This window comes from Cibotium barometz, chromosome 2, assembly GCF_041138505.1.
Source record: "Cibotium barometz isolate CiBa-2024 chromosome 2, ASM4113850v1, whole genome shotgun sequence".
NCBI classification, from domain to species: Eukaryota; Viridiplantae; Streptophyta; class Polypodiopsida; order Cyatheales; family Cibotiaceae; genus Cibotium; species Cibotium barometz.
In genome coordinates this window covers 18522947-18655726 of record NC_141047.1, presented here as the reverse complement: position 1 = coordinate 18655726, position 132780 = coordinate 18522947, and the positions used below count along the sequence as shown (strand labels likewise).

The 132780-nt window shown below is 42.1% G+C and overlaps 1 protein-coding gene across 1 annotated transcript; it reads right to left on the bottom strand.

Annotated features, from left to right (window-relative positions):
- Nucleotides 1-64489: 64489 nt before the first annotated feature.
- On the bottom strand, nt 64490-115877 carry LOC147640754 (protein phosphatase 2C and cyclic nucleotide-binding/kinase domain-containing protein). Its single transcript, XM_086814770.1, has 15 exons — nt 113316-115877; nt 73964-74095; nt 73642-73857; nt 73409-73534; nt 73262-73324; nt 73082-73170; nt 72414-72645; nt 72061-72317; nt 71776-71863; nt 71587-71656; nt 71199-71476; nt 68979-69044; nt 68710-68831; nt 65332-65488; nt 64490-65235 (listed from the first exon to the last, which is right to left on the bottom strand). The coding sequence occupies exons 1-15, from the start codon at nt 114375-114377 to the stop codon at nt 64981-64983; spliced, it is 3213 nt and encodes a 1070-aa protein (XP_086670896.1). The 5' UTR covers nt 114378-115877; the 3' UTR covers nt 64490-64980.
- Nucleotides 115878-132780: the final 16903 nt, after the last annotated feature.

The window sequence follows — 132780 nt, the reverse complement described above, 5'->3', positions numbered from 1 at the left end:
CCACACATTTAATAGTGTGTCTAATATGAAGCCATATTACTTGGCCTTGCTTATCATGGTTATCACTTGATATATTGTACCAATGATAATAAGGAGCCACTATCGTTAAAGATGGCCTCACAAATCTTGAGCAATAAAGACTCGTCTCCATCTACGTGACATTGACATGAAAACATGAGAATTTGTACCTTAACTTACATAGTAACACGTAAGGTTTTATTGTTGAACAATTCCTCTTAATCACTCACATGTACAGAGATTCCATGGTGGGTTAACGTCATCGGGGAAGCCATTAACAAAACCACTTGTGGGAAACCTCCTATAATACAATCACATCTTGTGCTTGTATTGATACCTTTATATTGATGTACGATTTTCCTCTTTCACACTTTGTAACATATCTTGAGACGTGCTAGCTCCTCTGGACTCTTCTGGTTTTGAATTGCACGTCCTATCTTGATAGAATCCCCTGCAAATGCTCTCACCTTTATATTGATGTACGATTTTCCTCTTTCACACTTTGTAACATATCTTGAGACGTGCTAGCTCCTCTAGACTCTTCTGGTTTTGAATTGCACGTCCTATCTTGATAGAATCCCCTACAAATGCTCTCACCTTTGCAAAAGTATCTACTGCTACATGTTGAGAAGACTTATTAAGAACGATATAAAAGACACACATTACATGTCATTATACATGTGATGCATAATTTATTAGTATCCCCGTGAGCGCAGAGGTTTCTACAATAGTAGAGGAACTTGCAATTTGATGTTACAACACACTCTGAATACCAAGGACTAATCATACCACGAATGACTCCCATAAAGCATACATTTTGTAAGTACATTCACTTCACCTATACATCACATTGGCATTACTATTGAGTAAAATCTTACCTGGCATTTGGATTAGTGTCAAAACACCTAGGTTAGGTGGATTATTGTGTCAAAATGATGCATTTGGTGCTTCACTTCTAACCAAGCTTATCTGCACCCATTACCAAATCATGTACGTTAGTAGTCCAACTATTTATTAATTAAAGTAATCAATTATGATTAAAGGAGTGGACTGCCTAGGTTGTAGCATGATCCTCTTTGTCATAATTTGGTGTTGTTGTGATGGGCCGAATGTCATCGCTATCATTGTACTTTGATGCAATGTCAGCATCCTCATCATCTTCTTCCCCTCTTGCATTTGCTTCTTCCTCTTTATTCATGGCATCCTTATTTGGTTCCCCCACTTCATCACCATCATCCTCTTCATCTTTATCAGCCTCTTGATCTTCCATAAGCTCTTTGCCCTTTGCTTTAAGATTTTGCTTTAAGATGTGATTGGTCATGTAGAATTTGATTCTTCACAATATAAAATCACGAATCAATAGGATATAATTTAAGATATTTACCAACAAATCTAATTACTAGCATGAGTAAATATATAGCACATATCATCTTGGATTGCTTTAATTTACAAGCTCAAGTGTACATCTCCTTCTCGCTCGTAGGAAATTTTCCACTTGGAAAGTCAAGGAATAGTGGAAATATCTTGTACACCCCTACATCCAAAAGTTCTCAAACTTCTTGTTGTGTGTACATTATGTTCTCATGTCCTAGGATCCTATCACTCATTTATGATGGGGCTGCAATATAGTTCTTAGCATGGCACCTATGAATCTATCTACATATAATTGTTTTTGTTCAAGTTAAGAATATAATAATATAAAAAAGTAGTGAGTGATCTACGCACCTAAATACAACATGCTTAGTAGCTTTGATGAGAATAGGGTGTCAAGCTTCCATACCTTGGTTTTTTAGGGACTCCACCATTTTCTCAAATAACTTCCCAAAAATACAATCTCTCGAGATCAAAGATATCTTCCTTAAAAGTATCTAGAAATTGTATTTGGTACTTATCTATAATTTTTGTAAGGACTACTACACCTTGTGCTCTGATCTCCTGACACGACAACACAAAGAAACTATAGACGCGCTTGATAGACGCGCAAAATAGTGGGCGCGTCTATAGGCGTTGCTTGAATTGAGAAATTATGGGCGCGTCTAATAGGGCATCTAATAGCGCATGTATTTGCGCGTGCATTGACGCGTCTATTAGGGCGTCTACACTGAGAATCTAACACTGCATCTAACAGTGTGTCTATTTACGCGTGTATTAGCGCGTCTATTTATGCGTGTATTAGAGAGTCTATTAGTGCATCTACATTGAGAATTAGACGCATATTTAGACGCAAAATAGAGAATACAAAAAGAGAGATTTTGGTGTAGGCTGGTAAATGTACATCACTGCTTTCCAAAAATTGCCCATGATTACCAAAGCACATAATTTTAACAAAAATATCAATGCTTTTTTGCAAACCCACATATACAAAAATTAAGTGAGGTGATGAGAATGAGACAATATGTAAAATAGTTTAGCCAATATCAATGATGGGCTACAGTTCAATCTCAGCCTCAATGAGATCAACCCTTGCCAAACTATCTACTTCAAAATCCAAACAAGTGTAAATAGATCTACAAATACATTCAACCCACTACTACTTGTGCTACTCATGTGCTCATCGAAATCAGCATCACCAATGGTAGGCTCATCCTCACGGGGGTAATGGCCTCAATATCTGTATCTCCTATTTCATGATCATCCTCCTCTCTCGTATCATGGTCACCTCCATGGCCATGATCATTCTCCATACGCTCCATACTCGTAAATGTACTATACATCACTTTGAAACGTGGCATAATAGGTATGACATGCCACCATCTGTTATTATCCACCATTGGTTGATAGACAACCTAATTCAAACACAAATACAATCATGTTATTTTCCTTGCATCGAAGGTATCAAATATTTAAAAGTGAGTACTTTTATATGTGTGTACAGTACCTGTTCACATTGTTGCGGTAGTACTAGTGTGTCCTTCTTACTTTGCCAAAACTTTGTGGAGTCAATAGTTACAAAGCCACTTGCATGGCGTTTGATTGTTGCATTAGGGCCTCTTTCCACCATGTCCTTAAACCACTTTACATCCAAAAACATACACAAAGAAGTGTCGAAAGTCAAGCTTAATAATATCTTGGATTATGCCACAATAATCATCCATGGCTCCATTAGCTCCCTCAAAGCTAGCAATGACGCCGCAATCTTGTGTGTTTCTCTTATCATCAATCCGTTGTGTTCGAAAATGCTTGCCCTGACACCATATAGCATTGAACATAGTGCACTACACCAAAATAAAATCAATTAAATAAGCAATCTAAATTATTGAAAGCTCCTAACTTATGCATAACATTCTATATACCGACCTTGCTCATGCATCCCCTAGCATACTCCCATTCTTCCATTGTGATATGCATCCCCTCGTCTTTCTCTGCTTTCTCCATTTCGTCAAGTAGCCAATCCACATGAATATCCTTTGGAAGTGCTCTTAGATACTGAGGGTATGGCACACGAGATCTGTGGTGTGTACGAAAGAGGGCCCTTTCTTCTTGTCTTCTTGCCTTCGCACCCTCGTATCTTGTCACCCATCTTTTCATCACATCACTATTAAGTAGAGGTTGATATTATTAAGCAACTCCGTGTCTATTACTTTGTTTGCATCCTTTCCCTTCAGGCACAATAGAGGTCATCCTTAGGTCTTCATCATCTCTCCATAGTCGTGGGAGAGAGCTATCCACATCAACAAGAAACTCAGAAATATATACAAGTGACTCTTGTATCAACCAACCCTCGGCCATGCTACCTTCGGGTCTTGCATTTTGTCTCATGAAACCCTTCAAGGTCTTCATGAAGCGCTCGAGGAAGAACAACCATCGTGCATGTATAGTACCGCATATAGCAATCTCATCCACCAAATTCACTATGAGATGTAGTTGGCTTGTGAGAATAGAACGTGGAAATGTCTCCTCCACTAAACAAACCACCTCCACTGACATAACTCGAGCATTCTCAAGTGTGGTAGGATCTATTTCCTTTGAACTCACATACCTAGAAATGAAAAAGTACACCATATTAGCAATATGAACACCTTGCATGGAGCATTGATACGCATCACATTTTGTATCATGTAAAGTACCTCACAAGCTCGCCCATCTTGTAAATACAATCTTTCACGTCCTTCGATGCACTACGAGAAATGCTAGTAGGTAGTATGAACTAAACACATGAGGAATGGTTGATTAGTTGCTTATAATTCACTCACAAATTTGAAAGGAAAAAGATATTATGTACATAAAATACTTACTTGGAGCATCTTGTGCCAATCATGAGATTTCAAGCCATATAATTGCTCTACACCTCTTTTCTTGCTCTTTGTAAAGGCCCCCTTCAAACACCTCATGCATCCAATGGGAGTACGAATTGTAGTAATAGCATGCTTCACCGCGACCATCTCTAGCTTTGATAACCTCCACGGTGCACGAGGTAAAAAAACACGCCCATTTGGTCTCTCTTGTGGCCAAGTTTCACGCATCCTCCCTGTGGTACGTAGATCCTCCCTTATGCCTACGGAATCTCGTGTCCCATTCAAATGTTCCCAAATGGTAGATGCCACATTCTTGAAGATATGCATGGGATCAAGCAAGTGATTGATCTTGAGGTGGGACCAATATGGTAAACGATAAAAGATGGAGTATCTAAACAAAAGGTGGTGTTAGCGGGCAATCTTTATTTCTTGCCAATATAGCACACAATAGTTTGCAAACCCTTACCGGCTCATGCCAAGTGGTGGAGTCGTCGTGGAACCGTCCCAAATTCTCATCCAATCTCCCGTTTTGTGAGTGATTGTGGGAGGACTTCATTCCAAGGGGCAACATATCTAGGATGATCAGATGGGAGAAATCGATGGTGATTCTCATAGATGACCTTATTCAATGCGTCTTCCCGTGAGGCAACAAGCGAAGGACCACAAACAGGACATGCATGGTAACCCGATGTAGTGAGACCTGAACAATAGACGAAATTAAGAGTTGAAGGTGGGTTTAGGGTGCCACATCCTTTGCCTACTCATAATTAGAAGTGCAATGCTTACATGAACACTCGCCATAGCCTGGGAAGTCATGCATCGTCCACATCAAGATTGCTTTGCAGTTGAAGTCTCGTGACGAGGGAGGCCTACTCACATCATGCACCTCGATACCTCTCCAAAGTATCTCTAGCTCGTCAATCAAAGGCTCCAAATAAATATCAGGATTTTTGACTTTATGTTTCCCTGGAATTAGAAGGGATAACATAACATGTCCTTTCTTAATCGCCATAGAGGGTGGAAGATTATAATTCACCAATATCACTGGCTATACACTGTAAGAGGTGCTTTTGAGACCAAATGTGGGTTCACACTGTCCATACCCAATCCAAGTCTCAAGCTCCTAGGTTCTTCCTTGAAGCTTGGCCATGTGTCTTCAATATGCTTCCATGCAAGAGTGTCTGCGGGAGTTCTCCACTTGCCATCGGTTGATCGATGGGAGGAATGCCATGACATGAGCTCTGCAATGGATTTGCACTTGAACATATGTTGGATGCGAGGGATTATGGGAAAATGTCGTAGAACCTTATGAGGCACCTCCAAAGTTTTGAGATCTGCTCTATATCTTGCCTCTCCACAAGTAGGACACTGTCTTGCATCCTTATGTAGTCCATGAAACAAAATGCAATCGTTGACGCATGCATGGATGCGCTTGTAATCTAATCCTCCAAGAGAGGTCACATGTTGCCTTGCCATATCTCTTGAGGTCGGTAATTTATTCTCCCTTGGAAGCATTTTACACAATAGCCTGCACGTGAAGACCATAAATGAGGAAAAGCATTCGAGTAATTGACCCACTAGCATAATTCACCATGTTTGCAAAATAGACTTTAAAGCTTACTTGAGTAATGCATTCAAACTTGCATTGCTCCATCCATAGATGGTTTGCAAGTTTAGTAACCCAAGGGAGGCACGTAGAACAGAGAATGAGCATCTCTCCATTAGGGCCAAAAACATCTCAAAATGGGCTGTGTAAGGAATTCGCTAACTTGCTAATTAGTAGAACGTTGACGGTCAAAACGGCTCCAAATTTGGCTGTTTTAGATATTTAAAGCGTATCTATGTGATTGAACACGTATCTAAGTACATATTTTAAAATCTAAAAAAATATATCGTTTTCATGCTACTCTTTAATGGCTCGTCTCGAAATTTGTCCTCTTTTAGTGACTTCGCGGCAAATACTTATTTCTCTTACTTTTGAATGACCATTCCCTCCGAACGCGCTCTCATCCATTCTCCAAAAAATTTCACAAGCTTATTCTTAGCTTCTCTAAGAATTTCACAAGCTACATCTCATTCTCATTCTTCTGCGTCTCTCATCTTCTAATAGCTCTGCTAATATTTTTAGCTCTGTTAGTAATGAGTGATACATCTAATCGTAAGTTTCACTTGAATATCAAGCTCAACCAAGAGTATGCAACTACATGGAGTGTCTACCAAAGACCCCTTTCATGTGCGAATGAAGCTCAACATCTTCGCAAACGAAGGAAAGAAGCATATTGACCTATGGACAGATGGAAGTCTATATCCACCGGATCCCAGAACAGGAAGGTATTCTTCCTTTCACACACCACATGATTTGATGAGATTTGTTGGTGATGGGGTGGATGGCTTACTTGGTTATAGTTCAAGACTATCTCAATCACATGCAGAACATATTACATATCTTCAAAATACTTTATCTTTGAATGCAACAAAAATAATAGAACTTAAAAACAAAATAGTGTCTTTGAAACAAGAAAATGATCAATTGAAAACCTTAAAAGAAACTCCAATAGGGTTAAGAGCACGAGTAAAACGAATGCGGGATGTAGTTAACTTGACAGAGAGATCTGGACAAAGGAAGAAAAGGTTAAAACTTGTAAGAGATCATGTTACTACCCTTCTAGGATTTGACATGTCTAATGCTCAGGAAAGGGTAAGATTTTTGAATGAGCTTATGAATAGGTCGGATATCTTGAAACTTTTGAAACTTCCTGAAAATCAAACTTAAAAAAAAACTAGTCTTTCAACATCTACTAAAAGATATGGACTTATTGATCCAGCCTTTCCAAATGCAAGAAGTTTGTGACACAGTGGGAGTGAGTAGAAAGGGATACAGAGCCATCTCTAAAACCTGGTTCAGGATCCTTAAGTATTACAAAATCAAAGCTTTTGGGTTGCCTAGACCTCACAATGTTGGAAAATATAGAACTCTGTTAAATGATGAAATTTCCAAACATTTCGGAGAGTATTTCTATATTGAGGGAACAATGCCATATGAGAGACAAAAAAAAAACGTCTTTTGAATACAACGTTTATAATAATATTTGGATGAACATTAGAAAAGTCCAATCTTTTATGGTGAGATATTACAGCATTCGAGAAATAGATTGTGAAGGAAAACTTGTATTTGTTATAAAATTAGGTGAAGCTCAAATCCAAAAATGTCAAAAAATGGAAAGAATATCTATATCCCTAATGAATAAAGCATTGGACTATAGTCAAGGTAAGCTTGATTCTCCATACCACAAAACTCAATCAGAAATGGAGCTATGGTGGATTGGATCAACTCATGTGCCAGTAGAGAGTCATGAAACGTTAAAGTGGCTCTTTTCACATACAGACATTCCTTCAGTTATTCAGAGCCAAAATGCAGGTGAACACCTTCATGTAGACGACATAGGTGATTTCATTGTGGAATGGCATTTGAGTGCCGACCTTAAGGCGTTGAAGTGTATGTTTGGTGTATGTGGAGGAGCAAATACCAAATATCCATGTGTTTATTGCATGGCAAGCACAGGGACAAGAGAATGGCTTGCAGAAAATGAGATTGGAAAACCACCATCCAGAAATAATGTGAATGTTGTCGATTATCCAACTTCTGTTAAAATTTGGGATCCAATTCTACCAATACATTTAAAAAATGTGCATATATGTACATTGCATGCAGAGATAAGAATCTTGGACAAATTGCTCTGACTTCATCTGGACTATGTATATTCTATTAAGCCAACTAAACTTGCAGATGAGTGCATAGAAAAATGCGAAGCCTTGCTCTCTCAAATGGGTTTCCATGGTGGCGAAGTGCATCTTAAAAAAGATCATGTTCTTTCTAGAGGTACAGGTGATGTTCTGCAAGATGTTTCAATGGGAGGAGCAAAAGCAAGAAGATTTTTGAGCAACCATGACACCAAACAAGTCAATGCAATGTGGAACTGTTGGAAACATCTATGTGTCATTACCACAAATGTCAAAAGTAGACCAGATGTAGCCAACAAACGTATGGAAGCTTGGAAAAAACTCGACAATTTTTTCGAAGTCCTAAGACAACAAGTTGGTTCAAATGCTTATGCAGATGATTTCAAAAAAGCAATAAAGCTTTTAATAAAAGCTATCATAGATGCCTGGGGAGAAAAAGACATAACTTATTACTTGGTGAGTGTTCAGACTTATCAAAATAGTTAAAATTAAAGTGTAATTTTTTAAATTTACTAACAAAGAATTATCTTTGTAGCATATTCTTTACTTGCATGGACCATATTTTGCTACAGAAGGACCCCTTGCAACATAGAACACACAAGGAATGGAAAAGTCTCACTATAGCAAGAACTTCCTTTTTCAGATGTACCAGAAGAGGAGGTGGTCAAAGAAGAAGCAATGCACTTAAAGAATTATTCAATTGGTTCTACAGGAGGTAATTACAAAGGATGAGATCAAAGAACCAGCAATCTGAAACTACACAAACACCTCAAGATAGAGACTAATGATTTACTAACACATTTGTACCTCTTACAAAATATTTGCTGAATTATAATCAGTCCTTGCAAAATATTGTGTGTACATTAGTTTTTGATTCTCTTGGGACTATTTGGCATGTCACCTCTGTATCTCAAAAATTTCCTCCTTCTATAACCTCCAAGAAGATTGATATCTGACTCCTCAGCTGCAGCTGCATAGCTAGAGTAGCAAAGAAAGTATCCTTCTCTTGAGGCATTGAAACCTGCAGCATATCCAAAGATTCTAAGAGCAGCAGCTCTCTCTAGAAGCAAGACCTTGTTAGCATCCCATGAACCTTGACAACACCTTCAAGGCAAATATTGGCAACTCAGCATCTTCAGAGAAGTTCATGTGGAATGCACAGAACACAGCCTTATCCAATGTAGGTAAGTAGTGCATGAGAGCATATGAAGGCCTTCTTGACCTAGTCTCTGTCGCTTTCACTCTGCTGCCTTTAGCTCTTCCTAGAAAATCATCCTTATCAAGCAATTCAATCTGCAAGACAAAAACCTCACTTTAAAAAAATTACAATCACAATAACATTTTGCAAAAGATTAAAAGGAAACTACCTTCTGCAACTCATCCTCAATTACTACTTTGTCTGTCATCAAGTTGCATGAGCCAACCCTTTCCACTTTATCAGAATCTACCTGAAGCTTGAAATCTTTGCCAAAAGACTCTACACCTAACTCAATAAGCTTGTTCTCAAAATCCTCATCTCTAAGGGAAGGTTTCTCCTCATCCACAAGGCAAGTGCATCAGGAGCAGGGATAAATGAGTGGTCAGATGTTTGCAAATCAAGTGCCAAAAACTCTTCCTTTGACTCTACTTCTGTATATCAATAAAGTCTTTGGTCACCTCACAAGCTTCTGAAATTGCTACAATACAGTAGTCTTCCCTGATATTGAAGAGACATTGAAGATAGGACAAAGGAATAAAATCTTTCTCATTGATATAGAAGAAAGGAAGGCTTGGAACAGTAACAGAGGATTCAGATATGCTTGCTTCCTCTGAGGGCTCTTCAATAACAGTGAAAGCCCTAAATTCAGCAACATCAAGATTTGCACTTTCTTTCTCCTCAGCTTGAACATCAATTTCTTCCTCTTCTAAAATCTCACTTTTCTCTAGCTTTGAGACTGTGGTGACATTTAAGTTTTCTTCCTCCTTCTCTGCATCAATATCTGATTCTTGCTCTTTATCTTTTATTTCTGCTCTCAAAAATAGAAAAAAAAGAAAGGAAACATCTTTGGGGACAAGGTTACAAAGCTTCTTATGAATTGGACAAGAAATGGATGAAGGGCATGTGAAAGAGATTCTATTTGAAAATCTACTGAACCTCTTTGTAACTTTGGCTTTCTCCACTGACAGCTGAGTAAAATCTATAAGGTGATAAAAATCATTGTCTCCAATATGGAAACAATGACCTTCAATTGACAGTTCAAATTGTTTGTACTCCTCTTCAAGAATGTCCTTAAGCTTCATCAAAACATCTGAAAGAACAAACCTTGGATTGAATATCTCCACTGCATCTGCGTATACCTTCATGTCATGTGACCATCTTGCAAAATGGCATTCAAGAGTCTTTCACTTGGGCTTTCTTCAACAAGTTCATGTCTTCCCTCAACACTTTTCCTCATTGTGATATTTGAGAAAAACGCTGGAACAATTCTGAAGAAGGCTTAGAAGTCACTATATGGCAGAGCCCGAACTAAGCGAAAATAGTGGTCCAAAATATTTGGAATGCTTCTATCGCTTGGTGCGGGCTTTGGCAATTTGAAGGTCCAAAAAAGAGAGAGAGAGTTTTTACAAAATAGAGCTTGCAAAATAGAGTTTTTACAAAATAGAGCTTGCAAAATAAGTGGTCCAAAAGTAAAGGAATGTTTCTATCATCTGGTGCGGGCTTTGGCAAAAAAAACGAGAGAGAATTTTTGAGATTATACGACGGAGCACGTGGAGCATGGCAAAAATACCTTAAATAGTGATCGTTCGTGCCACGTGGTAAAAATGATTGCATGACACGTGTATCCAACGGTCCTATGTACGACGGATTCGAGGTATAAAAATTTAATTTTCTTGAAAACATTTCTATTTTTCACCGACACGGTATCAAGCGAAATTGCTCCTCCGAAATTCTCGGAATCTGCTTTTACCCTTCTCACCCATATCAAGCGATAACGCTCATCCGAACATCTCGGATCTTCTTCATCGCTTGGTTCCAGATCCTCCCCTTTCACTTGGAAATTCCCCGAATGAAGCGATTGAGCTATTCCGATGCTTTTGGAAGCTTTTCATCGCTTAGTTCCATCTCCTATAGTCTCAGCCCGAATCAAGCGATTGAGCTATTCAAATGCTTTTTGAAGCTTTTGATCACTTAGTTCCATCTCCTATAGTCTCAGCCCAAATCAAGCGATAGAGCACATCCAAACAATTCGGATCCGCATCATCGCTTAGTTCGGGCCTTTGTTAGTTTTTTTTTCTCAATTCACAAATCACCCCGATCGGGTCTATTCTTTTTCTTTAACTTCAATGGCGAGGACAAAACAGACTGCAAGGAAAGTCTACGTCCCTTTGGAGACTGAAAAAGCTCAAGACAAACCAGGATCTTCCAAAACGCCAGTTGTTGATGAAAAACAAGAAAAGCCTCCTCCAAAGCCTCGTGCTAGGGCAACAGCAAGAAAGAGATTAAACTATCAGGTGAAGTCACTAAGAGAGATCAGAGCGGCACAAAAATCTACTAATCTTCTCATCCCTCGACTGCCATTTATGCGGGTTGTCAGGGACATATTAGAAAGGTTAGTTGGCAGAATGAGAAACACAAATCTTGATAAAGTCCGATGGGAGTCACAGGCCCTTATGTGTCTTCAAGAGGCTGCTGAGGATTTTTTGATCGACTTTATGAATGATGGATACATTGCTGTTGCATTTGCTCATAGGATCACTCTCATGAGCAAAGATTTTGTGCTTGTGTCGAGACTTAGATACAAGTTTGACAAAGCTTTGGAACCCATTCCAAGTCAAGATATGAGGGCTTTTGAAATTTTAAATATTCCTCCAGCAAGACAACCCAAACAATCAGTTGTTATTGAAGATGTTTCGCATACTTATAGTACAAGAAAAGCTCAAGATATTAAAGAAGAAGTGGAGAAAGAGAGAGAGCAGGAGAAGATTACAGAGGATGCCATTCTTTCTCAGCAAGCTAAAATTCTTCATGCATCCAATTCAGAACTTTATCAGAATGTAACAGGTCAAATGATAGTAGATGTCTCCATGCATGGAGAGGATGAGGTTTATTGTGACATTGCCCCTGAAGACACAAGTATGCTTGTGAATCACAATATTGAGATATCTGACACAGTCCTCTTCATCTGTCTGAGGTTTGTGTGGATTTCTTTTTGCTTTCTTGATGAATTTCTCAGATTCCATATTTTATTGATATGTTTTGTTTATGTCTCCAGATGTCTTATGAGGGATCTTCCTGACTCAATGGCTATACAAGTGACCATTCTTGATCCCCTTGTTACACAGTGCCTTTTCAATAGGCAAGGGGATCTTGCAAGTTTTCTAAAGCACTTTGATATGCTGACATGCAATTATATTGTATACCCTTATGTTGAAGTGTAAGACACACTCAGTTATCTTTTGTCTATCATTACAATATTCACAGCTAATTGCAGTATTCATCTTATCACAGAGGCCATTGGAGTCTTATTATCTTCAATCTATTGGATAGAGATTAATCTTTATGAATTCTTTAGCATCCATTCATGGGAGAAGTAAAATGTAAGAATCAACTTTACCATGGTTTATGTTCTAGAGCAATATTTTGTAAGTTTTCAATTGTTTGCTTGACCCTCAATATTTTATGCTTGCAGTGCTGCCAAACTTATCTTGAGTTTTCTAGGTTCCACCTATGAAGACTACAAACTTGAAGATTTTAAGTACTACAATCAGGAAGTTCCTTTGCAGAAAGACTCAACATCTTGTGGATGGATGGTGCTTGCTAATGCTTGGAGATATCTTGAGTCAAGATTTAAAATGACAACACTTACTGTAAGTTTATGTAATGATAGCATTGATTGATTGGGTCAATACATTTAGTGACTTTCTCATATTAAGAAATTTCATCATTTTCTTTTGCCTTAGTTGCATGAATATCCAGATTCTTGGGTAAGTTGGGTAAGGGAGAAGGCAGTGTCTATGGTTTTAGAAAGATCTATCAATCCAGTTGATCCTGATTCCCCCTTTCCACCTGAGAAAGGAGCCAAGGGTACAACTTCAAAGAAAAGAAAAAAGGAGGAGAAGAAAAGCCATGTCAAGGATGGCTCATCCAAAAAGAAAAAGACCTCTGCCAAAGAGAAGAAGGAAAGAAAGAAGAGCCCTACTGAGAGCAGATCTTCCAAGGGGAAAAAGAGCACTACTAAAGAGAAGACACATTCTAAAGGGAAGAGCACTCAGGCTACAGAGAAGAGCCCTAGCCCTCCTGCTAAAGAGAAGACCCCTAGCCCTCCTGCTAAAGAGAAGACCCCTAGCCCTCCCTGCTAAAGAGAAGAGCCCTAGCCCTCCTGCTAAAGAGAAGAGCCCTAGCCCTCCTGCTAAAGAGAAGAGCCCTAGCCCTAGCCCTCCTGCTAAAGAGAAGATTTCTTCACCAGCTCAAGAGAAGACTCCTATCAAAGAGAAGACCCTTGTCAAAGAGAAAACCCCAATCAAAGAGAAGACCCCTGTCAAAGAGAAGAGTGCTACTAAAAGTCTTCCGTTTCACTCACCAGTGAAATTTAAAATTCAGAAGCGTCGTTCATCCAACAAAGAAAGTAAGAGGGCAAATGTTGGCTCTCCATTCAATTTCTTTTTCATGTTCCCCAAGAAGACTGCCAAGTCTCCAAAGCCAACCTCCAAAGAACCTTCTCCAAAACCAGACCCCACTGCCAAATCTCCCTCGCCAACAACTATGGTTTTCACATTCATATACTCCTGATTTGATGAGTTGGCCACCAATTTTAATGTTCCTATGATCAACTATGGTTTTAATGGATTCGAGGAGCTTCTATGCTTTTATCCATGGTTTATAAGGATCTTTTGATCTTTTGGATAATTTCATGTGCTTTGAGGGTAGCATTTGCCTTCGTTTTTTGCACATAATTTTGGAGTATATTGCTTGTACTCTTGTACATATTCCAACTTGGATACCTAGTTGCTTATGTATCTAGGTGAGAAATTTTTCTACCCTAGATTTAGTGTGTTTATTGGGTAGTTATCATTAAAAAGATGCCAATAATTCAAAATTCTTTTCTAATGATGTACTCGGAGACAGTTATTCCTTGATGTGGTCTCAGGAATATAGAGAAAGATTTTGCTATGTGAAAGTCTGGGATAAGGCCATCTTATTCCTTTTATAGGATTTTATTCATACTTCCTAGATGGCATACTAGGGAGTTTCAAATTGGTAAGGTATGTATGGGTGGTATCATGGTGGTATGGGACGCTCGCGATCCCTCACATATATTATCTCATGGTGGTATGGGACGCTAGCGATCCCTCACATATATTATCTCATGGGATAATTTGGGCTCAAGATTGTTGCTTTGCTAACATCACTTAGCTTGTTAACCTCAACATTCAAAGACAATCTCATTTTTTGAATTCACTTGAAGTTACAGTGTAGGCATTCTCTAGATAAATTTCTTTTATCTATAGCCTGCATGTATTGATGAGTGTAATCTTGTCGACATTTTCACTTGTTGAAATCTCTTTCTTTAGAGTTCAATGAGTTTATCTTGTTGTGTTCGGATTAAGAAAATTTAGATTTTTCCTTTGTTGGTATTTTTTTCTCTAGTTCCATACTTTAGGTGATTTATATAGTCAACTTGATGGTTTACGGATGGACATATGTGACTCATCGAGACATTGATGACTCTCTATGTTGATATGGGTAACTCGAGATGCCGATAATTCCATGAGCGGATGTGGGTACATTGGGCCGCTGATGGATACCTGGTTCCTGTTGTTATAATGCCATGTTTTCCTACTTTATTCCGAATGGTTTACAACAACAAGGAAACTACTTTGAGTATGAATTCCTCTGATCATGCACAGTTTGATGGCAAACAGAGTGTATGAATCAGATTGTAGAGGATATGCTTCGTGCATATGTCTCTGGGAAAGCATCAAATTGGAAAAAATATCTTCTAATGATAGAACTTGCCTATAACACTTTTAAACATACGGCTATTGGTTTTAGTCCGTTCATGCTTATGTATGGGTATTAACCCAGGGCACCTATTGATGTCGGTGGTCTTAAGGACATTGAGCTTGATGCATCGAAGGATTTCTGGAGTGATATGCAGGAAATGCTAGACCAAAGCTCGTGATTCTATCAGGAGTGCTCAGGATAGGGCACAGTTCTATGCTGATAGAGGACACTCAATTTGGTCTTTTGAACCAGGAGTGTTGGGTTGATTTAAAAGTTCATAAAGATTCTCAGACTTTGTCAACAGGAAAATGTTCAAATTTATCTCCTAGATATTGTGGTCCATTTCGAGTTATACATCGGATTGGCACGGTTGCATATAAACTAAAACTCCCTCCATGTGTTAGAGTTCATCCAGTCTTTCATATCAGTGGATTGAAAGGGAAACTGGGAGAGGTGAGGGGATAACACAGTTACTCCTCAATAAGAACTCATTGAAGTTAAATATTTATCCTATGTTCCACATGAACCTGATAAGGTACTTGAATTCAGGGAAAGGAAACTTTATAGTTGTCTAATCCCTAAGGTTAAAATTAGGTGGAATAATAGGGAAATAGAGGATTCGACTTGGGAGTTGGTTGATATTGATCAGTGCAGTTCTCCTTCTTTTCATTGCAAGAGTGCAATGTTTTGAGAGAGGGGAAGTATGTTATATGCACATACTGCACCAATTTTGTAAATTGTTGCTCTAATGTCATCGTTGAGACAATCCTTGATGGCTATAGGAAGCACAAATTGTAAGAATTTGTGCCAATCATGACTCTTCAATCCACTAAGCTCATCATCCTTTGTAAATGCTCGCTTTTTCAAGCAATGAATGCATCTTGTAGGGGTACGAAACTCACTAATGCACTTATTTACATGCCATTGCTCTTCCTTTGTCTCATGACCCAAGGTGCTTTTGGTAGCTTCACGTTCCCATCTGCTCTATTTTGGGCCCATAAGTGTTGCATGCATTGAACCTCTTGTAAATCATATCGTTGTGCCTTGCTCTACTTTGCTCCTGTGGTGGTTTTCCAAAGCACCTCGGCTATATTCTTGAAAATGTGCATTGGGTCAAGAAGATGGCTCACTAGAAGGTCGTTCCAGTATGGAAGTTGATGGAAAATGGATAGACGCTTCATTCTTGGAGGTGTGCAGGTTGGATCCAGCTCCCATAAGGTTCTCCAATCACTGCTCTTTCATATGCGAAGAGACCTCCCTAGAAATCCCTCATGCAAAGGATGGTTGTCAGGGAGATACTTCTTGTTGCCCATCGTATACTATCTTTTTCATAGACTTTGATTATCGAGCCTCAAGTTGCGGCCCACATAATGGACATCCAATATACCCTGACCCTGAAATCCCTGTAGAACATCAAAAAAGATTGTAGCATGTAAGTTTGGATGACAATCATGACTTAACATAATATGTTAACAAGCTACAGTATTATCAAAAGCACTCTCCATAGCCAAGCCAATCATGCATATTCCACATAAGTATTCCTCTCAATGTTAGTTCATGTTGTCCAAACCTCTTGGAAATATCATGAACTTCAATGCCCTCCCATAGAACATAAAGCTCCTCAACTAAAGGGGCTAAATACACATCCATGTTCTTCACCTTGTACTTTCCAAGAACTATCAAAGACAATAAAATATGCCCCTTTTTTATCGCTAGTAGCCATGGTGGAAGATTATAGTTAACTAGACAAACATGCCATTTACTCCATGATGAACTTCATAGACCAAGTGGATTCACTCCATCCATTGCTAGTCTGAGTCAAATATGGCGAGCCTCCTCTTGAAAGGCTACCTATTTCTCTTCAATGTGCTTCCATGTAGAGGAATCTGTGGGCACACGCATAACACCATCCGTGGACCTAGTGTTACGGTGCCAAGTCATCAATCCTACAATGGATTTGCACTTGAACGTTGTTTTAATCCAAGAGATGATGGAAAAGTGTCGTAAAACGTTTCTGGTACCCTTTTTCCTTGTACATCTTGTTTATATCTCAATGTACCACGATGTGGACATTGTACTGCATTGTTATATTCTTGTCTCGATAAAGAATACAATCATTTGGACAAGCATGGTGTGTGTTGTAGTCCATGGCAATCGATTGCAGTATTATTTTTGCTCGACTACGGTTCACTGGCATCTCATTATCTTCTGGCAATTTTTGATGTTTCAATAAGCTGTTACACAAAATAGATAGGCTAAGAAAATGCATATAAAGGTACATAACTCACTAATTGCATATGATATCATCACTTACACAAAAAGTTTTGATACGCTCGTATCAGACCATCCAAAAATTGATTGTTCAATATGGATAGGCAAGCGCATAAAATAGACACATGTGCTCCATGATATAGTGGAAGACAAGCAAGCCTGCGTAGATCTTTCTCTTCTTGGAAAGCGTATTCCACATGTCGTGTGATTTCTTCTACCCCTTCGTGTTCCAAACCATGATCTTCTATTCCATCATGTAAGGCATTTATCATGTCATCCATGTCATGTTCTAGTATTTGCTCTAAATCCGCCTCAAGTTCCTCAGGTTGTTGGATCACCTCGTTTGTGGCTACTCTTGTTGGTCTCCATCGTTCAGGCCGGATATCCATTGTTTCGTCATTGTTGAAGAACGCATCGTTACAAATTTGTCGATGTTGAGCCACTTGGTATTTGCACTGAGTATATGGGCAACGTGTCTTCTCCTCTAAATCAACAAAATTTGAGGGTGTGGCATCTTCCATGGTTTCTATATTGATTTGCAATGGGAACGAATGCTTATTTTTGGAGGGGGGTCCTCCCTTAAGTATATGTGGAGGGCGGAAGTCGGTGATATGGAATTTGAAATGTCGGAGGCACGCAAGATCTGGAAATATTTTGAATTTGAATAAAAAGTAGCAATCGTCAAAATAAGCATCGAAAAGGTCATGGAAACAATCGTGTGGAAAAGGTCATTGAAAAGGACGCCGAAACCGTGGTCGAAATCAGTGTGGGAAATTACTTTTTTGTACGCTTGTTTTCACGTTATTTTTTGACGCTTTTTTCAACTCTGATTTTGACGGTTATTTTGACAGTGTAGGCTTTTACAATAAAATAGAGCCTCGCTTTTTCTGAATTTTTTTGCGTGTGCATGCATTTTCCTCCCTCAAGCAGCAGATTCGCCTCCTTTTCCCTCACTCCCCTCTCCTCTTGGTTGCATGTGCATGTGTTGTAAGATGTGTGTGTGTATGATTAGGAATAATTTTCTTGTTTTTTGCTTTGTTCTTTGTTTTGTAGGTTCTCTCTCTCTCTTGCAAGCTCTTCTCCACTTCCTTACCACTCAAGCAGGTTCGCCTCCTTCTTTACCCTCCCTCCCCTCTCCTCTTGGTTGTGAGACGTGTGTGTGTGTGATTAGGGATAATGAATGTTTCTGTTTTTTGCTTTGTTCTTTGTTTTGTAGGTTTTCTCTCTCTCCCAAGCTCTTCTCCACTTCCTTATTACCACTCAAGCAGGTTCGCCTCCTTCTTTTCCCTCCCTCCCCTCTCCTCTTGGTTGTGAGATATGTGTGTGTGTCTAGGGATAATGAATGTTTCGGTTTTTTGCTTTGTTCTTTGTTTTATAGGCTCTCTCTCTCTCCCAAGCTCTTCTCCACTTCCTTACCACTCAAGCAGGTTCGCCTCCTTATTTTCCCTCCCTCCCCTCTCCTCTTGGTTGTGAGATGTGTGTGTGTGTGTGTGTGTGTGTGTGTGTGTGTGTGTGTGTGTGTGTGTGTGTTTAGGGATAATGAATGTTTCTATTTTTTGCTTTGTTCTTTATTTTTCAAGTTCTCTCTCTCTCCCAAGCTCTTCTCCACTTCCTTACCACTCAAGCAGGTTCGCCTCCTTCTTTGCGCTCCCTCCCCTCTTCTCTTGGTTGCATGTGCATGTGTTGTGTGTTGTGAGATGTGTGCTCTTATTCATGTGTATGCTCTTATTCAAGTGCCCATGTGGGCTTTGTTATGTGTATGTAGAGACATGTCCCACACTCCAGATGAGACACTGGCCTACTCTCCATCCCTCTCTCCATATGCCATGTCTCCTGACTAATTTATGGGTTTTTTAGCACAAGCCACGTCCAAGCAAAGAGCGATGGCACAACAATATTTTGGGGGAGGGGCGGGAACTTCGGCCGCACCATCGGGCACCACCACTGCTAACCCTAGTTCACCAATAGAAACCCCACGAAGAGCTGTAGAACCCCTCCCTCAGGTCGCTCGTCCACCAATGCTCACAAAGGACAACACTCAAGTGGTGGAGGTGAAGGCCATTGTTGTCCAAGTGGGGGCATGGATGGGTCTATGGCCCGACGTGAGCATCCTTCCCCATCTAGCGCCAAAAGCCATTAGGAAATTTAAATGCATCAAAAATGATCCTGAGTGGCTAAGGGAGAAGTGCCAAAACAGTGCAAATTTTTAGCCTACATCGCCGTTTTTGTTGAGGCCAAATTTGCACTGTTCTAGCACAGCTTCCTTAGTCCTCCAAGAGAATTTCTGATGCCTTAGATGACACAATGGCATATGATAGACACTCCATGTTAAACAAACATGATGACACCGAGATATTGTAAGAGAAACTTAAAATTTTATCAAAAGGTTACAAATAAAAGCCAGATAGGCTTGTTACAAAGGGGGGTTTGAAACAAAAGAGTTGCTTCAAAAAGAAGGTTAATATCTAAGATCTCTAGATCGTGTCTCACTCGCCTCAAATACGCCGAGCTAATTGCATGGCCTTGGCAAAAATGGTAATCATCTTTGCATGTAAGGAGGTTGGTGTCTTCAAAAAGCCCAACAATGTAAGCCTCGAAGGCTTCTTGCAATGCTTCAAGGGCAATCCCATGCACACAGAACTTTGTTCTATATCGTTGGAGAATCTCCTTCAACACTGTGCGAGTGTAAGGGGCTCTTCTTATCAGCAACTCAGTGTTTCTCTAATAAAACTTGATTTCTTGTAGAGCCCTATGCCCTTGGCGTATCCTTCTCCTTGGAGCTCTCTGTGTTGTGTTGGTGCGTTGGTGAGGTTAGGACTTCATTGTCTTGAAGAGCTTGACCTTTCTATGCTTGCGCGCACTTGCAAGAACCTCCTCTTGGTCTCTCTCATAGTCTGAATCCTCCTCCTCCTCTTGCTGTGGTACTTGTGTAGTATCAAGTTTCTCTCGATGGTAGGTAAGGACCCTATCTTGGTAGTAGGGTCTTGCCACCTATGGTGCTGCGCAATGTAGGAATGGCTGCATTGTGGGATCTTCTTCACGCGCTTGCTCCCACTAGAAGTGCATGCATGTGTGTTCGTTGGTGTTGCTATGGGAGGAGGGTTTTGTTTCTGGTGATCCCATTGGGAGTGTCCTAGAATCCAAGGGGTCACTCTCTTCCATGGTGTTGCCACAGTATGTGGTTGTTGGGTGCCTTGCACTGTGTTTTGAAGGTTTTGAAGGCATGGTAACACGTGCAGTGTTCTTGGTACGTGCCATATCCATGTACGACTATGCCTATTATGCTAATGTGGTGATGTGTTGGTGTCCTTACGTGGGTGCCTACGTAGATCTTGAGCTCAAGATCTCTAAAAAAGTGAAATGAAAATGAAGTAAGAGAAGGAACTATTAATAGTTTTTTTTGGGCAAAAAAAAACCTAACTAAACTTATTTTCTTAGCCTTATTACATCTAGATTTATGCTGGTGCGTGCACAACCCAATGCCTCCCTTGTCTCCTCATTTGTGCATGCCAAGCACCATGCCTATGGGGAGCATTGGTCTGCAACCATTCAAGCTGAGCATGACTTTTTGTAGCCTTGCGTGCCTCTTGCACAAGCTTTGATTGTTGGGCCCGCTCCCTAACCAATACCCTTCCAAAGGTTATGCGATAAAACCAATTAAACATCTCTTGTAGATAGTTTATACGTGTTCCTCCTGCAAAAGCTCCACCTCCATGTCTTGTATTTTTGAAATAAACCCCTCTTGCTTTATAATGTGATTTCTCCATCCCTTGGGTACTCCACATGGCAAGCGATCCTCCATACTTGTTCATGAAATATGTACCATGCGCATAAACTATGTGTTGTACACATGACAATAAAATTTAATTAGAAAAAGTCCAGGTTAAAACACCAATTTATTTTTTTATTGTACAACCTGCTATATAGTGTGTTACTTTACTCTCTCCCCAAGCACCTAGCACACTTTTTGCTCGTTCTTGGGCAGTTGTGCTACTTTGGTTCATAATGCAAACCATGTTATTGAAATTTATCCAAAGCTGTTTGCGCATATTTACAAGAGCTGGCATTGGACAATCTACATTTGTGGTGACATGACACCTTCCACCCATCTTGCATTTGGTTGTTCCTCATCTTCATCATCAGTTGACTCGGTTGGATCTACTGCATCTTCTTGTTACTTCTTCCCTTTCTTGGGATCTCTTGAGGCATCCTTCCCAATAGAACCAACCTTCTGCATACCTTTTCCATTTGTCTTTCTCTACCTAAGAATATCAATCTGAGCATTGCAGTATGAACAAGGCCATCTTGATGTCGCACCTTGAGCACAACCCATCATGCATTTAATTGTCTTTAAATCTCCCCCAAGATGCCAATCCACCTTGAACTTTCCTATGTTTTCTACATCTAAAAGTTAACCATCAATTTACTTTTTGATTACATCTGTTATCTAGGGAGTCCTTTCGTCTCAATACCTCATGTGTCTCCTTTGGTACCTCTAATGCACCAAGCCACCAGACCTCTTTCTCAGATTGCACACTAAAACTTGGTTTGGTATTCTTTTCCCATGCACATATCATGGCCTCATTCATGAGCATAATGCTCATGCATTCCAGCTTCTGAACTTTCACAATTTGGCACTCATCTAGCTTGAGCACAAATGAAAGCTCCCCAAAACTGTAAATAAATGATAATTTATAATTATATTCAAAACAAAATAATTGTCTTCATTTTCTACTGAAAAACATGAATAGTAGCAATTACAAGTTCTCACCTTCTGGTGGTGAAAAACATGAATAGTAGCAATTACACGTTCTCACCTTCTGGTGGTGAAAGACAATAGAACTTCACCAGAGCTTGTTGTAGTCTCTCAATATATGAACAAAGATGTTATTGTAAACATCATAGTGAAATTTTATACTTATTGTCTTGATTTTCTTTCTGCTCGATCCTGTGTCTAATGTTAGTGTGCCCTCGACATGATAAAACTATCCTATAGCTCACTGCATATCATCATTATTGATACGCTTGACATTGTGAATCACCTTGAGTGTAGGAAATAAAGTGCTAGTGACTCCTTGTCTTAGAAATGCATCTTTTACAACCTAACGGATTGCTTGGTATCCTTTCATGCTGATTCGAGCCGCATCACAAGCATATTGAATTAATGAAGAATCGATGGAGATGGTAATCTCGCTCACTACATTGCTGACAATAGCTTGGTGTATTTTAGGACGATGAGGGTCAGTAATAATTGAGAGAGTATCCTTGGTATTTAGAATGGCTTTAACCAAATCCTTCCATCCCTCTTCATTAGAACCACACACCTCTGTGTAGAAAATTCCTAGCAGAACACAAATCATGACTATTTTGTTTAAATCACTGAGTGTATAATGAAAGTTTATTACTTACTTTGTTGTATGAATCCTTTTCTTCCATGCTCCACCTTTAAACACAAGAGATTCTATACCAGCCAATGTCTTTTTATGTTCACGAGCACCATTTGGCATTGCTTTGAGTCGTTTGATAAGTTCCTCTAGCCTTTGAATCTGTGCATCCTTCTCCACATTCTCTGCGAGGATCTCTTTCATTTTATCTGATGATGTTTTAAGTCCTTCTTGACATTGTAAAAGGGTGAATTGTGATGCTTGCAATTGAGATTGGAGAATATGGGTTTGCCAAGCTCCACTTGTAGTCAATCTTCTGTAGTATCCTAACAAGCCAAGCTCTCCTTCACCAACAAATTGCATAAAAGATAATAAATCACAGAAAGGAGGGTTTTCTCTTAATGGAGGGTCAATTAGATAGAGACGCCCATCAATCCAAAGATCTACATTTTTCTCCTTAGCTATCCCACGAGCTTGGACAGATTGTGCATCAGTAGGATGGGTTTTCTTAGAGCTGCCATACTCTTCAAGAATACGAATGTGTAAATCAACCTTCCGTTTTCTAGCTTCACAAGGGGCTACACACATAGTTCTTGCAAAGACTCCATAGCTAAGCATAGAGGAAGAAGTAGAGAGATCCTCAAAAGGGGAGAGAGAGAGAGAGAGAGAGAGAGAGAGAGAGAGAGAGAGAGAGAGATTGTTAAAACTTTGCTATTAGAGGCTTGTTGTTGTTGGAGGTTTAACACAAATCCGTTTTTCTAAGTAGAAAATGATATTTTTGATATACAAATATACTAACATGGAGTTTTTTATCAATAAATTACATTTATGAGAAAATTTAAAAAATAATAATTTTTGGAGTCCCCACAATTTCGGGATCTCATGGATGTAGTGGTTCCTCCTATAACAGTTAGTTATGTTTATGGGGTTGTGGAGACTTGACAGTTAGTTATGAATGTATCGGCTCCTGACAGGCTTGTGGCGTGATCCTTGAATTATAACTTTTTTGGAGGAAAATTTTTATTTTCATCGTACATATTGGTTGGGTGGTGTTTTTTCCACCTCAAAATGTAAGAAATTTAAAATTTAAAAATTTTCACTTTTTAGGGCCCACCTAAATACGAGAATGTTTTATTGATCTGGAAGGGAGATATGGTGGGAGTTAATGAGAAAGGAGATTTCAAACTGACAAGAAAGATTCAATTTGTAGAGAGAGTGAAGATAAAAATTTCAGAAAGTAAGAGAGAAAGTATGAGAAAAGTCAAAAAGTAAGAGAGAATGAGAATATTCCCTTTAAAAAGTGAAACTAGGGGGGTATGGCTGATGTGGCAAGGCAAAAAATAGGGGTCATCATAGCCTTTGTCTCCCTTAAGCCTAACTTTTAAAGCTCTAATCCCTTAAAATTAGGAATCCTTAGGAGACCCTTTTTGGATCCAAAAAATTCCTAATGCACTCCATGCTCGCGATCATCGCTCTTGCGACGTTTGGACATACACCCCACATGTGATGGGAAAAAATATTATACAATTTTCAATGGCAATGTGGTTTTGGATGATGTTGGGCAAGAGATGAAGAGCCACATCCGCGAGCTTTGCCACATTGTCTTTGTTAATGACTTTATGGCCAAAGTTGGATAAAGCTAAGAAAGAAAGAGTCATTAATCAAATCAAGGATGAGTACAAGCCGGTCGTCGGTAGTGATGTCATCCCTATAAGGTGGATAAAGGACCACATGGTGGATGTCATGAAACATTGGCAGGGAGATGTGACTAGGAGAGTGAAGGTAGGGGGTGAGAAGCCTTGGTACATCAGCACCGAGGATTGGAATGAGGAGAAGCAAAAGTATGCAAGAAATCCCCAACACTACAAGCAACAAGAGGATGCGGCGAAAGCTCGAATGGAAATCTCTCACCTTGGAAGCGGCGGTTGGGATGCATTCCATGTCTACTTTGTAAGTATCAACACTTATCTTGTATGTTTCATTTGATATTATGTTATGTTTATTGTTTTTATGTTATGTTACTTTTAGAATCAAGTGGTTGGTCGGCCATCGGCAATGGAAGAAGAGGAGGACATTGCTCGCCCCATAACACGTACTTTTTTTTGGAGAAGCTTGAGAGAGAAGGCGTCAACCTCAATTGGGAGAATGTTGTAGAGATATGGTAAATGCGACAAGCCTTAACCTTATGATTTGTATACTTGCTTTGCCATTGCATGTTAGATCATTGTTTTGTATACAAAAAAAGGCGTCTTGTATGGTTTTTGTTGCACGGACCAGTACCTGACCCTGAGCGAGGGCTCCGCATAGAGTAGCCTTGCCCATGTCTTTCCTCTTGTACATACATATTTGGTCAGCTCACATCTTTGTTTAACCTTGTATGCAACTACTTTATGCAATTTTGGTCATCGAGTATAAAAACCATTTTGGCTTTCCATACCATACTATGGTCTTTTGTCGGCTCATCTCATCAGAACTTGTAATATGGTCTTTTATATGTAAATTTCACATCTTGCAATATAATTTGGCCATTGTTCTACTTGTTAATCCAATTCTAGGATTAACAAGAGCTACCACCATTATCTTACATCAAGGAGTCATGGTAGATACACTAAAAGGTCTCATACATTCAAGATATCAAGCAATAGTGTCCAAAGCTATAATTCCCACTTCAAGAGCGTGTGGTAGCAAGTTAGGATAAAGTCCTAAGTGATGTACTTCATGGATATATTATGAGAGTAGTCATTGTAATAGCATTAGGTCTCTTATGAGCCTAAAGTGCCCGGTCGGCCACAGTTTAAGTGAGTGTGAACACTTATGGCCATGTATATAAGTGAATTTCTCTCATAATATAACATACTCTCCCATTATGCAATTGAGTCAAGCCCTTGCTAATCTTGTTGCTAATCTCTCTCCCTAATACATGCTATAGTGAGTGTGTGTCAGTGAAGTGAGGTGAGGTGAGAGGAGGGACGAGGACTAGTAGTGCAACGCGGCGGTGTGACAACGCTCGCGGGAGACATGGTGGAATTGCTTCTCGAGGAGTTGTAGAGCTTGGAGACCTCAAGGGTTACGAGCTCAGCCATTGGAAAGATCCTCACGACAGTTTTGTGGTTCACTAGGTAATCTCTTTTTGGATGTGTTTCAAGGAGGGTTAGGGTGAGGCTTAACATTTTTGGCGTAGCTACCGGGGAGCCATCCCTTGGGTTTTTCCATCATCTTGTCTCTAATCTACGCATAACCCATTGCCCATTATCTTGATTAATGGTTTTCCATGAAAAAGATGTGGATTTGATGGTGATTTGTGTGATATTTGGTATAAAATAGCTCTCTTTTTTGTTTTTGAAAAGAATGCTTTTTACTTATTTTTTAGATTAATTTATTATTTTTGTTGTTGTTGTTGTTTGTGGTTGTTCATGTTCTTAGGGTTGCACATAGTTTGTATTAGGCTTAGTTTGCATCCATTGCATTAAACAATGCAAGAGAATGCATTTCTTAGTGAATGTTAGCTCTCTGTAGTTTAAACATAGATCTAAGATCATTAATTTTAGTTTAATTGTGCGTTTTTGGTTGAAATTATTTGGATTAGAGTGTTAGTAGCAAGCATTAGGAGTAGCTTAATCTTTTAAAAAAATTCTTAAAACCATAAAAAAACCCTTGAATTTGACTAATTTCTCTTGATGGACTGGTTTTTTGTCGTTAAGAGTGATTAATCTTGCTCAAAGAGGCTTAAAAATTTAGAAAATATGTTAATTGGGGTCTAAATTGATCATATAAGTAGTCGAAATTGAGATTTTTGAGTGTTTTGAAAGCATCTAGATGCATCAAAACACCTTATCACATCAATTGTTTGATCAATTGGAGAAATTTGACTCTCTTTGCTTAATTTTGCCTTAAGAGGAGACTATAATTAGGAGTCTAATTAATCCTCTAATTTAAATTAATTTACAAAATTATTGATACAAAAAGATTAGTTTTTCGTTGCTCTATCCAATGGTGTGCTCAATTGTGTGAATTAATTAGAGATTAGTGGTTAATTAGAGTCCTTGATTAGTATAAAAAAAAGATTAGTGAAAAGATTAATCTTGGATTAATCCTTAATCACTTTTTTACATAACTCATTAAGGCTAATGAGCATTCAATGAGAAGATGCTCATGAGTTGTCAATTTGTCCATTTTGGGAGTCATTTATGAAGGGTGTAAGGTGTGTCATTAAGGGTTGACTTTTTTATTCCACTTACCTTTTTTGGGAAAATGCCCATATCCCTTTCATTCTAAAGTCAAAAAATATTCCCCCCAAAAAGAGAAATTTGTATTTCCCACTAGACTCCAAAAAAAAAACCCCACGTGAACGGAAATACCACATGAACGAAAAAATGACGTGAATGAAAAAATCACGTAAATGGAAATCTGCCCAAAAAAATAATAATAATTTTCACATGAAGTCCACTTCACGCGTGAAGAGTGTTTCATGACGTGAAACAATAGTTCATGGCAGCCAAAAAAAAATCAAAATCAAAATCAAAATTTAATTTCCACGTGAAGTTCCGGTTCACGCGTGAAGAGTGTTTCACGGCGTGAAACAGCAGTTCACATGGCCAAAAAAAAAACAAAATTTAATTTCCACGTGAAGTCCGGTTCACGGGTGAAACGTTTTTCACGGCGTGAAACAGAAGTTCACGCAGCAAAAAATCAAAATCAAAATTTAATTTCCACGTGAAGTCTGGTTCACGCGTGAAGAGTGTTTCACGACGTGAAACAACAGTTCACGCATTAAAATAAATAAATCAATCAAAATTTAATTTCCACGTGAAGTTCGGTGCATGCGTGAAAAGTTTTTCGACGTGAAACAGCAGTTCACGTGGCAAATAAATAAATAAATTAAAATTTAATTTCCACGTAAAATCCGATTCACGCGTGAAAAGTTTTTCACAGTGTGAAACAAAAGTTCACGTGGTTTTAAAAAAATTAAAATTTAATTTTCACGTGAAGTCTGGTTCACGTGTGAAGTGTTTCAAGCATGAAACAGCAGTTCACATGGCCAAACATAAATAAATAAATCAATCAATCAAAATTTAATTTCCACGTGAAGTCCGGTTCACGCATGAAGTTTTTCACGGCGTGAAACAGTACACGCGACAAAAAAAAGACTCTAGAAACCACCCCTGTTTGGAGGCGACTATCTCCTAAACCGTATATCTGATGAAGGCGCCATAGGACTCATCAAAAAGCTGACATCGAGCTCTTTGAATTTCAATGTGGTAATTCGAAGTCAAAATCAATCATTTTGGCCTCTAACCAGCAGCCTCAAAATTCGACCCGAAAATCGAGGCAAAAAATAACCCAAAAACCACAAAATCGTAAAAAAACGCCTCAGTATTTCACGTCGTGAAACAGCAGTTCACATGGAAAAAAATGAGGTCAAAATTTGTAAAATTAAGGAGTTCCATCTCATAGCTTAAGAACCTACACTTTCACGATTTAAGTCTCATCACGGAGGATTAAGCCATATCACACAATAGCCACTATATAATTGTTAAGCTTATTGTTTCCTATTATTTTGGATAAATTAATGTAGGAGTTGCTCCATGAGTACATATCCATACTCATGCATTAGAGAACATTTGCACCAAAGCCCCACCATCGACAACTTCCAAGTACATCTCTGGATGGGGGGGCTATGGCAAGTGAAATCCTGGTCAATGATACAACCCATCACCTGGAATTTTCCTTCAAATTATAAACCTCTCCAAACGATGCCACCACCTTCACAAATCAACGATCTTCAATCCTTAGTGAAGATATCTATATTAGCATCGCAAGTCAATGTAATCCATTAGGAATTTTTTGGACCCAAAAAGGGCCTCCTATAAGGATTCCTGATTTTGAGGGATTAGAGCTTAAAAAGCTGAACTTAAGGCTATGATGACCCCTATTTTTTACCTTGCCACATCAACCATACCCCCCTAGTTTCACTTTTTAAAGGGAATATTCTCATAGTCTCTCTCTTACTTTTTGACTTTTCTCATACTTTCTTTCTTACTTTCTGATTTTTTATCTATACAAATTGAATCTTTCTTGTTGGTTTGAAATCTCCTTTCTCATTAACTCCCACTATATCTCCCTTACACATCAGCAAAACATTCTCGTATTTAGGTGGACCCCAAAAAGTGAAAATTTTTATTTTTTAATTTTTTTATATTTTGAGGTGGAAAAACACCACCCAACCAATATGTATGAATTTTTTATCTTCACTCTCTACAAATTGAATCTTTCTTGTCAATTTGAAATCTCCTTTCTCATTAACTCCCACCATCAGAGCAAAACATTCTCGTATTTAGGTGGGTCCCAAAAAGTGAATATTTTTATTTTTTATTTTTTTACATTTTGAGGTGGGAAAAACACTACCCAACCAATATGTATGATGAAAATAATTTTTTTCCTCCAAAAAGCTTGTAATTCAAGGGTCACGTCAGAAGCCTATCAGGAGCTAGTCCCCACAATCCCATAAACATAACTAACTGTCAGGAACCACTACATCCATGAGATCTCAAAATTGTGGGACCCCAAAAATTAATATTTTTTAATGTTTCTCATAAATGTAATTTATTGATGAAAAACTCCATGTTAGTATATTTGTATATCAAAAATATCATTTTCTACTTAGAAAAACAGATTTGTGTTAAACTTCCAACAACAACAAAGTTTGAATAGCCTCTCCCTCTCCCTCTCTCTCTCTCTCTCTCTCTCTCTCTCTCTCTCTCTCTCTCTCTCTCTCTCTCTCAGGATCTCTCTACTTTAGCTTCTTCCTCTGCTTAGCTATGGAGCCTTTGCAACAAGCTGTGTGTGTAGCCCCTTGTGAAGCTAGAAAACGGAAGGTTGATTTACACATTCGTATTCCTGAAGAGTATGGCAGCTCTTAAAAAACCCATCCTACTGGTGCACAATCTATCCAAGCTCGTAGGATAGCTAAGGAGAAAAATGTAGATCTTTGGGTTGATGGGCATCTCTATCCAATTGACCCTCGATTAAGAGCAAACCCTCCTTTTTGCAATTTATCATCTTTTATGCAATTTGTTGGTGAAGGAGAGCTTGGCTTGTTAGGATACTGCAGAAGATTGACTACAAGTGGAGCTTGGCAAACCCATATTCTCCAATCTCAATTGCAAGCATCATAATAAATCAAGAAATCAAGTTTTATCAAAGGAACACTGAGTTGTTAATAAGAAGAACCCCTGTCACTCGCACAGTGAAGGAGATTCTCCAACGATATAGAACAGAGTTCTGTGTGCAGGGGATCGCCCTTGAATCATTGCAAGAAGCCTCCGAGCTTACCTTGTTGGGCTTTTTGAAGACACCAACCTCCTTGCAATACATGCAAAGATGATTACCATTTCTGCCAAGGACATTCAACTAACTCGGCATATTCGAGGCGAGTGAGACAAGATCTAGAGATCTTAGATGTTAACCTTCTTTTTGAAGTAACTCTTTTGTTTCAAACCCCCCTTTGTAACAAACATATCTGGCTTTCATTTGTAACCTTCTCATAATTAAAATTTTAAGTTTCTCTTACAATGTCTCGGTGTCATCATGTTTGTTTATCATGGAGTGTCTATCATGTGCCAGTTTGTCACCCAAGGCATCAGAAATGCTCCTGGAGGATTGAGGAAGTTATGCCAGAACAGTGCAAATTTGGCCTCTGCACAACGGTGATATAGGCTCAAAATTTGCACTGTTCTGGCACTTCTCTCCTAGCCACTCAGGATCATTTCTGATGCATTTAAGCACACTAATTATGAGAAACATTAGTTTACAAGATAAAAACATCTTTAATCATGTGTAAAAATACAATGTTTATCATCCAATGCATCAGAATTGCTCCTGGAGGACTGGAGAAGCTATGACAGAACAGTGCGAATTTAGGCTCTGTAGAGTGGGCGATGCAAGCTCAAAATTCTCACTGTTCTGGCACTGCTCCCCTAGCCACTCAGGATCATTTCTGATGCACTTATAATGAAGTTGAGTACACTAATTGTGAGAAATAATAGTTTATAAGATAAAAATAGCCACTCATAATCATTTTTGATGCACTTATAATGAAGTTGAGTACACTAATTGTGAGAAACAATAGTTTATAAGATAAAAATAGCTTTAATCATGTGTAAAATTACATTGTTTGTCATCCAATGCATCAGAATTGCTCCTAGAGGACTGGGGAAGCTATGCTAGAAGAGTGCAAATTTAGGCTCTACAGCGACGGTGCAGGCTCAAAATTCGCACTGTTCTGGCACTACTTCCCCAAGATCATTTTTGATACATTTATAATGAAGTTGAGTATATTAATTATAAAAAATAGTAATTTACAAGATAAAAATACCTTCAATCATGTGTAAAAATTCATTGTTTGTCATCCAATGCATCAAAATTGCTCCTGGAGGGCTAGGGAAGCTATGCAAGAACAGTGCGAATTTGGGCTCTACAGCAGCGGTACAGGCTCAAAATTCACACTGTTCTAGCACTGCTCCCCTAGCCACTCAGAATCATTTTTGATTCATTTATAAAATGAGCTTGAGTACATTGATTATGAAAAACAATAATTTACAAGATAAAAATACCTTTAATCATGTGTAAAAATATATTATTTGTCATCCAATGCATCAGAATTGCTTCTGAAGGGCTCAGGAAGCTATGCCAAAATAGTGTGAATTTGGGCTCTATAGCAGCGGTGCAGGCTCAAAATTTGCACTATTCTGGCACTGCTCCCCCAGGCTCCCAGGGTCATTTCTAATGCATTCACAAAAACATTGATGGTATAAACTAGAAAAAACAATGATATACTTGATGAAAATAAGTTTGCAAAAACTGTATTGTATTCATAATAAGAAGTGATACATCATCTTTACAAAAGCTTTCTTACAATATTGAGCTTCCTTCTCTTGTTATTGGGCAGAGTGTGCTCAAGGAGTGATTGGGCTATTTCTTGAGGATCCTCTATGCCTATGCTTTTGGCTATACCTATGCTCTTGTTATTGGGCAGAGTGTGCTCAAGGAGTGATTAGGCTATTTCTTTTGGATCCTCTATGCCTATGCTTTTGGCTATACAAGCAAGAAGCTTACCCCTAAATCCAGAACCAAAAACATCAAAGACAAGGGATTTTTAAATCAGATCACTTGGGCTTTGAGATACAAACATTGCCTCTCCAATGGATGCATGCATAGCATAGAAAACTCCAGTGAGGCTTTGGAGTGGTTGTTCCTCAACATAACTAGAGGGGAAAATATTTGCAGAGAGATAAGAAAATGGAGATCATAAGAAAATTTGAAACAAAAAATCCAATATTAGCATGTTGTTAAAGCTGTGTTTATGTTACACTGACAATTTGAAGGAAACCTTGGTCGTTGGCCTTGAATGTACAGGTCTCCAAGGGTATACGCATGTTGCACTATGGCAACCAGCCCTTCCTTCTTAGTATGCTTGAAGCCTTGTAGCCGTCCCTTCCAATGATGTAGAATATTCCCCAGTTGACGCACTCGATGTGGCCCCTTAGAGCTTTGGCTGCATGTAGACCCAAGCCCCAACCCTGAATCTTGTTGACGCACTCGATGTGGCCCCTTAGAGCTTTGGCTGCATGTAGACCCAAGCCCCAACCCTAAATCTTGTTGTTGGAGCCCAAACTCCATTCTCATCTCTTGTGTTATGCAGCACAAGCCCTTCCACCTTCTCCCTAGGTCTTCTCACATTATTGGAAGAGGCCATGGTGGTAAGAAAAGAGAAGAAGGGAAAAGAAAAGCTTGTTTTACAATAGAGGAGTGGAGAGGAGAGAAAGTTCAGGGTTTTCAGTGTAGCAATGGAAAGCTCAAAAGAGGGTTAGAGTTTGAGAATAGGCTTCCTTAACCTAGAGTAAACTAAAGAGGGATAGAGTTTCTACAGCAATGGAGAGGGAGGGAGCTTGAGAGAGAGAGAGAGAGGGAGATTGAGAGGGAGGGAGCTTGAGAAGGAGGGAGATCTTGAGAGGGATGGAGTTTCTGCAGCAACAATGGAGAGCTTAGAAAAACAAGAAAGAGGGAGAGGGAGCTTGAGACTAAGGGAGCTTGACAAGGAGGGAGAGCTTGAGAGGTATGGAGTTTCTATAGCAATGGAGAGCTTAGAAGAGGAAGAAAGAGGTTCAAAATGAGCTTTCCAAACCTAGAGTATGTTGGGGGGAAGTTTGAGAGGGAAAACACACTTTTGGAAAAAAAAATCAATTTTTAGGGTTTTTAATCTGTGCGATTCTAGGTGGGGGGACCCTCTAAGTTTGGGCCCAAGAGGTAGGGGGACAAGAGTAGTAATTAGGCCCCATTAGCAAACCAAAGCCTAGGACCCCTAGGGTCAAAGAAGTTAAAAATGTGCACCCAGCCCTCTGCCTATTGGTCCATTCCTAATCAAAAGTTAATCCAAGAGACCCTCTTTGGGTCCAAAAAATTCCTAATGCCTTTCAATCCTCACCAACAAGTCGCTACTTCAACACAAAGGAGTTCAATAAGAGTCTATATGACTCAATTCTTGTACTTCATGAAAATATGCTTCTAAGAGCATTTAAAAATACATAAAAACATAAAAAGCACATGGGCAGAAGAAGACAGGATCAGGTACTACGCAACAACATTTGACAAGAATCCTGCCACACAAAGGGACATCATCACAAGCCAATTACTTCAAATGATGAATGTCACTTCAATGAATCAAATGAGGAACTGAGAATCACCATCTCGTTCTGATGATTAAGTCTACGTTCCTCTGGATCCTTCTCTCTCTTCTCTCCCATTATTAACATCTCTTAGTGTCTCCACTAACAAAAAACACATGTAACCTTGTCGATGATTGCCAAAAACAAAGTGAGCCAAAAAAAAACTAGCTCACAAATATAAAAATACAACCATTTGCAAAAAGCCCCCACCTCGTTAGGGATTCCCAACAGACCGCTAACCTCTTCATTCATTAACTAGTTTTTCTTATTCCTTTCAGAGGAACACAGACCATTGAACATCATTCAACATCAAAGCCATCGACAAAGCTTGTTCATTCTCCCCACACAAAGGTCTTCAACGCGATCACGAGGACGCGATCATTATCAGGAAGGGGGGGAATGTTAATCCAATTCTAGGATTAACAAGAGCTACGGCCATTATCTTACATCAAGGAGTCACGGTAGATACACCAAAGGGTCATACATTCAAGATATCAAGCAATAATGTCCAAAGCTACAACTTGGATGGGTGCTCGTAATGGTGTGATGAAGTATTTATGGCAATTTCCGCTTCAAGAGCATGTGGTAGCAAGTTAGGATGAAGTCCTAAGTGATGTACTTCATGGATATATTATGAGAGTAGTCATAGTAATAGCATTAGGTCTCTTATGAGCCTAAAGTGCCCGACCAGTCAGAGTTTAAGTGAGTGTGAACACTTATGGCCATGTATATAAGTGAATTTCTCTCATAATACAACATACTCTCCCATTGTGCAATTGAGTCGGGATCTTACTAATCCTCTTGCTAATCTCTCTCCCTAATGCATGCTAGTGAGTGTGTGTGAGTGAAGTGAGGTGAGAGGAGGGACGAGGACCCGTAGTGTAATGTGGCACTGTGACAACGCTGATGGGAGATGCAATGGAATTGCTTCTCAAGGAGTTGTAGAGCTTGGAGACCTCAAGGGTTACGAGCTTGGCCATTAGAAAGATCCTCACGACAGTCACCAGTTCACTAGGTAATCTCTTTTTGGATGTGTTTCAAGGAGGGTTAGGGTGAGCCTTAACAGCACTTGTATACAACATACTTTGTAATGTCAAAAAAATTCTGGCACTCCAACTTTTTCAAACAAATTCGCTTTGTTCTTCATATTAGAGTTAATTGACTTTGGTACTCTATAAGTTTGGCATAATGGTGCATCCACTTACAAGATTGTAGCTGGATACACCATTATGCCAAAAAATATATATATATACCTGCACTTGTTGAAATAACCATCAAAAATTTCCTGCATCCATAATAAGCATCAAAATATTCTACATCCGTTGAAATAATCGTGGTAATACTAGTCGAAATAGCAGTCGAAATATGCACCGAAAATGCCGTTGAAATAAGAGTGGGAAAACATATTTATTTTGACTCGTATTTCGACACATATATCGACATATATTTCAACGTTTCCATTTCGATGCTTATTTCCACGAGTATTTCGACGCTTTGGGATTTTTGAGCTTAGTTCTAAAGCATCAAAAAAGGTGTGAATAATGGCCCCACCTCTTTTAGTGATAGTAGCATGGCAAGAAGGTCAAACACAAGCAAGCTGGTGCTGTAGAGAAATAGAATTGGCGCGCACTATAGCTTTGGTTGTACGCATATAAATTTAGACTTCATTATGTTTCCGTCAAAGAGTATCTAGCGTGGTGGTTTATGCTCAAGTCTGTGCTGTTGGTGGGCTGGGGTTTGACTCTCGTGAGACAAATAGAAAACTTATTGAATCTTTCTTTTTCCCTTCTTATTATAGCTTAATCCTAACCCTAGCTTCTACATAGAATGGTAGAATATGCTAAAAAATGCAATACCAAGTGAGTGATCATTTGATTAATACACATAAAAAAAACAAGGAATATAGGTTTAATTTAGCACTTTATTATGTTTAACCGACAAAAAGTTATGCCAATCATGGAAATTTAGTCCCAATAACTTGTCGTTATCTGAGGTAAAAAGTTATCAACATGAAGCTCTGTATCCAATTGGCATTCAAAATCACTTGATCCATTCCAAGACTATTGTGCTCTCTCAGTTTGAGAGAATCCATGGAGCAGCATGGTGAGGTTTGATTTCGGACTTAACAAGATCATTTATGACTGTGCGAGCGAGTCCTTCTCATATGTAAGAGGCCTCCAAAGGAAATTATCTACAACATTCTTAAAAATGTGCATAGGATACAGTAGGTCAACAAATTTTAAGATTTTTTTGGTACTCGAGTGTATAAAAGAATGACTTTTAGGGCTTCATTCCAAGGGGTTTCTCTCTTATATTCTCCTATCTACAAAATTTAAATGCAATTCATACTAAATCCCAGTCGTATATGGAGCCATCCTATGAAGTGGTGCCTCGATTCTCAATTTTTTCATTGAACTTTTGTGCCTCGATAGTCCTAAACGGGTGATCCATGGGTAAAAACCTCCTATAAAATAGGTATACACACTTGCTCAAGTTCTCACTCCATTTTAAATTTAATTGTGGTCCACCAGTAGGATAAGCAAAAAAAAAATTACAAATACTTGCAATCCATTTTTTGTTTGAGTTTCAAGCAATGATAAATGATGAGACAATGATTTAGGTCAATGCGTATGGATGCTACACTCCATGCCTAAACATAGTGAAAAGCCAAGACAGTCATGAATGGTCCATGTGAGAATGCCTCGTAAAAGGAATTTTTAATGCTCGTCAGATCTTGATCTATCATGCATCTCAAAACCCCACCAAAGCTTTTGGAGCTTTTTGATAAGCATTAGGACATTTTGGAGGTCATTCATAGGGCCTTTTAGTAGAGAGAGAAAAAGAAGTGCATCCAATCAGGAAGAAGGCAACGTTACATTGAAAAATAGGTTATTTCTTTTTCCTAAATCCAAAAACTCTTCTTTTCCACCTCAAAATGTATTCTACTTACACTTGATAGTCACTTTTCACACCCAAATGCATTAAACACACCTACACTTTTGTAGGGAGGTAAACTTCTATTCCTATCCATATATTAAATACATGTATCTTTGTAGAGAGGAGGGAAAATTCCCTCCTTCTAAAATTTCCTCTTCAGCTTAAACAAATTATCGCTCTCTTTTCTTTTCCTCTACCTTCTGCTGCACTCCATTTTCTGAAGCTTCATCCTTCTACACTCCATTTTCCCTTGAAACGATTTTGCCCCACTAATGCCATCATAGATGATTCAATTCCTAGGGCAAGGAGGCCAAGATCATCAGTGTTTGCTATTCTTGTATCCAACTCTCTCAATGTGCAAAATCAGTGGACTGAAGTGCTAATCACCAAGGGCACCTGGGTCCTTCTGTAGTCAAGGAAGAGAAGAAAGACAAGCAACAAGAATACCTTCAGGGTGTCATGGAAAGGAAGAGTGAAAGACTTCAAGATAGAGGCTAGAAGGACAACCATCAAGGAAGTCCTAGTGCAGCATATATATGCATAATGAGCTTATGCTTGAGAGTCAAGATAACATATATTTTCCCTCGCATAGACCAAACTGTAACTTAATCTATCGTTTGTCAATCTTCCATTTTCTCATAATGGTCTCACGAACTGTATAAACTATCCATGTCTATGGTTGCAGATGTGTATCCCTCATCCTATGAGGAGTGGGAGCTAGTTCAGTGCATCATTGGAATTATGAATGTGGTTCATGCACACATTGGTCGGCTACAGTATGAGGGAAGAAGCAACAAAAGCCTTATAGATGCAGGTATCTTTTTCTATGATCATTTCTACCGTCTGCTAAACAAGAAACACAATTGTGGCTGCTTGGAAGAGCTACCTTTGCAAGCTGAGTGGAACTACAAGGATTGGCCTATCCAGACCCCTCAGTAATGGAGTCAGTAACAACAAGGAGCAAGCTCTTCAAGGATGTGCAACACTCTCTAAGAGGGAGCATTCCAATTCGTGTAGTGAAAATTATGGTTTACCTAAAAATTACTATGTTTGTGGAGCTTTTTAGGTTATTTTAGTGAAGATAGCAAGAACCATGCTCATCTGCAAAGATTTGGATACATTTCTCCTAGCAAGACTTCTTAATGAGGGATAGCAGCCGAGTAAAGTTTTTGACGATATCCATTGTAACATTGCACTGGAGACAGTAGTTGCAAAGTACATGATTGCAACTCAAACTTTTATCTTGTCCTTTTGGTATAGCAAGTCCCATTACGTTGGTGCCAATGGATCAGGAAGCCGCAAGTGCAATGGATGACAAAGTCATAGACATTGAAGTGATTGATGAAGCTTCAACACTGGTGACAATTGTTTCTATACGGGAGAAATGCAATCTACAATAGCTAAGGAAGGATATTGTCGAAGAATCCTTGAAAGACATGCCGGCACGCTTTACTTTCATTCACAATGGAAGAAAGGTCTTCCTTAGAAGGGAGTGACTGATACAATGTAAAGAATTGGGTAACACAGTCAAGATCACTCTCTCTCTCTCTCTCTCTCTCTCTCTCTCTCTCTCTCTCTCTCTCTCTCTCTCTCTCTCTCTCTCTCTCGTTGTATTGTATGTGTATATCTATGTTGTATATGTTTCTTCTTGTGTGTGTGTGTGTTTCTCCTATGTGTTTATGTGTGTTTGTGTGTGTGTGTGTGTGTGTGTGTGTGTGTGCGTGTTTCTCCCTCTGTGTGTGTGTGTGTGTGTGTTTCTCCTCTGTGTGTGTGTGTGTGTGTGTGTGTGTGTGTGTGTGTGTGTTTCTCCTGTGTGTTTGTGTGTGTTTGTGTGTGTGTGTGTGTGTGTGTTTCTCCTGTGTGTTTGTGTGTGTTTGTGTGTGTGTGTGTGTGTGTGTGTGTGTGTGTGTGTGTGTGTGTGTGTGTGTGTGTGTGTGTGTGTGTAGTGTTGTGTGCGTGCATGAGTGTGTGTGTGTGTGTGTGTGTGTGTGTGTGTGTGTGTGTGTACATCAAAAGAAAGACATACCAAAGCCGTCGATGCCTTGTCATGTTTAATGGATCGCTGTTAGTGCCTTCTCGTGTTGCTAGACAAATGTGACTCTCTCTCTCTCTCTCTCTCTCTCTCTCTCTCTCTCTCTCTCTCTCTCTCTCTCTCTCTCTCTCTCTCTCTCTCAGGCCAGTATACAAATAGAATAAAAAATGTGTCATTTTTAATTTCACAAACCACACGTGTCAGTTATTATTACTATCACACGTGGACACGTATAAAGTTATTTAAACCTCACGCTACTATTAATGGTTCTCGATTTTATAGAGAGAGAGAGAGAGAGAGAGAATCCACTCCCACGTACATAGGTAGCAATGGCAATAGGTAAGTTTGCTTGCTCTCTCTCTCTCTCTCTCTCTCTCTCTCTCTCACACACACACACACACACACACACACTCACATACACAGACATGCATGCACAGACAGACATAATCTCACACACACACACACACACACACACACAGAGAAGCATATACAACACAGACACACACATATAGTACACCCACAAAGAGAAAAAGAGAGAGAGAGAGAGAGAGAGAGAGAGAGAGAGAGAGAGAGAGAGAGAGAGAGAGAGAGAGAGGTTTGTGCAGTTTGGCACGATATGGTGCGTGGTTGCAAGAGGAATGGAAGTGCGTTATCGTGCCAAATTGCACAAATATAGATAGAGGGATCGCTCTAGTTCTAATTCCTGCCAGTGTTTCAATATAGACACACAGACATGCAAGCACAGATAGACACAATTTTTCACACACACACACACACAAGCATATACAACACACATACACACATACAATACATCCACAAAGAGAGAGAGAGAGAGAGAGAGAGAGAGAGAGAGAGAGAGAGAGAGAGAGAGAGAGAGAGAGAGAGAGAGAGAGAGAGAGAGAGAGAGAGAGAGAGGTTTGTGCAGTTTGGCACGATATGGCACTTGCAAGTGGAATGGAAGTGTGTTATCGCACGTCAAATCGCACAAATATAGATAGAGGGGTCGCTCCAGTTCTAATTCATGCCAGTGTTTTACTAATCAGAACAAAGAAAGCTTAAGAGGGGAGCCACGACGCAAGATCCTAAATTTAGTGCTGCGGGGAGGAGCGACATGCGGATGAAATCTCCAAAGCTATTGAGGACCACAAAGAAAAGGTCTATTGACTTCACCAACCACCACTGACGACCCAAAGGAGGTTATGACACACGGATAGAGGAGCCACAGCTTGTGAGAGGACACACAGAGGATTAAGGATTTCCAACTATGGAGCCAAGAGAATCCAGTTCCCCCCTTTACTTGTAAAGCATCATAATGATGAGGAACCCCATTCAAAAGACCAGGATATGGGGGCAGATGAATAGGAGAAAGTAGGTGTTCTCAGTCTAGTGTCCCTTTCTAAATGACCTGCTCGCCCCAGAGGCTCTCTACTATTAAGAGGGATTTTGATTTCTCAATGGAGACTAAGGAGGAGAAAGGGCCAACTGCTGACACAAAGAAGAAGAAGAAGAAGAAGAAGCAAGTTCTTAGCACTGACATGAAGGACAAGAAGGAGGAAATTGTTGAGAGCAATGATCTTGCCTTAATTGATGAGAAACCTTTCGATTTTGTTTGTAACGCTAGAGCTGCATGACTTTCACGTTATTGATGAGATGTTTAACAAGCCTTTGCCCAGTAGAGTCAATTTTGGAATAGCATCATGTAGAGAGTACTGTCAAAAATAGAGGGACGGTTTCACATTATTGATGATGAGATGTCTAACAAGCCTTTACCAGTAGAGTCAATTTTGGACCAGCATGTACAGAGTACTGTCAAAACAGAGGGACGGTTTCAAAAAATTAATATCCAAAGGAAGGCTGATGCTACTAAGGGATCAGGCTTATGTGCACTTGCTAGATTGTGCACGAAGCAAGAAGGCAAACAGTTTTTAATACAAGAAGTACCGGGAACTCCCATCTTCCTACAAGCCTACTTGGTGTACCATGCACATGAGTTGCTATGGCAGGCTGTTGTATGAGCCATTGGGATTCCTCTGCTACTTGCACTACCTCTATAAAGAGCTTCCTGAAAGAAGGGGTGAAGAACTTCTCTATGAAGGTACTATTAAAGATGAGATTCCCCAAGAAGATGAGTTACCTTCTTCTGAAGAGGCAAAAGTTGAGGAAGAGATACAATTAGTACAGGAGGGAGAGAAGGCGGAATCTATGGATATTGTTGCTCTTAAGATGTGCACAATACAGAGACCTCTGGATGTAGATCTCTTTAAAGTGGACGAGTGTGGTCTAATATTGCCAGTGCTACCAGAATTCATTGTGGTGGGGGATAACAAACGTTATGTACTCTTATCTGACATTCAAAATATTTTCAATCTTAGGAAAGATTTTGCTCTATGTGCTATTGCCAATTTTTAGGAAGAGAGCAGAGGTTTTGTCTTAGAAGATGATAGTCATGACAGCATTGGAGGAAAATTACAATAGTAAAAAGTGTTTGGGCAAAGCATATGTTTGGGCAACGCACACAAGTTCAATGATGATGGCTTTGTGCCAGACGATAAGACCTTCATGGAGCTTCAGGCCAAATATGGCTATGATAAGTTGAATGACTCCATAAAGGAATGGAATGAATAGAGTATGAGAAGATAGCCAAAGTTCTATTAACCTTTGGCAAGACCAACTGTTCGTGTGACAAATGAGACTCAGATTCTCTCTCTCTCTCTCTCTCTCTCTCTCTCTCTCTCTCTCTCTCTCTCTCTCTCTCTCTCTCTCTCAGTGTGAAAGTGATATGTAGATTTATGTTTCCTTAATTATTTTATTTTGCAGAGTACATTTGAAGTCAATGAAGAATTCTTACAGAGCATAAAAGGGAGTATTGTGGCCGAGACGCAGCTCTCTCTCACTACCTACCCAAATTGTCTAAGGCAAAGACGATAATCTACCACAATGCCATGAGCCAGGAAGGGAGAGTTGCAATTTTTTTATTCAAGACATTGTCCATGTTCCTATAGGTGGAACAATTATTTCTAAAAGTTATGAGAAGATTATTTTGATAGAGAAGTCCACTGCCTTAGAAATTTTTGGATGCTACCCTAGTTAGGGATTACTTTCATACCTATGCTGTAGTAGCATTGTCTCTAGGCATAGAGAACCCATAGGAACTAGAAGAGTATGGCAAACACTGTTTGCTAAGGTATAAACGAAAGCCAAAACCATAGGAATTACAAAAGTTGTTAGAATGGAAAGATACATTGTAAAAGACTTATGTGTTGCAATGATTAACAAAAATCTGATGTGGATTGATGTGGGAAGATGTGAATAGATGTGGATTAATGTGGGAATTTTGTTATTAGATGTGGATTGATGTGGGAATGATGTGATTAGATGTGGATTGATGTGGGAATATGTGAATAGATGTGGATTGATGATGTGGGAATGATGTGATTAGATGCGGATTGATGTGGAAAGATGTGAATAGATGTGGATTGATGTGGGAATAATGTGATTAGATGTGCATTGATGTGGGAATGATGTGATTAGATGTGGATTGATGTGGGATGATGTGATTGGATGTGAATTAATGTGAGATTATGTGATTGGATGTGAGTTGATGTGGGAATGATGTGATTGGATGTGAGTTGATGTGGGAATGATGTGATTGGATGTGAATTGATGTGAGAAGATGTGATTGGATGTGAGTTGATGTGGGAGTGATGTGATTGGATGTAAATTGATGTGGGATAATGAGAAATGATATGGAATGATGAATGAAGTAGAATGGTAAGAAATGATGAGGAATGATGTGAAAGGATGTGTAATGAGATGAGGAAGATGGGAATTATATTTGGAACTCTATTTTGTATGTGAAAACTATTTTTTAACAGATTGTTTTATGTCAATAACGCTGGGGAAGCATTTTACTATCTTGTGGAATGAGGTCGTGTGGTGACCTAAGTGAAATAGTTACAAGCTGACATAGAGTCAATGAAGGACGTCTCGCGTGGCAAGGTCGGTCGAGGTCTTGACCAGCCTTGGTTCGATTAAAAATGGTGAGCTTCCAGTACGGTGGATGAGGGACCAAGGAAGCGGCCTATGAGTGAAGCGCTAGGTGACCTATGAAGGAACCTAAAGGGTGCTGACCATACGATGCTCGGGCTCTGGGTCACCCAGGATGATACCCGCGCGTGCGACAAGGAAGAAAAATAAATTGGAGCTGTTTTTGGAACACGGGCATGGATCTGGTTGATTGGCCTTGCTGGTCTTCAACGGATGAGTTCACGGCTCTTTTACATGGATCTTGTTGACTGATCTTGCTGACCTCCAACTAAGAGTCCATATGGTTTTTATGTGATTAAACTCCTAGGTAATATGGGTTACGAACTATTGAAAAGGCCCCTGAGTGTGCAGGTGGTGAGCGTTCTGGTTGTCGATGATGCCATAGGTACGTTGAGGAAGGAATGAGTGAAATTGGATTTTATGGTTGGAAAGTGGAAAAGTTGGAAATTGGATCTGGAAATAGAATAATGAGGATTAGGATGGAAACACAGTGGTTTTATTGCAAATCTATTTTGAAAATAGTTGAATCAAAGAAAAGACAATTTTATATTGGGTGTGTAAGTGGTCTGTCTATTTAATTTTTACATGAGAGCCAACTAGGGGGCCTAGGAACTCTTTTCCTTGGTACCCGGGACAAAACATAATCAAATTTTCATAATGGATCCTATCAATACAATGGTTGGGCGGTTGGTTAACCCATGGGACTAGATGGGGTTAGGCTGGACTGATGGATTCCTATAGTAAAACTCCATTCTGTTCAAGTTACAATAGATGAAGTAAGTCCCACGATAATCCTTGTTCTATGGAAAAAGAATCAACGGCTATGCCTCTTTTGATGGGGGGGAAAAGCATTGGTCTCTATGAACCAAATGCAAGTTCCTCCTTTAATTCGGCCATGTGACCCACGGGGTTGGTCGGAATACAAAGGATAGTTAAGGCTATTGACTACATTAGAAGATTTTTCTTAGAGGAATCGCCTATGCTTTCTGGGCGAGGGAAGTGTTTTTCGGGTTTGGATTTGGAAGAGCCGCCGGATTAGTCTCTTGTCCAGACGTTCGTGGGCAAGGCCCCGAGTGGGAAACTCTACCATGTGCGCAAGTGTTAAAACCCTAAGATATCTCTAGATAATTGTTATGCATAAACATGCATAAATCAGGCATAACTCAACCACCCAACCACCCCGAGCCCAAGGGATGCACACATGAATCATAAATGAAATACATCATACCTCTACCTTGATGTCCCATACCATCAAGAGGTATAACTCCAATCCAATAGCATGTAGCTATAGTGTGAAATGGTAGATAAGTAGATATGGATCTCTACACAAGAGACCATAGCATAAGCCTCAAGCTTCCTAGCCTCCAAGCCCCCTTGAGTGTGCCCCATGCCCCTATTATATAGGAGGGCCCTCAAGTGACTCTTGACTTTCCATTCCTCATGTGTGACCCTTGGATGCCTGACCCTAACCTTAAACCTTAAGGTTAGTCCTAACCCATGCTCCACTAGAGCTTGTTCCCATGCTCCCATGCTCACAAGCCTAATGTGGGTTAGCCTCCTAGTATATGCACACATAATGTGTATATAACATAGCACACATAATGTACATATAACATACTTCCTCTCTCTCAAAACATTGCACTCTTGCAATGAAAAGAAGGAGAACTGCGCTGAACAATCTCAACCGACTCCCAAGTCGAATTCTTAATTTCCCTATCTTTCCACCTTATTTTAACCTCAGGGATTAGTCAACTACAAAGTTTCCTTTCCCTGAATTCAAGTACCTTATCAGGTTCATGTGGAACATAGGATAATTCATCGACTTCAACGAGTTCTTGAGGAGTAACTGTGTCATCCTCACCTCCCAGTTTCCCTTTCAATCTATCGATATGAAAGACTGGATGAACTCTAACAATTGGAGATAGTTTTAGTTCATACGCAACCATGCCAATCCGATATATAACTCGAAATGGACCACAATATCTAGGAGATAAACTCGAGCATTTTTCCATTGACAAAGTCTGAAAATCTTTAGGAACATTAAAATAAACCAACGCTCCTGGTTCAAAAGACCGAGATGAGCGTCCCCTATCAGCATAATACCATGCCCTATCATGAGCACTCCTGATAGAATCCCGAGCTTTGGTCAGAATTTCCTGCATATCTCGCAAGAAATCCCTCGATGCATCAAGCTCGATGTCCTTAAGACCGACATCAATAGGTGCCCTGGGTTGATACCCATATATAAGTATGCACGGACTAAAATAATAGCCGTAAATTTAGAACTGTTATAGGCAAATTCCATCATTGGAAGATATTTCCCAATATGATGATTTTCTAAAGACATGCACGAAGCATATCCTCTACAATCTGATTCATACACTCTGTTTGCCCATCAGACTACTGCGGATGATCAGAACAATTCACATTCAAAGTAACTTCCTCGTTGTAAACCATTCAGAATAAAGTAGGAAAACATGGCATTATAACAGCAGAAACCAGGGATTCATCGGCGCCCCGACATATCCACATCTGCATATGGAATAATCGACGTCTCGAGTTACCCATATCAACATAGAAAGTCATCAACGTCTCGATGAGTCACATATGTCCATCCGTAAACCTATCAGGTTGATTGTGTAAATCACCTAAAGTACGGAACTAGAGAAAGAAATGCCAACAAAGGAAGAATCCAAATTTCCTTATCCGAACACAACAAGATAAACTTGTTTGAACTCTAAAGAAGGAGATTTCAACAAGTGAAAATGCCGATGAGATTACCCCCTCATCATAACATGTAGGCTATAGATAAAAGATGTTTATCTAGAGAATGCCCACACTATAACTTCTAGTGAATTTAGAAAATAAGATTGTCTTTGAATGTTGAGATCAACATGCTAAGTGATGTAAGCAAAGCAAAAATCTTGAGCCCAAATTATCCCATAAGATAATATATGTGAGGGATCATTAGCGTCCCATACCACCATGATACCACCCATACATACCTTAACAATTTGAAACTCCCTAGTATGTCGTCTAGGAAAATATGAATAAAATCCTGTACAAAAGGAATAAACTGGCCTTATCCAGACTTTCACATACTAAACATGTCTCTATATACTTGAGACTACATCAAGGAATAACTCCTTCCGAGTACATCATTAGAAAAGAAATTGAATTATTGGCGCCTTTCTAATGATAACTACCCAAAACACAATAAAGTTAGGGTAGAAAAATAACTCACCTAGATATATAAGCAACTAGGTATCCGAGTTGGAATATATATAAGAGTATAAGAAATATACTCAAAAATTATGTGCAAAAAACGAAGGCAAATGCTACTTTCAAGGCACATGAAATTATCCAAAAGATCAAAAGATCCTTATAAAACCATGGATAAAAGCATAGAAGCTCCTTAAATCCATAAAAACCATAGTTGATCATAAAAATCAATGCATAACATCTATTGGACATAAATCATGCCAAAAGAAGCATTAAAATTGGTGGTGGCCAACTCATCAATCTGGAGCATATGAACATTGTGTTGTTCAAATAAAACTCCAAAGTAAGAAAGTGAAACACATGTGTGTAGCACTCAATAAAAAACCCCTAGACACAAGTGATCTAGGCAGAACCTGATGAGTCCATATAAAACTTGGAAAACATCCAATAAAAATCCACCAAAACAGACCGATCAACTAACCCATGATAGAGGCTTAAGAAATTAAGCACAAACCACACTTAAAAAAGTGCAAAATAAATTATCATGGAAAAGTGTCAAAGGTGAAACACACTTTGAACGAAAATTATAGCCATCAAAAGAAATTAAGGAACATGTCCAAAAAGAATGGCTAAACAATGGTAAAAAATCATGAATACATCGTTTAGAATTAATCCAAACATAAATATCCATTAATACGAGATATAATCGTATTAATAATATGCGAATAACCCGCATCTATCTAATGTCAGTACGAGAAAACGTACTTCAACATTAAATAACCCTCGAAAAGATTAAATTCTCGAGAAAAAGAATTATCATGATTTTTTTCTAATTTTCCCTAATTTATAGGGTCTCAAAATATAATAATTTTGAATTCCACCAAACCTATCTCATGGCATTCCAAACCTATATTTTTCCAAAAAAAAATTAGCAATTTAATTTGCCAAAATACCATTGATATTTTAAAAATATCAATTTTTAGGATTTTCAAATATAATATCTAGAATATTCCTAATTTTCCCTGAGAATCCCATCGTTCACGAAATTTCCAATTCCGCCCGACAATTCTCAAATCCAATGAAAATTTTCAATTTTAATGGATTTTTTAATTTTCTGTCAAAAAATATATTTTTAAAGGAATTTGAATGGTCATGGGCACCCGAATGGACACACCACATGCCAAACACCAACCCCACATTTTTCCAAAATTTAAAATAACCTTTGTCTAATTTTCCACTAATTTTCAAGAATTTTTTGAAATTTTTAATCTACCCCGAACGCATTTAGAATACGAACGGTCAAAAAATTTCAGAATTCCAACAGCTTTCCCGGAATACGGAAAGCCAAAAGTTTTGGAAAAATGAAAAGACAAAAAAAATCAGAATGTGAAAGGTCAAAGGTTTCCGGAATACGGAAGGTCAAAAGTTTTTCCGGAATTCGGAAAGCCAAAAGGTTTCGAGAAAACGGAAAGCCAAAGGTTTTCCGGAAGATGAAAAGCCAAAAAATTTCAAGAAGAAATTTTCAGAAAACTTTCAGAGATTTTTTTCCTCAAATCCCGTATTTTTCAGTATTTTCCAGGCTTTTTCCAAGCTTTTTTTTGGAAATAAATCCAAAAGCTTTTTTTAATAAAAAACTCATTTTAAAAAAATAAAAAAATGAAAAATAAGCTTTTTACCTTATAACCAACTTGATTTTTTTTAGGGGGGGCGATTTTTTTCGCCCGGCTGCTGCAGCGCAGCCCCCCCCTCCCGTCTCGTCGCCTGCGCGTAAGAGAGAGAGAAATGAATTTCTCTCTTCTCCCCTCTCTCCTCCCTTTCCTCTCCATTTCCATCTCTCCTCCAATCTCTTCTCTCTCTCTGTTAATCAAAGAGATTAGCTTGAGATTAACTTAATCTTTGATTAAGATTTTTAATTAAACCCATAATCATAATTAGACATTAATTATGATTAATGTTTAATTTAAAAAATTCCTTTTTAAGAGAAATTTCAAGGAAAAATGAAGGAAATATCAGATTTGAGAGGCGGAGAGGTCCCCACGCACACGGGAGAGCAATTTATGCATCAACATGCTGTCCCCTACTGAATTTCAGTAGCAAATTGACAGAAATTTGATCGCATTCCCGCGGAAAAACCCGCAAAAAATGTATAAAAATACATTTTTAATCATAAAAATGCTCAAAAAATTTCTTAAAAATTAGGAAAAAATTTCTAAAAATTCTAGAAATTCAGGGAATCCATTCTACAAAAATATCCACCATAAACTCTATGGTATTTTTGTAAAAAATTCCATTAATGCTTGATTTTAACCATAAAAAATAAAGAAAAATAGCATTAACTCACGAAATTTCCCCGCAACGTCGATTCGTCCATTGAATTGTAGTTACACACGTTCCAATCACCATATCGATGATCCACGTGTAATTCATCAACACAAATCAACAAAAAATAACATTTTATTAGTAAATATTAAAATTTACTTAACAACAATTAAATAGAGATTGCTCTGATACCACTGTTAAAACCCTAAGATCTCTCTAGATAATTGTTATGCATAAACATGCATAAATCAGGCATAACTCAACCACCCAACCACCCCCGAGCCCAAGGGATGCACACATGAATCATAAATAAAATACATCATACCTCTACCTTGATGTCCCATACCATCAAGAGGTATAACTCCAATCCAATAGCATGTAGCTATAGTGTGAAATGGTAGATAAGTAGATATGGATCTCTACACAAGAGACCATAGTATAAGCCTCAAACTTCCTAGCCTCCAAGCCCCCTTGAGTGTGCCCCATGCCCCTATTATATAGGAGGGCCCTCAAGTGACTCTTGACTTTCCATTCCTCATGTGTGACCCTTGGATGCCTGACCCTAACCTTAAACCTTAAGGTTAGTCCTAACCCATGCTCCACTAGAGCTTGTTCCCATGCTCCCATGCTCATAAGCCTAATGTGGGTTAGCCTCCTAGTATATGCACACATAATGTGTATATAACATAGCACACATAATGTACATATAACAGCAAGGTTGCTACTTCCACTTGCCAAACACTCTAGAGTTCGATGTGCAGAGGGGGCAGGGATCTCACGGCTGGTATCAGAGCAAATTGGTTGAAGTTGATCAACCAAGAAGCAAGAATGTCAAAAATTTATGAGTTACCAATGAAAGATTGTAATTGTGTGTTAAAACTCGTACAAACTGATATCAAGATTGGGAATTCATAAATTGGAAATGGGGCTTTTAGATGAAAGTACCACAAGTATGTGGAATCCCAGACTTGCTTGAGGCCTAGATATGATGACATTTACCTTATAACACCAAGGACCATGACCACCTGTATATACCGTATAACTAGAGCTCTATACTAACAATATATACGAGTGAATCTAAGACCTTGAAGTTATAAGCAAAAATGCTATCCCAAATGATGAATACGAATGTTGGTTGATATGATTTTAGAATTTTGGTTGAGAACTGATGAATTGAGTTGGATTCTGATTCAAAGATGATGATTTCTGAATTCAGGATGATGAGCTGAATAAGTCATGATGATGATGAATGGAGAGAATTCTAGTAATGATGTTGGTAGCTAAGAAGGCAATCAAGTCTTTCAACAGATCACTATGAGATTAGTGGATTGTGCTGATGGATTTTCGCAACTTGACCTTTGGTCCAGCGGACCCAAATGTGGAATAACAGATTGAGAACCTGTACAAATGAAATCTCGTTGGGGAATGTTCAGATGAAATTTTTGGTCTGATAGACCATTATTGTGTTAAGAATATGAATAAACTATTTTTTAATAATGAGTTCTGTATGTTTCTTTATCCCAAGATTCTAAGAGGGTTGACCAAACCTGAGAATCAGTTGGATCTAAAGTTTAACTCCTTTCAAATTGAAGTCATCTTTTCGCCTGAGCGTCTTGGTTAAGTTGGAAAAAGGGACTTAACATGGAATTTTCATATTGATAGGATCATGGATCAAGTTTGTCGTGGTAGAAATGTTAGCCCCCGATGCGATAAGGAAGAGCTCGACCCAGATATTTGCAAAGCTCTTCATAGATCTCAGCCTGTACCTTTCAAAGGTGAAGGGGAGCACTTGGGAGAAACAGTAGAGAAGTGGATCGAAGATATGGAAGAGTACTTTGATGTCACTGGTTTATGACGACGAAAAGAGTAAGGTGGCTCTTGCCATGCTGAAGATCGTAGAAACAGCAGAGTAGCGTGGAGGAACCACTGTGAGACAAACCGCTTGGATCAGAACACCCAGACGTGGGATGATCTTAAAGTATACCTCAGAAAGAGATTTTGTCCTCGAGGCTTCTTGGAGACAAAGATGAACGAGTTCCTAGAGCTAACCCAGGGAAGCCGAACTATGGAGGAATATCACCAGGCATTCGCTCTCCTCCTCAAATACTCGCCACCGCTGGATGAAGAACAGCTGATGGCTGGGTTCGTTTGGGGAATAAACAAACCCTTGGATACCCTGGTGAAGAATGCTAAGCCAGTTTCTATGGCTGAAGTAGTGTGGATGATGGCGAAGGATTTCACCAAGGCCTTTGTTGTCAAGGTCCCGTTGATGCCAACGCCATCATCTTTCAAAAGATTCCTAACCTCGAAAGGTGATTCCAAATTTCAGCCTCCTAAGAGACAACAAGGTCCTAGTCAAATCCAGGATATGGGAAGTTACGCAATGGAAGGAAGGCCTTTTCCTCCGAAACTCAATTCCCTTGAACTCTACTTCAGAAGTTCCACCCTTGAACAAAGGAATTAAATGCTTTAACTACCAAGGATACGGTCATCGTAGTATGGATTGCCCGACTCCTTTTGGATCAAGGTTTTCAGGACAAGGAAGTCAAGGACCAAGATTCCAGATTCCAGCTCCTTCCCTCTAGAGTAATCAAGGTCCTTCTTAAAATCATGGAAATCCCAGAGGAAGACTCCTTAACCAACCCTCAGCTTCGATGCAAAGTAATGCAAGACCTCAGCCTCAAAATACAGGAAGTCAAAGAGAGATATTCCCAAATCGGCCATCTACTTCAAAGGCAGTAATGCTGGAAGTAATAGAAGAAGAAAGAGAACTAAGAGATTATCCTCTAGCTCTACGAGATGAGGATATCTTGCATTTTTTAAGTGGGGTAGGATGTAAGATTCCTCCCTCTAGCTTTTGAGATGTAAAGGAGTAAGAACCTCCCTTCAGTCTCTGTAATCATCCCCTAATTCTGAATGCAAGAAAATATTATTTTTCCTTGTTTTTGGTCTAGAGAGAGAAAATATTCTAGAGAGATATAATATAGTTTTGAAATATTGTTGGATAAGAATTTTCTCCCAGTCAATAGGAAGAGATCTCTTGAAACAGAATCTTAAAAAGAGTTTTCCAATATGCATTAGAAATTAATTGAATATGTGAATTGGACATCTTGGCCTAGGGGTGTAAAATTTTAGAAAAATTCTTATTAAGGTCCAAAGAGTGTCAAGAAGGGCCAATAAGGTTAATCCAAGTGTTGGGAGATGAGAAAAAGGCAAAGAATATAAGAAAATCTCCCAAAAATGAGTAAATTCTCACATAAGATGAAGAGTTGACTAGTACAAGGTTTATTAGTTCAAAAATAGGATTTTTTAGTAAAAAAATAAAATTTTTGACACCTCAGAATGGGGAGAAGGGCTCATGAAGGAGGCACCTAAAAATCACATCAAGAGGGTATTTTTTAATTCAAAAAAGTGAGATATTTCATCTTTCCTCTCTCCTACAAACTAGTCTAAACTTGTCCAAAATGGATCAAACTGGAGCTGGAAGCCTTTAGATTCTAGTTGGACTTGTAAATAGACCCCCATTCCTTTGTATTTTCATATTGGAGTGATGCTAGTGTAATTTTCAGTTTATTATATTTCTATCATTGTGAAGCTTTGGAGCTTCATTAATCCTCTTCTTCTCTTAGAGATTACCCTCTTTTACTTGCTGACCAAGCTTCTTCTTTGAGGACTTCACATTTCCCTAAAGAATCAAGAAAACCAAGGGTAAGCCTAAATCAATGATGTTTTCCTCTTTTTTTCAATGGTAATCTCTTCCCAACCTTCCTCATGCTTGGGAAGCAATTTATTTTGTGGTTTTCTCTTAAAACCATGCTTTTCTTGATTATGATGAATTAATGTTTATGTTTAAGCCTTGGTTTATGCATAAACTAACTTTTATATTAAAAGTGAAATTTTTAGCATTATCATTTCATAGTAAATGCGGGGAAACTATAGCGAAATTTTATCAATAGAAAATGAAGGTTTTAACATAAATTAAATTTTATGCTAAAAGTGAACTTTTGAGTATTCTCATTTCATAGTAAATGCAAGGAAACTATAGCAAAATTTTATCAATAGAAAATGAAGGATTTGCATAAACAAATATTTATATTAAAAGTGAACTTTTGGGCATTCTCATTTCATAGAAAATGCAGGGAAACTTATAGGGCAAAAATTTTACTATTCAAAAAAATAAATTTTATGCATAATTAATTTTTATGCTAAAAGTGAAACTTTAAGCATTCTCATTTCATAGAAAATATATTTATCATTGGAAAATGGAATTTAGGCATAGATAACTTTTATATCAAGAGTGGAATTTTGAGTATTATCATTTCTTAGAAAATGTGAAAAAGCTGTGGAAAATTTTATATCTTTAGAGAATGAATTTATGCATAATAAATTTTATGCTAAAAGTGGAGTTTTAAGCATTATTCATTTGCTTGAAAAATAAAGAAGGTTATGCATAAATTTTCAAGATGAATTATGGAAATGATTATAAATATAATTCACTTAAATAAGAATGGATGTGAATGGATGTGAATGGATGTGAATGGATATGTGAATGGATGTGAATGGATGTGAATGGATGTGAATGGATGTGAAATTATGTGAATGGATGTGAAATTATGTGAATGGATGTAAATGGATGTGAAATGATATGAATGGATGTGAATGGATATGAAATGATATGAATGGATGTGGATTGATGTGGGAAGATGTCAATAGATGTGGATTGATGTGGGAAAGATGTGAATAGTTGTGGATTGATATGGGAATGATGTGATTAGATGTGGATTGATGTGGAAAGATGTGAATAGATGTGGATTGATGTGGGAATGATATGATTAGATGTGGATTGATGTGGGAAGATGTGAATAGATGTGGATTGATGTGGGAAGATGTGAATTGATGTGGATTGATGTAGGAAGAAGTGAATAGATGTGGATTGATGTGGGAATGATGTGGATAGATGTGGATTGATGTGGGAATGATATGATTAGATGTGGATTGATGCAAGATGATGTGATTAGATGTGAATTAATGTGAGATGATGTGATTGAGTGATTAGATGTGAGTTGATGTGAGAATGATATGATTGGATGTGAGTTGATGTGGGAATGATGTGAGTGGATGTGAGTTGATGTGGGAATGATGTGAGTGGATGTGAATTGATGTGAGTTGATGTGGGAGGGATGTGATTGGATGTAAATTGATGTGGAATAATGAGAAATGATATGGAATGATAAATGAAGTAGAATGGTAAGAAATGATGAGGAATGATGTGAAAGGATGTGTAATGATGAGGAAAGATGGGAATTATGTTTGGAACTATATTTTGTATGTGAAAATTATTTTCTAAAAGATTGTTTTATGTCAATAATGTTAGGGAAGCATTTTGACTATCTTGTGGAATGAGATTGTGGTGACCTAAGTGAAATAGTTACAACAACTGACGGAGAGTCAATGAAGGGCGTCTCGCATGGCAAGGTCGGGTCTTGACCAGCCTTGGTTCAATTAAAAATGGTGAGCTTTCGGTACGATGGATGAGGGACCAAGGAAGCGGCCTATGAGTGAAGCGCTAGGTGACCTGCGAAGGAACCTAGAGGGTGCTGACCATACAGTGCTCAAGCTCTGGGGGGTCGCCCAATATACCCACGCGTGCGACAAGGAAGAAAATTAAGTTGGAGTTGTTTTCTAAACATGGGCATGGATCTGGTTGATTGGCCTTGCTGGTCTTCAACGGATGAGTTCATGGCTCTTTTACATGGATTTTATTAGTTGATCTTTCTTATCTCCAACTAAGAGTCCATATGGTTTTTATGTGATTATACTCCTAGGTACTATGGGCTAGGAACTATTGAAAAGGCCCCTGAGTAAGTAGGTGGTGAGTGTTCTGGTTGCCGATGATGCCATAGGTACGCTGAGGAAGGAATGACTGAAATTGGATTTTATGGTTGGAAAGTGGAAAAGTTAGAAATTGAATCTAGAAATGGAATACTGAGGTTTAGGATGGAAACGTTGTGGTTTTATTGCAAATTTGTTTGGAAATAGTTGAATCAAAGAAAAGAAAATTTCATATTGGGTGTGTAAGTGGTCTGTCTATTTAATTTTTGCATGAGAGCCGGCTAGGGGACCTGAGAACTCTTTTCCCTGGTACCTGGGACAAAACATAATCAAATTTTCAGAATGGATCCTATCAATATAGTGGTTGGGTAACCCATGGGATTGGATGGGGTTAGGCTAGGGACTGATGGATTCCTATAATAAAATTCAATTCTGTTCAAGTTACGATAGATGAAGTAAGTCCCAGGATAATCCTTGTTCTATGGAAAACAAACCAACGGTTGTGCCTCTTTTGATGGAAAAAAAAGCGTTGGTCTCTATGAACCAAGTGCAAGTTCCTCCTTTGATTTGGCCATGTGACCCGCGGGGTCGGTCGGAATATCAAGGATAGTTAAGGCTGTTAACTACATTAGAAGATTTTTCCTAGAGGAGTCGCCTATGCTTTTTGGGCGAGGGAAGTTTTTTCCAGGTTCAATTTTGGAAGAGCCGCCGGATTAGTCTCTTTTCCGGACATTGGTGGGCGAGGTCCCGAGTGGGAAACTCTGCCCTGCGTACAAGGTTGCTACTTCCGCTCTGCCAACACTCTAGAGTTTGATGTGCAGAGGGAGTAGGGATCTCACATTAGCATGTGAGATTGCTCAAACACTTCATGAGTTGACCAAAGGAAGTGGACAAGATAATCTGCAGGTCTATGCACAATGTGTAAACATGAAGAATATGTTTTCCAACCCAAGTGAAGAGGTTGATGATGTAACTGCAAGGTCCTAAGCAAAGGTATAGTGAAGTTTGCATTGGAAAACCCCAAATTCAAAACCATTGGTGATGATGCTGCAAAAGTACGCTTCAAGAAATTATAAGTAATTTGATGTAACAACAGATGGGTGGTTCCCATCCCTAAACCGTTCCATGTGAAGCAGGCATGGAAAGATCTTAATGCAAAAGTATTAGACACAATTGGTGAGCCAATACATTTGGAAGAGACACAGATGTTTAAGTCTGGATCAAAGGAAGTGCCCTTCAAATTGCGTGTAGACAATAACTTTATATTGGATGTATGTAAGCTATAAGTAGCAATGGTGAAGTTCTACAACATGTCTATCAAAGAGTGCAGAGGAGGTAAGCTTCAATTTGTTTTGAAGGTTAATGAGAGCGAAGTCATTAAGGGCCAAAAGTCCAAATCCAATGATACAGAAGCTGTTCACAGGACAATATATGAAGTGAGGAAAGTAAGATATGAAAATAGCATAGCTAGAAAAACATCATACAGAATGGTTGACAACCCAAGAGAGAGTCGGTAGCAAATGGAAACATTGAATACAAAGCGGTGATGGAAGTGATTTAGAATTGTAAATAAGAAATAACATTTTATGCTTATGAGAGTATTGAAGAAATCCAATGTTTTACAGAAATAGGTGTTTTATGTTTATGAGACTACTAGAGCAATCCAATGTTTTAAAGAAATAGGTGATTGCTAAAGTCAACATGGATAACTTTTTCAAAGTGTTGATATTTTTTAAAAGTAAGTTTCAATAACTTATAGTAAGTTCCATTTATAAATAAAGGTATTTCTTTCATTTCTCTGCGATCCTTCATTTCTCTCCATACCTTCTAGCTTGCGAGTATGGCATGTACTAAGAAAAGAGCAAACAAGATGCCTACCAAGACACCAGTTCATTCATTCAAATCTAGTGAACGTACTAACACCGACAATGATAAAGGTCAAGCTCCTCCAAATAGGAAAGCTGCTCTCTCTACTCCAGCTAGTAATGTTCATCCACCTACGCATAAGAAGAGAAAACGGAGACTAGGCACCACCACTCTTCGTGAAATTGGGAGGTTCCAGAAGAGTCCCGAGTTGATTATAACCAAGGCTCCTTTCTCAAGGTTGGTGCGAGAAATATTACAAGATCTACAAAGGGGAAATAACTACGAGTACTTTACAAGAGATCAAGCATGTAATGTGAAGTGATGGTCAACCTAAGCGTTGCTTGTTCTTCAAGAGGCAGTTGACCATCATGCATGATGGTTAGTTGTTAGCCATCCATGCCAAGCACAGCACACTCAAGCCCTCAGATCTCTATCTTGTTCATAGGATTCGTAAAAATAGTGATACATTCAAATTTAACCATGACATGGTTTGAAGATCTGTGTAAATGCTCGTGTATCATTTTGTGTTTTCATGATTTTGTTCAATTCTACTCAACTAGTTGTACTTAATGTGATGTACCGGATTTGGATATTTTAAGTTTTCTTTATTTCCAATGTTGTGTCCTTGATGTGATGTATCGGATTTGCCCATTGATTTGGATATTTTAAGTTTTCTTCATTTCCAATGTCAAATGTATATTCTTATATTTTCATGGAAGAAAAATTGCATGTGCATGTGCATGTGTAAGCAAGTGCATGTGCATGTGTAGGTGCTTTTTTATTTGCATGTGCAGGTGTATATTCATAAATTTTCCAAGAAAAAATCGATGCATGGTGTGCAGTGATCATAATGGGTTTACATAGCCTAGATAAAATATAAAAATCATCAGCAGTGGCCTATAGGGCCCATGTCTAAAGGCTTGTGTGTGGAGGCCTTCTTTTTTTAAAAGTAGGTCTCTACACGTGAGCCTTTGGACAAGGGCCCTACAGGCCTCTGATGGGGCTTACATTTTATCTAGGAATCTAGGAAGTGGTCTATGATACTTCTATGTACACATAAAATTTGAGCTCATGTATTAGGCTAATTATTCAAAAAAATAAATTTCTATCTATAAGTATGAATGTGACCCTCATTTCTCATCTTTCATTTCTCTCCCTCACCTCCAAGAGCATGGTTTGCACCAAGCAAACTGTAAAGAGAGTCTCGCCCCCCAATGTGGGACATGGAGTAGCCCTCGTCCAACCACCACCGCAGGGACATCGTACGTGCAGGTGGAGGCCTGGCACTATGGCTCTCCATGAGATTAGGCAATTACAAAAGATAGTCCAGCTTCTCATTCTGGAGTTGTCCTTCCAACATGTGGTGTGAGAGATCATGTAGGATATGCAACTCCGTCATGATATGAGGTTCTAGGTTAGAAAGCCTACATCAAGGTCGGCTCGATGATGCACAACTCGCTCTTGCTGAAGCGATTTACTTTTTTGGGAGTGCTATGATGATGGTGGACAGTGAGCATTGGAAGAGAGCATGGAAGAAAATTGGTGAGTTTGGACCAAGGTTTTCACCGCCTACGTACCATGCTATGTGAAATGATCTATTAGAGAAATGTTATGCGCAAGTAAAAGAACGTGTACAAAGAATAAAACTTAACAATATAGAGCTTTCTCGATGTAGTATAGTAAGTGATGATGGTCCAATGTACAAAGAAACCATTAATTAATATAATGGTTATTTCACCTAGAGGTGAGACTTTCATCCGTGCCGTGGATTCTACTGGTTCAATCAAAACTGGGGCTTACATTGCTCAAGTCATTGGCTCTATGATAGAGGAAGTGGGTGCCAAAAATGTAGTCCAAATCGTCATGGACAACGCAAAGAATGCATCCAAAATCCTAAAGCGGCACTATCCACATGTTTTTTCGGTAGGTTGTAATACTCATAGTTTGAATCTTGTATTAAAAGATTGCTATAAAAGTGATGATACCAAATGGTTTGCCTCAATTGTCGACATTGCTCGCCAGCTTGTGAGATTCATGCTCAAGAGACAGAGAGTGTTAGATATTTTTCAACTTCACATGTCAGTTATGTTAAAGCTTCTAGCGGAGACTAGGTTTTGCACTCACTTTTACACTTTTGAGTCTCTTCTTCGAAATAAAGATGCAGTTTGCGAAACATTTACATGCATGACATTTCATGACTGGGAGAGCACTCAACCTGAAAAAGTGAAAGAGAAAATCAAAGTCTTGAAGGTAGCGCTTACGAGAAGAAGTTGGTGGAACAGTGTGATGGATGCATACCATGTAATGATGCCTATTATGTATGCCGTACGAAGTCTTGATGGATGTATACCATGTAATGATGCCTATTATGTATGCCGTACGAAGTCTTGATCAAAGAGCGCCTAATCTCGGGAAAGCATGGATGCAATGGTGGACTGTCCAGCGGAGTTTGGAGTGTCCTGAGAAATTAGAGCATTCAGTGGTGGAAAAGCAATGGCGTGTACCATTCTCCAGTAGACAAAGAAAAGTCCTATTGAAGTACTTCCATGCTAGATGGATTGGAGCGCATTCACCACTACACAGTGCTGCTTACATGCTAGATCCTGAATACTGGAATATGGATTTGATGTCCAACGTTGAGGTGGTTCAAGATTTTTATAAAGTGGTAACACTTTTTATAATAATGTTGATGATCGTGTAAAGTGCATAAAGGAGATGACCTCATTTCGATTGAAAGAGGGTTTATTTTCCAACTTCCTTGTTCAACAAATGGCTAAAGAGCAGCCTGCATGGAAGTGGTGGATGATGAATGGTGGTGAGCACTATGCTTTATTGCGCAACCTTGCGACGATGAAGGTTCTGAGTCAGTGCTCTTCAAACTCAGGCTCAGAAAGAAACTGGAGCATGTACAAATATATTCACAGTACTATTCGCAATCGACTTCTTGCAGATCGAGCAGATAAACTTGTTTACATGTATTGCAATAAAAAGATCTTGCGAGACATTGAAAGCAAAGAGTATGAAGAAGATATGCCGAGATGGATGTACGAAACATTGACTTAGATGAGCTTAATTTAGCAGACGAGAGGGTAAATGGTGAAAGAATTTTGGAGCAAAATACTGACATAGAGGAAGAAGCCATTTCATTAATTTCTTAAAAAATACTTGTACAAATGATTGTATTTGGAGAAATTATCAATACAAAAGTAGGATCTATGTCTTTCTTAGCTTTCATCTTGAAATAAATTGTGAATTGCCCTAGGAGTTGCATCTAAAGGTCCTGGTGGTTTATATTCGCTAGCCATGCCAAACACTATATAAATACCTTGATTTATTGGGACACTGCACAATGCACATGTGGAAGTACTTTGCATATGCCTCACTAAACATATTAAGTGGTAGTAGTGTCCACAAGGTAATATATACTGGCCGCTCCACCCATCGAATACTTTGTAACATACAGGACATTGGGGGTGGAGGAACTAGTAGCCTCAGCAGAAACTCCCACAAGATCAGGATGTATCAAAAAATGAGAGATGTGGTTCCCTTGGTGCACAGGAGCTATACGTGAAGAGATGGTCTATACATCTTGGCTGATCTTTGTGAGCTGCTCTTGAATCCCTCTATTGGCTGGGGGAGGAGTTGATGCTTGAGATAATCGTACAGCTTCTTTCTCCTTCTCTGCTAGCTGTGCCCCTAAGCTTTCTTTGACCTTGTTTAACTCCAATCCAATGCCCTCCACGATGAGAGCAAGTTCCTCCCTTGTGAATGTCACTGTCTCTTCATATATGTCATGGGTGTTGATAGTGGCCTCTCTGGAGGGAAGTCCACTGGAGTTTCTAGGATAAATTGTGTATATAGTATCTTAGCAAAATAGAGTGGAGCATCGGCGTTATGGAGAGAACGACCATACACCTCCAAGAAAATGCGCTCGGCATTAATTTTGATATCATTATGAGTGCAACACGAAACCTTCCATCTTCCCTTCTTAATCTCGCCATCTGGACATGGCCATATTTCCTTGATCATCTCTGTGGTTACGCATTTATTTGTCTTTCCATTGGGCATAAGTAGGATTTGTCCATTTCGACAACCTGCATGCTGTTCTCGTAGCTTCGCGGGCTGTCAATCCATGTGCAAGGGCCTTCATTCGCTCATATGCCTTCTTGGCTAACTCTTGATGCTCGTTTGCTTGTGCTTCTGCCATATCTACATGAACGTAAATGACTTTAGGATTTTAATGAACTAGATCTACATGAACGTAAATGACTTTAGGATTTTAATGAACTATAAAGATCAACATAAGATAAATTGACCATTACCCTCTAAAACTTAAAGTTTAACACCACGAGATGAGATATGAATTGCAAAGACTCAATGAGAAAATATTTCAAACAGTGCGCACATATCAAATTTTGAAGAGAGACAAACTCTTTGTAGTGCTTTCCGCAAAAAGTTATGTGCTCTCACAAAAATGATATACCTCTAATTGTATACTCTTTTACTATGCCAAAAACACCAAAGCCTATTATTCACCCTTCAAGTAGAGCCTCGTGCGGGATGCCAATGAGGTGTGTGCACATAGAATTATAGATTGTGCGATTAATGGCACCTGTCCCACTCGCATCTGGCTGGTTGGATGTTGCAACGACATCTTGGGCAATGCGCACTCTTTTGGGGAGTGACTCTGCATCCAGCGCCTTCATGCGCTTGCTCTTGGCTCTTTGCTCGCTCCATACAGCGTCCCATAACTGTAGACGATGCATATTAGCTTCAGGCGGGACAGCATCTCTAAGATCATTGCATGCTACACGCATGCTCCCCAAAATAGTTCGTGTTATATGTTGATGGTTGAAGTCTGTTATCTTTTGTCTATCAAGCAACTCAGCGTTGCCTCCACTTCGAAGTCAACACTGTGCATTTTCCCATATCTGCTCTAATAGATCTCGCATGAGTATCTCAGACTCATTGATCTTTTTGACGCTGTCTTCTGAACATTGTGATACTGTGATGACTGCTTCAATGCTCGTAGAACGATTTTACGCTCTTCAAGGGAAAGCATGGTGGTCGTCTTCGCAAATCTAGCAAAAATATCACTAAACACAACAAAAACGGAATATTAAACAACATTACTAAAATCAACATCAAGCAATACATCATCAAACGTGAGAGAACAGCAACAACAAGTGTATCATTACTTATCAATGATCAAACAAAAACGGAATATCAAATAATATTACTAAAATCAACATCATCCAATACATTATCAAATGTGAGACAACCGCAACCATCTAAAGCTAGCAAAAGCCCAAGACTCAACACCGAGCTCCACATCTTCCCCCATGACAAAATATTCCTCGAATCATGCTAAAATCCAATGAGGTAGAGATTCCCAAGAGGTCGCATGCCATGCTTGGCATTTGATAATCCAAAATTTTACCTCGAAGTCACGTAAGCTCTATCATGCTTCACTTCTTTCCGCTGCCATCACCATGCTTCAAGTAAACAAGCCAAGTAGCCACCTTCTTTTTAAAAAGAGATTCAAGCAATGCTTGGATCCCTTCGGCCATGTCCGATAAACCATCCATCACTCGCAGTTGACCAACATACATGCCACATTAGGTGTCCCAAAATTCTTCCATTCCCATGGTCAACCCAACCTCATTCATACCCACCTTAACGACCATCCTCACTACACATCATTCTCTATCTGAAACCATGTGTAAGAGTCAAAGAATGCATACAAATAGGGAAAGAAAGCATACAAATAAGGGTCAAAGAAAGCTGTTTGTTAGAGTTTTCACCAGAAGGAGCTTCTACACGAGCCCACACTACACATCAACACTGAATTCTCTATCTCAAACCATGTGTAAGAGTCGAAGAAAGCATGCAAATAAGAGTCGAAGAAAGCATACAAATAAAGGTCAAAGAAAGCAGTTTGTTAGAGTTTTCACTAGAAGGAGCTTCTACACGGGCCCACCTTTTAACCAATGCCCATGGACGACACTTGCAATATACACAGGGGCTCTATATCTAGTAGACACATCAATATGCATATATATCTCAAGCACCTACATTAAGCCTCATCATCAAGACGGCCATCCCGGTACGTTTATGGATTGGGAGGGATCATGGCAAGCACAAGCATGGCTCATGATACAACCCATCGCTTGGACCTTCCTCTAATCTTTCATGGCCTCTTCTTTGGCCCTATCATCCATTGATACACATTGCCTCTAACGCCAAATCCCTCTAGCCACAGAGACCGTCTAGCTCCATTACTGACATGGATAAAGGTAATTGGTACGCATCAACAATCTAATGATTTTTTACTCTCCAAGAAAAGCGACATCAAGAAATTGTCGAAAAAAACAACAGAGCCGAAAGCAATTGAGTTGGAGAAATCTTCAAGTTAGAGGAGTACACAGTCATGGGTACATCTCACAGTTGAACAGATAAAAAAGATGGGCGCATCTCACTGACAGTTAAGTACACAAATGGACACATCGCACAGCACACACAAACACATGCAACCACAACTAAACTTATCGACGCCAACTCTTTGGGTACACTCTGGATAAGAGGACCATAGTAGAAGCAAGCCTAGTCCATGGTATGACCCATCGCCTCGAGAACTCTCAACTTGCAGGTATCTCCATATAGCTTGAATGTATGCAACCTCTGCTTTGACTCCAATTTAACACTAACAAAATCTCACCCTAGCCAACATTTTCACCCATGCAGAAGCCCAATCTCTACACATTGTATTATGAGCTCATGACATAATATCACGTCACGTCAAGAAGACCTGAACAACCATCTACTCATTGAAATCATTCGATTGTGGTCCTGACGTTCATTCCACTAATCACGAGGTGTGGACCACTTCTACCAACTACCTTTGATCCCAACTAACAATTTCCACACAGCAAAAGGAGGCAGCACATGAAGTTCTACATCGCATTAACCTTACATGCCACCTCGACAAGCTCCCTACTACCATCAAAGCTACCCAATGCTTCTCACCACTATACCCTAGTTTCAGTTGCAGATCGGTCCCAAAGCATATCACCTAACCTCGCATGCCAACTTCATGGTGTATTGTGGACCATCCACGCCTTTTCACCTCAACAGCAACTTCACTACCAACTTGGGTGACACAAGGAGGCTCGAGAGTGCGTTAATCATTCCATAGGTTAACATGGTTTCACCCACCTGGCCTATTATAATAAAAGATGTTTTGCCATCTTACCCACTAGAATGATTATTTGTATTTTTATAAAACGACGTTGGAACCAATATAAATTGGCCATACTTTGTGCTTGATGTCAAATAGAGGAAGTCTAAGAACTTCGTGTGCATTTTTTACAATAAACAATACATAATCATTCCCTTGTACTAGTTTCTTTCTTTTTCCTCCTCTTGCTTTCTTAAATGGAATCTTATATGTTTGACGGATACTTGCTAGATAAGATTGGTTGTAGGTCATCTTCTTGCATTAGTGTTCCCCTGATCTCTCACCTTCTGTGATAGAGAACCATTGCAAAGAACACTCTCTTTTTGCCTCCACCTAGGGATAGAGAGCTCTCCCTTCACCCCATTGGCAAAGGAGCATTAGCTTCTCCTTCATCTCCCATCTTTGTGATAGAGAACCACTACAAAGGACTCTCTTTTTACCGCATAGAGCGCTCTCTCTTCACCCCATTGACAAAGGAGCATTTCGGTGTGACAACAGAGTGATGGTGTGACAAACAAGCTAACATACCCATATTTGTAGCTCTAAGTCAAGACCCATCGACATAGAATTTTGTCACAAGGCTAAGGTAAGCTCTTAACTTGAACAAGGGTGTGCAAGATTACTGACTGCCAGTCTATTCTAACCTTATGTGAAGTTGGTTACATGAGCCAAACACAACTAATGCTCTTGTGACTATGAATACATTGTGTTACTCCAAGCAAGACATTCATACAAAATCCTTTAAAGAATGACGACTTTATAATTTATCATTTGTGTTTTGTAGTAAATGCTCTATCCACAATATTCTTCCATTGTCAAGCGTTTGTGGCAAATGAAATGATCAATGTAAGCGTTTTTAATCCTGCTATTTTCACAGAATGTTAATTGATTTCTTTGTCCTGCTATTTTGAGAGAGCTATTTTGATCTCTTAGAGAGTGACCATATACGATATATAGTTATGGACAAGTGTCCACCCTGACACGTGCAACAAGCAAGCTTCAAGCTCGAGTTCTCACACCCTACAGTAGCCAGACGCCTTCATGGATTCTATTTGCGTGTGGCAAATTTAAAAAAATGCCCAGGGACACACAGACCTTGGGTATATTGAAAGATAATACCTTTAGACAGCAAAAAGGTATTCTAGTTGAAGAGGGACCTTAAACAAATAGTGCATCCACACTAAGGTGCATATGAGTGTGCACACGAGAGCTGACAATGACTGTGATATCCCTCATACAAGCATATATACAATTGACAAACTATTCTGGCCTAGCTGTTCCTCCTTTCCATTCATCAACCCTAATGACTGCAGTGAACCCCACGCCACCACACAAGGCAACCATAGTCCTGTTAGTGCAAAATACACACACATACTATTCAGAATCTGATCCTGTTACAATTACTGGCCTCTTGGAAACATGTACCATGCCATCTCATCCCTGGTCACAGCAATGCCATGAGAGACACCCTCTCAGATCAAAGCACCTGCAGGAGGAAAAAAAAAAAGGGGGGGAAATGTTAAGTGAAATACAAATTCTCCAACCTAAGCTTGATATGCAGAACACCCCCCCCCCCCCCCCCCCCCCCAAAAAAAGCACCATTAAAACATGCCCAATTTCTATACCACAGACGAAAGTGTTGAATCTCCAAAACAAAATACTCATTATTAACTTCCTTGCATACCTTCATGCATGGCAGTAAGTGCTTTTAGGGGCTTTGTTTTTGGCAAACAAATGCCACCAAACAAGAGCCATGGTGCCAAGAAGCAATATACATTTTCCAAAGCTGTCACTAACTTCAGGTTGGGAACACTGAGTTAAAAAGCAGAGGACACAACCTGATTTCTAACATGACATCATGCACCATCTAAGCGCATCAAAAATGAAAAAATAGCTTACAAGCAAAACTCTTCCATGTGTGCTTGCTGAATGTGTCCAACAGTAAAGAATGTTGCTGCCAAAATTTGTAAATATTAACCAGGAACAGGAAGCTGTGTCCTGTGCAACAAGATAATTACACAGGGGCTCCTTTGTGTTTGTTTACATGTGCAGTCAGCAAGCCATGAAGTTTGCCAGGACCACAAGCCTGTATCCTTCATACAGGGCAGTAATTGAGGCATTAGTTGGCTACTACCAATCCTCAAGCCACAATGGTGTGTTTAGATCTTCCAAGCTTGTTACACCAGATTCTGAATGGTGTTGAGATTCCTCTGCATGTTGCGACTCCAAGGCCAGCTCTAAGCGAGACAGAATCTCGTTAGGTACACTTATTTGGCATTCTAGCATGTCATCCCAATCCAGTCCAGCAAACCAAGGGTGCTGCTTGATTGAAGCTGCTCCTCTTTCATCTGATCCCAGTCTTTCTCTCTCTTCAACAACTAGAAGCTGGTACAAAGATCCAACATACATTTGCATAAGACTGGCAAAACCTTACAAGACTCGTGAAACAAAACACCATGCAGTTTATGAACATTCTTTTACCTTGTTGAGAAGGTTGCTCACTTCAGGACTCAAACCATTTGGGATCACCAACTGCCCTCCAGCAACTTTAGCAAAAATATCTAGTTCACTATCTCGCCAAGAACCAAAAGGCAGATCGTTTTGCAGCATGAAGTAGATGAGAACCCCCACCGCCCACCTGCAGAAAACAGCCCTTCATTTGTTTTACTATTTCAAGTTTTTAAGTAAACTTTTTTTAGCAGAAGGCACTAAAGAGATCAGGCTTGATGCAGTTTGTTAATGCTTTTTCCAAAGCTCCAAGGAGAAAGAAATAATGATACCAACAGTAAAGCCTCAAAGTAAACAACCAAGCTATGTGTGGATGACGCAGATCAAGTAATTTTATTACTCGTGTAGTGCCCACGGACCAGATAGGCGGGCATCTGAGCTGCCCCACAAGTGGACGACAGAGGTCAAAGAGGGGAACACTACTGATCAAGGCATGACATGCCCACCACCAGCCTCTAGGACTTGAGGATTACACTGATGGAACGGCCAACCGTGCCAACCTGCTGCCATCACCACCACCTTAACAAAGCTTCCTCCCATCCATCCCATTGCATTGTAGCATACCACAATCAAAATTGTTCCAACCTTCTGGTGTGCCTTAAAATTCAGCACCAAGTGTTTTATCATAATGTCCAGTTGAAGTACAGCTTGTGCATTATTCTGTGTGGGAACTTGTGAAATTGGTAATAAAGGATAGGATTCCACAAGGTTCATTTGCCCTAAGCACATTAGTGGAGAAAGGAATAAAAGCAAGCATCTGATGTCGCCCACAACCCCATCACAGCTGGGAACAATTCTCACTTCCAATGGGAATATAATTCTCTTTATTACAAGCAGTTGTTCAAGATGGGGTGGAGAAAGATGAAATAGGGACACTAAACATTCAAAGTTTTTTTTTAAAGTCTTTCTACTACAACAAAAAGAGCCATTATGGGACAGGCCTGCAGGCCCTAGAGTCGGACCCAATACCATCAAAAGACAGCTTTTTTTACCCAGAAAAAGATCCTTCTATTAGTTATAACCAAACGTCCACCATTGGGGAACTGTACCTTCCGTAGAGGTAAAATGCTCAAAAAAGATGGGGGTGCTACTCTCGGAGGGAGACGACATCCGTTGCACCTTTGGGCAATCCCAGAGGTAGTGACATTGAGACTCCTCATGAAATCCGCACTTGGAGTAAGAGGCTAGTGGTCCGCCGATAGCCAGCCAAGTGCCTGCTGCGAGGCCCCCATGTGCAAACTGCCAGAGTAAGAAAGAGACCTCTTAGGTCGAAAATTGTCCCCCAGCTGGTTCCAAAAGTCGGGGAGGAAGCGAGGGGGAATACCATGAGAGCTCTAGTGCCGTGCCATGGCTGGTGTGCCCTCAATCCCAATCAACTCAATCCACCTGTCTAGTTTGACTGAGTACTCAAAGAAGGGAAAAGACTGAGTACTCAAAGAAGGGAAAACCTGGGTGCTCGAGTGGTGAAGTGGGGTCTCTCCTGAACCACTTGCCAGGGTCCCACTGCAAAAAAGACGGGCCAGGTCTCACAGAGCCATAGGCGCCATGAATAGTCAACTGCAACTATATTTGGAAAAGGATCAATATGCCATCTGTGGTAGTGGAAGCTGAGGATCCAGACCTGTCACTGCGGAGCACTGCAATCTTCCTCGGAAAGGGGACCCGGACACTAGAGGTGGACATGGCTAGGTCCTTCCACGGCTCTCAGCCCGGAAGGAGACCGCCATCAGCTTGTCCAAGAGGACCCTACTCTGCACCATCGAATCAATGATCCCCAAGCCCCTTTGTGGGGCCTTTGTGGAGGGTTGAATGATAACTCTCCACACAACTTGGTGCAGGCGGCCCTGCCATCGTCCCCTGACCAAAGTAAGTTCCTGATAAGCCGCTGGACATGGCATATGCAAGAACGCAAGAACGCCCAGCGAGAAGTGATGTGGTAGCCAAGAGAACCTGGTTGGCCATCTCCAAAAGTTGGGTAGGAAACGAGGGAGAATACCATGAGAGCTCTAGTGCCGTGCTGCGGCTGGTGTACCCTCAATCCCAATCCACTCAATCTGCCTGCCTAGCTTGACTGAGTACTCAAAGAAGGAAAAACCAAGGTGCTCAAGTGGGAAAGTGGGGTCTCTCTGAACCACTTGCCAGGGTCCCACTGTAAAAAAGACAGGGACCGGTTCTCCCAGAGCCACAGGCGCCACAAATGATCACCTGCAACTATGTTTGAAGAAGGGTCAATATGCCATCTGTGGTAGTGGAAGCTGAGGATCCAGACCTGTCGCTTTGGAGCTCTGCAATTCTCCTCGGAAGGGGGACCCGGAAGGAGACTGCTAGGTCCTTCCATGGCTCTCTGCCCGGAAGGAGACTGCCACCAGCTTGTCCAAAAGGACCCTACTCTGCACCATCGAATCAATGATCCTCAAGCCCCCTTTGTGGAGGGGTTGAATGATAACTCTCCATGCAACTTTGGTGCAGGTGGCCCTGCCATCGCCCCCTAACCAAAGTAAGTTCCTGATGGGCCGTTGGACCTGGCCTATGCAAAAAACATGAGAACACCCAACAAAAAGTGATGTACCACATGGTAGCCAAGAGAACCTAGTTGGCTACAACCGCTCACCCAGCCAAAGAGAGTTGCAGAAAGATCCAATATAAAAGCTCAAAAGAAGGGGGCAATCTGCTGCTCTGGGAAGATGTCTATGCCCTTCTGACACCGAAGATATCGGACGGGGTGCCACGTAGAATCTACTGAAAACCCTTAACTGAACACCAAGTCGGCGTGGGGGAGGAACCCACCCAAACGCCACGTTTGCACCAGTTGATCTTCGCTCATGAGGTGATACAGAAAACCTCAATGGCTGCTGCAAACTGTCACAGGTTCCCCTTATCACCGGAGAGGAAAGCCGCCGTGTTATCCGCGAACTCTGAATCCAATAGCTCCTCAAGGTCCTGATAGGCAACCACAGGCCACGGAGACCTGTATCCTGTGCACCAAGAAAGTTGCTCTAGCCTCCGCCACAGTCAAGAAGAGAAAGGGGGCCAAGGGGCAGCCCTGGCGCACTGATCTGGAGATGTGAAAGCGCTTTGCCCTGGTGCCCTGAATAAGAACCTCGCTGTGAGTGGAGGAATATCAACGTCACAGTCCACACTGTCATAGGCTTTCTGGAGGTCCAAAACCAGCACCACTTGAGCCTACATCCTAGGGTTGTCAGAGATAGAAAAGCATGTATCTTCATGAGATGCCTCCCTGTGAATCCTACTGCACTATCCTTGAACCTCTCGCAATATCATTAAAAAAAGAAGCATAAATATGTGCACACTGAAAGGAATGCCAGATGAAAGAATGTTCCCGAAACATACCAATCAGCAGCAAATCCATGGCCTTGGCCCTTGATAATTTCTGGAGCCAAAAAGTCAGCCATTCCACATATTGTGAAAGTCCGTTCATTACAGAGCTTCTTTGCAAAGCGAAAATCAACTAGCTGCAAAACCAACCAATTTGAGAGCCAAGACATGGTACGATTAGCTTACAAAGCATGTCTTTTGCAAATTTCTTTCAATAGAACCAATTAATAGCCCAACATTGGAACGAAAACCTTAGACTTCGATAGCTTAGCACTGCCACTTACTTGGAGTCGGCCCTTATCATCAAGCATCAATATATCAGGGGATATTCCTCGGTACACAACTCCATCCTACATATTACAAAGGAACTCAAAAATGAGAATGTGTTTACACATACTCTCAAAAAAATTAGTAGTCTTGCCTAACAAATAGGGTAGCCCGATCTCTCACAACTGATGGACCCTCCATGCAATTGTGGGGACCGTCCTCCTGAGGAATGTAGCCAATGAAGCTCCAACCAGCTCCGAACCAGGAGTTCTGGATCATATCTATAATCCACATGTTGCCCAGACTTAGATGACCTTAGCTTTCATTGTGAGGACTTTTGTGTGGGCATCCCACTCACTATCAGGCCTCGCAATGCGATCCCACCATACACAAATGTAGAGCAGTGCCAGAATGTTGGGTTGTGACAACACCTGGATTGGGAACCATCACCACAGCCGGCGAGTCCCCTTTTCCTGGGGTGGCACAGTCAAACGACCCGTTGCATCTTCTAAGGGTGGATCTTGTAATAAAAGTTGTAACGGTTCACTGGCCCATCAGTTTGCATCAGAGTCACACCATGGGCCTCAATCACACGCATCTCTTGCCGCGTAGACCAGCCAGAAATATGTGCCTCCCCTCCACCAAGAGTGCTTTCCTGGCTTTGCTGGGTGATATGGCAGTTTTTTTTTGGGGGGATAGGGGTTTTTCTTTTTTTGTTGGAGGGGCGGGAGGGGGGGGTGTTTGATGTTCTCCCTGTTCCAGCAGGCATCCAAGGGGTGAAGGAGGTGGAGTATGAAGTATGGCCATGGGAAAATTGAGGGATCCAAGGGGTGAAGGAGGAACAGCATGGCCATGAGAAAATTGAGAGTGGCCACCAGTGCTCTGGCGCTTAAGGACATTTGCTTTGCCAAGTGCCCCATCTGGTAGCAAACCCAGGACTATCCTGGGAGTCTGAGAAACCCAACCCACTGGGCGGAAAGTAGACCCATCCGGTCGTGACAGGGAAGGCTGCTGAGGAAGATTCTGCAAGGACAAAATAATCAACCTGAGCAACGCAAAAGCCCTGCTGTGGAGACCAGTCTCCACGGCAGTGGGCAGGGCACAGGAAGCATGCAGTTACAGGGAAATGGACCTCAGTGGAGAGGGCCAGTGCCATACAAAAAAAAATGGTACTTCCATTGAGAAAAAAACGCAGCAGCACTCCAAGTGTGTTGCGGCTCCATTGAAGTACACTGTCTACAAGAGATGCTGTGTCAAATTCCAAGCCATAGAAACTGAATATCCATGATACAGCCCTGCTCGACAAGAAGCACAGTTTGCACATAGCCATGGAGTTGCCGGTTGGCTTTATCTCAAGTTCTGCAGATAAGGGTAACAGCCTCCAGTGTAGGAATGGATATCGATAAGAGCTGGAGACCAAAAGGGAATCGAGGATTTCACAGCAGCTTCCATGGATGGAGTCCTCCTTTGAAAAGGACCAAGGGTCCACAAAAGCCCGAATGCAAGCACAACCGGCAAGAAAACATAATCAGAAGCCAAAGGGGCTGGGAAGAACAAAAAAGAAAAAACTGAAGAGGAAAAGAAAGGGGAAAAAGGGCAGGAAGCAGAAGAGAGGCAGGAGAGGGCAGGAGGGGGGCAGAGGTCAGGCAAGTGCCAACAATCTGCACAAGAGGGCTTAGGGCAAAGGCACAGGGCTAGTGGTTACATGCAGCAGGCAGGAGCTACGGGCAGAACACGGGAAGTGCACTGGCAGGCTATGAGCTGATTGCCCTAGCTCGGCAGAAACTACTCTGGACCAGCACCTGGTGGGGCTGAGAGGCACACTCGCACACTCACAGGCAGAGCAGAAGGTTGTGGTAGTGGTTTGGGGGGGGGGGGGGGGGGTGGTGTGGGGTATGTAGTATATACAGGGAAATTGTCAGAGGAACTCCAGCTCTCGTTCACTCAGAACCAATTAAGCTGCTCATTTGGCATGTTTTAAAAGATTAAAGTTTCCACAAGACCAAATCAAGTACAAACTTTACAATGTAGAAAAGTCATGCAAATCATCCACATACTTGAATCCACACACAGACAATGAGCCATTGAACCTGCAAAAACTCCAAGTTTATTCACCATAACATACAAGCATTTGTATCAATATAGAATGGCTTTCCAAGCCTTGCAATTCACATGCAATCTCAATTCACGTTTAACAATAAATAGCTCATATGTGAGAAAAGCAGAGCATGAGTTACCTTGTGCAAAAGATCAAGGGCAAGCACTGCCGAAGCTGCTATAAACCGAGCAGAACTTTCATCCAAAGGGGCACACAACACCAGGGACAATGGACCTGCTAGACAGGTATTCAGAACTATGGCAGCGTGCTCTGTATCAGCACAAGTTGAAATAACTTGTGGTACAAAGAGCGATGGACGCAACTGCCGGATAAGAGCCTTTTCTTGGAGAACTTGTGCCTCACGACCCAAAATCTTCAGCTTCCTTTTTGAATACCTTTTCATGCTGACGACAGTATCTGCAGATGCCAACACTAGAGCAAGCTATGATCCCAAAAAAACAAGGAGGTCCAAACATATGGGGAAATGGTAGAAAAGCGACAGGTAAGGATTTTGGATGAGTTCCTACTTGTTGATCCTTTCCTGAGAACCAGTCCAACTTCACAGCAATCTGTTGAGTAGACTGTATTCTGCCATTCCTGTTATATGAAAAACAAGGAGAGAGTGTGATCACAAAACTAAGGACTCTAATTACCTCTACAATCTCATTGTTATGCTTTAAGAGCCTGATTGTCCTGTTTTAAGTTATGGAGCTCACCAGATCTGAAATCTTCACATGAACAAAGTCATCAAGGTCTATCTGAGGAGCATGCTTCTTTCTCAAACTGCTTATCCGGTCTCGTATCCTTTTGCACACAATTCAACATTGCCATGCACACAATAACATGTAGGTAAAGGACAATCAAAGAAAAAAGATAAGTGCTTTATAGGCACTTATCATGCTGCTTCAAACCAAGGAAAAGTGGGAAAAATGGCAAGTAACAGCTCTTTGGACTACAGAAGAGCTTTATAACATGCAGGAAAATGACAAGAAGAAGCTCACTTCAGATCATCCTGAATGATTTCCTGCAGGCTACCCACAACAGCCTCAAACTTTGCTTTGGTGATGACCCAGCATTCAACATCGGCAAGGGCAACAGCTGTTACTTGACAAGATGCTTCACCCATCAGCACCCACTCTCCAAAACAACTCCCTGCCTTGACTACTTTCATTTTCCCCTGTTGCAACACTTCGTCTCTGTCGTAGGTCAGCTGAACTTCTCCTTGATGAACCACATACAGAGAGGAGAGCTCATCACCCTGATGCAGTCATAAGAGAAGAGGTCACAACAAATTTGTGACACCAAAGCAGGAGACAGATTTTATGATGATTGGTCATTCATACACCATGCACACCTTGTTTACAAGAGTCTCTCCCTTCTTATAAGAAACTTCTGTCACAGATTCAGACAGCCGATGGAGCTGAGGAAGGGTCAAGTGTGAAAGAATCTCAACTGTCCTCAGCGTCTTCAAGATGGATTCATGACTGTACTTCATTGAGAGAACACTTCGGAAAACCTCCCGTTTCAGAGACCACAAACTGCCATCTCTTACAGTTCGAACAGAAGACTGGCGAGGCTTGCTGTACCTGCTCAAGCAATACAAGATGGCATGAAGCACAATTACAAGCTGAAAAGACAATTAAAAAAACTCTTCTTTGAAATAAATGTTCTGTGAGCAGCCTCCAAACCCATATTCATATCTGATTAGACCCCAGCAACAGCTGCACAATTGGGTAGTTGTTGCATTTGCACTGTAAATTACCTTGGTACTTTTTGCACAGCTGCCCATGGCAAGGGCTAAGACAGACTTCAATCAAACCTCCCTGCAAGGTGTATGTGAGGAGATGGTGGACCCAGCCATGAAATCACAAAACGATTCCAGAGGATACCTTTTTTGGAGAGATTTAGGACCTCCCCTTGGATTCCGAACCTCTCACCACTACACTACCAGCAGGAGACTGGTTCCAGAGGATTCTAAAATGCCTATAGCAAAATGTTTCAAGTTCCAAGCATGTTACTTACATCAAAGCCAATTCCCCAAAGCATGAGAAGGTATCAGCACTGTAATGGTTCACAACTGTGCCCAAATCCTGGCCTTCTGCATCCCCAGCCTGAAGTTGGCAAAATCACATAAGTTGATCATTCCAAGGCCCAAAAAGCTTCCATAAAGCAAAAGCAATCCTTAACAATTAGTGTTCGTACCTGAGACACTAAAACTTCAAATTCCCCAGATGCCACGATGTAGAAGCAATTGTCTTCTGCACCCTAATATGACCACTTCAGAATGTTAGCAAGATACAGCGCAATACTCAAAATTACAAGTCTTGAAGCTCCAACAAGAATACCCACTTGTCTTATGATCACATCCCCTGCTTGAACTTCTATTTTCTCCATACAATCATACAATATACGGCGTTGTTTCTCTGTCAATCCGTTGAATAAAAAGTTTCCTTGCAGTGCTCTCTCTATTCGGGCCTGCAAAACTTAATAGTCTTCCATTCATTATAGGCATCAATATGAAATAATATGAGGACAGCAAAACGTATCTTTGCGAACTTAAACTGGAGCTAAAATATACCCACCACATCCTCTTCAGACTTTGGATGCATTTCCAGAGCAGGCTCTCGCATGCCCCCATGGAGCGATGACTCTATTGCTCTAAGCCGAGCACCAGATATTTCATGGCGAACGGGACGAGTTTCCAAGTGCCTCTGACCATTGGGTGGTGGTGAGAATTCATTGTTCACAAATTCCGGCGTCTGCCTAAATGGCTTCACATCAGCACTTCCTTCTGTTTCCTGGTAAGATCAGAGCATGTATTTGAATTATTACACAACAAATTTTTGAGTTACCAAGTGGTCCTTCGTGCAAGCCATGAATTACCAACTGTCAACTCTTGCTTACATCAAATAGTCCGTTAATGCGGACAACTATAATCGTTATGTCATCGGTCCGGGTTTCGTAATGCAACCAAAGGCGGTAGGACTCTGCAACAACTGCCGCACATGCATTACATGGATCTGTGTGTTCAGCCACCTAGCCCACGGCAAGACCCAAACATAAACAATAGATCAACACTTGATTGCAACCATAAACAATGGACCAAAAGTGATGTATGTGTTTAGCCACCTAGCCCACAGAGATCCAACCATAAACACTAATTCAACAATTGATTGTAACCATAAACAATAAACCAATAATCCACAAAGATCCAGCTATAAACAATAGATCAACAACACTCGATTGTCAAATAAAATCTTCATCCCCTTTAAAACCTTTGTTCACCAAACAAGCTGTCACGTGCACCATTGCCCTAGGGTGCCCCATGGACAGTCTGCAGCTTCTAGGACAGTCAGTCACCTTTTCTGATCAGCCAAGAGCATGTTGTGAGCCTTAGTCCAAGGGACAAGTCGCCAATGCCTGTGGCACATGTCTATATAACCCTCTCTGCAAGTTGTATAATGTTGTACTGGCCAACCAGGCACTTATTGGACTATTTGGTCACGTGCCTAGGAAAGCCCAAGTGTGTGCCAAGTCCTTGTCCAAGTGTCAAAGTGTCAAAAGGCAGCCATTTACATGGTCAAAAGCCAAAGGTGGACCAATTAATGGGCTAATGGAGGGCGCATATGTAAAGAGGCTTTAAGGGCGCATCTTTTGAGAGCAACCCTAGCTCTTGATGCCTGCATAAGAGCAGCCAGCCAAGAGCATAAATCATGTTGCAACCTGTGAGCTCAAGGATCAGCCCAAGCATGACGAGGTGATTGACCCTTGAATAGCTTTGATAAAGGGAGCATAGAGATCAACCATATCTTTATCATCTGCTGAAGAAGAACATAGAAGCCTGTCCATCCAGCCTGTAACCCTAAAATGCTGGTCATCAAGAAGGCCATCTCTGAAAAATGCACAGCATATAGGCAGCCTACAGCAGCAAGAAAATGCAGCATGTAGACCGGCCAGCTAGCTGCAGCAACAGGGTATATACAAAGAGAAAATGCAGGCCTAAAGGTCCCCCGAATCAGCCCAAAATAGAGGTTCCATTCAGCCCAGAACAATCCCCAAGGTGTCTCTATCCACTGTTTAGTGGACAGCTAGTAAGTCAATCTTGTACTTCATTTACATCTTGCAATACATAAGCAAATACACCTCGTAACAAGTGTTGGGACCCAATCGAGTATGTCGTAGTGCTATCTCTCTCTCTCCTTTATCATTCCTGCAAATTCAACAAGCACTTAAGGAATCTCTTCTCTATTCCATTGAAAGAATACCTCCACATAAGTCACATATCACACTAGTATCAGAGCTTCGGCTTTCATAAAAGAGAGTGCTACAATTTTGTCTTCTATTTGTGGTTGCTCCCGTCTGTCATAGGTGGTTGGTTTACTAGCCTACCTATCACGTGCACACACATAGACATGGCTAGTCTCCTAGTTAATCCCTGATTAGGAAGCAGATTCATGGTAGATTTAGGGCATTGGCAGGCTCCGGCAGGAACGAAGAAGCTGGTCCACAAGCATCAACATGGCTCAGCCTATAACCAGCCCACACACACAAGTACTTTGGCCATCACTTTGCTCTTCTAAGTATCACGAAGCTGGCCAACAGCAGGTACTCAAAGGTGGGCATCATCAGGGCTGGCTGATCAACATATTCAGGATTAATTAGCATTTTTATATGAGTTGTGGACAAGAAGAACTGGCCGACAGGAGGTTTGCCGGACAGCTACTGAATATGGAGCCCTAAAAAAGGCTACGCCCAAACTTGGTCATCATCATCTGATCTCCAATTGGGGGCAAGTCATAGTCAGTCATGACTCATTAGACAGTCTTTTGGTCAAGAATTCAATCCTTTGGGAAGGCCAAAGGCCACAACAGTTGTACAGATAAAGACACCTTTTTGTATCATAGTCATATACTGAATACACAGCTCATCTCTCTCTTCTCTCTGTTTATTCATTGCATTAAGCATCATCAATGTTTCTAATCAGAAGGCTCAGGGCTGGATCAAGTACAACAAGGCTTCCACATGCAACATTGGTATCAGAGCATTGAGGCTCAACCATCTAAGCACTAAGCTATCCCAAGGAAGGTGCACAGATCCATGGAAGAATGCAGCCAGGGTAGCATTTATGAGGTGGTCGGCAGCAGACAAAGCCAGAGGAAAGCATTCCCTGGGAGTTGTGTGCTGAAAGGAGCATACCATCGGCTCTCAAATCAATTCCAAAGGTGGAGCATCACGCATGATCATTCTCAACAGGAGACCATAGATGTGTTAAGGGAAAAGGGATTGCACGCATGGGGACAAAGTGGAACAGATGCACAGCTCTCAAACCACACTTGGAGTGGAATCAAAAGAGTGACACGGTATTTCAGTCAAAGTGTCAGAAGTCAGGCAATCGATGTACAGAGTTAGTAGTCCAAGGAGAAGGATGGCAGCTGAAGCCTTCACCCCCTCACCCTGCTCAAGCTGCCGCCTGCTCGCACCCCCCCTCCCTGCCCTCGTGACTTAGCCCCTCTCCCCGCCTGCTCGCACCCCCCCTCGGCGCCCCATGTGTGTCTCGCGCCCTCCGCCCTCCCTTTTCTCGCCCGTCGCCCCCTGCCTGCCTGCCCCAGTCTCATTCGCGCCCCCCCTTCCTCCGCGTCCCGCCCCTCTCCCCCCTTGCGCGCTTTCCCTACCCCCCCTTTTCGTTAACCGCTCCCCCCCCTTCTCCGCCTCTGCCTTTCGTTCCCCGCTCCCCCCCCTTGCGCGCTTTTCCCACCCCCCCTTTCGTTCCCCACTCTCCGGCCTGAGGGGAGGAGGCACTTGATTCAGCGGTGGCCTTCTCCTTCCCTCTTTGCGGCACTAGCGACCGGGAGTGGACTCTGGATCTCGCTCTTAGTATGTTGAAGACTCAGGCAGTTGAGTTTTCTCACCATGTGAGCGATTTGGAGATGACAGATGTGATAGGCCGACTCTGGGAGTTGGCACATTTCTTTGATACCAGGAGTGCGGATGCCTCCGGGATTCGACATTTGGTGGTTCGCATAGTGGCAGACCTAGCACGAGACCCTGGCTATGTATGCATACATAAGGTTTCTCTCTCCGAGAGGGAGGCAGTCGCTATGGGACACAGCCACTGGCGCCTGGTCCGAGACTCTTGCAGCACACCTGGTGGGCAGATTCGTAGCCGCTCGGATGGGGATTACTCTCCATCCAAGCCGCTTGCGAAGGCCCGCCGTATGGCTGAGACAGCCTCCACCTCAGCAGGTCATCCATGAGGATCATCTCATGGAATGTACAGGGCCTTGGCGGCGCACACTATGTACGGTATCGTGGTTGCTTGAGGCAGGAGCTTCAGAGATGCCTGATTGGGGGCAGTATTGATATTCTGATGATGCAGGAGCACCATTTGAGTGAGAGCAGGATTCGGAGATATGGGTCGGTGATGCCTGGTAGATGGGACACATTTTGGTCTGTAGGCTTTGGCCCCTTGGGTGGGCAGGGAGGAGTATGTATGGTCATTGCGGATGTATGGCAGCAGGCCATTGTGGATCGCCGGGTCATTGTGCCTGGTAGAGCACAGTATGTTATTCTGAGGATGCACGATGAGCACTTTGGTGTGCTCAATGTCTATGCGCCCAACTATGCTAGTGCCAGAGCAGAGTTCTGGACCCTTGTTACAGATGCATTGTCCGAGGCCGCACATTGGTGTTTTGGGGGAGGCTTCAACATTGCCTACATGTGAGTGGGTGGCGTCCCAGCTGAGCCAGGCACGCCAGGAGGTTCGAGAGGCAAAGGAGCAGAGACATGAGTTCTACTATCATCGCCAGGCCTCTCAGTGGACGCAGCTTGGTGATAGAGTGACTGGGGAGTTTTTTGAGATCACCGGACCCCGCCATGCTCGAGCAAGAGTACGCCAGCTCACGAGGCAGGACGGATCGTTGGCCACTGAGCCCGGGGAGATTAGAGCCATTGCCACTGAGTTCTATAGAGACCTGCTTTCAGCGGAGCCAACCACAGAGCCACGTGATGCTTGCAGACAGATTGTGTGGGCCCATGTGCAGAGGAGGGTCACAGATAGTATGCGCACAGTTTTGGGTGAGCCCCTTTCAGAGGATGAGCTTGCTGAGGCTTTGAGGGTCCTTCTGCGTCATAGTTGCCCTGGGGAGGACGGATTGACACCTGCCTTCTTTATGCGCTATTGGGACCTTTTGGAGCCAGGCCTCCGCAGGGGGTTTCAGTATGTTTTGGACACTGGGGTGATGCCACAGAGCTTTTCAGAGGGCTTGATCTTTCTTATCCCCAAGGGGGAGGGAGTGTCAGATGATATTCGGCATTGGAGGCCTATTACGATCCTCAATACTGTCTACAAGGTCCTAGCGAAGGCCTTGAGTTTGAGGATCCAGCCCTTCATTGGGGAGTTGATTCATGCTACCCAGACAAGATTCGTCAAGGAGCGCAGTATCCTTGACAACATTTTCACCTTTTGGGAGGCGACGACCCGAGGTAGATTTCTCGGTGAGGACTTGGTTGTGATGCTTCTCGATTTTGAGAAGGCATACGATAGAGTCGATTGGGGCTTCCTAGAGGGCACTATGCTTCGCCTGGGTTTTGAGCCAGACTGGATTCGAGGAGTGGCGGCTCTATACTCCACAGCTCGTAGCCAAGTGTTGATGGCAGGAGGACGGGGGCCAAGTTTTGAGTTGACCAGATCAATCCGTCAGGGATGCCCTCTCGCCCCGTTCCTTTTTCTCTTCTTTGCAGAGGCTATGAGCATGTATCTGATAGCAGAGGAGGTTGGTTTGAGAGGACTCCAGCTTCCAATCCCAGGTGAGGACCTGCTCGATTCTGAGTTTGCTGATGACACGGGATTGTTTTTGCATGGCCAGGAGGCCAATCTGCAGAGGGCAGAGCAGTCGCTACAGGTTTTTGGTGTGGCTCGCGAGCATTGATCAATTGGTGCAAGACAGTGGCTTTTTGGATCAGTAGCGCTCCCGCTCCGTAATGGAGCCCAAAACCGGGTTTTAGATGGATTCCTCCAGCAGTGCGGTATCTGGGATGCCAGATTGGACTTGATTTGTCACCTGAGCAGCAGATCGCCCCGCTTCTTCTGAGCATTCGGAGGAAGCTTTTATATTGGAGTACAACTCGGCTATCCTTGGCTGGGAGGGTGGTGGTGACAAATCAGGTGCTTTTAGCGACTATGTGGTACATCATGTCTTGCTGGATCTTCTCGAGCTCTTGCATCAGCCAGGTACAGAGGTCTAGGCGGGATGGTCAGCCGGCCCGAGCTAAGGTTGCTTGGGCAGTTATCACTCTTCGCCTTGCCCACGGGGGCTTGGGCATTATAGATCCAGCTGATCAGAGTAGAGCCTTGTTGGGGAAGCTTATTGTTCGGGGGCTGCTTCCAGGCGCTGAGCCTTGGAAGGAGCTTCTTTTTCAACGGCTGCTGTTGTAGGCTAGAGCTCCCCCAACAGGGGGCACTTGGGCACCAGAGATACAATGGATCTTCATAGAGATGAGGAGGACAGGCCTCAGTAGAGGATGGGAGGATAGATTTGCCTTGAGCATCTGGGAGCTGCTGAGACCGGGGCTTTCTCAAGGACCTCCCACTTGTGATGAGGAGCGGACCAGACAGCCGCTCATCTGGAGCCCCGCGATACGCACAGAGCATGCTCATATGCTGGGTTCTCGGCCTCGTCTAGCCTGGCGACCATTGGCGGCAGGCCCAGCACGCAAATTTGGAGATTGGCGGGCCTTTTGCAGCCTCCCAGAGGAGATCCAGGCGGAGAGGCTGAGTCACTTCAGAGGGGGGCTGATTATGAGGGATGACATTCAGGAGGCACTCACTGAGGAGTGGTTCACGTCTCTTGAGCCAGTGGCCCCACGGTGGATGGGAGCCTTTACACAGTTGGAGATCCTGATTGCTGTCAGAGCTTGCACTGAGGATGGTAGATGCCTCTACTATGAGATGCAGGATGAGGGCAGACTTCAGAGAGTGGAGGCGGAGTCGCCTTTGGTTGCAAAGTGCATCTTTCAGAGGATACGGGTAGTGGCCGCTGCTTCTCGGAAGTGGCATATTGATCCAGACCCTACAGATGTGGACTCTGATTGGCGCATATGGGCATATGCTGTGCGCCCCTTGGCCCGGCTCCAGTGGGACCCTGGCGAGTACGAGTGGCCTAATCCTTATGCGTCCCCCGAGGCCACAGAGATCACCTTTTTCCAGTACATTGTTCGGCTGGGGAGGCATATTTTGACTGCGAGGAGGATGGTCTCTCTAGCTGCATTGGAGCATTGGCGGCTACAGGGACTCTCACAGGAGTTCCTGAAGGATTTTTGGACCAGGCTCTAGGCTAGCCGACAGGCACGCAGGATCTCGACTTTCCAGTGGCTAGTTGCCCACAGGGGCTCTGCAGTTGGCACCTGGCTTGTCTACAGTGGTCTTCCGTCGGCCTGCGTCAGATGCGGCCACCCATTGGAGACACAGCGACATTGCCTATGGGATTGTCCACAGGCACAAGAGATTTGGCTGAGGATTCTGCGCATTTTGGCCCCCCTCTCTCCAGAGGGCATGTATACGTGGGGAGCCGCTGCTTGGGCGACTTTGTCAAGGCCTACTCTGGGATACAAGTCGGAGCAGGACAACCAGGCCATCAAATTCATTTGGGGCCAGCCTCGCCTTGTTCCTCCACCGGATTTCTCGTCCGCCGACTGGACACAAGAGAGGGATCTACGATGGGAGCTCCTCAATAGCCTCACCATATGGTTCACCTGGAGAGCCCGTTGTTTCATGGCCTTTGAGGGGAGACTGGAGCCACCAACAGAGACTGTTCGGAGTATCTGGCAAGAGTTGATTCACACCCTGCAAGGACAGTATGACCGCATCCGGGGCGACTCGGATCGAGCGATCTTGCGGCGCTAGGCCTTCCACACCACTTGGCGCAGCGGCCCCTTCTATACTCTACACGCGGGTACCCCCCGATGGCACTACAGGCCACCTGTTTGGATTTTTCCCCCTCCTATTGTATGATATAGCCTCAGTTATCAGTACTTGTATTTGCACTTTTTTGCACCTAGGGAGAGTCTCCCTAGCTGCCTTGATTGCATCTCTGCTCTGCCTTCTTATGAGCAAGAGAGGGGTTTTTGTAGCCCAGTGGGCGTTATTTTTATAACTATCAAAAGGATCTTTTCTTGGAAAAAAAAAAAAAGAGAAGGATGGCAAGTTTCCAACCCATCATTAACTTTAGGAGAAATCTCACATGCACACAAGGACATGGTAGTTATTGCCTCATTAGACAACAGTCTTAGGGTAGATTTAGGGCATTGGCAGACTTAGGCAAAAAAGAAGAATCATGTCCACAAGCATCACCATGGCTCAGCATATAACCAGCCCACACACAAGAGTACTTTCACCATCGCTTTGCTCTTCTAAGCATCAGGAAGCTGGCCAACAGCAGGTACTCAAAGGTAAGCTTCATTAGTGCTGGCCGAGCAGCATATTCAAGATTTATTATCATTTTTATATGAGTATAAAAGGCTAGGCCCAAACATGGTCATAATCATCTTATCCCCAATTGGGGGCAGGTCATCCTCAGTCATTAGGCAGTCTTTTCGTCAAGAATTCAGTCATTTTAGGAAGGCCAAAGGCCACAACAGTTGTTCCGATAAAGACATCTTTTTGTACCATAGTAATACATTGAATACATAGCTCATCTCTCTAGTCTCTCTATTTATTCAATGTGTTAAGTATCATCAATGTTCCTAATCAGTAGGCTTAGGGCTCAATCAAGTACAGCAAGGCTTCTGCAAGCAACACTACCGGGAAAGCCCTTGAAGGAGCCTCCCCCACACCCGTGGTTGTTCTTGTAGTGCTGCGCCATTTTGGGTCACAGGTTCTTATATTTCAATAATGTGCTCTTTACCCTTACTGGAGCATGCATTTTTTGCCCGTTTAACCCCAAGGCTATAGAGGTTCTTATGGTAACTTACCAATTTTGGGCAAGTGTTCTTATGGATCACTCATAGGGTTTAATTCTGGAAGTTGATTGCTTAATTATAAGTGGCTAAGGTAAAAACTTTAGAGGGAGATCTGGGCCCCATTATTGTTGGTTTCGGAAGGCAGCTAGGACTACTTCGGATAGTTAAAGATGGCATGAAATTCCACTGATGAATAGGCACCCTAAAGCGATTCTCAAGGGTGGTCTTGACTTGTGCGTGGATGCGAGTTTCTCTGACTTTGCGGATCATGTCAAGGTCGAGGGAGCATCTCCCATTTTGGCAAATAGATCAAGAAGGTCCAAAGGCCGCTTGCTAGGTCCCCAATATAGTGGGGATAAGATGCACGCAGCACCATCAAGCATGGTGCCTACTCTTGATGTTCCTTGTCCACAAATTAAGTCCTTAGTTTTAGTATGTGCGCAGTATGTTTATGTGAAGTGCAATGCAGGGAGGAGGGCTGGACGTATCATAAACAAGACTCAATGAATATGTAACTACACTGGCTAGTGTGAACGTCCTTGGGCACCGTCTCGTGGACAATATGCATGTTGACACTTAAAATGTAACAACCCCAATGCACAAAACAACAAAAGGATACAACACTGCACAAGATAATCTGCAAGAGACAAGCACTGTGCAGTACACCACCACTTGGCCCGCAAACGGGCCGACCCCCCCCCCCAATACTCAAGTATATTATTGGAGTATTTTAATCTATACAAAGTTCCAAGTCAAAGTGGCTTGGCCACCAGTCTCATACACTTGGAGGGGAGTGAACATGAAACTATCATTCCAAGACCACGCACAAATAGGCACTCTTGTACTAGAGCCTAGCTCACACCCTCGCAGAGTCTATGGTTCAAGCCTCCCTGGTGCAAGTACACATAAACAGGTAAAAGAACACAAACAAGTACAAGTACACAAACAGATACTAGTACGCAGTTTCCAATAGCAAGTACTCAAACAGGTACACGTTGAGTCGATTCACAACCAGTACATCTGGTGCAGCAAGTACTACTGTAAGCAAGTTTCCAGCAAGTGATGTAGGTACAGAAGGCTGTACAGTATGGTTTCCAGCAAGAACAGCAAGTACAATAGGGTTTCCAACAGGTACAGTAGAGTTTCCAGAACATACTGCAGGTGAAGTAGGTTTTTCCAACAGGTACTGCAAGTACAAAAGCACGTACTGCAGGTACATTAGGGCTTCCAGCATGTACTGCAAGTACAAAAGGCTGTACAACAACTGTTTCAACAAGTGGAGATGCAAGAACAGCCGATACAGCTAATGGTACGCGTGGTACACCACCTTTGAGAGCAGGTACAGGTCGACAGCAAGTACAAGGCAAGCCAGGAGAGTTTTCTTTTTAGGTGTCGATTTGCAAAGAGTGACCCAAGAATGATGCGCTTCCTTTCCAATGTGTGTGTGTGTGTGAGAGAGAGAGAGAAGAGAGAGAGAGTAAAGCAATCGTGGGAGAGGTTGGTGCAAAGGGGTGGAAGGGATCCAACCCCCTCGCCCTCCCTCTTTTGACAGGTGGTAGTGCCCCCCTTTAATGAAGGTGGGCATCTTTATAAAATACCCACCCCCCACCCCCCCACCCCACGCGCGCCACATGGGGCTTAAATGGCCTAGGGAGGTGCCCACAATTTGGGCTAGCCACACGTTGGCCCCTGGGCCTCAGGAAACTGGCCAGTGGGCGGTGCCCGGCTTTAATGAAGTGTGAACAATAAAGGTTACAAAAATAAACAACGGTTTAAGTAAATACTTACCACCTGTTTGAAGGAATGCACAGCGGAAGATGGGAAAGTGGAAACACAGGAGAGAGAGAGAGAGAGAGAGAGAGAGAGATGGAGAAAAACGCAGCTGTATACCTGCTCTCAATATCAACCAAACAAGATGAACATGTTGGTACAAGCCCCGAGAAGGAGGGGGAGATCACCTCGTATGTGAGGGACTGCAGATAAAGAGGCACAAGGCATGCAAGAGGCAAATACAATGTGTGTGAGGGGGGGAAGGCGCAGCTATATATATGCCCAAAAGGGGCAGCCGAACAGCGCCACAAGACTGGGCATAAAGGCCCTCGACTCCATAAAATGGGAAAAAGGTGTGAGGGGTGACTAGCCCCTCAAGCTAACATGGTCAGCCCTAGGAGCTCAAATAGGACACCAAAGAGAAGCCAGCAACAAGGGGATGATGATGTCTAACACCCCCTCTCAGCACCGGATGCTGAGTGAACTCCAAGAAGCCAGAGACGCCGTCCTCAATCAAAGATGAAAGACTGCAACAACATGTACCAAGAAAGCTCCACAAGCAATCTCCTCGACAACTTAGCTACAAAAGCAACAGAACAGACTGCCAGGTACACCGCTCATGCAAGTTGCTTCATGCTACTCAAAATAATGGTTCTAGAATCCACTCCCAAGTGTAAAAACACTCCCTGAAGTCGAATGTCATGTTTCCAGCCTGGAGAAGGTCTGAAAAACCTCATAACCAACCAAGATTAGATCCTGTAGATAATCAATCCTGGGAGAGGTAGGTTGCTCCTCATTGGAATCCTCTGAGTTCATCTACTCAAACGCTGTAACAAGAGTTGCCAAACGCTGAAAAGAAGCATCCTCTCGGAAGGTCGACATTGTAGGATGTAAAGACTTTGTAGAAAAGATGGGGTCCATCTGCGCAAACTCCATACCATGAGTTGCCCAATGCTGTACACAAGCACACTCCACTGAGGTGGGCATCGCCAAATGAAAGGACTCCACATCCCCCTCTAAAAAATGACGTCGTCGGACTGGTACAAGCCCAACTTGATTCTGATCCAAATCCAAAAAACTCTAGAAATACCACTGTGCCCCAGACACTGCTAGCAACCACAGATCCAAAGCATCCCACCGGGTCCGAAAGTCCATCCTCCAAAACAACCCTGCACACCACACCAAACCAAATGCAGAACTAGCAGGGGAGGGGCATCCTCAGAAGCATCACAAAGAGAGGCAGAGGTAGACTCCTCACAATGAGGAAGGAAAGCGAGAATATAAACTACTGTGGTAACAAAGTCCTCAAAAGCATCATTGAGCGCAGAAGACTCTTCCATAAGTAGAATCAGATCCCAAGAATCAGCAACAAACAAGTGATCCCTTTGAAAGGATCACACCTCTCAGGCAAAACATCCTCCTTTCTTTACAAACACTCCAAAGAACACACACTAGGACAAAATAAACTCTGCTCAGCATCTCTAAAAAGATCACTACTCTCGTCAAGAAAGAACTAGTCTCCTCCAAAATCTGCAAACTCTAGTCGTAGAAGAAAGTCTCCACAGGTATAGAACAGCTTTTGAAACTGATCCTCAAGTGAAGTAGCTATAGTGGGCCCCCTCTGAGTGTAGAAAACTCCTTTGGGAAGAAAACGCAGCCAAAAAACTGCTGTCCAGCAAAAAATCCGTACTCCACCCCCAATAGAAGGCAAGGAATAGGAAGAACCGAGCACTATGTAGGCTAGGGAAAAAACCGCAGGAATAGATGCTCCAAAATCAGAAAAACACTGACTCAAATCAGCAAATCCAATGTCCTCCTCAGGTACCAAGCTGTCAGCAAAGCCACAATCCACACAAGACCCCCTTTGCAAGTGATATGTGTTCACTGGAGAAGAAAACCCAGCAACAAAGAGGCTACAAACCTGAGAATACAGGCCGACCAGCTTCCACACCTCAAATGAGAAAAAACGCTGAAGAGAAGGTACCTTCAGCTGAAAATGATGAAGCCAAGGTGAAGGTAGAGCTGTTAGCAGTCATCTCCTCTATGTACCATATTACACTGTAGGGAGTGAGGGCCAATGATGTGGGTGTGCCCACCCGTATGAGGACTCCTTCATCATATTCTTGGTTTTTTCCATTTTTTCCAGTAGTCGTGGGGAGGGCTGTTTTTTTTCCCTGTCAGCATGTAGGAGTTGGATGCTTAGGAGGGGCCCATTTTTTTTGGTGCTCGTCGACTAGTTGTGGGGCTGACTGACCAAGCCATATATATATATATATACCTAGATGAATCCAGGAACATGCCCAAATTCACCTTTTAGGAACGTGCATGTCATATACTCATGGTAGTCAACCCACAAGACTATATAACTATCAACTCCATTATGCATAGTATGGACTACATACTACGACATCCCCACTAACGTCATCAGAGCCCAATAGTGGGTGTAGAACTCTGCATCAACATATGCTCTCACACACGCACTCCACACACACACACACACATGAGCATATATTCACACAAAGCCCTTCGTACTTAGTTTTTGTCAAACCTCCAAAGATGCAGGGCAGACTCAGCCATAATGAAGCCTAGCACTAAGGGAAGTAGCAAATAGAAAGAATTAGTACAACAAATAAGTAGTTGATAGGGTAAATGCACCGCTAAAGATAGAAAGAATAAGCACAATATCAACTGGCCGCAACTCGGACGAAAACTTCACATTGTGAAATCTGTACATCCGCTAATACAGCTGAATTATATACCTAGATGAATTCAGGAACATGCCCAAATTCACCTTTTAGGAACGTGCTTGTTATATACTCATGGTAGTCAACCCACAAGACTATATAACTATCAACTCCATTATGCATAGTATGGACTAGATACTACGACATCCCCACTAACGTCATCAGTGCCCAATAATGGGTGTAGAACTCTGTATCAAGATATGCTCTCACAGGCACACACACACACACACACACACACACACACACACACACACACACACAAGAGCATATATTCACACAAAGCCCTTCGTACTGAGTTTCTGTCAAACTGTCGGAGATGCAAGGCAAACTCAGCCATAATGAAGCCTAGCACTAAGGGAAGTAGCAAATAGAAAGAATTAGTACAACAAGTAAGTAGTTGATAGGGCAAATGCACCGCTAAAGATAGAAAGAATAAGCACAATATCAACTGGCCGCAACTCGGACAAAAACTTCACAATGTGAAATCAGCATGTCCGCTTATACGGCAGAATTACTCGCCAACTCGGATATATACCTAGTCGTGGGACATATTGGGACTGTCGGCTTGTTTTAGACAGGGCCAACCAGCAACCCAGCCCATATATATTGGGGCTCTTGGCCCCCCATAATTTTGTACTAGATATACATGGGTATATAGTAGAGTCCGACACCACATCCCCTCTCTTGCTCTTCTGGTGTTTTCTGCTCTCTGATTTCTGTCTCATTTCCACTGCACATTCCAACATGGTATCAGAGCCCCAGGTGGCTTGAAGCTTTGGAGACAGTAAGAGCTTTCGCGGTTGCTGTTTTTGGTGTGGATTGGAGAATATTTGGGCTGTACAGGACGTGGAGAAGCGGGTAGAAGGCCGGCATCATTGCTGGACAGCCACTTTGCAAGAAAACGCAACCTCTTCTTCATTTTTTTTCCCACCCACCCTCCCTTCACAAGACCACCTAAACCCCCACGATGGCAGATTTGCTTGAGATGGCAGAGAAACCTGTTAAGGTCCCCACCCTCCCGACGTTCCCGGTGGACCGACAGTTGGACGGGAACAACTATGGCATTTGGAAGGTGATGATGGAGTCCGTATTGGAATCTTATGATTTGGCTGACTACGTCACAGTTGGTGATTCGAGGCCAAATCCGGTGGAGGACTCTTCACTATCAGTCAAAGAACATGAGGCCCAGGCACAGTTGTGGGATCGTGTCAATGCCCGTGTGCACTCTTTCATCTTTCTTAACTGCAGACAGAGTTTCCTTCGAAGTGCAGATGCGAGTGATGAATCCTACAAAGTCTTCGACGTTGCAGCAACACATCAACAAACTCCAGGCTCTTCAACATGAGGTTCTTTAGGCGGGGAAGGTGCATGTTATATACTCATGGAAGTCAACCCACAAGACTGTATAACTATCAACTCCATTGTGCATAGTATGGACTAGATACTACGACATCCCCACTAACGTCATCAGTGCCCAATAATGGGTGTAGAACTATGTATCAAGATATGCTCTCACACACGCACTCCACACACACACACACACACACATAAGAGCATATATTCACACAAAGCCCTTCGTACTCAGTTTCTGTCAAACCGCTGGAGATGCAAGGAAGCCTCAGCCATAATGAAGCCTAGCACTAAGGGAAGTAGCAAATAGAAAGAATTAGTACAACAAATAAGTAGTTGATAGAGCAAATGCACTCCTAAAGATAGAAAGAATAAGCACAATATCAACTGGCCGCAACTCGGACAAAAACTTCACGATGTGAAATCTGCATGTCCGCTTATACGGCAAAATTACTGGCCAACTCGGATATATATCTAGTCATGGAACATATTGGGGCTGTCGACTTATTTAAGACAGGGCCGACCAGCAGGCCCAGCCCATATATATTGGGGCTCTTGGCCCCCCATAGTTTTGTACCAGATATACTTGTGTATATAGTAGAGTCTGACACCACATCTCCTCTCTTGCTCTTCTGCAGTTTTCTGCTCTCTGATTTCTGTCTCATTTCCACCGCACATTCCAACATGGTATCAGAGCCCCAGGTGGCTTGAAGCTTTGAAGATAGTAAAAGCTTTCGGGGTTGCTATTTTTGGTGCATATTGGAGAATATTTGGGCTATACATGACGTGGAGAAGTAGGTAGAAGCCAGCATCATTCTGAACAGCCACTTTGCAAGAAAACGCAACCTCTTCTTCATTTTTTTTCCCACCCACCCTCCCTTCACAAGACCACGAGAACCCCCACGATGGCAGATTTGCTCGAGATGGCAGAGAAACCTATTAAGATCCCCACTCTCCCGACGTTCCCGGTGGACAGACAGTTGGACGGAAACAACTATGGCATTTGGAAGGTGATGATGGAGTCTGTATTTTAATCTTATGATTTGGCTAACTTCATCATAGTTGGTGTTTCAAGGCAAATCCGGTGGAGGAGGACTCTTCACTATCAGTCAAAGAGCCGGAGGCCCAGGCACAGTTGTGGGATCGTGTCCATGCCCGTGTGCGCTCTTTCATCTTTCTTAACTCCACACCCCAAGTGATCAATCATATCAAACACGTGATGCTAGCTCGAGGGAGTTGGCAGCACTTGGCCTCTCTGTACAATTGGCTATCACCCATGAAGAGAGTTTCCTTCGAAGTGCAGATGCGAGTGATGAATCCTACAAAGTCTTCAATGATGCAGCAGCACATCAACAAACTCCATGCTCTTCAACATGAGGTTCTTCACGCGGGGAAGGTGCATGTTATATACTCATGGTAGTCAACCCACAAGACTATATAACTATCAACTCCATTACGCATAGTATGGACTAAATACTACGACATCCCCACTAACGTCATCAGTGCCCAATAATGGGTGTAGAACTCTGTATCAAGATATGCACTCACACACGCACTCCACACACACATAAGAGCATATATTCACACAAAGCCCTTCATACTGAGTTTCTGTCAAACCGCTAGAGATGCAAGGCAGACTCAGCCATAATGAAGCCTAGCACTAAGGGAAGTAGCAAATAGAAAGAATTAGTACAGCAAATAAGTAGTTGATAGGGCAAATGCACCACTAAAGATAGAAAGAATAAGCACAATATCAACTGGCCGCAACTCGGACAAAAACTTCACAATGTGAAATCTGCATGTCCCCTTATACGGCAGAATTACTCGCCAACTTGGATATATACCTAGTCGTGGGACATATTGGGACTGTCAGCTTGTTTTAGACAGGGCCGACCAGTAGCCCCAGCCCATATATATTGGGGCTCTTGGCCCCCATAGTTTTGTACCAGATATACTTGTGTATATAGTAGAGTCCGACACCACATCTCCTCTCTTGCTCTTCTGCAGTTTTCTGTTCTCTGATTTCAATCTCATTTCCACTGCACATTCCAACATGGTATCAAAGCCCCAAGTGGCTTGAAGCTTTGGAGATAGTAAGAGCTTTCGGGGTTGCTGTTTTTGGTGCGGATTGGAGAATATTTGGGCTGTACAAGACGTGGAGAAGCGGGTAGAAGGCGGGCATCATTGTTGGACAGCCACTTTGCAAGAAAACGCAACCTCTTCTTCATTTTTTTCCCCACCCACCCTCCCTTCACAAGACCATGTGAACCCCCCACGATGGCAGATTTGCTCGAGATGGCAAAGAAACCTGTTAAGATCCCCACTCTCCCAACGTTCTCGGTGGACCGAGAGTTGGACAGGAACAACTATGGCATTTGGAAGGTGATGATGGAGTCTGTATTGGAATCTTATGATTTGGCTGACTTTGTCACGATTGGTGTTTCAAGGCCAAAGCCGGTGGAGGAGGACTCTTCACTATCACTCAAAGAGCCGGAGACCCAGGCACAATTGTGGGATTGTGTCAATGCCCGTGTGCGCTCTTTCATCTTTCTTAACTGCACACCCCAAGTGATCAATCATATCAAACACATGACGCTAGCTCGAGGGAGTTGGCAGCACTTGGCTTCTCTGTACAATTGGGTATCACCCATGAAGAGAGTTTCCTTCGAAGTGCAGATGCGAGTGATGAATCCTACAAAGTCTTCGACAATGCAGCAGCACATCAACAAACTCCAGGCTCTTCAACATGAGGTTCTTCAAGCGGGGAAGGAGATATCATCAGAGGACATGGCCATCACCCTGCTATCTCATCTATCCTCTCAGTACTCAACTTTCTATTCTTCTTTGATCACCAACGGGAGGCTCAGCACCATTACTTGGGAGGAGCTTGTGCTCATGATATTGTACTAGGAGGAGCGGTTTCTGAACCCTCCACAGGGCGGAGGTTCTGAGGCTTTGATTGGCCACAGCGGTCGAAAGACCACAACAACAACAACAACAACAAGGGCAAAGGAAAGTCTTCACAGTCGAAGTCTTTCGAGAAGAAGCCTGACTTAGATCGTGATGCTTTGAAAGCCAAGCCGACCTGTAACCATTGTGGCCAGAAGGGTCATTATTGGAGAAAATGTCCTCAACGGAGCACCGAGAAAAGTGCAGATTCCTCAGCTGTTGTCCAGCGTTTGTGCACTTGGAGATTATGGACACCGGAGCTTCATCTTCTTCGAGCATGGAGGTGGTTGGTCTCACCGTTGGGGATACTCAGGAGTGGATTCTAGACAGTGGTGCTTCCAGGCACATGACTCCTTCCCGAAAGTTGTTACAAGACCTTTGGAGGCAAACAGGTCACATCTTTATTGGTGACAAGTCCACTATCCCAAATCACAGTGAAGGCAAGTTGGATGTCCCCAATAGCAGAGGGGGGAAGCATTCCTCCCCAATTCTTTATGTTCCATCTTGGTTTTCGTGTTTTGTCAGTGCATGAGGTTTGCAAGACTAGCATGGGGATGGAATTTGAGGAGCATTTAGTTGCTATCGAGGACAAAGCAGCAAGCCAAGTTGTTTGGGAAGGCGGAGTGGAGAATGGGATTTACAAACTTTCAGCACTCTCTTCCCTTACAGGTGCTCAGCTCGGTGATTTGTGGCATTTTCGTTTTGGCCACTTGAATGTGGGCGCGCTGCAGTGGACTTTCCGGGACCAAATGGTCGATGGCTTGCCAGATGTTGGCAGCAAGCAAGGACATTGCAGTTCTTGCATTTGTGGGAAGTAGCATAGGGAATCTTTTCCAAAGCACGCTACCAGGCGGGCTTTGAAAACATGGGAGTTGGTTCGCACTGACTTGTGTGGGCCTATGCAGACCCCGTCCTTGGGAGGAGCCTTGTATTTCATGCCGATTGTGGATGATTGTAGCAGGTTCACATGGGTGTATTTTTTGCCACTTAGAACCAAGCCTTTGCTCAGTTCAAGGACTGGTATGCTTTGGTGGAAAAGTTGTCTTGATTGCAAGTGAAGACTGTTCGAGCTAACGAAGGAGGGGAGTTCTCTTCTAATGCTTTTGTGCGGTTTTGTGCGGAGCATGGCATCAAGCGGGAGCTAGCCAATACAAGGTCGCCTTCAGAGAATGGAGTGGTTGAATGAAAGAACCGAATTGTGGTGGAGATCACGAGGATGATGTTGGAGCATCGCGACCTTCCTCATCCACTTTGGGGAGAGGCTGTGGCTACGGCTGTCCATATCCTCAACCGATCTCCGACGTGCACTGCCTAAAATGACTCCGTTAGAGGCTTATTTTGGCAGGAAACCAGATGTCTCCCGTTTCCGTGTTTTTGGAAGTAATGCCTATGTTCCAAATAAGCAGAGAGGGAAGGATACAGCTCTTGTTGCCACCGCTTGTAATGAGGAACCAATTTCTTACGTTGATGCACTGGAGGATGACCATTGGGTGGCAGCCATGTGTTCGGAGTTGGACTCCATTGACAAAAACGATACTTGGGAGTTATGTGACTTGCCCCCAGGCAAGCGTGCTATTGGCACAAAATGGGTTTTCAAACTTAAGCGTAAGCTTGATGGTTCAGTCGATCGCCATAAGGCTCGCTTGGTCGCCAAAGGGTATGCCCAACGTGAGGGCATTGATTATGAGGAGACCTTTGCTCCCACTTCATGTATGACTACCATACGAACTGTTATTGCATTGGCTGCCCACAAGCAATGGCATGTACATCAGTTGGATGTCAAAACTGCTTTTTTGAATGGCGATTTGCAGGAGGAAGTTTATGTGTCTCAGCCTCTTGGCTTTGTTCAAAAAGGTGCAGAAAGTAAAGTATGCCGTTTACATACAGCACTGTATGGTCTTTAATAGGCCCCTCGTGCTTGGTACCACAAAATACATGCATACTTAACTGCCAAAGGGTTTCAGAATAGTTCAACTGAGAGTACACTTTATGTACGCCACATTGGGAACAATGTTCTCATCCTTATTCTTTATGTGGATGACATGCTCGTCACACTGGCCTTGAAGAGGGTGATATTTCAGCTTTTAAAGCTGATTTGCAGCATGCATTTGATGTCACAGACATGGGGCATTTACATTACTATTTGGGCATATAGTTTATACCTTTTGAGGGGGGTATCATGTTATCTCAGTGCAGATATGTTGAGCAGCTCCTTGAGCGTTTTCACATGACAAATTGTAAACATGTTTCTACTCCTATGGAACCAGGTCTAAAACTATCACTTGAGCATCCTGGTGAGCCTTTTGATGTTGCCACCTATCAGCAAGCTGTGGGATGCCTTATCTATTTATGCTCTACTCGTTTGGACATACAGTATGTTGTTTCTCATTTGAGCAGATTCATGCACTGTCCAAGCACTATGCATTGGCAAGCGTGTAAGCGTGTCTTTCGCTATCTTGAAGGCACTTCAAACTTTGCCTTGTTTTATGGCAGTTCTTCTACACTATGCTTGCTTGCATTCACAGATAGGGATTGGGCAGGTTGCTATGACACGCGAGTGTCAACTAGTGGTAACCGTTTTCTTCTTGGTGACTCATGCATCTCATGGCTCAGTAAGAAGCAGCCTACAGTGGCCACTTCTACTTGTGAAGCTGAATACAGGGCAGCCTTTACAGCTACTGTGGAATGTATTTGGCTACGACGCCTTCTAGCCGATCTTGGTGTCGGACAGCAGTCCCCTACCACCATTTACACTGGCAGTCAGAGTGCTTTGGTAGTTGCACGAAACCCAATATTTCATGCCCGCACAATGCATATTGAGGTTCACTATCATTATGTCAGGAAAAGGCTCCATGCAGGAGAGATTGACTTGGCTTATGTGTCTACACATGCCAGTATAGCAGATGGGTTTACAAAGCCTCTTTCGAGGGAACAGTTTGAAGCTTTTCACACAAAGCATATTGAGGTTCACTATCATTATGTCAGGGAAAGGCTCCATGCAGGAGAGATTGACTTGGTTTATGTGTCTACACATGCCAGTATAGCAGATGGGTTTACAAAGCCTCTTTCGAGGGAAAAGTTTGAACTTACAGCCTCTTCCAGGGTAGTTTGCTACACCCTATCCCCGTTCACACCATTCACTTGAGGGGGGTTTGTTAGTTATAACCACTCCCGGCTAGTTCAGGTGTGAACACAACTTACTCACACAACTTACTCACGAGCACTTTTTCCCTGTGACTGGAAACAGGTTTTTTCCCCGTGTGAACGCACTTATGTGTGTTGGGCACTTTACCCTAGGCTTCTTTATGTACTCACATAGTACTTTTCATAATATAATTGAGTACATCTTTTCCAGCACTCTTGAGCTTCACAAGTTCTTCTCTCTCTTGCATTTTGTGTGTGTGTGTGTCTGTGTGCAGGCTTCTTCCCCCATACCCAACATTGGGCACATCCTTTTATGGTCACGTTCATTTGGCCTAGTTGGTAGTTGGCCGACCAATCCTATAGACACCTTTATAAGGGTAGGTCTGAAGGTCATTCTAGGCATGGTCCCAAGGTTGTTAGAGGCATCAGAGGCATTTGGTACGAGGCGGGTATGGTACGCACCTCGAAAAACTCGTATTTTTTAGAGACGTTAGAGGCATGTTAGAGGCGTCTGTTATATATATATATATATATAGTGAAAGTTGAGAGAGAGAGAGAGAGAGAGAGAGAGAGAGAGACTAGAGTGTGTATGTATGAGCCTTGAGGGAGGGAGAGAGAGAGGGTGTGTATGAGAGAGGGAGAGAGAGTGTGTGTGTGTGTGTGAAAGAAAGAAAGCTGTACTGAACGTCTGCAAAAGGCCAAAATGACCTATAAGACCAAAATAGTCCATCCTCATCATCTGGATACATCATCAAGATTCAAGGGTACAAAGTAAAATGAAATGAACCGGTAGAGTATAGAGAGAGCTCCAAAAGTGGGTATAAAAAACATCATCCTAGTGTGTTTAAAGTTTGAAGTTTAAACTTTGGGTCTTGAGAAAGGCTTAAGGGAGGGAGGGAGAGAATGAGGGAGAGAGAGTGTGTGTGAGAGGGATTGCCTTGGGCCCTTAAAGCCCCCGTCTAAAGACTCACACCAGCAAAACAAAAATAAACAAAAAAATAAACAAAAAAATAAAAAAAAATGGTGGACGCCTCGATCAGGCAGTCATACGCCTCGAACTGTTAGAGGCGCGCCTCGTAACAACTATGCATGGTCCATTGCAAAACCAGAATCCAGTGTAATGAAGGGCAAGTTGTGGGTCATTAGAAGGCAGTTCTCTGAGCATTTTCCAGTGGGACAAGAGAATCATTAGTTTAGGGTATGGATGTAGCCAAGGGGAGTTGCACACGAACATGATTTTCTTTCAATTTTGAGGTTTTTTATTCCAAGGGTAGTTGCACATGGACATGATTTTCCCTTGCAGCCGCCTGTTGTTGGCAAGTTCCAAGTGCGTGTTTGGACCAAGAGGGCATCATCAAAAAACCTCAAAAACCTAAAAATTTTAAAAAATGAAAGAAAACGAAACCTGAAATTTGGGCAAAATTGCCATATTGCAAAGGGTTTCGAGGGTTTTTGAAACTGTTTCAAAGTTTTGATGTTTCAAAGTTTTGAGGTTTCAAAAGTTAGAAACGGGTTTTTTTGTGACTATGCAACCACCTAATCCCGCATAAGCTCGATCTCTTCCCGAAACTCTGCTTAGAGTTGTGCAATATGCTCTTGGAAGTAAGTTTTCTCAACTCCGTCGACCACATCCTACTGCACCTCCACGTGTTCCCCTCACCCCTAAGGACGATCTTTCTCATGGCCGGAAACATCATCAACAATGTGAAGTCGTGCCACCATGGTAAAGGAGAAATAGAAAGAAAGAAAGGTCTACTACTGCAAGATACCTATGTTACCGATTCTGAAAATTCAGAAAAGCCAAGGAAAAAACACAAGTTTCACGCGAGAAACTAGAGAAAAGCATGCATAACAAGGTGACCCATGTACTTCACGCACGAGAGGTGAAGAGCCGACTGAGAATCTTCCAACGGACTGCCTTCAATTGATTTCGTCCCGGGCTAAGTACAAGGGAGCTAAAGCCTTCCCTTTGATGGTATTACCCAAGTGCTTTTCCCCACAAAAAAAGGGCCTTTTTTAACGCGAGCGCTAAAAATTGCCAAAACTGCTCCCGCCCCCCGCCCCCCGCCCCCCCCCTCTCTCTTTTGTGTTTCAATAAAAACAGCTTGCATGCTTTTTTTATATTAAAAATAGCATGACTGCTTGTTTTTAAAAAACCATAACCTTATAGATGGCATACACTATAGAATTTCAAATCTTTTTTTAAAAGCTCGCCAACTTCATTGCTTTCTCTCCCTCTATGTGTTGTCCTGTTGCTATCCGCCTGCTCTGCCATATGCGCCAACCTGCACTAGCTTGCTACAGACCCGGTATGGCCAACTGCTTCTGTACCACATGCTGACCAGCGCCATACTGCCTCCTAACAGTCTGTCCAGACCTGTAAGGCTTGGTCCAGGGCCTACAGCCTGTGCGCAACACCGCTGGATTAACACCCCTGCTCAAATACCAACAGTTAGTGGAAACATGGCCAGGTGAGTGAGAGTGGAAGGAGAGGTGGAGAGATCAAGCCATGGTGTGTGGAAGCATAGACATGGATATGGGAGAGAGAGAGAGAGAGAGAGAGAGAGAGATGGAATAGAACTCACGTGAGAGAGATTGCACATGAACACAAAGATTGTATTATGAATAATAATATTCACACCATGTACAATGTATTTATAGGCACAAAGGCCTTATCTTCTGACCCTGACTAAGAGTGGTTCACACCTAGAGTGTTCACAGCAAAAGACTCAATAACCCTTCCACACTACAAAACCTCCGATAATTCTAACAACTGTAAGGGACGCATCCCAAGGATCACCTAATACAAAGGCATGAACAAGATTAGAGAAAACAAATAAAAGGGGTGTAAGACTCATCCCAAGGATCACCTAATACACAGGCATAAACAAGATTAGAGAAACCAAATAAAGGGGGTGCAAGCAAGCTCACCACCCCACCGTAGGTTTGCATCTGCAAACCTCTCCTGCACAAATAGCCAATAACCTTGGATTTATTAAATCTGAACCTTGACCACTTGAATCCGCCTGCTTTCCCTAATCCTAGGGCTTCCCTAACCGTACTAGATTAGTCGCCAACCCCAAGAGTTAGTGCTATGTACATAACAAGATCTACCAGAAAGTTAAGGTTCCCCACAAGAAACAACAAGGCTTACTTCATCCCTTGCCCATTCCAGAAGGACCTTTTCAAGATACATCGACGGACTTTATCACTACACTCAGTGTTAGACCAATGGTGATCGTTGTAGTAAGTTTGCTATGCTTATACCCTACAAGGCTATGAAAGTGTTCTGCCTCCAATCAGGAATGAGTGCATAATCCCTAAACCACTGAATGTTGGGAATCATATCACAAAAAGATAACTGAAAGGTTGCACATAATTAGGCTCTTGGTCAACCCCTAGGGGTGACCTCTGGCCCCTTCTACTTCTGACTTTGATGAATGACTGAATAATGACTTCATGCTTAAATATATGCTTGCAAGTGCTGGTCAGCTCATTCCTAAGGCTTGTACTCGCAAACCAGGCACTTATTGGACACCCAAGTGTGTGTCAAGTCCTTGTCCAAGTCCCAGGCAAACATGTCGTGTCAAAGTGTCAAAAGGCAGCCATTTACATGGTCAAAAGCCTTAGTCTTCAGGCGGGGGAGGGGGCATGGGCCAGCCATGGGCACCCTTAGTGGGGATCAAAAAGGGGCAATGGTGGACAATGGGCTAATGGAGGGCGCCTATGTAAAGAGACTTCAAGGGCACATCTTTTGAGAGCAACCCTAGCTCTTGATGCCTATATAAGAACAGCCAGCCAAGGGCATAAATCATCTTACAACTTGTGAGCTCAAGGGTTGGCCCAGTGAAGAGGCAATGGACCCTTGAATAGCTTGCATAAAGGGAGCATGGAGATCAACCATATCTTCATCATCTGAAGGAGAGCATAGAAGCCTGTCCAGCCAGCTTGTAACCCTAAAACGCAGGTCATCAAGAAGGCCATCTATGAAAAATGCACAGCACATAGGCGGCCTACAGCAGCAAGAAAACACAGCAAGGGCACATCTTTTGAGAGCAACCCTAGCTCTTGATGCCTATATAAGAACAGCCAGCCAAGGGCATAAATCATCTTACAACTTGTGAGCTCAAGGGTTGGCCCAAGCGTGAAGAGGCAATGGACCCTTGAATAGCTTGCATAAAGGGAGCATGGAGATCAACCATATCTTCATCATCTGAAGGAGAGCATAGAAGCCTGTCCAGTCAGCTTGTAACCCTAAAACGCAGGTCATCAAGAAGGCCATCTATGAAAAATGCACAGCACATAGGCGGCCTACAGCAGCAAGAAAACACAGCATACAGGCCCGCCAGCAAACTGCAGCAACAGGGTATATCTAGAGAGAAAACACAGCCCTAAAGGTGCCCCGAATCAGCCCAAAACAGAAGTTCCATTCAGCCCAAAACAGTCCCCAAGATGTCTCTGTTCACTGTTTAGTGGACAAGCCAATAAGTCAATCTTGTACTTCATTTGCAATACATAAGCAAATACACTTGGCAACAGGTGGGAGCCCTTAAGAGGGTGTAGGAGGGTGTTGGGACCCAATCGGATGTGTTGTGTGCTATCTCTATCTCTCTGTCTCGGTATTATGTATGTTTTCTTCTCCTGCCACCCAGAAGCATACGTTGATGAATATAGGGAGGTGGCGATCCTCACACCGGGCCACACTGGTTAACAAATGCATAGGCTACCCAAAACTCATCCAAAACTTCCAAACTTACCCTAAACTGCTAGGTTATGTCACATGTCCACATGCCACCAAATTAACTAGTGCAGGTGACATTCCCTCCTACTGAACTTGGAGCACTCAGGAACATAATTCAACTTTGCTCCAACTCCACCTAGATCATCCACTCCTCATTTTTTGTCCTCCTCTAAATCTTCTATCAGATTCTAGAATGGTTCTATGTGATGGCAAAGGACCCAACATCCCATCCACAAACTTAATGTGATATGGTCATTGTAACATGTGGCTCCAGCTTCTAGAAATTTGACTGTCCAAATCGACAAAACAGAGGAACCATCTCTCCCCCTAAGGTCAAAATGTAGGCACTCCACCATATCTTCTGGCTCTTCTTCCAATGTTGACTCCACTAGAACTGCCGACATGGAAAACACTTACTGCAGTCACCTCATTTTCCACTGGAGTAAGCTCAGAGAATGAAATTGGATGACTAGGACCTCAAAGGCTGATTCCTAAACTTGTGTTGACAATGCAGAATCAGACAATGGCACCTCTTGGTTGACTTTGGCCTAAGGAATTGAATCTGTCCCCTTCGTCTATCTTGTTGCTGCAACTATATCCTTGTCGGAACAACTTAGCTCTCGAGTATCGTCAAATTCCCTTTGACCTTAGTCTTCCATTGGTTTAAACTCCTCTTCTAGACAACTTGCCATCTGGGTGTAACAATGCAGGCACCCAAAATACCAATCCTAGATTGAATACACTTGCAAATGAGTGGGAAAACTCACTGAAGATAAGATAACCTCGCTCAACACATCACTAGGGCCAAAACAGGCCAACATTGGGACGTGGTCTTGAGAACTCCTCTCTGGAGTGGTGTGCTGCTGATTTTACTCTTGTTTTGAGTAGAACAATCCACAAGCCCTTACCCTCTTTGTCTTCTCTGCAACAAACCTCCAGATTTTCAGAATCTGCACCAGGGCTTCAGCCTTCAGGAGCTCTTCACAGGTACAAGCCTTCAAAAACTCTTTGTAGATACAAGCCTTAGGAAACTCTTCATTGAGGCAAATCTTCTATAACTCTTCACAGGTACAAAAGCTCTTCATTGGGGCCTTCACAAAAATCTTCACAAGGTCTCTGTGGACTCCAGGCATCATTCCTATGCCCATACATCAGATTCTTCACGATAGAAAAACTGGCCTCAACTCGGACGAAAACTTCACAATGTGAAATTTGTATGCCCGCTAATACGGCTGAATTATATACCTAGATGAGTCTAGGAACATGCCCAAATTCACCTTTTAGGAACGTGCATGTTATACACTCATGGTAGTCAACCCACAAGACTATATAACTATCAAACTATTTTTGTGAAACCATTGTTTATATTTAATAGTAAACTGTACAGTCATAGTCACCCGACGCGGGTGGAACTATGAGAACGAACTATATATACACACACATACACATACTTTTTTTTGTGAAACCACTGTTTATATTAAATAGTAGACTGTAAAGTCATAGTCACCCGAAGCAGGTGGAACTATGAGAACGAACTAAACAAACTGGGAAAATTCTTCAAACTGCTGGAGAGAAAGCTCGCCAAGATCATAGCAATCTCTAAGAGACCCGAGTACGGCAACACGAAAATAGGGGAAGGAATGCACAACATCACCAAAAAAGTGCAGATGATTTCTGGTGGGATAGATGGTCCAAAGAGCCCTGAAGTGCACCCATGCGAAGAAATCATCATACCCCGATAAGGCCAGGGACAATCTGCCAAAAATCCAAAAAAGCCACCCAAAGCGCTATCGAGGGAATCTATACTACAGCAATGCTGTCAAATGTTGAAGAAAATCACGGGAATGCAAGCAACTCCACAATAAGTGAGGTACGGTCTCAGGCACAAGGCGGCAACACCAAAATAAAGCTGGAGCAATACGCCTTTGAGCCGGTAGAATGCCAACCAGTAGCATGCCCGTAATGCATCGCCAAAAAAAGACCCGTTGCTTAAGTGGCAACTTTGACTTCCACACTTTTTTAGAAGTCAATTTTCACCAAGGCAAAGGCTTATCCAAGTGCCATTGCATATTCCCATGTTCCACTACCCAAGGCTGAGGAATAAGCAAACGGTAGGCCTTGGAAGCAGTGAGGAGATGGAATGGGAATGAGGCATAACCCGGCTGCTAACAATCGAGCTAGAAGTTCAGCTATGGCACGCCATATCGGCCTGTGATGCATGCCTAGATGCCATTGCTTGGTGGCCCTGGGGAAAGAAAGAACCATACCATGCTTATCAACTACATCATGTACCATACATCATATTGGCCGTGTATTGCATGCCTAGATGCCATTGCTTGGTGGCCCTGGGGAAAGAAAGAACCATACCATGCTTATCAACTACATCATGTACCATACATATTCCCAAAGTCGATAGATGATAAGCCTTTCTTGGGTGATCCAGTGCTAAAGGCCGAGGAAAGGCTCGACTCCAATGAATGCTCTAAGATCGGAGTGAGTTCCCTGTATGTGGAGGTCTACCTGACCAATGGATGAAACATAAGATCTGCTGCCAAGCTGTAATCAAAGAAGTGGCATAAGGGCAACCTGGTATGCACCCGGTAAGATGACCAAAAATGACATCCGAGTGATCCAAAGCCCAGTGACCATAAGCATCTACTTTCATGTGTGCACACATGGCTGCCAACATCTTTGTCCATGACTGCGTTTGATACATACACATACACATACTTTTTTGTGAAATCCACTGTTTCGTTATAATTAAAATGTACATGCATGGCTGTCCCACAATATCAAAAAGCTAAAAACAGTGATAAAACACTTCCAAATGAGGCAAGGAAAGCTGTCCAAGGAAATGAGCATCTTGAAGAGACTGAAGCAAAGAACAACGAAAATAAGCATAAACATCCACCGAGGTATGCTGAAATAATCGGGTGTTCCGTGCATGATATACGGTCCACGGAGCCCGGTAACGGCACCAAGAGAAGAACTGAGCATAATCAGGAAGGGAAGAAAATCTACCTAAGAGCCAGAAATGCCTGCCAAAAGTGAGGCTGGGAAAACAAGGATGGAGCAGAGATGTCAAACGAGCAAAAAAATCACGAACAGTAGGACATGCCCATAAAAGATGCAGCACAGTCTCACGTGGATGCGAACAAGTCGCACAAAACTCATGAAGCAATCCACCTAGTAGCCAACAGAGAAGCCACGGGAGTGCACCCACCAAACACCACCAAAGGAAAACCCGTTGCTTCAAAGGAAGTTTACTTTTCCAGATGCGATGAAGACAAGTCTTCCACCATGCAAGAGACTTGTCCAAGCACCATAGCCGATTACCATGCTCTTGAATCAAGGTTGCGGGAGAAGAATGCGATAGGCATTTTTAGCTGTTAGATCCGAAAAGGAGGAGGAGGAATAACCTGGGAGCCCACGATCAAACCTCCAATCTAGGAGTGGCAGAGTAGAGAACAATGGCAGAACCGGCTGAAATGTCTGCAGCATAATAATAATAGCATGCCAAACAGGTCGATGGCAAATACCCAAATGATGACGCCTCCTGGCCCAAGGGAAAGAGAGGGTGCAGGCCCTTTCATCGATCACATCAGCCACGGTACAAATTCCCTTGCAATGAAGAAAATAAGCATTTCGTGGTTGAGAAAGGACTAATGGGCAATCAAAAACACGGCTCCAATGTATGCTATGCTGGCAAAGGGTGTTACCAGGATCCGGAGGGCGACCCGACCATTCCAAATAAGAGAGTAATTGTTGCCAGTCGTGAAGCAAATGAGTAGAAAAGGAACAACCAAGAATGCATCCCTAAAATTACCCAAATATGACATCCTGTATACCAGGGGTCCAATGCCCAAAAGCACTTGTCCAGAGGGAGGCCAACATATTAGAAAGCATAAGTGTCCCAAGGTTTCTGCTGCTCCACAAATGTCAATAAGAGCATTGCCTTCCTCGCCAATACATAAAAATGAATATTAAGAATGTTCAAGCCCCCATGCATTTTTGGCGTATATACATAATTATACCGGAGTAAACGTACCGGAGTAAACGAAACCGCTTTACGGTCCATTTTAGTGCGCCAGAGACATTCCATCGCTTTAGACATGAATCGATCAATATCAGTAGAGGACCAATGAATGAGAGGCAAATGGAACTGGACCAATGAATGAGAGGCAAATGGAACTGGACATATGCCATAACGAAAGACTAAACAATCCGAAGGCAAACATGAAGCGGCCAAGTAGAAAGTTTCTAATAATCAAGCTTATGATAAAGCTTATGAAGCACCCACTGCCTTTCTTGTGCCAAAGAAATATGCCATTCAATGGGGTCAAATGCCGCACCATCTGATCTAGAGATACACACACACACACACACACACACACACACACACACATACACTTTTTTTTGGGTGAAACCTACACACACACACACTTTTTTTTTTTTTGTAATGATTATTTCGATTACTAGTGGGAAACCTCAGAATGAGGAAAACCCACAAAAAGCATCATATACAAGAAATGCCAGAGTTCATAGTGAACAGGGGCATGATCAAAATATATCCGTGAAAAGGCTATACAATGATGGGTCAATCTCATGTAGAGAGAGACAATCATAAAGGGATTGATGTAAAGATTCTTTGAAATAGTGAAAGGCTTGAATGGGCGGCTCACCAAAAACAGCCCGATTCCTGGAGTACCAAATCGTCCACATGGCCCAGTAACGAAGCCAATCAAAAAAGGCCCTATACTGTCTGAGAGCAGGAGAAAAAATACCAAACAACCAAAAATGTTTCCCAAAAGAAGCAGAAGGGAAACGAGCTCGAAGAAGAGCCGTTATATGATCCAGTAAAAGTTTAGTTGCATTACAATTCCACATCAGATGGAGAATTGTTTCATCATGCGCTCCACAAACACAACAATTTGAAGATGTCACATGGTGCCTTGCCAGGAAAGAGCCAACTGGCAGAACAGCCAATAGACATCGCCATAGAAAAAGCCGACATTTTAACGGAATCTTACTGCTCCATATCATCCTGAGCCTTTTCTTCCACCAAGCCAAAGGCTTATGCATTCTCCAAGCATCATTTGCATAATCATGAACCCAAATTTCAGGAAGGAGAAAGCCATAGACTGTATGCACCGAGAGCTGTAGCAGAGACAAAGGACCACGAGTAAGTATGGGCCTATGCAAGCTCCAATCGTGCAACCTATCCGACTCTTCAAGAGCGGGAAGAGGCTCAAAAGGGGCCAACAAACTCTCAATCTTTTCCCATAGGGGACGGTAATGATGACTTAGGCCAAATTTAGGACAAGCATCTATAAAAGACAGAACATGGCCACTATCATCTAGCACATCTGCAATGAAATAGACACCCTTTTTGGCAAGGAAATAAGCTTTTCTAGGCTCTTGCACAGCCAAAGGTCGCTCAAAAACTCTACTCCAATGAATGCTTTCCAAACGCAGTGAATTACAGTTAGTATTCACTCGAGGAGTCCAGCTGAGAAACTGTGTAAGCTTTTTCCATGCCAAAATTAACTTTGTGGAGAAAGGACAACCAGCAATCTTGCCTTCAAAATGGCCAAACACAGCATCCCAATGCGTGATGGTCCAGTTGCCAAACGATTTAGTGGACATCTCAACACACATATCTGCCAACATAATCGCCCAAGGCTGCCTCTGAGATACAAATTCCAACAGCAAGGTGGACTTTCGTGCCAATGCATGAAAGTGTATATTAAGGATATTCAAGCCTCCATGCTGTTTGGGACTACATAGCTTCTTGAGCGAGAGAAGGTTAAGGCCCCTCTTAGCATGTTTGGTTTTCCAAAAAATGCTCATGGCTGAAGACATAAAACGATCAATGTCCACTTTTCTCCACATTATTAGTGGCAAAAAGAATTGAATATATGCCATGACAATAGCCTGTACAATCCTTAAACGAACATGCAATGGCCATGTAGAAAGCTTCCAGTAATTAAGTTTCTGATTCAACCGTTGCATCACCCATTGAGTCATTTGCTGATTAGAAATATGCCATCCCAATGGGTAGCCCAAGTGTCTGACTACATGCATTTGTGAAGGAATTTCACCTGGCCAAATTAAACTATGCCAAGACCGAGCATCAAGAGCCAAAAGTTTAGATTTCTGAAAGTTAACATAAAGGCCAGCAGCTTGCCCAAACAGCTCTAGTGCCTCCATTAATCTTTGCACATCCGATTGCGTATTGCGGGGCATACAAAAAGAATCATCAGCATACGCCTGTGCTAAAAATTGTTTGCCATTGGGCAATTGCAATCCATGAAGCACATCGGAAGCTGTCAAATGGTCTAGATATGTAAGCAAAGGATGAGTAGCCACAGCATATAGCAACGCACTCAGAGGGCAACCCTGTCTTACAGATCTTTCTAATTTCCAAGGGTCGGTAATCCGAGAGCCAAGTATCAAAGAAGCATCACTATCACTGTAGAGGAAGTACACAACACGTTGCAACTTTAAACCAAAGCCCAACTGGGCCATAGTCATGGCAACAAAGTCCCAGGAAACTGTATCAAAGGCTTTTTCAATATCAATCTGAAGCACAAGTACATCCTGTTTAGTATACTTGGCATATTCCATACCAATATATGCATTAGCCAGATTGTCATTAATCTGCCTACGAGGAATGAAACCATATTGAGCAGGATGTAATCCATCATGCAGAAAACCTTTAATTCTGTTCGCCAGCATTTTAGTAACCAATTTATAAATAACTGGCATAAGAGTGATAGGACGCCAATGCGAAAAGGATTCACAAAGATGTCTTTTAGGAAAAAGCTTGACTAATCCTTGCTTCCAAGACATTGGCAAACAGTCATCTTGCCATGCTTTATTGATCATGAATAAGATCACCTCTTCCAGAAAAGGCCAGAAGGCAATAAAAAATTCCAAAGTCAAACCATCCCAGCCAGGTGATTTGCATTTACCCATCGAACGCAAGGCTTCCTTTAATTCCTCTTCTGAAAAAGGTTCCTCTAATACCATTGCATCGGCGGGCGAGATAATAGGTTGCACATATTGCAAAAGTTTACAACGGGCCTCTAAAACCTCTGGAGAAACTTCCGAGTTCGAGGCAAAAAGAGAAGAGAAATAGCATTTAGCCAAGTCAGCCAACTCTTGCATAGAATCAGACCATTGGCCATCTGACTTTTTAACTCTGCGAATATTCTCTTTCTCCCTGGACTGATGCAAACTTTTGAAAAATTGTTTAGAAGAGCAACCTTTATCCAGCAATGCCCTTTGACGAGAGCGAACCATCCACTTTTGTAATTTACGCTGCTCGTTTAGCATAATAACATTCTTTGCCTGCAATAAATTATCTTGCTCACACTGTAGGAGAAGCCTTTGTTGAGCAGTAGCAGTGAGGCATTCACATGTTTGTTTTGCCTGCAAGACTGCTTCACGAATATCATGCATATAAGAGCGCCCATAGTCAATAATCACAGCTTGCATGCGATGAACAAAATGGAACCACGCAATATCAATGTCCTCATAAATCTGATGGTAAAGTGGTACCAAAGCATGGAGAACCATTTCTTTAAAATGATCATGTTGCAAATAGCTATGATTTAAGATGAGCAGTCGAGCCCGGGAAGCCAAAAATTCATCACATGGCATATCAAAATATAGTCCCAGCCATAAGGGGGCATGATCTGAAAGACAGTGTCCGATCTATCCACATTTTACAGATATAATCATCAAATTGATCCGCATGGAGTAAATACCATCTATCCAATCGGGTCCAAATATGTTTAAAAGCATTATGATTAAAAGTGAACCCTGCATCATGTGGACATACATGGCACCATAAATCCAAAAGACTATGATTAGATATAAGATCCTCCCATGCTGATCTTTCTGTCCCAAGCATATGTATGCGGCCAGTGGAACTATACTCTGGAGAAGGAACATTATTAAAGTCACCACATATAAAAGCATTATGTAACCAAGGATAATCATCAATCTCTTTCCAAATTTGAGCACGATGTAAAGAGCGCTGAGGAGCATAAACTGTGGCAAATTCAAAAATTTTGCCATATAGACAACATTGAACCACCATCCATCGTCCATTCATATCATTATGTACCACTATAGGCTGTAGCTCATGCCGAATTAGCATTGCAGTCCCTGAGAAGTTTCGAGAACCGGCATAAAAAATGTCATATCCAGCAAAATGACCATCCTGACCCGTCATTGCATGCTGATTATGCTCTTGCAAGCAAACTATATGTGGATGCATCTTATATACATAATGCCAAAACTGCCTCCATTTATTATGATCACAGAGGCCTCTAGTATTGTAAGAAAAACATTTTATTGGAGCATTAAACATGATATATATACAGATTATGTACAATGCAGAAAAAACATAAGATCAAGTGTCTGACATGTCTTCTGTGGGATCAGACCCCGAAGGCTGACCCTCATGCATTAAAATATCCGCATATTTAGGGGCCGAGTCCATGCCCGATGGACCACCTCTGACAATGTCCGACCACAACTTTGAGACCGAAGAAGAAAGAAACGGTGAATTTGAAGTACTAGCATGATTAGTGACTGTCCAGTTTCTTGTTAAAAGAGACTGACGACGAGGTACGACAGTCTTTTTTAAAGTTTGCAAATCATGCTGCTCTTTTCCTTTTTCCTTCTGAGAAGAAGAGGAAACCCCTATAACACTTGTAGAAGCAACCATTTTGGCCTTTCCCTTGTCTTTACCTGCCTGCCCATTGCGAGGAGCCTGTCTAGTAACCTCCTTGTTTTGAGTCACGTCATCCTTTACTATAGTAGGCATTACAGCCGCAGGCGGAGGAGGATGCAAAACTGTGGGGCATTCAGAGGCCATATGACCAAATTTATGGCATGCAAAGCAGGCACCTGCAAAAACTCCCCATTTCAGTTTAAAATAACGTGCCCCCATTCCTTTAACATCCTCTACCTCAATAGCCAAAGCAGACGGACGATCCTTATCAGTGTTCCACAGAATACAAAATCTGTTCTTGTTCCCTGTAGGTCGAGGTGGGCATACCACTTTCCCCAAAGCAGCCGCAATTTCTGGCAGTTGTTCCCTAAGATATTCTGGGAAATCAACCACCTCAACCCAAACTTGACATCGATGCTTTATCAAAGATTGATAATCCTTGGTCGGGGACCAAGGAAGCACATGTACCAATTGCGGACCAAACATCAAGGGGGAAGCTTCCAGCATAAGTTGCTTATATTTAGCATCTGCAAGCAACACATCATAAAATCCACGAGCAGCAAAGTGCACCCCATCCACAAAAGAACCGCCCACAATGGATTGAATCCATTGGGCTACATCTTGAGCCGACGGCATACGTCCCGGAAAAAAGATTATAATGCCCCTTTCAGAATATTTCTTAAGAGGGGACACAATCGAGGGAAGCTTAATTTTGAAATTAAACACAGGAGGGGGATCCGACCATTTTTGCCTGCTTTCCACAAAATCATCATATAATGCATCAAAGACAAATTGTGCATCCTGTGATTCTTGCTGCACATCAGAAATATCTTTTGCAAGATGTCTCCTCTTGTTAATATCAACCGAATTATCCCTTCGTGAATATGTCAACTGCTCCGTAGCCATTTAATGCACACAAAATAGTCACAGAACTGAAAGTAGATTATGCAAGGACCCTGTAAATCTTGAAAGCCTGAACTGCGAACTAAATTGAACTTGAAAAAAGCTTTGAAAACCTGTACTGTAAACTGGATTGAGAAGCCTGTGGGAAACTTGAAGATGCAGGAGAAAGAAACAGCGACTGTATACACAAAACCACCAACTGTATACAGAAAAGAAGGGCAACGGGATGGCAACACTCACACACCTGGACACACACACACACACACACCCACTCACACACACACACACACACACAGCAAAGCTTGAAAAATACTGAGCGCGTCAGATTGTGTCAGCGCGTCAGAGTGCGTCAGAACGCGTCAGAGTGTGTCAGAGCGCATCGGAGCGCGTCAGATTGCGTCAGAATTCAGAGCCGAGCAGATACTCCTCCTCTCTCCCACGGCGACACCACTCTCCCTCTCACACACACCTCTCTCTCTCACACACACACACACACACGCACACACATATATATGCCACGCGCGTTCTCGCAACGCACGCCGTATGGATATCTACACACACACACACACACACATATATATGTATGTATGTATGTATACATACATATATATATATACATAGTTCATAACATACGTTTAGTAAACGCATACGTATTCAAGTATGTAACAATGTTTTGAGTATGTTTCAGTCCCAGGCCGAGTAACATACGTGACCAATATAATACCTCATAGAAAGGACGAGATTTAGACAAATAGATACAAATATACATTGTAAACTCAAGCTCTCCAAGTTCCATTATAAAAACTTACAAAGTTATCACTTACAAGTTACATAAATGCTAATTGCGTGGACCGATTTTTGATTTAAAAAAACGTAGCAACTTTCAAAAAATGTAAAACCTTAGAAAAGCTTTTTTTTTTAAAGCAAGTATGAAAGACGAGTTTCAAACGCGTATGTTGCAAACGTTTGCTTCATGAAGCAAACGCGAATGTTATGAACTATGTATGTATATATATATATATATATATATATATATATATATAGAGAGAGAGAGAGAGAGAGAGAGAGAGAGAGAGAGAGAGAATACAATGCTAGAGAGAGACAAAGTACACTACTAAATGATGTGCTGTATTAGATTGATTTTCAATGAAGTACATGTACCTTTAATAAGTGCAAAGGTTCTTCTCCCTGACATCATTGCTTATGTCATTACACACAAATATCTGGATATTATTGTGACCCCTCTAAGAGGTGGTTCACACTCACGTAAACACACACATATAAATGAGTGTTCACATCCTTTATAGGGAGGTTCACACACACACACACACATACTACTACGACATATTTGATCAGGCTTACAAGCCTTTCACACACAAGTAAGACCTTGATTCCCAACAATCCCCCCCTCTAAGAGGTGGCTCACACACACACACATATAAATGAGTGTTCACATCCTTTTTAAGGACGTTCACACACACACATACTACCACATATTTGACCAAACTTAAGTAAGACCTTGATTCCCAACAATCCCCCCCCTCAAGGGATTACCTCATATTGTGTCCAGTATAAATCTAGGCTCATGGTTTCTCATGCCAATTTTCCTAGTCAAGGATAAATCTCATGGCTCTTAGTCTCATAGATTGGTTATAGCCTATAGGTCCCAAGGGTAGAGTACACACAAGATTAGGTCACAGACTCACAACACACAACTCACATCTGAACACTAAATAACACATAGGTGAACACAACACAACACATTTCTCGGACTTGAAAAAGCCCAAAGATACACATAAAAATTTGAGACACTCATTTGTCCACTGTGGCACCTCATTTTCATCACCCCCCTTGATCCCAACTTGGCCTACTCATTTGATGGCTTAGAGATTGAATCATTACATAAAGCAAATTTTTCATCTCTTCCCGCCCCCCAAAAGGAAAAATTAGGTTTTCAGAAAATTAGAGTTTCCCAAAAATTACAGCTTTTTTAATCTGATCCAATAGGAGGCTATAGCAACTCCCCAATGCTTGATACATGCCCTCAATTTTGAAAAATGTTGATGGATTTGAGATTCATGCTTCGATTAAGCTGGATTTGCAGAAAATTTGAAAAAAAACAACCGAAATTGACTTTCCTGATGTGGACATGTCAATTTGCTTCTTATATGCCATGCGGCTATACTACTACAAATCTCCCATCTCTAGCTGGAACCTGGCATCCAACGACCTGTGGAGGAGCTAGAACTAGCAATATAGTCCCAAGCAAGTGACACAAGCAGTCTCATAAGTGAGGGAGCAAAAGATAGACTAGGGAAGATACAAGACTGAGAGGCCAACGTGATGTGCAAATTTATGGCTATGCAAACATTTTCATAGTCACTGGAAAATATCATTTTTAACAAGAGATAGCAGCTTTCCTTCCTCAACATCTGTGATTTCTTGAGGAGTTCTTCTTCTTGGGAAGCTCTACTAACATGTTGCAATGCTTGGAGCTGTTGATCTGTGCTGAAGGTGGATATGTTGATTTGCTTCGTTCTTCTTCTTGGGAAGCTTTGCTAACATGTTGCAATGCTTGGAGCTGTTGATCTGTGCTGAAGGTGGGGCAGAGGCTCTCACGGCTATGGACTGCGCACAGGAGCAGATGACAGGGAGTACAGTTGTGGCTATATGCACAGATGGACAGCAGCTAGTAGATGCACAAATTGGGTGGTGCAGGGTCTGTTGCGCACAGCAACTGTTTAATGACGTGGCTCTGCAGAATTGACGATGAATCCTGGGTCATAGAGGTGGCCATGTTGGAGATCCATAGCAGCTGAAGGTGCTGAAGCGGGTGCACCATGCGCAACTAGGTGCAGGCAGTCTCACACGTGGTGGGTGTTGCTTGCAAGCTTGGTGGTGGGTGCCCAGTCGATAGAGTCGGAGCTGTAATAGTGATGGTGGGCTCTGATGCGCAGTACGAACAGGTGGACGACACTATGAAACCAAATCTTGGAAACAGCTAGTAGCTATGGTTAGGGTTTACACAGCACAGGCTATGGAGGGTTGAAGATATACGCCATAGCTACACTGCTGGAGCAGTCGACAGTGATAAGAGTTAGAGAGAGAAAGTACAATGCTAGAGCCTAGATACTGACATCATTGCTTATGTCATCACACAAATATCTAGATATTATTGTGACCCCTCTAAGAGGTGGCTCACACACACATAAAAATGAGTGTTCACAAGTGGGGAAAGTCATGGGCGATTTATAGGGCAAAATCTCTTGGTCGTGGGCTCACCAGCCAGGTCCATGCAAGCCATCTGAAGTGGAGTGGTTGTCGTTTAGTCTTCAATGCCTTGCTGAATGCCTCTATTAATGTTTTGTGACCTGTCCCTGGCTGGGAAGCAGACGCAATAAGTGGAGAGGCATGAGCTACTTTAAGGGATGAGTCTCTTGGTGGTGGGCTGATCAGCAAGCTCCATGCAGGTCATGGACTAGTCAGCTGGCATAAAACAACAATAAAATACCTTCAATTAAAGGTCATCTTTCACACGCATGGGTGCCCAAACCATGGGGAGAGGCATGGGCTACTTAGCCCTTTCACAGATGTCTAAGGTGGGGAGAGGCATGGGCTATCAAAACGACTGAATCTCTTTGTCACCGCGGCTAATCAGCAAGCTCCATGCAGGTCATGGGCTGGTCAGCTGCAAAATCAACAATAAAATACCTTTAATTGCATGGGTGTCCAAACCTGGCACGCCCAAATAAGGCTAGCTGGGCCCAAAACAGGCTGCCCAATTGCATGCAAACTGTCCACCCATTTGCTTCGCTTGCTCCACACAGATCCTCCTATGTTTCTTGGCTGCAAAGCTGCCTTGTGGGCTGCCCACGTTACGGCCCACCCCATCCCAGGCAAGAGATCTGCTACCCAACTTATCTGCCTTGCTGTCCAGTGCTGAGCACTTTGCTAATAAGCTATCAGAACGGCTCGACACAGTCCACTCCAAGTGGGTTACAAAACTGTGTAGATTATACACAAGAAAGACTGCCTGGCCTACCCAAGCCTACCCTAGTGGCAGCAGGCCTGACATGTCCCTCAACTAGGGCACACAATGGGGTGCAGTGCTCATCTCTAACCCAAAAAATGGCACATAATGATGGTTAGTATGTCAAATAGCACCCAAGCGCAAGGTGCACAAGACAAAAGACCACCGCTGAAATCATTCAAAACAAAAACCCATTACGGCATCACATTTGTGGTGAAAGTTTTAGCTCCTGAAATAGAAATGCCTAAACGTCAATTTCACCTCCTATGAAGTACCTGGCCAAGTTCCAAGACAGAAACAAAAACACAAGGAAGAATGATTGGATTAAAATCTCCATGAAGAGACCATGCACCTTTTGCTAGCAAAATAAGCAGGAGGGGGTGTCATAGGCACGCCCCACAAACTCTTGGTGCAAGTGGAATTATTGCACCAAAGCTGCACTGGTATTGGGGGTACAAGGAACAATACTTTGGCCATTAGAGCAGCTAACCAACTTCAAAACCAAGCCAGCCGCAGCAACAATGAGTAGACCAGCCACCTGACTTCAGCAATTCACGTGAAGCCAAGTTGAGCAAGCCTTAATGTCTGAAAAAGGACCCCGTTTATAGTCAGAAATGTGGCCTATCTAAGTTAAACCTTTGTCCATGTGTGAGTACTCAGGAATGTATCATCAGGACACAACAGCACCACATTGAAAGCCACTGGAACAACTAATGCATTATCAAGTTGTGACTTGTACTTACGATGGATTAAATTATAGAAAACACAACACATACAGTAAGCATGGTTCTTTCCAGCATCTTCATGGATTCCCTCAAACATGCTATGATCGTGTTATCCTTTTTAAAAGCTAGTGTTAACCAGAGTCAATTCTAAAGTATCCAATCATAGACTTCTACATAGTGATGCAAAAAAGAGCTCACCATGTCAACTACTTGCTGACTTGATAGGAACTCAAACACTCCATCACTTGCTATCACAAAAAAGGGGTTGTTTGATGTCAGCTCCATGACAAGCACTTCGGGTACTGCTATTACACCTATTTGCTCAGCAATCTTGTCACCGATACTCCTAGTGAAGGCCGTGCCAGGGTACATTCCATTTGCAACCCATAGCCGCGGTGGATCACCATCATCATCCTCTTCACCTCCCCAACATTGCACATTTGGATTCTTCAACCCCTCTAATTGATCCAAAGTCAACACTCTTGCGCCGCATAGCTTGACTCTAGCACACTCATCTGACCTGAAAGGTGTTTGATCACTAGACAGATCCACTGCAACTAACTCTTTCCCCCTTCTTTCTGCTAGCACAGCCCTCGAGTCTCCGACATTTGCTATGTAGAGTGTCCTTCCACGAACTAGCACTGTGATGGCTGTCGTACCACTCATTGAATCATCAATGCTATGCCGATGAAGCTGAACATTGGAGGCTGTGAATGCTGAATGGTAAGCTTGAACTATATCTGTACTAAAATGGCGGTCTTTCAGCAGATTTTCACATAGATGCTTCTTGACAAACTGAGAGCATTGTGTTCCATATTCACCATGACCATCAAACACACCGAAGAAGTGATCATTGGGGTCCTTTCCAAATTGGGTGTGGATGCAGAAACTGTCTTGATTTGTCTTGTCTAGTGCCTCTGGATAATAGCCTCGTTGTGAGAGATAGGAATAGCGCAGCTCATGCTTGAAGCTAGGCAATCTAGCAACTCTGGAACCACTGGGTGGAAGATACTGTCCAGACAAGCGAGAGAGGCGGGGCACGCCTGCATCCACATCCAATGCAGTGTAGAGGGGAGTTGGCTCATCTCCGCTCTCTGCATCAACGTCACCATCTTTATCTTCAGGCACATCAACTGTGAGACTCTCCACAAGCCTGGCTGAAGAATTCAAGTCCTGTCTGCCTGCTGAACTCGTTCCACTTCTGTGCCTCCACGGCCAGGAGATGCGAGACTTTCCCGGTTTCCCATACACACAACCCATTGAGAGACGGTCAGATTCTGGAATACTGCAGCAACGACAGGTAGTGTGGTTGGCAATCCAGCTGTAAGAGAAGTACAGTCCGTGCCGATGTCATAGGCATGTGTCGGCCGTGCCAACAGTGGATTGCAAGGGGGCGTGTGTCAGCCAACATGCCACTGGGCATGAGGATCTCAGCAACAAGCTTGGTTGAGCAAGCCTTTGCTGCTGTGCTGTGTTAATGCAAAAGAGAGAGAAACCACTGTTGTGAGGACAGGGAGCCTTTGCTCTGCTGTGCAGTGTGAATGCCAAAGAGAGTGAAAACACTGTGGTGAGGATAATAGTTGGGTTACTCACAGAGATGCAATGGCTGTCAAAGCTGGATCTTTTAGCAGAGAGGCACTGGAGAGGGGAGTAATCACAATACAAGAAAACCTCTCTATTTCTAGGCAAAGATGGAAAGGGGGGAGGCTGCAGCAACTATGGAGAGGACTGTGGCTGGCAAGGGCCGACTACGGACACTGTGGCTTCGAGAGCATAAACCAGGTGCAGATATGGTGGGAAGTGTTTTGCTGCACTTGTGCTAGTGGGTGCGAAAAAGAAGGCGGAAAGAGGATCGTAGTGACAGCAAAGGTGAAATAAAAGCAGGGCGACGAAAAGGGCCAATAATCCACAGTTAAAGTGCCCACAACCTTTTTTGTGGCTGTTTTCCAAGGTCTCAATAATCTGGCCATCTTCATCCCCCAGCCTCTTCTCTCTGCTCAACCCTAAAGCATCTTCTCTCTCCTGAACCTAATTGCTGAACCCTAATTCGCGCCTTCCTCGTCTGCTAAACCCCAATTTACTTTACACCCCTCTAAGTCTTTTGTTCCATAGCCACGCCCGTTAGCAAAGATTCCTGAACTTAGTTCCACAACAAGGAACTCTCTCTTTCTCTCCCTCTCTTTCTTTCCGGCATAGCCAAGCAGCCACTTCTTCGCTTCAAAATGAGAAGTCGCTTAACCCTAACCTCTTTTCTGCTCCTCCTTCCCATCCCGGACAAAAATTGCTGCCATATCCGTCAAATAATCAAGTTTCCTCGGCACAGGCCTCCTCTAGAGTTTCCGTTTCGACCGGCAATCAGACTCTGCAAAACATTTCGCTGCTGCTCAGCACTTTCTTCTTGCAACTGCGAGACGTTATGGGATCATTCCGTCATGGATTCACAGCTTCGAAATGCAGAAATCAACACAATACATTGCTGACTATTCCGCCATGTCTCTAGCAAGCATCACACAGGAATCCCTACCTAATGTAGCAGAATTTCACGCGAGAGATGATCAACACGATCCTCAAAACTCTGCTATGGCTAATGGGAATTCTGCCCCTCCACTACATCTGGCGCATCCCTAGATTTGGTGACGACCCTGGAGTTAGCTGCCTCGGCATCGGCCGTTAACGTTAGAAAGGTTATCGCAGGGCGATTGCTGTGGCAATGCTTTGGCAGACGTGTGCCAATCACAAAAGTCAAAGTGGCGTCCTATGATTGGTCCGGTTGGCCACCCTATATTTCGTAAGAGTATGATATCATGACTTTGAGTCCTCCCACTAGTTGATTATTATTGTGCATATCATATCATCTCGATCCTCAAGGTTTGTCTCTCACAACTTCATTTCATTCACAGAGGTTGTGGAGACTCTAATGAGATTCATGTCATGATGTCTCACTTTGTGGTAGCAGAACACCATTCAATGTCATGTTTGGCTTGGTAACTCAAGGTGTTTATACAGTTCAATTTTCCAATGTCCTACATGAACTCATTGAAGAAGATCTCTTCACGCTCGTGATTAGGGGGATCTCCCCCTGGCCCCCATCAAGTTCAAACTACATGAACTCGTTGTTGAAGACTCTCCACGCTCGTGATTAAGGGGATCTCCCCCATCCACCAGAAACCCACCCAACAACATATTTTAGGAAGACCTTCCAACATCCATAGAAGTTGTGTTATCATGCTTATTCTTTATAACTATGCTATGTCCAATCATCAATTGTGATACTCTAGCCGGCCTTCATTTAGCTTTAGTCTTTGACCTCAACTCTGCTCATGAATACATGGTCCTGCGTGTCGTTGCACAAGCTACATCCCATTGTCTGTCATCTTCTATTTCTTCTCCAGTGGGGCCTCCCACTAATTTACTCACTTCACTTTTGGTCCCTCAATCAACATTGTGTAACACATGGGATGTCCTCTTTGGATCATGCATGTGAATCATCTTAATCATCCACTAAACTAGACAAGTTTAATATGATTCCAACAAAACTCAATGCATGCTAACAACATCCATCACTCACTAGTTTTTAATTTGACCTACAAGTCCACATCACCATCACTTTCTAAGCTACTCTAGAAAACACTATACTAGAAAGACATTTTTCTTAGGGCCCATCAAGGTATAGAAAAGTCCCCCACTTTTTCAAGTCCCTCCTAAAGCATTGTAAAAAAACATTTTCATGTTCTCCCCTTTCATGGACAACCACACACCTTCTCGTTAAAATTTAACATTAACACATCAAGGACATTTCTTTCATAAAAGTATTATTTAATCTTTTTAGAAAGGAAAGAAGAGATGCATGCCTTTAAAGCACTCCCGTTTGGTATTTTGGTATTTTAACACGTCTCCCTTATCCTACAAGAAACAAATTCAAGCAACAATGACTGTGTATGACCTACTAAAAGAAAGTCTACTTGACCGAAACAATCCAACGTACAAAAGTAGGTCAAAGAGGGAGTATCATTGCACCAAACCATAAAACTTGATTCCAATGGTTCTCCTTTTCTTTTGATTTTGAATTTATGGCTTGAGTTATGAGCAACAATCACTTTTTAATAAACCTTAGCAACTAGATACTCTTTGTTTGAATTAACATGTGAATGGACGATTAATCATACAAATGTGTTTATGTCAACCATGATACTGTATGACTCACCGCTAAGTAAAAGTGAATGTCAAAATCATAGTATCTTTATCTCTCCTATCCATTAACTACAAAAAAGTTATCCATAGATTCTTTTCTTCCTCTTTTAGTTACTACACTACCCTTCCCAACTATACTCTAAACCCAAAAGAGAACATATGTCATACCGAGAGGAGAAAGCTACTCTTTTCTCCAAGTGGAACTGATAAGTCTATGTGTGGTAATTGTAACCAAAATCCAACATTGGTATAACTTTAGTTTCCAACCTTAGTATAACCATGTGAAAGAGGCACTCTATAATTAAGTTTTATATGATGCCATCCACTTTGTTGGCTAATTCTATCATGGAGGCTATTGAATCATGCCTCTATCTCACTGCCATCTACATCCTTATGTGTTATCTTGCTCACTCTCTTGTATGTACCTCTCCTCTAGCCTTAAAAAATACTTCTTACATAACCTCCACATAGCCATCAAACCTATGTACTCTAAAGCCCTCCTACAAGAATGAAGGCCAACCATCTCCATGTACAAAAAAATTTCTAAATCACAGCATCAGCGGCGGCAAGTACATATGCCCATGTCTCAAACCTGTATCACTATCCATGTGGAAAATGAGCAAACACAACCATTGAGCTAGCTATACATTACATAGTCACATATCTCAAGCTAGATGAACTCAAAACACAAGCTAACTATTTATTTTAATAGTATGCTTAAATCATAAGATCTGAATGAGACCATTAGCACACCATAGCCACTTCTCTTGCTTAGATTCCCCCAATGCAATTTGAGTAACCTCCTGTACACAAAGGAACCCAAAGCACAAGCTTAGAGTGCTACCTACCTAGCTCAAGAGGAAGAGAACATGTCCCCAACACCACCAACCAACTAGGATCGCACAAGCTATTTACCTTAATCAACATTTCACATTTCACTTTACATCTTACTTTAATATATACAACATTAAGACATTAACTATCTAACCTCTCCACCTCTTTTCACATTGATAGGTTTGAAGTTTCACCAATTTGTTATAATTGACTCTTACACTAGACTTGGCATTGGTTCCAATTGAGTATGGCACAATAATCGAAGTATTTGCTATGAGCTCGGCTTCAGGTATCTTCCTCTAATAATTGATTCTTACACTAGACTCGACATTGGTGTTGAAATTTGAGCATAATGATGAGCTATGGTGGATCAAACACTAGAATCAACATCATTAACAAAGTGATTAAGAAATGATTAAGACGTAATTAGTGAATAATTAGCAAATAGATTAATGTAGGCATGGATACTCAAAAACCAGCAAATTCTCATTGGGGCTATGCCTCAATTTATAGAGTTTACATCAAGCATCTAATCCCATTGATTTCTCCATGATTCACTCCCAGAATATCTCCACCTCTTGCTTGATTCTCTCCACCTCTTCTCTTTTCCCTGAATATCTCCCAGAATAACTCCACACTCCTAAATTCTCTCATGGTACCCTTTATTCTCTCCTAGTAGATTCTTCTCACCTTTTCACAGGTTCTTTCACAATTACATCTTCTCTTTTACAGCCTCTAACCAAGGGCTTGTTCCCACACACACCCTATTCACTTGTATATTTCAACACCTCCCCTCAAGTGAATACTCCTAGTACACCTAGACCCTATACCAAGTTTGCCTCCCCTTACTTGATAGTCCGCGACCAGTGTCTACTCCTCCCCTCAAGTTATCTCAGCACACCTGGACCCTGTATCAAGTTTTTTTCTTACTTGACAGTCTGCGACCAGTGCCTCAAGTCCCTAAACTCCATAGTCCTTGACACACTCTCTCTCTCTATGTGTCCAAGGCTACTATAAGTGCCCGCGACCTTGACTAAAGTGCTCACACATTCATCTACCACGTGGCCTACATCATCGGTGGCTCAGAGGTGGTTTTACTTTATTGGGGCAGGTTACATTGGGCTGTGGGGTCTCTCTCTCTCTCTCTCTCATAGATTTTCACATGGCTCCTCATTCTTTGGAGCCTCACATCTTCTCTTTTCTTCAATCTTCTTCTCGTGGTAGCATCTCTCCACGCGTCCGTCTCTTCTTTCAATCTTCTCGGGGCAGCTTCTCTTCTTATGGCAGCTTCTCTTCTCGTGTCCATGTCTTCCTTTAGATCTTCTTCTCGGTGTGGATTCTCTTCTTGGAAAGAGATATTCTTCTTCTTTCATGGCTGGGGCCATGAGCTCGTCCGTCAAGTCATTTTGCTCCATGTAAGCAACATTTTCAATGTTTTGCTGACAGTTCCTTTGGGATTTTTATGTTTATCTTGTATCATTATGCAATGCAAACCCAAATTTATGCCGGAGGTCTTACCTCTTGCCTTATTCTGGACAAGGGCAGTGTCTGTTTCCATTTTTACACTGATAAAATGTGCACAATACATAATGCGTATAGCATTCATTCTCATGCACATTCCCAAATGCAACTCTGGCTGTGAATAATCTTGATTTTGAGTGAGATTTACAGGCATTAACCAAGGGTTAAATGCAAAATGATGATTTTCACAATTTTATCGGCACAATTTTACCAGAAATTACATTAAATCAAGGATAACCAATTTGTACGGAATGGTTGGAGCATCAAACCAACTCCGATTTGCAATCTGAAGTTATAGGGATCTGTATCAGATACCTAATGGTTAATTTTAACCCTCAATTGCACCAAAATATAGTGATTAGCATTGATTAATCACTGATTAGCAAATTAATGCTCTGTTTTGTGTGCAGCAAACAGAGTATGCAGGGAGTCCAGATCTGGTGCCTTCCACTTCAAATGAGCTCAAATGCTTTCAAAGGCATCAATAGCAATGAGTCTAGTAGAGGATTAAGCCAAGAAACACAAGATTTGACCAAATAATGAAAGCTTAATCTCTGTTTTACCAAAGTCACCTGTAGATTTGATGAAGAGCTTTGATCTCAATGTAGACTTGATGAAATTGAATTCTGTCTTCACCAGCTTGTAGAGCATGCTTGATTACACGTTGGGCTAAGAGGAATTTAAGACATTTGAACTGCGCAAGTAGGAATCTCAATTCTCCTTAAGAAAAACGGCGCTTGCAAAATTCGTAAATCTAGTTGCATCCGTCGGCGGTTTGATGCGTGGAGTTGATGGGCTTGAAGCTAGGGATGTTGACTAGCTTGTGTTAGAAGCACAAGACCTAATTTTGACTGTGCAAGGAGAATGGAGTCCTCCACTGGCTGGGGGTGAAGGGAAGAAGTGAAAACTCACTAAAAATTTGATTTTTTGCTAATTACCTACTAGTCTTAATTAATTAACTAATGGGCTCATAAACATAATTGATTCTAGGCATGGCTCTGATACCATGTTGAAATTTGAGCATAATGATGAGCTATGTTGGATCAAACACTAGAATCAACATCATTAACAAAGTGATTAAGAAATGATTAAGATGTAATTAGTGAATAATTAGCAAATAGATTAATGTAGGCATGGATACTCAAAAACCAGCAAATTCTCATTGGGGCTATGCCTCAATTTATAGAGTTTACATCAAGCATCTAATCCCATTGATTTCTCCATGATTCACTCCCAGAATATCTCCACCTCTTGCCTGATTCTCTCCACCTCTTCTCTTTTCCCTGAATATCTCCCAGAATAACTCCACACTCCTAAATTCTCTCATGGTACCCTTTATTCTCTCCCAATAGATTCTTCTCACCTTTTCACAGGTTCTTTCACAATTACATCTTCTCTTTTACAGCCTCTAACCAAGGGCTTGTTCCCACACACACCCTATTCACTTGTATATTTCAACAATTGGTTCCAATTGAGTATGGCACAATAATCAAAGTATTTGCTATGAGCTTGGCTTCAGGTATCTTCCTCTTATCTTGGGGCATATAATACCCACAAGCAGAGTTTTTAATGATAGTCTTACTTATAGCCATAGACTTCCTAAACGCGATGGCATTTCCTTTCACATATTAATTGTCTCTATCTATAGTCATTTGTTTTGAGATAGTTACTTCTCAAACGCTTCCTTGAATTGCGCTCCCATACTACAATTTCCCAATACAATTTTGACTCCTCTCTTTTAACTATTTTTTTACTTCTGATCAATATTTTTTACTTTTGATGGACATACACCATTGTTTTTTACTTTTGATGGACATACACCATTATTTTTGTACTTTTGATGGACATACATCATTATTTGCCAAGTCTCTGTAGACCAATTTAGGTTACATTCTGTATCACATTCTAATGGACATACATCATTATTTTTTACTTTTGATGGACACACATCATTATTTGACAAGTCGTTTGTAGACCAATTCTAGTTTCATTCCTTGTTTGTGTATCACATTCAAGTTTGTTCTATAATATCTGATATAGAATTTGTTGGGGTTTAAATAAAGGGTGTGTTCCTATCCAAGACCAGTCTTTGGGCCATTCCAACTCAAGTTTGTTCTACACAATACCTAGTATATAGACTTTGTTAGGGGTTTAAAGAAAGGTTGTGTTCATAGCCAAGACCAGTCTTTGGGCCATGCCAACTCATTCATAGCAGTGGATACCTAAATTTCCTCTAGTTTTAGCAATTGTCCCACAAAACTTTATATCATAACTGTTAAGACCAAATATGATAGGTGCTTGATGCTTATCTCTCCAACCTAGTAAGGCTCCATCCCATAGGTAACTTAAGTGTACAATCCCCTTTATAGTTGATCCTTCTAGTAGCTATTTTGAGGTCAATACATGCAAGCAAAAGGGTGTGTACATGAGACCACCAAATATAGTTAGGGGGAGTAGAGAGTTACTAGTGACTCTAGTGGACCCATTCCAAGTTTAAGCGCCCCCACCATTGCCTTTTTTAGCTGCCCTTAGCTTTCCTACATCTCTTATTACCCCTTACATCTCTTCTGTAAATTTTGCATAGTTTAAATTGTTATTCCCCCTTGAATGAATTCTTTGTATAGCTTCATGTGTTAGTTTGATAGACAAATTGAATAAATATTTTCAAAGAATGGATCCATCAATTTCCATGAAGAAACGTATACAAAGAATGCATTCATTGAATTAACCAAGGAAGCTTCAAACTAGGCAAATTTTTGGATGAGAGATGCAAGGGTTAATAAGAAAGGTAGAAAAAGTGTGGGCAACTAGAAAAGGAAGTTTCAAAAAGGGGTTGACGAGCAATGTGATCTATTGTTGAAAAAGAGACAAGATACCCAGCTAAGCAAAGAGGAGTGGCAGCAATACATTTTGTGTCAAGATCAGACGGAGACCTTTGAAGACCAAAGAGCTTAAACCGTCAAGATTTTATCCAGGAAAGTCCTTTTTAAAGATATCAAATCAACCTCCAAATACTTCTTCAGATTACAAGCAGGGATACAAATTCCATAGGACATATTAAGGATATAAATGGCAAGGTGCTTAAGGATCCCATAGACATGGTTAAATTTTGGGTTGATTTTATAGGAAATACATTGAGCCAAGAAGAGGACTCGTTTGTAAAAAGGATACATGTAGGAATTTGGCACTAAACATCATTGAAAAGAAGGTTTAAAACAAGCTAGGTGGGCGGAAAGACCAACAAAATAGGATGAGTGCCTCAAACATTTGGGGAAAGGAGAAATCACTTGGTTGGGATGGCTTTCAATATATTTCTTCATAGACTCATGGCCTTAACTAAACAAACATATAAATACACATCTTTAATAGATCTTGTAGATGTGGTATACAATTATATGAAGGAACGGATATTGCAGAGATTAAGCAAAGATTAAGAAAATTGCATGTAAATGATTAGGAGGCCCATAACCCTATGACTGTGCTCTACAAAATCCTAGCAAAATTCATTGCAATCAAGACACCCCATTGCTACAAATGTGCGTTTCAAATTAACAACATGGCTTCATAAAAGGCAAGTCAATCTATGATAGCATTTATTCGATTTTGTTTTGATTAGGAAAGAGAAGCCAATTCTATTTTATTTTGATCAAGAAAGAGAGGCCAATTCTGTAACGTACCCATCTTCACTAATAAAGAAATGTCCATGTAATTAGGAGTTTTTATGGTATAAATATCAATGATTTTATTATTTGAGTCATTTCTACTTAGAATCTTCAAATTCTGAGCCCAAATTTGGAATCTGCGCACGATTTTACCCTAGTATAGGATTTTACAGCATCCAAAACGGACACCGGATCAAGCCTATATGCTAATTTTAATCATTTTAGTTAAAAAACGGCGACCTTTAAACCTTAATAAATGCACGACCGCACGTCCGATTGACGAACGGTCTGAACCCTTGCGACCAGGAGAACCTCCTGGACAAAAAAAAATTTCGCCCCCTAGGGCGGTCCGGCACGCAAATCGAGACGGGCGTCCCAAATTTGGGTACCCCGTCCCAAAATTTGGTCCGTACACACTTACTAGGGCGTCCGTACAATGGTCGCCCAAGAACCAAAGGACGGCCGCCCACTGTATGGTCCACGCGTACCCTTAGGTGGACACCCTATAGGTGGACACCCAGACCAGATAAGGTACATGCGTACCACTCCTTTCCCAGACAACCGACATCGTACCTTTCCCCTAGACCCATGCAGGCCACTGATCCATAGCCTTTGAAGGTACACCGTCCTTTCGTCCTTGCTTTGCGCAGCGCCCGTACCCTCACCCCTCAGCTATATAAACCCCCAGGATGCTCCTCAATCGGCACGCATTTCTGTGTAGCGTATGCCCTGTTGTGCCGCCGTCCGTACCGCTGTCCGTCCCTGTGTAGCGTACTTGCTGCAAGTACAGCCGCCCTTGCAGCCACCCCTCTCACACCCCCTCATTTGGCTCTTTTCAGATAAGCCAATTTTCCTCCATCCCCCTCTTGCTAGAGGCCAGTGTCCTTAACTCTTCTCCCCCCTCGTGTGAATAGACTTACAGAGAGGCTTGCAGCCACCCCTCCCAGCCCTCTCCACGTTTTTGCCTTTGGCCTTAAGGACATCTCACAATCCCCCCCCCATTTGCGTAGACTTTAGTAAGGGTTTTTTGACTCAAGCGAGGGTTCGTGCGCCATAGTCTTTTGCTCATACGGTGAGCAAACGAGCTTGGAATTCAGATTCGACTGAAGCGTTTCGATCGCAGCAGCGAGCTCTACAAGGCGACGCCTAAGATGGCCTCATCCCGGAGACGGCAAAATATTGTCTCAAGAGGCGCACGTAACAACGAGATGGAGGGAGATGCGCCCAATGCGGCTCCAGTCCTCCCTTTTCAAGCCCCTCAAGGAAACGGTGGCCAGGTTAGCTTGGTTAATTTTCAAAAGAAGAGATTTTTCCTTAAATTAGTATTAATGAATGGTGTCTTTTTCTTTTAAAATGAGGACATAAAAATTATATGAAATTACGAATTATGTGATGTTGTTTTCGATAAATTGCGTTGAAATTGCTATCTTCATGAATTGTGAATGCTATACTTAGAAAATTGCATTGAAGTTGTTATCTTTGGAATTCAAGATTTTTTTTTTTGGCTTCAACGCTAACTCCGTTCCGTGCTTGTGTAGCCGGGCGGCGTCATTAGCAAAGCCCGGGAATGGCCCAAGGTATCCCTCATACCTTTGGGAGAATAAGGATTGCCGATTGAGGCGAGAGATTATGAGGCTGTTCTGAGGGCCCAGGCTAGTGCGGTAAATAAGCCCACCCTAGTGTGCAGACATCCCTCTGAGGGGCGGGAGGATCAAGCGATGGAGCTTGAGAGGGCGACAGGCCGGCTTGAGTCCTCGCCAGCGGCCAACGATGAGGTGTATGGTCCCGTAGGGTTTTGCCCAGCATGTAGAGGCTAGAAGGCCGAATTCTAGATCATCGGCAGAATAAGAATAAGAGAGCCGGATTGGCTTGTATGGAAATGGATTCATGTATAAACTTTTTATATAATTGCATCTTGTCTTTGGTATGATTGTATTGTGTAAGAAGGCTGTTATAACGAACCTTGTGAAGAAGGGCCCTAATTAAGGAATATGTTTGTTTATGTCAAACAATGTGGTAGTATTAATTAGAAAACAAATTGATGCGTGAGTAGGGTGGAAAGTGGGAGGATGGAATGCCCTGACGGCACCATCCTACGGATGGGTGGACCCGATTAGTCGGGTAGCTTTCCAACAAATTAAGTGAAAGCCCTACGTTAGATAGTTAGGTTCTTGGGATGGGCAACTCTATTCTAGAAGACTAGGTCAGCGGTTGTGCCTTGCATAAGATGAGGAAAAAAGCGTTGTCTCTAGAAATCAAGTCTAGTAGTTGCCCAATTTTTGATCAATTGCCCTATGGGTGATTTGATGTTTAGAAAATCACGCTCCCCCTGCGGGATAGAGCTAGGTCATACCTATGAATCGTATCCTTGAATTTCTACAGGGTCAAGGTGTCGATGAATAGGAAATTTTTCCTAAGATAAGACTTAGCGGACTATCTTAAGTGTTTCTCCCATTTTTAAAGGGAGGAACCTTACAATTGGTATCAGAGCCAGTTTGGCTCCTAGGAATTGCAGTTTAAGGACTGTTTTGTAATAAATGTTTTACCTAATGTAATGCTAATTAGTAAAGATATCCTACTTAAACAAATAAGTTAAATTGATGTTTGAATGATTGTAGGAAGAGGAAGATGCCTACTCCAAATTTCTAGTTTTCCAATGCATCTTCGAGACTGCTAGTCACTCCTCGAATTTCGAGTTTCGCGACACCATGGTACAGATATTAGAGAATATATCCCTCCCTCATTTCTCTCGTATTCAGAGAGGATGGGGCAGAGATTTTTGGAGTCGTGGGCCGAGATACTTCTTCATCCGAGCAGATCAGACTGGGAACCTCACCACCGACCTTAAGCGGATTCGTTGGATTGAGAAGCTGAAGATGATCCGCTTATTTTGGTTTGTCGGTACCCCCAGGGCCGACACCTCGGTGACTATAGATGGGGTTCGCATACCTCAGGATCGTTGGGTGTATGACAAAGTGATGCAGGTCTTACCTGCCGATAGAGTAGCAGTGTTGGGACCTACCCGAATCCAGAGTTTACCACCCTTACCATCAGTTTTTAGAGTCTTAGAAACTACAGCGGAACCCCCATATTTCACCTATGTGGACCGCTCTACCCTTATGTCATAGTCAAGCCTAGGAATTTCCCTTCATAGCAAATAAGACTGATTATAGTCTCAGAACTTTGTAATAAAACTTGTCCTTGTAAATATTTGGAAATAAAATAATTTCAATGGTTTTGCTCTCCAAAAATTAAGCGCTGTGCAAATATGAATCTTGTAATCTTAAAAATTGTTTTTACGATGATGGCCAGGACGACCACCCTCCACCTCCCAATGCGCTTTACACTGATACCCAGGAGAAGAAGCTCCTGCTCAAGCAAATGCAACCTCCCTCCTTTAAAGGAGAAGGTTCAAAGGTTGAGAAGGATGCTGAAGTCTGGATTGAGGTGATGGACGATTATTTCTCTGCTGCCGGTACTGGAGTAGCAAATCAGTCTATGCTCGCACGGTTTCGCCTCACTGGAGATGCTAAACTCTGGTGGAAACAGTGGTGCCGTGAAGGAAAGATATCTTCCTCCATCCCATGAATCTTCGACAGTGCAGCTTAACTCTTGAGGACTACTATTCCAAATTCATTACCCTTCGGAAGTATGCCCCAGCTATGACTACTTCCCAGCAAGTGGCTCGTTTCTGCCAAGGGCTAAATGAACCCCTAGATTCCCGCCTTGAAGCAATGAGGCCAATCACATTACAGGATGCTCTCATACGAGCTAAGTCCCTTGTGAAAGAAATGAAGGCTAACAAACCGAAGAATCAAAAGAGATCTTATCCTGAGGCAAACCTTAGAGATCAACCCTACAAGAAACCTCAACAGAATTTTTCCTACTACAACAGAGGGCGACAAGGCAACTCTTTTGCCCCCCGCTCGTATGCTGCTTCTTCCAGAGAAGGCCCTCTGTGTTTTGAGTGCAATGAGCCGGGACACTTTAGAGCCAACTGTCCCAAGATGGCAACATCATTCCCCCAAGGTAACAGAGGAAATCAAGGCCGTGGAACCCCTACCCACCAAGGTGCAAGAGGCAGTGGTCGTGGTAGAGGCCGCGGAGGAACAGTTGCTAGAACTGCCTGTGTTATAAGTGAAGAACCGACCTTGGAAACGGTTGAAGAAGAGCGCGCCACCGTCCATGCGGCGGTAGAACACCAAGGTCCGAATAAACAATTTGGTGTAATCCAAGCCCCCGCCACTCATCACGGTAAGCCATTTCAGCTTTTGATTGATTGTGGCAGTACCCATTCATTCCTTTCTCCTAGGTGCTTGCAAAAATTAAACTTGAGTCAAAAAACAGCTAGAAAAATGATTGTAGAGTTAGCCAGTGGGAAAGAAGTAGTATCTCGCCACTCTATAGGAAACCTTGATTTTGAGCTGGGTAATGAGCAAACTCATGGTCACTTTAGAGTCTTGCCACTAGGAATTTATGATGGAATCCTTGGGATGGATTAACAAAGCTAGCATTCATTGTAACTAGGGGAGTATCACTTTTGAAAATGAGCATGGCCAAGTAATATCTGTTCAGGGAATCACAGGAAAACCTAAGTCTAGGGTAGTCAAGGCAAAACATCTTCTCAAGGGGACACGTAAGGGTCAGCAAGTTTTCTTAGTCAAACTCAACAAAGTCATTGAACCTAGTATGGAGACAGAACCCTCTTGGCTCCAAGAATTCTCTGACATCTTCCCTGACGAGCTTACGGGGTTACCGCCTCCTCGAGAAGTTGACCATGAAATCGAGGTGATCCCTGGAGCTCAACCCGTCTCAAAAACTCCCTATAAAATGTCCCTTCCTGAAGCCATTGAACTTAAGGAGCAACTTTCCCAACTAATTGAACAAGGATTTGTACACCCCAGTAGCTCTCCGTGGGGAGCACCTGTTCTTTTCCAAAAAAAGAAGGACGGGACTCTCCGCCTCTGCATAGATTATCGAGGGCTAAATCAAGTCACTGTTAAGAATAAGTATCCTATCCCTCGCATCGATGAACTTCTTGACAGGCTTCATGGGGCCAAAGTCTTCTCAAAAATAGATTTGAGGTCTGGTTACTATCAGATCAAAGTCAAGGAAGCAGATATACCCAAAACAGCCTTCAATACCCGTTATGGCCACTATGAGTTTACTGTAATGTCATTCGGGTTAACCAATGCTCCTGCAACCTTCAACCGCCTAATGCAAGATATATTCCGCCCGTACTTGGATGAGTTTGTGCTTGTTTTCTTTGATGACATCCTAATCTACTCCAAATCAATGGAAGAGCATGAGGAGCATGTGCATAGAGTTCTGCAATTGCTGCGCAGACACAAACTCTATGCCAAGAAGAGCAAATGTACCTTCTTTACTCATCAAATTGAGTATCTTGGATTCATCGTCTCCAAAGATGGCATCTCAGTAGACCCCGCCAAGGTCAAGGATATTCTAGAATGGCCACCCCCTAAATCAGTTCGTGAAGTTCGTGGATTCTTGGGAATCACGGGTTGGTATAGGATTTTTATCAAAGATTATGCCTTGGTAGCTGCACCCTTGACAGATCTTCTTAAGAAGGATTGCAAAATAGTGTGGCTGCCAATCCATCAAAACAGCTTTGATCAGCTGAAAGTCATTATTACTTCTGCCCCAGTCTTAAAGCTTCCTGATTTCTCCAAGGAATTAATCTCTTGGGAAGCAAATTCCAGCTTGTAATAACTGACCACAAAAGTCTAAAGTGGATCTTCACCCAGCCTAACCTCAACATGCGGCAAAGGAGATGGATTGAAATTCTACAAGAATATGATTTCGACATCAAATTCCGCCCTGGGAAAGATAATGTGGTAGCTGATGCACTTAGCCGCAAATCTTTCTTGAATGCAATTTCAATGCCAAATAATCCCATAATGGTCAAGGTGGAAGAAGTCTCATCTCATGACCCAGATTATCAGAGGATGATAAAGTTAGTGGAAGAAGGGAGACATTCAGAGAAAGAGAAGAATCTAATCAAGGGATACTCCACTCATGAAGGAAGCCTCTACTTCAATCACAGGCTATGTATCCCTAAGGATCCTGCTTTAAAGAAACTAATCCTCCATGAAGCTCATGATAGCCCTGCTGCAGGACACCCAGGTTATGCAAAAACATTAAATGCGGTAAGAAGGAGCTTTCATTGGGCAGGCTTGAAAAATGATGTGCTTCGGTACTTGAAACAATGTCTCTCATGCCAAAGGATCAAGGCTGAAAGGGTCAAGATGCCTGGAAAGCTTCAACCCTTAGATATTCCCCAAATGAAGTGGGAGTGCATTAGTATGGATTTTGTCACAAGTCTCCCCACTGTTCAAGGAGGATATGACTCCATTCTAGTAGTAGTGGACTTACTTACCAAAGTAGCTCACCTTATACCAGCAAAGAAGACCTTCAAAGCTTCTGATATTGCTCGAATATTCATCAAGGAAGTCCTCAAACTTCATGGTCTCCCAAAAAGGATAGTAAGTGATCGGGATTCTGACTTCACCTCAAAATTCTGGTAGTCTCTATTTCAAGCTCTGGGGACTCAACTTTGCTTTAGCACAGCTTATCATCCAGAGACCGATGGCTAGACTGAAAGAGTCAATCAAGTAATTGAAGACATTCTCAGAGCATACTGTGGACGGGAACCCAGAAGGTGGATTCAATACCTTCCTCTGGTAGAATTCGCCTACAATGCGTCTTATCATCAAAGCATAGGAATGTCACCATTTAAGGCACTCTATGGGCAAGAATGCCTGTCTCCTCTAAATTTCTCTGATCCGACCATAAGAGTTGAGGCATCCAGGAAAATGCTCGAAGAAATGGAGGAACAAACCAAGGTTATCCAAAAGGATATTAAAGCTGCCCAAGATCGACAAAAGCATTATGCTGACAACAAGAGGTCTGAAAGGATCTTCCAGGAAGGAGACAAAGTTCTTCTACGAGTGCGACCCAAACGAAGTTCTCTATCACTTGGGAAATATAAGAAGCTCAGCCCTAGGTATTGTGGTCCTTATACAGTTATCAAGTGTCTAGGTAAAAGTGCCTATAAACTCCAGCTCCCAGCCCATATCAAAGTCCATAATGTATTTCATGTAAGTTTATTAAAACCATATGTCCCCAGTCTCGATCATATTCTTGATGATGAACAAGTTGTAATCCCTACTCAAGGAGTCCTTGAATTATAGCCCAGTAGCATCATAGATTCTAGGGAAAGGCAACTCCGAAATAGAACTCTTGTAGAACATCTAGTTCAGTGGAAAGATTACCCTGAAGAGGATGCAACTTGGGAAGATGAAGCTACACTCTTAAAGGATTATCCCCAATTCATGACAAGATGAGGACATCTCGATTTCTTTAAGGGGGGAAGGATGTAACGTACCCATCTTCACTAATAAAGAAATGTCCATGTAATTAGGAGTTTTTATGGTATAAATATCAATGATTTTATTATTTGAGTCATTTCTACTTAGAATCTTCAAATTTTGAGCCCAAATTTGGAATCTGCGCGCGATTTTACCCTAATATAGGATTTTACAGCATCCAAAACGGACACCGGATCAAGCCTATACGCTAATTTTAATCATTTTAGTTAAAAAACGGCGACCTTTAAACCTTAATAAATGCACGACCGCACGTCCGATTGACGAACGGTCTGAACCCTTGCGACCACGAGAACCTCCCGGACAAAAAAAAATTTCGCCCCCGGGGCGGTCCGGCACCCAAATCGAGGCGGGCGTCCCAAATTTGGGTACCCCACTCCAAAATTTGGTCCGTACACACTTACTAGGGCGCTCGTACAATGGCCGCCCAAGAACCAAAGGACGGTCGCCCACTGTATGGTCCACGCGTACCCTTAGGTGGACACCCAGACCAGATACGGTACATGCGTACCACCCCTTTCCCAGACAACCGACACCGTACCTTTCCCCTAGACCCATGCAGGCCACTGATCCATAGCCTGTGAAGGTACACCGTCCTTTCGTCCTTGCTTTGCGCAGCGCCCGTACCCTCACCCCTCAGCTATATAAACCCCCGAGATGCTCCTCAGTCGGCACGCATTTCTGTGTAGCGTATGCCCTGTTGTGCCGCCGTCCGTACCGCTGTCCGTCCCTGTGTAGCGTACTTGCTGCAAGTACAGCCGCCCTTGCAGCCACCCCTCTCACACCCCCTCATTTGGCTCTTTTCAGATAAGCCAATTTTCCTCCATTCCCCTCTTGCTAGAGGCCAGTGTCCTTAACTCTTCTCCCCCCCCCCGTGTGAATAGACTTACAGAGAGGCTTGCAGCCACCCCTCCCAGCCCTCTCCACGTTTTTGCCTTTGGCCTTAAGGACATCTCACAATCCCCCCCCCCATTTGCGTAGACTTTAGTAAGGGTTTTTTGACTCAAGCGAGGGTTCGTGCGCCATAGTCTTTTGCTCATACGGTGAGCAAACGAGCTTGGAATTCAGATCCGACTGAAGCGTTTCGATCGCAGCAGCGAGCTCTACAAGGCGACGCCTAAGATGGCCTCATCCCAGAGACGGTAAAATATTACCTCAAGAGGCGCACGTAACAACGAGATGGAGGGAGATGCGCCCAATGCGGCTCCAGTCCTCCCTTTTCAAGCCCCTCAAGGAAACGGTGGCCAGGTTAGCTTGGTTAATTTTCGAAAGAAGAGATTTTTCCTTAAATTAGTATTAATGAATGGTGTTTTTTTCTTTTAAAATGAGGACATAAAAATTATATGAAATTACGAATTATGTGATGTTGTTTTCGATAAATTGCGTTGAAATTGCTATCTTCATGAATTGTGAATGCTATACTTAGAAAATTGCATTGAAGTTGTTATCTTTGGAATTCAAGATTTTTTTTTTGGCTTCAACGCTAACTCCGTTCCGTGCTTGTGTAGCCGGGCGGCGTCATTAGCAAAGCCCGGGAATGGCCCAAGGTATCCCTCATACCTTTGGGAGAATAAGGATTGCCGATTGAGGCGAGAGATTATGAGGCTGCCTAGTTCTGAGGGCCCAGGCTAGTGCGGTAAATAAGCCCACCCTAGTGTGCAGACATCCCTCTGAGGGACGGGAGGATCGAGCGATGGAGCCTGAGAGGGCGACAGGCCGGCTTGAGTCCTCGCGAGTGGCCGACGATGAGGTGTATGGTCCCGTAGGGTTTTGCCCAGCATGTAGAGGCTGGAAGGCCGAATTCTAGATTATCGGCAGAATAAGAATAAGAGAGCCGGATTGGCTTGTATGGAAATGGATTCATGTATAAACTTTTTATATAATTGCATCTTGTCTTTGGTATGATTGTATTGTGTAAGAAGGCTGTTATAACGAACCTTGTGAAGAAGGACCCTAATTAAGGAATATGTTTGTTTATGTCAAACAGTGTGGTAGTATTAATTAGAAAACAAATTGATGCGTGAGTAGGGTGGAAAGTGGGAGGATGGA

Coding starts and splice junctions, on each gene's coding strand:
- LOC147640754 (XM_086814770.1), bottom strand. CDS start 114,377: ATGGGTTGTGTGTATGGGAAACCGGGAAAGTCTCGCATCTCCTGGCCG. Junction 73,858..73,963: donor GCATTAACGGACTATTTGAT/GTAAGCAAGAGT, acceptor TGATCTTACCAG/GAAACAGAAGGAAGTGCTGA. Junction 73,535..73,641: donor CAAAGTCTGAAGAGGATGTG/GTGGGTATATTT, acceptor TAAGTTTTGCAG/GCCCGAATAGAGAGAGCACT.